General features: G+C 39.0%; 4 protein-coding genes and 3 non-coding genes across 11 annotated transcripts; 3 read left to right on the top strand and 4 right to left on the bottom strand.

Annotated features, from left to right (window-relative positions):
* Positions 1-577: 577 nt before the first annotated feature.
* trnak-cuu (transfer RNA lysine (anticodon CUU)) lies at positions 578-650 on the bottom strand. Its single transcript has one exon. It is a non-coding gene; the product is annotated as a tRNA-Lys (tRNA).
* A 350-nt stretch (positions 651-1,000) lies between these two features.
* On the bottom strand, positions 1,001-1,073 carry trnam-cau (transfer RNA methionine (anticodon CAU)). The gene has a single exon. It is a non-coding gene; the product is annotated as a tRNA-Met (tRNA).
* A 5,035-nt stretch (positions 1,074-6,108) lies between these two features.
* On the bottom strand, positions 6,109-22,679 carry LOC140309865 (N-chimaerin). 2 transcript variants are annotated; one of them, XM_072388027.1, is made up of 16 exons: positions 22,620-22,679; positions 22,203-22,301; positions 19,838-19,876; positions 19,598-19,653; positions 16,760-16,791; positions 16,495-16,608; positions 15,360-15,486; positions 15,110-15,271; positions 11,909-11,986; positions 11,108-11,192; positions 10,515-10,688; positions 9,269-9,346; positions 9,044-9,181; positions 8,778-8,883; positions 8,462-8,642; positions 6,109-7,560 (listed from the first exon to the last, which is right to left on the bottom strand). In XM_072388027.1, the coding sequence occupies exons 2-15, from the start codon at positions 22,219-22,221 to the stop codon at positions 8,471-8,473; spliced, it is 1,380 nt and encodes a 459-aa protein (XP_072244128.1). In that variant the 5' UTR covers positions 22,222-22,301; positions 22,620-22,679; the 3' UTR covers positions 6,109-7,560; positions 8,462-8,470. The 2 variants fall into 2 exon arrangements, with proteins under 2 accessions (XP_072244128.1, XP_072244051.1); XM_072387950.1 differs by having other exon boundaries at positions 6,109-8,642.
* A 255-nt stretch (positions 22,680-22,934) lies between these two features.
* Positions 22,935-23,008, top strand: trnai-aau (transfer RNA isoleucine (anticodon AAU)). The gene has a single exon. It is a non-coding gene; the product is annotated as a tRNA-Ile (tRNA).
* Positions 23,009-25,904: 2,896 nt separating this feature from the next.
* LOC140310001 (FERM, ARHGEF and pleckstrin domain-containing protein 1-like) lies at positions 25,905-77,400 on the top strand. The gene is made up of 28 exons (XM_072388143.1): positions 25,905-26,132; positions 32,919-33,137; positions 50,994-51,098; positions 52,312-52,354; positions 52,592-52,670; positions 54,331-54,428; positions 56,460-56,574; positions 57,858-58,005; positions 58,850-58,945; positions 59,036-59,202; positions 59,916-59,984; positions 60,145-60,220; positions 60,554-60,752; positions 67,124-67,332; positions 67,569-67,658; positions 69,855-69,988; positions 71,471-71,552; positions 71,659-71,720; positions 71,822-71,997; positions 72,096-72,226; positions 72,350-72,418; positions 72,499-72,588; positions 72,954-73,036; positions 73,435-73,547; positions 74,946-75,106; positions 75,495-75,602; positions 75,741-75,892; positions 76,505-77,400. The coding sequence occupies exons 2-28, from the start codon at positions 32,964-32,966 to the stop codon at positions 76,578-76,580; spliced, it is 3,105 nt and encodes a 1,034-aa protein (XP_072244244.1). The 5' UTR covers positions 25,905-26,132; positions 32,919-32,963; the 3' UTR covers positions 76,581-77,400.
* On the bottom strand, positions 77,373-80,295 carry LOC140310073 (gamma-glutamylaminecyclotransferase-like). Its single transcript, XM_072388260.1, has 2 exons — positions 80,247-80,295; positions 77,373-79,528 (listed from the first exon to the last, which is right to left on the bottom strand). The coding sequence occupies exons 1-2, from the start codon at positions 80,277-80,279 to the stop codon at positions 79,025-79,027; spliced, it is 537 nt and encodes a 178-aa protein (XP_072244361.1). The 5' UTR covers positions 80,280-80,295; the 3' UTR covers positions 77,373-79,024.
* Positions 80,296-82,692: 2,397 nt separating this feature from the next.
* arl13b (ADP-ribosylation factor-like 13b) lies at positions 82,693-91,391 on the top strand. Of its 4 annotated transcripts, none has more exons than XM_072388377.1 (10): positions 82,693-83,262; positions 85,719-85,789; positions 85,993-86,242; positions 86,659-86,764; positions 87,005-87,207; positions 87,428-87,542; positions 87,680-87,842; positions 88,003-88,116; positions 89,336-89,404; positions 90,082-91,391. In XM_072388377.1, the coding sequence occupies exons 1-10, from the start codon at positions 83,204-83,206 to the stop codon at positions 90,156-90,158; spliced, it is 1,227 nt and encodes a 408-aa protein (XP_072244478.1). In that variant the 5' UTR covers positions 82,693-83,203; the 3' UTR covers positions 90,159-91,391. The 4 variants fall into 4 exon arrangements, with proteins under 4 accessions (XP_072244478.1, XP_072244641.1, XP_072244712.1 ...); XM_072388540.1 differs by having other exon boundaries at positions 90,226-91,391; XM_072388459.1 differs by having other exon boundaries at positions 82,715-82,784.
* The last annotated feature ends 52,788 nt before the right edge of the window (positions 91,392-144,179 follow it).

Genomic DNA, 144,179 nt, shown 5'->3' on the forward strand with positions numbered 1-144,179 from the left:
CATTCTTTGGCCTCTATGACCGCTTATTGGACGACATCGAGAAAGTTTTGATTTCGCTATATAGTGAAATTGCCGATACCTTAGATTAACTTACCTGAGCACGAGTTTTTGACTGCATCCTGTCTTTCCTCCATCAGTACCAACGTGTGTCTACTGAGTGTCATTGGCGCTCAGATCCCGGCTGGTAGAAATTGTTGCTCCTTGAATGGATGGTTGGTTGGCATGTGGGTGGGCAACAGGTTGGTTGGCAAATCAGTAAGGAACGTGCAGATTGGCTATCCACTCAGGCGTCAAAACAGGGTTGGAATTCGTACTTGTAACTTGAAACTTCAGGGTCACACACGAAGGTGGGAAATTTGTGCTCGTTTGATTTAGTTTTACACATGCACAAAATGTTTTTATAACTCCAAAGCTTTGTTACACATGCACAAAATGTTTCCACAACTTCAAAATCTTTCTGACCGTTATTTGATCCCATACATAAGGTATTTTCGAAGTACACTTAATGGCAAAATTATCTAAAACGTTCCAATATGATCTTCAAACGACTGCTGACAAAACAAAGTAAAAATAATTGCGCCCAACGTGGGGCTCGAACCCACGACCCTGAGATTAAGAGTCTCATGCTCTACCGACTGAGCTAGCCGGGCTTATACCATAGTCCGCATATCTGAGTTTTTTCAACAATGCGATAGAATATCGTTCACGCCCAATAATAATCCTCCCTGTCATTCTGCCATTCCCCACAAGGGTATTGAAGTCCTCCAGGAAAAACATGGGACTCCAATAAGACTTATGTGTTTAGTGCAGTAACACAAACCACTGTCAGAATCTTACCTTCTGTGACTTGCAACTGCAGAAAGGCTCTTGCTCACTGCGTAGGGCTCCAACACTGAGGCACTTGGACAGGGGCTTGGAAGTTTCCCCACACTTGCCTGACACCCCTCACCCAACATAAAACATTCAACTATGAAGTATATGTACAGAAAACAAAAATTTGTGCCCCGTGTGAGGCTCGAACTCACGACCTTCAGATTATGAGACTGACGCGCTGCCTACTGCGCCAACGAGGCTTGATGAAGCAGCGGACAGGAAGTATTTTTAACAGAGCCTGATAAAACCTTACCATAATATTGTATTCATTTGAATAATCTAAGTATTGCGGTGTGAACTAAACCTAGAATAAGGTGCTTTAGATGACATGGTTTAAATTTTTTTTAAAAAGTTTAAAATTCCCAAAATGTGTTTTAGAAATGAACCAAACCACTATTCAATAGAATCTAAATTAACCAAGAGCAATAAACCAACCTAATCCTATAATAACACAGTGGCTGAAATCAATGGAAGTATACCAAAAATGAACTAGGACAGCCTTGGTGAAAACAGAATCCTCACAATATGTAATAACATCGATTACTCCTGATTTACAAAATTTAACAGCATGACGTCAGTTTCACGCTCTTGTTACTTGCCATTCACAACATCTTTTAAAAATATATGCAACCTTACTATAATATACTCCTTATTTTAAGCATCTAAGTATTGTGGTGTGAACTAAACCTAGAATAGGGTGCTTTAGATGCCAAAGAAGTGGTAAAAATGACTTCTTTTTTTTTGCATTTTCACAAATGGAGGTTTAAAATTCCTAAAATGTTTTTTTGAGATGAACCAAACTACTATTAAATAAAGTTTAAATTAACCAAGAGTAATAAACCAATCTAATCCTATAATAACACAGTGGCTGAAATCAATAGAAGTATACCAAAAATGAACTAGGACAGCCTTGGTGAAAACAGAATCCTCACAATATGTAATAACATCAATTGCTCCTGTTTTACAAAATTTAACAGCATGACGTCAGCTTCACGCTATTGTTACTTGCAATTCACAACATTTTCCACAAGGTGACAGTGAAGCGCTTCTTGCTCCCCCAGAATAACCTACTCTGACCCCAAGGATCAACGCCTTCTCGTTTTCTTTTGTACAAACCACGACAAAAATATTCTTTGTGCTTGAGGTTTTCAAACCTCGTGCAATAACAAATCTTTTTCATTTCGCAAAACCACAATGGACAAATACAATTGCGCACATCTATCATTTGCATGCGTAACGAAAAGCTAAACTGCGTGCAAAGTGCATTCACGGCACGAGGTCAATGAAAAACAACTAAAATCAGCTTCAACTTTCAAGCAGCAGACCGGAGAACAAATGCAATACTAACAAACTCTTTTTGCACATTTCACTGTTAAAAATAATCAACTCTCGGAAAATACAAAAAAAAAAGAAAAAAGATACGGAGTCCTGCAAGCCAGTAGTCAACAATTTAACTTTCAAAGTAGCCGTTCGAAGGCTGCACCATCTGGTTACTTGTGAAAAATAAATACAACTTTATGCACACCTCACAATGTTATACAAGCAAAATGCTTTAGATGTTAGCAAGGCAGTAACTTACCGAAGACCTGAAAACCTTCAGCAAAATGTCCTCCAACTTTGCGCTCCAGTCTGTCCTCCCAACGACAAAAGCCGTAAAACTTGCCCTACTGGTTTCATCATCATCGACATTTTCTTTTCTTTTCTCTTGAAGGAACCGTAAAACCCAAATCTCCTTCGCAATAGAAATTCGAGGGTCAACTACTGCGGTATGAACACGACTAACCGTCACCTCTATCCACAAATCTGTTCTCAGGACACTGAGGCGCCTTCAATTAACGAGGAGCCAATGGAGGAGCGCAAATCTCAATCACATGGTTAAACGAAACTTAAGGTGCGTCTCATCAAAGGGAATGGAGAGAACTTTAACTAGTCACAAAGCCAAACCAAAATAAACAAAATCCATGCATTATGTGGTTGTATATATGCAACCTTACTATAATATACTCCTTATTTGAAGCATCTAAGTATTGTGGTGTGAACTAAACCTAGAATAAGGTGCTTTAGATGCCAAAGATGTGGTAAAAATTACTTCTTTTTTTTTTTTCATTTTCACAAATGGAGGTTTAAAATTCCTAAAATGTTTTTTTGAGATGAACCAAACTACTATTAAATAAAGTTTAAATTAACCAAGAGTAATAAACCAATCTAATCCTATAATAACACAGTGGCTGAAATCAATAGAAGTATACCAAAAATGAACTAGGACAGCCTTGGTGAAAACAGAATCCTCACAATATGTAATAACATCGATTACTCCTGTTTTACAAAATTTAACAGCATTACGTCAGCTTCACGCTATTGTTACTTGCAATTCACAACATTTTCCACAAGGTGGCAGTGAAGCGCTTCTTGCTCCCCCAGAATAACCTACTCTGACCCCAAGGATCAACGCCTTCTCGTTTTCTTTTGTACAAACCACGACAAAAATATTCTTTGTGCTTGAGGTTTTCAAACCTCGTGCAATAACAAATCTTTTTCATTTCGCAAAACCACAATGGACAAATACAATTGCGCACATCTATCATTTGCATGCGTAACGAAAAGCTAAACTGCGTGCAAAGTGCATTTACGGCACGAGGTCAATGAAAAACAACTAAAATCAGCTTCAACTTTCAAGCGGCAGACCGGAGAACAAATGCAATACTAACAAACTCTTTTTGCACATTTCACTGTTAAAAATAATCAACTCTCGGAAAATACAAAAAAAAAAAGAAAAAAAGATACGGACTCCTGCAAGCCAGTAGTCAACAATTTAACTTTCAAAGTAGCCGTTCGAAGGCTGCACCATCTGGTTACTTGTGAAAAATAAATACAACTTTATGCACACCTCACAATGTTATACAAGCAAAATGCTTTAGATATTAGCAAGGCAGTAACTTACCGAAGACCTGAAAACCTTCAGCAAAATGTCCTCCAACTTTGCGCTCCAGTCTGTCCTCCCAACGACAAAAGCCGTAAAACTTGCCCTACTGGTTTCATCATCATCGACATTTTCTTTTCTTTTCTCTTGAAGGAACCGTAAAACCCAAATCTCCTTCGCAATAGAAATTCGAGGGTCAACTACTGCGGTATGAACACGACTAACCGTCACCTCTATCCACAAATCTGTTCTCAGGACACTGAGGCGCCTTCAATTAACGAGGAGCCAATGGAGGAGCGCAAATCTCAATCACATGGTTAAACGACACTTAAGGTGCGTCTCATCAAAGGGAATGGATCGAACTTTAACTAGTCACAAAGCCAAACCAAAATAAACAAAATCCATGCATTATGTGGTTGTATATATGCAACCTTACTATAATATACTCCTTATTTGAAGCATCTAAGTATTGTGGTGTGAACTAAACCTAGAATAAGGTGCTTTAGATGCCAAAGAAGTGGTAAAATGACTTTTTTTTTTTTGCATTTTCACAAATGGAGGTTTAAAATTCCTAAAATGTTTTTTTGAGATGAACCAAACTACTATTCAATAAAGTTTAAATTAACCAAGAGTAATAAACCAATCTAATCCTATAATAACACAGTGGCTGAAATCAATTGAAGTATATAAAAAATGAACTAGGACAGCCTTGGTGAAAACAGAATCCTCACAATATGTAATAACATCGATTACTCCTGTTTTACAAAATTTAACAGCATGACGTCAGCTTCACGCTATTGTTACTTGCAATTCACAACATTTTCCACAAGGTGGCAGCGAAGCGCTTCTTGCTCCCCCAGAATAACCTACTCTGACCCCAAGGATCAACGCCTTCTCGTTTTCTTTTGTACAAACCACGACAAAAATATTCTTTGTGCTTGAGGTTTTCAAACCTCGTGCAATAACAAATCTTTTTCATTTCGCAAAACCACAATGGACAAATACAATTGCGCACATCTATCATTTGCATGCGTAACGAAAAGCTAAACTGCGTGCAAAGTGCATTTACGGCACGAGGTCAATGAAAAACAACTAAAATCAGCTTCAACTTTCAAGCGGCAGTCCGGAGAACAAATGCAATACTAACAAACTCTTTTTGCACATTTCACTGTTAAAAATAATCAACTCTCGGAAAATACAAAAAAAAAAAAGAAAAAAAGATACGGACTCCTGCAAGCCAGTAGTCAACAATTTAACTTTCAAAGTAGCCGTTCGAAGGCTGCACCATCTGGTTACTTGTGAAAAATAAATACAACTTTATGCACACCTCACAATGTTATACAAGCAAAATGCTTTAGATATTAGCAAGGCAGTAACTTACCGAAGACCTGAAAACCTTCAGCAAAATGTCCTCCAACTTTGCGCTCCAGTCTGTCCTCCCAACGACAAAAGCCGTAAAACTTGCCCTACTGGTTTCATCATCATCGACATTTTCTTTTCTTTTCTCTTGCAGGAACCGTAAAACCCAAATCTCCTTCGCAATAGAAATTCGAGGGTCAACTACTGCGGTATGAACACGACTAACCGTCACCTCTATCCACAAATCTGTTCTCAGGACACTGAGGCGCCTTCAATTAACGAGGAGCCAATGGAGGAGCGCAAATCTCAATCACATGGTTAAACGACACTTAAGGTGCGTCTCATCAAAGGGAATGGAGAGAACTTTAACTAGTCACAAAGCCAAACCAAAATCCATGCATTATGTGGTTGTTTGGGTGTAAAGATGTGTAGAGTTGTTTTATTTGTGGTTCATGGCGGTAATTTCGTGTCACCATCCGTGACTATCGTGGTTTTGTGCTTCTGGTCTATGTACATACGTTGTCCCACTTTTAATGATCATTTACAGCTTATTTAGATCGTTTGTGTAATTTTAAAGTCGTTCAAGATATTTAGTCTCATCTAAACAGCATTTTTAGATGTTTAGATGTCTTTATGGCTGTTGAGAGTTTTATCTTTGTTTTCTATCTTAATTGTAATAATTTGCTTTTGTATCCATTTTGCATCTTGTCACATACACCTGAAATATGACCAGGGGCCCCCTTACTCCTTAGGCCCTTGATCCTGTGCCCACTTTTGCATATTATGTAATCTTACTTCTAAAAGTAATTCAGGCTCAGAGGAAAATATGGCACATCAAAGATCATACAATCTGATCATGTCCATATGCAATACATCAGCTTATGTGTAAACATAAGTGAGTGCAAATAAAGTTTGTGTTTATCAATCTAAACTACAGTCAGACCATTAACTGAAAGCAATTTTTAATAATTTAATTCCACCATGCATAATCCATATAGAATTTTTTTTTACAGCAAAATGACAATTCAAGAAAAAAAAAGACATTTAATGATGCTTAAAAAGCAGGTGTCACAGATCACTGAAGGCTCACAAGTTGTCATTGGGTTAGTATGAGAGTTAGTACAAGTGTTTAGGAAAAGAACTCAAGAAAACCTAAAACTTACAAGTTTGTTAGAAAAATGCTGATGTTCCTTTCGTGTTAAATCCAACTCAGCGTGGGCATGCTTCATTTCGACCTTTAGCTCTGCTTCTGCTTTGCAAAAGGGATGAGTCATCACAATTTAAAGTTAATCAGCGACCCCCGACAAAAATGGGGGTTTGAAATACATAAAAGGAGCGGTTTATTGTATGTTTGTTAGCAGACAAACTGAAGGCATCTATTCAACACAACCATTCCATCAAACGGCACTAGCTTTTAAAAGTGGGAGGCGGGGGCAAATACACTCCTTCATATAACAGATGATTATCAACATCATCGCACAAATAATACTGATTTCATCACATCAGCGTTTCATCAAAACATTACAGCATAAACAACCATCTGTCATTACACTGACTTATGCTCCTCTGTGTGTAGAGGAGTGTGTTACTCACGCATAGTAATTGTAAGTTCCTACAGTTTCACAGTTGGATTAAACGCAATCAGCTGCCTGAAGCCAATTGATGTGACAGATGTATCCTTTTCCCAAACACTGATGCAGAGCATTTCACATGTGCTTTCGTCCCCAAAAATGCAGGCAGGCCTTAGAAGTGACAATTAGTGTCTCATCTGCTAAACTGCAGCCAGGCAAGCTGTCAAAAAAATTCAGTTAGTTCTGAGCACAAAATCTGCTTCATAACAATGTGTAATTACTAAATACTGCTTTATACAGAAGACAACCCAAAGCAGGAGCAACATAAAGCACCGATACACATGTTGATGTCTGAAGTCACTTGTGACACATCCCTCTCTTCCTCGCCAGGCCATGGTGCTGGAAAACAAGCTGCCAGACAAATACAGACAGCAATGTTTGTTTTATGTTGGATAGTGTTGTGTATTGATGAAGCAACATTAAAGTGAGTAAATACTTAGTATATCCTCGCTTTAAAGGAATTAAATTACTAAATTTTACATGTCATTTGGTCAGGATTTCAACCTCAGGCAAGGCAGGCGGGTGAGGAGGAGAGGCCCAACAACAACGGTTCAGCATCGGTGAGGAAAACACTCATTTACAGATCCATCAGCATGTGTACATACACAGCAACAAAACTGAGGAGAAAACAAAAAAACTAAATTAAAGCTCATGAAATTACACCAAAAAGGAAGGGGGAAGTGTTTTTGTTTTCTGTTGTAATGTCAAAAATCCCCTTTGTTGTCGGTGTGAGATTGCTGTGTAGTTACAGTTCAACTGATGGAGCAGCAGAGGGCGCTGTAAAGCAAAGAAAAAGAGGAATGAAAACACAATAGGTCCAAATCACTTCTGAGGAATGAGTGCAAGCTATGGGTGAGTCGTTTCTTTCATTCATTCATTCATCCCGCTGTCTGCTGTTAGGCTTCGTCTCTCGAGAAGGATTAAATGGACATCTTGACATTTGATATGATCAAATATTTGTATGAAACAGAGTAAAGTATTTGGCCAAAGAATGATTGAAAAACGTAATTTTATGGTCATTACGAATGGCATTTCAGAATTAAGTCATTTCCTGGAAAACTATTAAATCCTGAGGACTCACGCTACACTCCGAGTGTGTTTCCAAGGAGGTTGGCGGCCTTCCTGGTTTCCGATTTTACAGAAAACATGTAAATATTTGGAAGCAAATAGCCTAGTCGTGTTTTTTCATGAGAACATGAAAGACGGGCAAATCTTTTCTGCTACAGTGAATAAAATTTAAGCTACAAATGTCAAGGTATCCATTTAAGAAAGAAAAAGGGGAACATAATAGATGGATTCCACAGTGTTTACCCCACACAGTCAAAGAAGTCTTCTCCATGGCTACTTTTAATTATTTCTATCAAGCAGGGCTCAGAGTTTTGGGAGTTTCAGTTTCAAATTTTTTGTCATATGTTTAGGATCTTCAAGTTTGTGGAAATTTCCATTAAAATCTGGAGAAAACACAGCATCTTTCCAACCTCTTTTTCCCTCAAAGCCGCCGTCTCCATTCTAGCTTTTTTTATAAAGACTTCGTTCCTTGCGAACAGTCGCTTCCTTCATCGCTCCGTATTTATCCAGTCCACGTAAAAACATGCAAGACACAAGTCTCAGATATTTTGCATGTTCCTCCTTCATCCTTTTACAAGATAACAAATCCAAATCCAGATATCAATTCCACCTGCTTCTCTTAGAACAACACGTCTTCGTTGGTGATGAGCATTTCCACAACCAGTCTCTGGTATCGGATATCGTTGAGCGCTGTCATAGCATCTAGATCGGGGGCCCTCATCAGCGTTGGGCCAAAGACGATGCCCAGGTTCTCGCTGGACATGAGGTTATCCTTCTCGTACTCAGTGACTCTGGATGTTCAGGAGAGACAGTGAATGAAACAGAAAAGAAAGATAGAACAGAATAAAGAGGAATAAATGCCAAAAGAATTTAGGAACAGTTATGATGAGTGTGATAAAATGAGACTAGATGTTGTGTGCGCCGACCTTTTTAAGTGAGCCATGAGGTATCGCAGACTCTCGCAGTGAGCTGGGGGCAGCAGCTTCAAGGCCTCATGGAGAGATTCCATTCGTTTTTCTGCGTCTGTAATTTCTTTAACAAGCACAAAAAAATATCCAGCTATACATGAGTCCTCATTCGTTTCCCTGCAACTATGCAAAAGATGATATTGGACCATATAGAATACAATAAAAAGTTGTTGGAGCTCTTCCCCTTATGCAACACTTCACACAATGAAAGTGTGAACACCTACTTGCAGTTTCGATGAAGCGTGGGTAGGCATCATATGTGATGAGTGGAATAGGCAGCTCTCTGAAGTAAAGCTTAAGGGCTCCAGTGATGATGTTGATGTCTTCATAAGCGTTTGAGGAAATATCTGCTTTTTCTCCGTCTGTGGAGGAAGTCAATTCAGAACTTGAAATGACCAAAAGAAACCACGACAAGCAGGGTTTGTGGAGCAGCAGGGCGTGATACTCACCTCTGTCAAAGGCCAGCTTGACATCCTCTATCAGCTCACTGAAGCCTGAAATTCTGTACAACCCCTCTGACTGAAGACCTGGGGATTGGAATCATGCCGTCATTAATATGATGAGTGTGGATAACTTAGTGTTTTCAATTTGTTTAATTTCTGCATAACTGCCTATTCATTGATCAGGTTTTTGAAAAAGTAATAATGCCATTCATTTACTCTTTCCAGCTTCTTAAATTAGGGTACTTAGTGGCTAAATATTGCAAAAATTTACCCGATTTAAACATGGTTGACAAACTAACCCCACTTTCTTGTTAAAGACTGGTGATGAAAATTGAATCTAAAGCTACAACTCAGGGGTCAAACATCAGGTCAAAACATTGTATAATTCCCCTCAACCCAGACTATCAGATCTGAGTTTTATTGTAACTTCATGAGTAAGGTTGCACTGGTAAAAGGTATTCCATAACTATTACATCCGCAAAAGTGGTTATATGCTTTGGTCTGATTTTATTTAGCAGTATAGCTAAAAAATGTGAGTTGGATTTGCATCAAAATATTTCCACAGTTTGGTGATGGCCCTGCTTGGAAGTGATTGACCTGTTATGTCAATCCAGGATCCAGGATTTTTTTAGTTTAGCAGTCTCTCAGATGGCTCTTCTTCATAAGATTAGCAAATAGCTCTGCAGATGTTTGCCGTTACTTCCATGAGAGATGAAGCACAGCCTTTCCAACTGTAAGTGAATCCAAATAGAGTAGAAATAGCTAGAAAAGACACTCAGACCAGATGCAGACAGAGATAGAATGAAACAGTGACTGATGAGCAGATAAAAAAGAAAGACAGACTGGTAAATTACTTCAGTTGCCTGTCTTTCTCCAGTCAAGTTCAATCACGTCAAGGCTGGCGTCTAATTGATCTAATATACCAGTTTCAGTCAGACCTTGAATCAGTCAATAAAATCGTCTGTGGGAGCTCCCCTGTGACCACTCAGACCCTTCTGGGGGAAAACTGTGGCCCCGTCACTCGACACACATTCACACATTGGATTTAATCTGCTTGTGTGCATCCTTTCAATCGATGAGAAGCTAGCACACATGCACACAGTATGGCACTTAAACCTTGCACACACACACCAGCTGTGTGGGTGTTCGCTCAATCCTCCTCTGAGCGAATAATAATACATCAGTTTCTTTTTCTGTCTCAATTATATAACCACTGACTCACATATACATGTTCTTGCTTTCTTTGTCTCACCTCTTGCCTCGATTTCCTGTATGCACATGTCGACCACCATCGGCCTCTTGGTGTTGTGGGCCTTAACCAGCGTGGTCAGGTCGCAGCTGTACACCTTCTTGACGTGTCGAAGGTCCGGCTGGCAATCGTTTGGTACGACTTTGGAGCACTGCTTATGAACGTTCAACCCGCAGTCTGACAGAGAAAAACAGACCGTTTCACATCAGTTTATCTCAGTTTGTGGCCTGAAAGTTTCTCCTTTATGTGTCTTTTGCTGTAAATGTCCCAACAACCAAAAATCCGTTTTAGATTATTCAGTCTGGAAGTAACTCATAATTGCAGATGGACTTTTCAGAGGCACCCACACACAGTAGAGATCACAGTGTTTTTTGGCACTGAACAGACTCTTCACATTTCAAATCCACAAAACATTGCAGATGAGTCAGCAGCAAAGTGACTAACTTTAGCTTTATGTCCCAGTTTAAAAGGGGGGGGGCACAATATGTCAAATGCAGATACACAGGATATCGAAGAGCACAATTGAAGCAATGCATTTAAGAAAAATCCATTCTTTTAACAAGGATTACGAGTGAATCACACAGTCAAGTGAATACCTGCACATTTCACGCCCTGAGCGATGAGACCCCACATGAAGTTGGCACAGTACTCACACCAGTGGGGGCCCCTGAATGTATGAACCTGGTTAAAGACACAGAGACAAAGAAGAAACTCAAGAAATATTCCAGTGACAACAAACATAATAACAAACAGAAAAGTTTAATGGCTATGTGCTGCAATAGCTTGCATTTGAACAGTTCTACCTTCTACACCTGGAAGGTAACTAAATCATTCAGAAAACGCAGACTCGGCCGGGTTATATCTGAACACCAGCAGTAATCTTTAATAAAAAATGACAGGCGCTGATGAATAATGGCCAAGATGCAATAGGGGAGCCAAAGAGGTACCTAGAGATAAACTATAGTGAGAACAGTGTTTTAATCAGCTCATTTATTGCACCAATTGGCACTATATAATGAAATGATAATAAGTTCCATTCACTCACAGGGCTCTTTGTGTGTGTGTGTGTGTGTGTGTGTGTGTGTGTGTGCATCAGCCAGTTAGCGTGTATATATCCATATTTAACTAGAGCTCAAGAGAACGTAGGTCTGACCTTTACGCTCTGGACTAACAGCTGCCTCTACTATGGAAACCATGAATGGAGAGCACGAAGAACAAGCGTTTACACACAGAAATGTGTGTTTGTGAACAGTGTTTGCGCTCTGAGGTGAATCTGAATGAAACCCCTTGAGCTGAATCAGCATTTCTGGCAGCACACATTCACTCACTGTCACTCGCACACACACACACACACACACACACACACAAGCCTTCAGCAAAGTGGAAGGGCGGCTCACCTTGAAGTTGTGGACCTTCTCGTACTTGGGCGCCAAATCGCTCTCCCTCAGGGTGGCCCGCCGCACCAGCGATGTAAGCTGTGAAAGGGCAAAAGATCTGATTGGTTGCCAGAAGGTGGAAGCAGGGGAGGAGGGTTTGGTGGGGGCTGGCACCCGGTTGAGATAGACTCTGGAGCGTGTGCCGGTGTCTGAAGCGCTGCCGGAGACTGGCAGGGAGGGGATTGAACCGGTGCTCGCATTCAAACCGAGAGCGGCAGTAAACAAAGAGCCCTTCTGACTCATTTCCTTCTTACCTCCCCTCTGCTTTTTACCTTTTCTAATGGCATACGACTCTCTGCTCGGCATTGTAGGACCCGTAGATGGATTTATATAAAAGAAATCAAAATCTGCACCTCACCAATAAACACGGTAATTAAAACTGAGTGCCGAAGATGCACAAACAAACCAAAAAAAGTCTTGAACAACAGTTCCCAGAGTACTCAATGAGAACCACAACAATTAGAATCTTAAATTTCCATCTGACAACAACATCCCAATGCGAGGGGCCATCATGTGACCAATCCTGCTGTTTCAGTCCAACAAAGATCAGCCAATCAGATGAGCGCTGCACAATGATGGGGCGGCATGGTGCGACTCCACTTTCTAATAAAAAACAAACAAAAAAGAAAAGAAAAAAAAAAGCCAGTCGAGCCTGAGATGTAAAACTTCAATGAAAAATAACTCCTCAATTCTTGGACGGCGTACGGACAGATGTGACAGAAATCCCGTCTGTCGTGGAGGTATGCGCTTCAGCCCACATGGTTCTGTGTGCGTTAATCTGCTTTCCTCATCCTTTACACATTCACCAGGCAGAAGACGCGGAGGAGGGAGGGAGGAAAGGAGGGATAGAGGCGGGGAGAAACAGGGGAGGAGAGGGGGGAGCCAGAGCTACGGTGCAGTAATGGATGAATTTAACAGGTCACAATGAAAGGGGAATGAGCCAATCGGGGTGCAGCGGCTCTTGTTGTTCGCCACCAATTCTGCCACCTCAATTGTCCCAAGAGGGAAGGAGAAAGCGAATGAGCAGAGAAACAAGCTGTTATTTTATTCATTCCTTCACACTCTCTGTTTCTCTTCATTCTTTTGTGATTTTACCTCCAGCATCCATCTATTCTTCATCTGAGTTCTCCTTTTTTTTTAATGCCTGAACACTGTAAACTGCGATTGATGTAGTCTGCTTTCAGTGGGTTGTTCAGTTATATAACATTTCAAGGCTGAATTTTCAATTAAAAAGTGCCCTTTAGAGAAAACACACAAGTTAAGTGCTGCCTCAGGTGGGTGGATATTTGGTACTTGATATTTTTGGCTTATTTCTAAGCCGAGAAAACTGTCAACACACAAGAAGTGCATTAAATCCCATCAATAGATTAACAAGCTTAAGCTTTCTGTTTTTACAATCAACATTTTACACATAAATATTGTTCAACCAGCTGCCGTTTGTGACACTTTAAGAAGAGGTCAGCAAAGAAATGTGAATTAAATTAGATTTTTTTTACCTTTAACTCGCTAAAACAGGCAGCGGCGTAGTCATCATTAATAAAACAGTGAATATGTATGACTGATTGTGGATATTTAATGACTGTTTTCATTTTGTGGGATGGTGGGGGAGGTGGAGAGTTGCTCACAAAAGATTTAGAAAAACAACTGCAAAAAAAGGAGGACAAACAGCTAGTTGTGAAAGCTCATATACTGATGGCGATAGTATAAGTTCATTACTTTTTATTGCCATGCAATAATCTAACATGGACCTTGAAATTAATCTTTGATAAGTCTTCAACGGAGCAATGCTATTATTCCCCTCACAGGGACCTTAAAACTGCATTTAACCCAACATAAAAAAATAATTAGATGCATGAACATGATGAAATATGTTTTTCTTCATGTGTTTGTCTTCCCTGCAGAGAGCCACCTCTGGTTTCAATGTCGCAGCCGCACATTGCTTTGTCTGCAAATCCATCCAATTACGAAAGCACACACGTATACAAGACACCCCCCCCCTACACACATGCACATGCACACACAGAGACAGTGATGTATGAGGTGCAGTGGAGGCAGTCATGCACTGCAGGTCATACAAGGCCTCAGGAGCCTCAGCAGTGGTGGAAAAGTGCAACACGGCTGCTCTGCTGTGTGAAAACTGAATTCCGTTGTACTTACGAGTTTGCATACATGAATGTGAGGGTTTTGCATGCATCCCTTTGTACAAGCACTTCAAGCATCGAAGTTGTGCTTACAACTCCCGCATTTTATCACTTCCGTTGGAGAAAAGTTTCTTCTCCGTCTCTGGATTAAACTCTAATTAGTTCACAGCTGAATGAAAATTAATGAGCTGGCAACAAACTAATCATGAATACTTTGTGAGCGGCTTTCCAGAGATAGCAGCTTCCTGCAGGCAAACTGCTGTTATGTAATTTTACTGCAGAGCCCTTGGCTGCAGGCCATCTCTCCTCTGCATCTTCCTCCTCCTTCTTCCACCATGTTCCTCAACTCTGATCCCTCCATCCTACCGCTGCATTTACAGCATCTGTCCTCAGCTTTATGGTAATTTGAATTCTAAACAGGGCTCCTAATCACTTCAATTTCCCATTCCATGATTTACAAGGTCCACTTTCCAGAAGATACAACTTCACAAGTTCTATAATTATTTCCCATTTTTGGCCCCATTTCATTGAGACTGTATTGTTTTTTTTTTGTTACATAATGTTTATTTATGCAGGTACAGTCCAGTGACTAAGAAATTAGATGCTGCAAGTTGCCAGAATAAATCCACACAACTTCTGAGAACAAACTACTCATTCCTTTGAGAGCTTAACTGAAAAAAAAATTCATAATGTTTCTTACATAACTTGTCTCTACTTGTGTACACTAAAAAAAAAATCCACTTATCCTAAAATCCAGGACGCATCCCAGTACCGCTCCACATTTTGGATTAGTTTGTGTTCTTCTACCAGATATAATTTCCTTAATACACCACAGTAAAGTAGTCTTGTACCAGAGGTGGAAAAGTTAGTAAAAGTGATCTGATGACTGAATCCATTTGGTTTAGAATGGCTTGTTGTAAGCACTAGTTGAAACTAATGTCCCCCCCCACCCCCCAAAGCTGAATCGAATGTCCTGATATGTAGAAGTGGTGTGAACCATGTCAGCTGTGAATGTCCTCACCCTCTCCTCTGTGTTGCAGTCATCTTTGGTCGGAGCAGGTCCGTCGGGCGCCTCCGGGCTGTGCGGCAGGTGTTTCTTCAGGGTGGGCTCTTGGTTGAGGGTGGTGTAGCCCACGTGTTCGTAGATGGGATTTATGGTCATCTTTGCGATGTATTCCGCTGCCTGACAGAACAGAGGGTCACTGTGAGTATGATGGCTGATGGAGCTTTAATGTTTTGGACTGGACTGATCAATAAGCACACACACATACCTTGGTCTCAATGTAGAGCGTGATGAGGCCGTCTGTCACAAGGTCATGAATAGACTCGAACCTCTTCTCTCCAACAAAGTGCTTCCCGTCATGGTATAGACGGAAGTTTCTCGTCTGGTTCCCAAACCTGGGATGAGGTGGAGAAAGAGGAGGCAGATCAAAATCCATAATGTGTGACGTCTGTGTTCTGTCGTTCTGACATTCAAACATTTTTAGCACTGGGAGTCCTAAAATGTCAAGTAACACCTTTGAAATGTACATTTGTACATTATAGACCAAATCTGCTGCTCAAATTATCTGCATATACACTGAGGAGAGGCTTAAATCATTCGGACACTGTGTGAATAGTGAAGGGAATGAAAGTTGACTTGTACTACAAAAGGAACTAAGATAGCCCATTTAAGTAATATCTTCAGCATGACGCCCAACAGACTGAAGTGGGTCAACACTTTATCTGCTCCTTCGTGAGACCTCTGCAAGATAAAGCAGCACTAGTAAATCATTAACCCAAAATCCAACCTTTCCTTTTCTGCCACCCAGACTGGGATTCTAGTTTATGAAGGGGTATTTATGGAAGGTAATTATAACCGTAGAGAGACGCGAGGCAATACAAGGGAGAGAAATTTGTGCAGGTGGAAGAATGGCATGACTATGAATAGACCGACTGACCCGAAACCAAATTCAAATTAAGTCCTGTGCCCATTTAAAAGTGTGACACCTTCTCAGAGAAAATGATGGCTCACATTCAAGTAAAGTGTGTGACAGAGCGCACTGAGGAAAATGAAAGAAACATTGCAATCTCACACAGAGCTGAAAAACAAACAATAATGTTCTGCTTAAATAAAAAAACACACAACAACTTTCACCAACAGCCCGTCACACTTCCACATCTCCTCACAAGGAGAGACGAGGTGTGAGTCAGTTAGACATCTGCCATGGATAAACCCCTCACACCTCACAGCGCCTGTACACACAATTAGACGTGCCTCACACAGCGATACAGATGGACGCGTTGGAGGTCGAACAGCAGTTCCGACAAAGTATCAGCTTCCCGCTTCTGACTGCATTTCTTTTAACTTGTCACAAAAGGTAAAGATTATCTGAGTGTCCTCAAATTATCCAAACGCAAACATACCTTAGAGCCAGTGTGTATGTTCCCGGTTGTCTCTGACTCTCTCTGATGAGGTAGCTGCCTTCAGCCTGACTGAGTAACTGGTCAGCTTCCTCTCTTGAGATCATCCCATGGTATCTGGATGTAAAAGAACCAGATTATAAGCTCGAATGAAGAAAAAATTAAGTATTAAGCATGTGTAAGCAGTGATAGATTCAGGTGTTCTGTTTAAAATGTACTGACACAAGACTCATTATGTCAGTCACTAATGCAGACAAAGGCCACTTACTCTCTACCGTAATATTTTGGCCGATTTTCCACCTACAGGAAAAGAAAATACAGGCACAATCAGGATCTCCGTGCAAGTTTAAACGCTCAGAACCAACATAGTTGCAAAGAATACGGCACCACCACTCTATGTCACATCATTTTAAAGCTGATCATAATCTAGACTTAAATGTACACCGTGCTTAAAAGCCACGGTGTTTGTGAGTGTGTGTGGGTGCAGAGAATATTGCATGAGTCAGATATAAAAGCTGAAGAGTGTGTTGCTCCCCACAAAACTGCTGTTGAGCCAATAAATCAACACAGACCCCACAAACAGCAGTGAATATTAATTTGGATGCTGTGTGTGTTTGAGTGTGTGCACGCGTATGTGAGCGTAAGACAGGCTTAAACACGAGGGGGCTTTCGGGTGAAAATGTTTAACTTCGAAATTGAAATGAGAGATTGATAGCTTTGTGCATACGACGGGAACAGTCTTTTTCTTTCAAAAGACAGGATGATCAGCTCAACGCCCACAGAGTAAAATGTAGTAATTTGTGGGAAAAATGGTTCATCCAGCTGGTTTATGAGCAGATATCCATTTCTAAAGCTCAACAGACTTCCATGACTGCACATTGTAGAGTGCTGAACTGGCGGGAAAGAGCTGTTCCAAACAGAAACAAAGTCTCAGTCCCCTGCAGCATGTGCTGTGTCTTTTGAGTGAAATGATGAAATGATGTGGAGCAGAGTGAAATGGAATTCTTTTATGTAAATTTTTGCCTGGCGGAACCTGCAAGCAAATACGTAAATCATCTATTTAAGGAGATACCTCTAAGTTTGTGAGCTTCTAGCTTCAGACACCTTCAGAAGAGTCAATTCTTTTTTTTTTTTAATCTTTAGAGAATTAAAGAATTTAGAGCTGTTTGACCTGGGTGACACTCTCATAGTTCCTAAAAGCAGAGCCACCCCCAAACAAACATGCAAACAACAAAGAATTGATTAAAGCATCAGTTTGAATTTATACCCTCTGGAAAGTGGGTCAAGAGCAGCTTTTTCCACTATAACTGAGATCTGCCAATAACATTCTTTAATTCTACTCTCTGACTCCTGAAATAAAGTGATGTGAACTCTTTTAATCTAAGGCTTAAGGCCTGGATCTCTCAAACCTTCTGTAGTCAGGGTATGTAGCAAGTTCTTAATGTTGATGTGATGATTTTAATGTCTCAGTGTTTCTGCAGGCTTTCCCGTTAGAGGACAGTCTCTTCGGCTCGATGGCACCCTTCAATGCCACAAATTAAAAAGTACCAGCCTCACCAAATCTCCTTTGGCCAAACTCCTGGCAGACAACAAGGAGCTGCTGGTTGAAGAGGAGGACAGGGGGGAGTCTTCACTCCGTCTGCTGCCAGTCTGCTCATTTTAACTGGGTCAGCATTGACTACCCCACCAAGGCCAAGGCATCACAGCCAACAGCTGCTCATTTGCCATCTATGAACACACACACATCCCACCACCACACCCTGAGAGGACTGTCTTTATACAAAAACAGCAGACGCACAACCCCCATGTCTTTAATCCCCCTTCCATTCCTCCAAACCATGTTGCCCCCATCACAAACACACACACACATCTGGTTGTTGCCTCCCATATGGACAGATGAGCTGGTCCATGGTATTTAGCAGACATCAGCAACATGCTGTATCATCAGCATGCCCTTGACTGGTACAAAACCACTGCCACCTCAACCTTTAAAACAATTAACAAGAAACTAAGATATAAAGTAGTTCTTATAGCTTTAATAAAAATAAATAAATAAAGCTCTAAAATAATGTGCATTTTAAGTGAAAATGAATCCATTTGAGGGAATAACTGAATATTTGCTTCAGCCACAACATTGTGCTGAGCCCACTTCCACCTCTCAGCTCCATTTTTATCTTTAAGAGAAAGAACATCAGCTGGAACACGGAGCTAAGAGGTTTTCTGTGCTCTCTTGAGTTGTGCGGGATTATACTATCATGTGACCTTCAGCACAGCATCTTCTCTGATCACTCCTACGCTCTTTGTTGCACTGCCTCATTTGCTGAGAGCTAATAAAGCTGAACAGTCTCTGAGGAGGCAGAGTCGATCTTTCACCAAACTTGTGCCATGTACTGTTGGTTATTACCCCTTTTATAAAATATACCCTTAATAAACCAAGTAAATACCAAGTTTCCAAGAGTTGCAAACTTGTGCCAATCACAGCCCTTTTCACAGTAACCCTGGTGGCCGTGTCCGTGTGAGCGAACCGACTGGCGCTCCGGATGCACATGTGGTTCTATTCAGCTGTGTTCAGCTTTCCATTATCAGTCAAAGTGGTGATACATGTACATTTATTGACATCTAATGGACTGCATTCATGAAAGCTCATCATAGGAAGTTATTGCAGTATACTTTGTATGAAGGTTATGTGTAGTAAATCAACTTTAAGTTGTTTTTGTGTCTTGATGAAATATCTAAAGTTTTATTTCAAATATTGAGGAATCAAAATAAATTTAGGCTTGAGAAGATATGGGACCTGTCCAGGGTGTACCCCGCCTTTCGCCCGATGACTGCTGGGATAGGCTCCAGCTCACCCGCTACCCGATTAATGGATTGACGGTATAGAAAATGGATGGATGAGAAGATATGGATAAGTGCATTTCATCATTTAGAAACTGTCTTCAAAGTGACAATGTTTTTCATTTCATCATTCTGATGTTATATATTTTGTCTTTGCTGAATTGAGGATAGCTAAAATAACAAGCCGCCGATGAGCCAGATCAGCTTCGGACCTCTAAACAAGAGACATGAGCAAACACTGGCTGGCTGACAGAAAGCGTGTTCTCACCTCACAGGTGCAGGTGACTCTGCGGGGGTGAGGCGCCTCCTGCTGGAGCTGGTACACTGCGACAGACAACAAGAGTCCGGTAATTAGCAAAAAAACAAATGTGTCATCCCAGTGCGCTTTATCAACAGTAATAAAAGTTGGAAGATGTGCTTGTATTAGCTGATGGATTAGAAAAAAATAGTAATAAAGGCTCCTACAAAACAGTAGACATAACATGAAAAATTATACTGATATACTTACAGTAGGACTTCCACACCGGTGGCCTGTATTCATCATGATCTGAGGACAGAAAAAGTGCAGAAAAAGTGTCGAAAAAGTGTAATTGACAGCTGCACCATTGTCTCCCTTTGCCACAGTGCCACCAAGTGGAGAAAATATGACAGTAATGACTGGATTTTGCTATAATCCATCAACCGGTTAAGGCTAGATCAGGATGCACGCACTCCTTTCATCTTCTTTCTGTGGTTTAGTCAAATCGACAACAGCTGGTTTCTAACTCAGTGAAAGCTTCAAGTACAAACCAAATCGGTCATTTTACATCCAGTGAAGCATGGCCAGTTTAGTAGATGAGATTTCCGGGGAAAAAAGAAGCACAATTTGAGAGCAATCACATCATTTTTAAGGTTAAGTGCTGAAACAGTAAGAGGACATTTTTATTTTATTAATGTTTTTGCGAAATGAACACGCTAAGGAACAGCTAAATATGTGCTCACACTGACAGCACTACTTAAATATGTAGTTAACCACCTTATTTCTTTTCATTTTGTGTGCAACTGGGGATTAATGGAAGATGAACATAAACAGTGACTATGTGGCCTTAATAAATACAACGACTGCTTAAAAAGCTGTTCGTTAGATAGTGCTGAAGAAAGGATGTAAATGAGCTGCGCAATGTTTATTTTTCCTGCACTCACATAAGCTTTCACTTTCGCTCCCTTTGGGCCTACATGTCTGAAATTAATTGTGGATGAATACAAACATTACAGTTTGTTGTTTGCTCAGCTGTCGCAGACAACAAACGATAACAATATTTGTGAATGTGATTAAAATGGAAACATTTCTGCCTCAGGCCCTCATTTGGAGTTTGGCTGAACTCTACTGAAAAGGGTCCACTCTGATTCCTGTGAAGTCCTTCCAGATGGGGATTTAAATTCAGCAGCATTTGCTTCTTTTAAGAGGCACACTGTGGTTCGCAAACCTGATTTAACTGTCCGATTGTTATGGCAACACCCTATTCACAACATAACACTTTAATTTTAAAGTACATAATTGATTTAACACAACCAACACTGATGATGTTGGGGAAAAAAAAGTCAGTCTGGTTTTGTTTTTTTTATACTGTCGGTCTACTTTTACCAATACAGTAACTGCGTATATACAATAAATCGCTACATTCCAACACTGAAAAAAAATACTTGGACCAATCTCTGAAACAGGCAACAATTAGATTATCCTATTATTATTGGCCTCTTAAAAGTACAACTGACAAAAAGACTGTTACAATGTAAATAATGATGTATTCAAAGTCTGCCATTTAGTCAGCGTCTTGCAGATTTTCTCATCTTTTCTGCATGTGTAAGACTAGCAGCCACGCTTCCTGCCTTGGTGTACTCTGTGTTCACTCCACAACCCTTATCTATTCAACATTCGTCGCCTCAGTATCCTGTCTTCAAAATAACTCAAATCCTCCCCGGGCAAGTACCTCACCCTCCCTCTCAAGGCAACCTGGCTGCACAGTTAAAACTAACAAGACAGCAGACATAACATACACACTGTGGACTCTCACTGCATCCAAAGTCCAATACTTTTACTCTAGCGCTGCATGCACAAGTATAACCTTATGGGATGAATAAGATGATGAAAAAAATGTGTGGCCTCTAATTGGAAGTGTTTTCCAATTAATGTAAATATATCAAACATAAATCTGAGAAGAGCTAAACAAAAGTCCCAAAAAATGAATACACTTTTTAATTCAATTCATTATTGCCTCTTTAACCTTCTCACAACCTCTGAAGTGTGTCTTACTGACACTTCTCTAGAGGAGCGTCCAGAGTCAAATGCACACAAAGTGGTTAAAATTAGCCTCTCTCCTAAACAATCTGCAATTGTAAAATGCTTTTTATGCATTAATACATCGGCCATAACAATCTAGATATGTTATGCATATCTATAGGACTGTCATAGTTATTGCACAATCATCTAAACTGTAAAAGCTTTACATACATTACACAGAGACATTTTTTTCCTTTAAGTTAAAGTATTTTATTTTTCAACTTATAGGTTATATCCTATTACTTTAATAGCAAATCGAATGCAACTTGTTTATTTGTCATGGTATTGTTGCTTTTTCTTAAATAAAGTATTCTGATTATGTCTTGTACCATACCACTTGTCACATTATTGGATAAATTTGCTATATTTCTGCGGCCTCTTACAGGTTAATCAAAAACCAACAGAGGGAAATTATAAGATTAAGTGATAAGAATAAGAGAGTTATAACTTTTCACACATTCACATTCAAACAAAATGCCCACAGACAGAAACATTGTCAATACATTCCTATATATTGTAGAACTGCAACAATCTGAAGTGTGATGCTGCTTACCAAAAACATTTAAGGCCATCTTGAGCCCCAGATATGATGATGAATAATTAACCAGCAGATCCAAATTTCAACCAAAACGGACCCACTTAGTTTAAAATTCTGACAGAAAGGAGACATAAAAAGAAGAAAGTGAACAAAGGCAGTCACTGACTGTGGTTAGCCAACCCGCTAAAAGTGAAAACAGCTCTGCAACGGTAAACAATAACTGATCAGACTATGGAAGAGCTAACGTTAGCAGACTCGTCCAGCGTTACTTTAGTTGGCAGGTCGAAATCGAGGATAAAACGGAGCAATATGTGTCTCGATTTGGGATGAAAAAAAATGCTGTATAATATGGCGACAGTGCACCGACAACAACATGAAGTTACACGCCGGTTCGGTAATTCTAACGGTTAGCTAATGATACGTAGTACTCACATTCACATCCCATTCTACATTATAGTCGCCATCTTGCTGTGTCACGTGGGCAGTCTCGCCCTCTCTCTCGCTCCAAGGTAACTATGGCAACAGACTATTCTGATGCTAGCGCTTGGTAAAGTTAGACGCTTACGTGTGATGAAGACGTCGTTCCAAGGTTTGTTTGAGTTCAAAATAGTAATTTGTTACAAAGTTTTCTGCTAGTATAGAGAACAATGAGTGTCACCAAAATGGTTTTAAAAAAGAACACGAAGAAGCCTACTCAATTGTACCACATACTTATTTTAAAAATCCATTTTTTTGGGCCGTTCCCATGGCCGGTTAGCTCAGTTGGTTAGAGCGTGGTGCTAATAACGCCAAGGTCGCGGGTTCGATCCCCGTACGGGCCATCATAGCTTTTCGTCCATTTGAGTTATAATTTTCAGAATTACAACTCAACAACTGTAGTCTTTTTTCGAGAGAAACACACACTTCACGTTTGCTAAATTCAAAGTATGCCAAATAACAACCTCCATGTGAAAAAGTTTGTGTCAAAAAATTAAAGAAGACATATCATCTCCTTTTATTATTTAAACAAATTGTTAAAAAATTTCATGAGGAGTCATAAAATACATGAGGCATATCACTTTGTCAAAATATCACTTGGCTTAAGCACAAGAGCTGTCGTCTAACACCTGCTGAATCAATGTTAATAAAGACAAGACCCCTTGTTTTCAAGAACAGAGAGGGATTTTCTAAATTTCTCATTATATACACAAGTATTATACAGGACTATTGCAGATTACACATGCCCTGACAGGCATCCTCTTTAGAATCTGTTCTTATCAGTGATAAGTGTTTGATTCTTTGAAAGAAAAACTATCATCTCAAATCACGCAACAAACTGTTTATTCACTGCTTTACTTGAGAGCCATCTTCCAGCTGTCCTGTTTTGCTCTCCAATTTTTGCCCGCATGTTCTTCATTCACCTCGGCTATCGGTCCATTGTGATCAGTGGGCACTTGGTACATGCCTGAGGAGTTGAAGGGGGATGAAATGCACCGGGCTGGGTGGCTGTCCCTATGTTTAGTGGAGTGTTGGATATCACATGTCTTCTCAAGATGATCTTTGACTGATCTTCAAGTACATCACAAGTCCAGTAGTAATCCTCCTTTGGTGCAGAATGTCTCTGGCTGGGAGGAGAATGTGGGTATGAGCTTGGAAGATGAAAAACAGAGCTAAAGGATGAATCGGAGAAGCTTGCAGAGAAGCAACAAGAGCTTGGGGAGGAAGAGGAGAGGGTAGGGAAAGAGCTTGAAGGGGAGCTTGGTGCTGAACTTGAAGGTGTGGTAACCGGTGTGTCAGGGTGACATCTGGATGGGGAACATCTGTGGGGCTCTGGTGCTGATACTCTTTTAAGCACCAGCCTTGGGCTTGAGGGCCTGTGGATGTTTGGTAAGAGGACAGAAGTCCATGTGTAGTGCAGATCAATCTGAGGATAGGAAACAAACCCAACCTTGATCTTCTTCTTGATGAACATATCAACTGTTTCATTATAATGTTCTTCTGCTGCGATTAAGCGTTTGCTAAAACATTGTTATCACAGGAAGTCTTATGATGAAGGCAGCAAGTGTGACAGTGTCCAAGTTTGTAGTGAAAAAGATTACATTCAAAGACCAGGTTTGAATCGTTCTGTGCATTTCTAAAGCATACCCCGAGAAATGAGAAAATAATTGGTGAAAGTGCAACTTCCTTTGAAGCTGATACAGCAGGCTCTTCTGTCACATTGACTAATTTAATCAGTGCCAAATGTATCTGGAACTTCACTGTATAATATAGGCTTGGCTAAGGGGACAAATAAATGAACAGTGATGTCTCCATATATTTACACAGTTCTGGTCTGAACTTAGCATACACTGATAAAATACATGTAATTGTTGGTAACTTATGAAAACATTATGCTTCTGAAAGGGCTTTCCCAACATCCTGAGTTATGCCCTGTCAAAATATGTGTTTACATGTCTAGTCTGTGCCTGAATAGCAGCAACAATGATGGAATTTCCTTAAGAAAGGTGGATCTGATTGGTTCAAAATTTGTGATGTTGGTCTAAATTGTCACGTTATAAAACTTTGATAACCTTTTTAAAAAATGCTGCTAATATACTCCCACAGCCTAGCTTAAAAACATGTTACATGAATGCTGGATTTAAATGTGTTGTGTAATGAGGTTATTACTCTAACTTGTAATAAAATGCAATTATTTAGTGATGTAAACTGTTATCCGGGGACGTTATAGACTTTTAAAGAGTAGTAATATATCAAGCGTCAGTGACATTTTACGAGTTTACTCTAAAACTTAAATTAGCTAAACTAACTTAATCGCATTTTTTTGGGGGGGGGCTCCTGGCGTCTCAGTGGAAAAATACACAGCATGATTTCAAACCATAAATCTCACATCTTCCATTCTAGGACAGCTTCTCTCTTTGTTGGTCGTCTTTCTCGAAAAATGGTCGAGTGTACATTCAAATCTTCTCGCCATACTTGCTCTCACATGCCGTTGATGACGACGATTGATATCATGACGAAATGTTCGAATCATGACCCGTCCTGTTCTATTCTCAACCTGTCTTTATTTTGTACACTATCTTAAAACTGGTCTAAAGCACAACAAGCTGTACATTAAACTTCACACACTTTATTTCTCAGATATAAACCAAGAAAACTATCAGTCACAATTCCAAATGAATTTACACCCTTCATGCCAGTGCAGTTTGCTTATATGAAGCATATATTTATGTATATATAGAATATATTCAAGCATTTTCTTTAAACTGGCGTCACAAATAGATTTTCAGTTCTAATTAGAGTAACTCAAAACAGGTGTGTTAAAAAAAATTAACAATATATGTGAATATAGAATACATGTGCTCATACAAACTATTGACAATTGACTTCCAATCACATTAGAATTTTATTTTTTATAGTTCATACTTAGTTTTACCATTTACATGGGTACATTAATCAAACAAATTACTGTTCTGTATATTTCTAATATAAAAAATATATACTTTATATATAAAAAGTACTTTCATTATTAATCATTTTAATTTATTCGAAGTGAAATCTACATTCCTTGGTGTGACATGAAGAAGAAACTAATTATACATTGTGAAATGAATCGGTGAATACAAGTCTAAGTCAGTGTCCCACTCAGTCTATTTCCACAAACCACCGCGGTGTGGCGCTGTTGCGTCGCACTTTCTCCCTGCCTGACACGCCGGGGTGCACAGTCAGAGCTGGAGGCGGTGTGTTGGTCTTTATTGTTCAACTCGAAAGCAGTGTCCGCGGCTGCTCACATTTATCTCAATGGCTGCCGCGCAGAAACCACGTCCCACCTGAGCGGGAGCGGTTCAGCTGCGAGGAGAGAACCACCGAATCCAAACTACTGCCCTGTGTGGGATTTATCGTCTGCGTGGGAGATAGAAAAAAAGCTCTTTCTGGGGGACAGTCTGTGGATCCTGCAGGAAGACGGGGGTAAGGAAATCATGCTATCCGGATAATAAAGCGACACGTAGCCTCTCTGGTGTTGCCAGTGTCGGGGACACTTTGATGTAGATTTACAGCATTATTGCAACAAACGCACCAGTTTTGAGAGTAAGCGTTTTGTCTTTTTAAAGCAACAGTGCTTTTTGTTGGTAGGTCGGATAGTGTGAATCTGAGCTCGCTTCCATTGCAGCCAGCCTGCTCATTTTCCTAATCTGCTGCGCTTTAGGGGGTCCAGCTGAGCTTCTTTTGCTGTAAGCTTGATAGTAGTATCCTCCAGTGAGTGCTGCACATTTTTAGATTCTTATGAACTATATAGTGTTACAGTTTCAGCTGCTTTATAGGGGATGTGTTAGGTTATTTTGTGGTGTGTTTCCTTATATGCTAAGAATTCTTGCATTATTAATTCATTTCCAGCAAGCATTACAGCAGCCACACTTTTGTCAAGCCACATGTACATTAATCAGAGTAGTGCACGCACATACTGTACACGCACACATAAAACAACCAGTTCCTTGATTGTGAACAGGTTGCCTTGCTGTAACCTACTGACATCTTTGTTCTGGCCTAAAGGATTACTCTGCTAACCTACATTCTGTGGATTGCTTTTTGCCAACTGTACACAGAATGAGTGTGTGTGTGTGTCTTTAAATGTATATCACACAGTGGTGTATCTGTTTTTACTTAACCTGACAAAGACGCTTTGTAGAGGGACACGCATGCAAACACCCCCCAGCCGCCTCAGACTTGGGTCAGAGGACAGGGTCACAAAGGAGGCAGTACCCAAACATCAGCATCGTCTCACTCATTACCGTTTTAGTTTGTGGACTGTGTGGTTAAAACATGGCCTTTTTAAGCGTTTTACATTCCTGTTGCCCATTCACATTTGCTATCAATACCACACAGTGGAGATGATGGTTCATTCTCTTTACGCACTCACAATAGAAATTCTCCTGAGGGCAGTAGAGCAGCTAAATGGCTCTACCAGTGGGGATAAGGGAGTGTCACCTTGATAAAATGTGGTCTCAGGCACAGTCATTAATCTGTCAAGCCACACAGGTCTAGTTGTAGATCTGGGTTTCATTTTACTGTTGAGTCATGGACAATACTGTTGCCAATAATGTTGTGTAAGGAATACAGGGGGGACTCTCTTTAGGCTCGTTTTTTATGGATATCTTTGCATGAGTTTAAGGGATGTCTATGAAATGTAATGTTTAAAGTACAAAGTCTTCTTTTTCAGCTGTAGAGGTCCTGAGGTCCAAAATGTTGTGGCGATAGAGAAACCAAAATTCCACATATTAAAAAAACGCAATAAATTTGTGGAAAACAGTTCAGACAACATTTTGGAAACTGTAACATTGGAGAGCGAGTGACATTTTAGAAAATGTATCATTGCAATTGGAAAACATGACAGCATTTTTCACAATGACAACATTTAAAAAAGGGTGATATTACAGAAAGCACGGCGTTTCTGAAAACATGCAGAAACAAGAAGCGTCACAGTTAAAAAGTCAAAATGATAAGTTTAAGTGTTCTCTAAAATGTCACTGTGCTTTCTGTGATTTTGGTTTCGTGGTTGCGTTTTGCACCTCAGGGCCACCGTACATTCTCACGGCTCAAGACTTCCGAGGAGCAGGACTCTGCTAACGTGATCCCAGACGTCTGGGAGTAGCTAAGGAGGAAAGCGTTGTATTCGGATTGTGTGCTTTGTGTTATTTTTAATGCCATTTCTTCCAGTTAAGCCACATATTCCTGTTCCTTTGTGTCTTTACTTCTTTGCTTTCACTCTGATGGCTTTTAAACTCCACCAGAGCTTGAATTAGCTAAATTAGAAGCCTAACAGAGTATCATTTAATTTTAATTTCTTTTTTTTTTAAAGACGATTTAATCATGTTTAATGTTTTACTTCACTGAATATCTTCAGGGTTTGTGATGTTGATCAGCACATACATCCATTTGGGCTTTAGAAACTTACAACAAAGAAATAACAGGCAACAGATTAACAGTTGATTAACATCCTTGTTAGTTGCAGCTCCACACTATGTAGCGATAAAGATTAACTCACTGAAAAGGGCTAATTTTCCGAAAGGAATACTTGTGCAACTGCTGTGGGAACCGCAGTTCCAGGGTTGGTCATCACATCCCTTTTAGTTTAGTTTGGACTGCTTAATCTCCACTGAGTTTGAAAAGTCCCTCATCAAAGGGCTGATTGTAAGACCTGTTTTATAGCTGGCAACTGTTCCTGTTATGTAACGTTTATGTGCGCAATGAAGGATATCAGATATTGTGTCCTCTTGTCATTTAGACCTTTTTACTGGGCTTTCAAACCAAATCGAAACCAGTCTTTGGGTTTTCTTCTTGTTAATCAGAACAGATAAGCACACGAGTCCTCATTAGTGTCTGTCATAAAACATAGACTTTCTGATCCTTCACAATTGAAGGATTACATACAGATTACTAATCTCGATGCTTCTATGGCATAAAGCCCTCTCTGTGCATGTGTTCCACACACTCGCATCCGATTCCCAGGGCCAGGCGTCCCTCTCGCAAGCTCTTGGGAAACTTTCAGCTTACACCAGTTCAAAGGCTGCTCAAGAGGCCTTGGTGAGTTAAAGCCCTGCTGCTGGACGGTCCCACAGTAGCTTCCTTTGTGCCTGCTGTGTGACCAGCTCGCTCTGTATTCCTCTCTTGCACAACTAACCCCATGTATAAATCCTCCCATCCCCTACTGAAGAGATGAAGAAACCTCCAAAATTTCCACTCTGTTGAATTAATTGGTGGTGACACTGATCCCAAGGTCTTAAATTAGTCCAGACAACATTTATGGGTTAATTTGTGATGGAAAACTCACTGAAAACACTCAGGGGGAAGCTGTGCTGTATTTTGGTGCTCAGTAAGGTCCTTGTTGATGAGTTTATATTGAAAGGATCAAGACAAATTAAACTAGAATATGATCTACTTGTGTTTGTCAGCACCTGCTTGTTAGTGAATGACAGTAAGGGCTATAAAACTCATCCTTCACTTTGCACTTGTTTCGCTTTGAAGAGCGACACAGAGTAACAAGTAGGTGGCCCTGAATGAGCTGGTGCAAGGTTTCAAGAGCAGAATATTAAAGTACTCCTAAGTAGTCCATGCAGCTGTCCAAGGAGGACTGAGAGTTTTCTAAAGTTGTTTCTGTTCTTGATAGCCAGCTACTCTCCTAAACTGGCTGATACTGAGCTACCAGTAAGCTTTCATTTCAATGCTGTGGGGAAGTAGCAGGCAACAACAAACCAGTGTTCCCACAGGTGTAATGAGTAACTTGAATGACGGGTCTCTCTATTGTTGGGTCACTTCCTTGGCCCAGCTCCAGTTTCCACTTTCGGCTTTTGTCACGGAAGTGAAGAGGAATAATAACCTGTGTGTGCAGGCAGAGGGATAAGTTTCAGTGTTCTTGTTTGTTTTGTGTCTTTGCATGCGTGTCACCTTAATGTTTTAACTGTAGCTCAGAAGACAAAATGGAAGTAATTCATTATGTTGTGTTCTAGGTGACATTTGTTTTTTTTTTCTCTTGCTCAATTTGTTTACAATGTTTACACTGAGGTCGGAGGTCAGCTCCCCTGGAGCTTATAGACATTGATGGGGCTGTCTTGATTATTATAAAATTAGTTTAAAAACAGCAGGTTGAATCAAATAAAAGAGCCTTCTGTTCATCATCTCTCCAGGTAATTTTCCACTGCTTTCATCTCCTTCTTCTATGGATTGATGGCAACAAGTATTCCTCTTGAAGCACTTTGAGTATAAATCTGGTAAATGAGCGTCATGGTCTTAGTTTTACTCTCAAATGCTTTAGTGTTGGTGTGTGGATATTTTTGTTTTAGAACAACCGTGTGTAACAGTGTTGTTCATGAGTGGTGCTCATGTTTTCTGTGATTTTTGAAGTAAACAAGGCTGTTATTTAGTGACAAATTTCCCAACATTGAACAAGGTTATGCTGGGTTGTGTCTGCTTGTGCCCCACCAGCCTTTGTTGGGATTTCTGCACCAGAATACCATGTGAAGATAATTCAGTGGAGCTTATGGGGGCAAAGAAGGGAGAAATGACCATTTTTAAGTTGTTTATGTTACAGCGACTTGCAGATGAGGATATAACATTACTTCTAACATCAAAGCTAAAAATAAGCTACATAGAAGGAAACCACTAGTCAGACTCTGTCAGAGGTGACAGGGGTGACAGAGTCGAGATAGAGTGCAGGCATAGAGGGAAGTACAGAGAGATAAAGTGCAGTAGAGGGGGTAGGGAAGGACAGGGTAAGTGCTAGGATAGGAGATGCTCTCTGAAGAGCTGGGTCTTCAAGAGTTTCTTGAAGATAGACAGGGACTTCTGGATTGACCGAGCTGTGAAATAAGCCTTTGCAAGAGCATTCAAGTAGATGGGAGCCGTTCCATGAAGGACTTTGTAGGCTAACATCAGGGACTTGAATTTGAATCAGGGACTTGAATATGCGGGCGGCTAAGGGTAGCCAGTGGAGTTCAATGAACAGAGGGGTGACGTGTGCTCTTTTAGGCTGATCGAAGACCAAACACACTGCCGCGTTCTGGGTCATCTGCAGCGGTTTCACAGCACAGGCTGGGAGACCAGTTAGGAGAGCATTGCAGTGGTCAAAGTGGGAGATGACCATAGCCTGCACCAGGAGCTGGGTGGCGTGTTGGGTTAGGTGTGGCCTGATCTTTCTTATGTTCAGCAATGCGAAGCGGCAGATGTTAGTGAAGCATTTATCACATGTGTGACAGTAGGAGCAATGGGTTGGAATAGATCAGTGGGAACAGGGTCACTGCATCTTCTGCATGCGAATTTTGTGGTACACGGTTCGGGTGTGGGTAGTTCGGTAAACGGTTTGCTTATAGCTGCCACTTTGTCAATACAGAATGAGGCAAAGATGAGAATGAAGTTCATTTAAATCTGTAGAAAACTAAACTTTAAACTAGATCTTATAAATTGCCAACTGCACAAAACATTTTCACTCCTGTTTAGAAGAATCAAACAACCTCAATGTCACTCCAAAGGCCTTTGTTCTTCATCAGGGATTTCCAGTGACTTCACCTACCCTAAAATCACCTCATCTCCTCGTGTTATCTCTTCTTTAGATGTGGTCAATTAACCCGCTTTTGCCAGTTTTAGGTCTTGGATTTCTCAAATATGTGCATTTACAACCACTGATTCCTTCACTCTGCTCTTTGTCGCCCCTCTGGACAGTACTCTTTGTGTTTGTACCTTTTTTATTAGTGATGATATCCCAAATGATGCAAGATTGCGGCACAAACACGGTATGACCCTATTCCTGTGTAAAATATGTCCCTTTGCACGCATAGGATTAAATGGTTGTATTCAAAGGTAACAGGAATAAAACGGGTTTACTTAGCAAAGCGATAAAATATTTTTTAGCTTGTTCTTCATCTCTATGGTGTATATACTGGAAAGCTGTATTTTCAGGCACATTTGGAGCACCATCAACATCAAGATGTGCCTGCATTTGCTCTTGAAATTCCATCGGACACGGTGGAAGAAGCCCACTCAAACATCGTGAAGTCTTTGATGTTGGTTGTCCCTGCTCACTGCACTGCCCATTTGCCCCTAAATATTTACAACAGTCTGCTTATCTGGATGCAGAGTCACTGGTGAGGAAGGGATAGCAAATTGACTTGTGACTCCAAACTTTTAATTGGCAAAATTTTCAGCTTTTGCCCGATCACTTATTGATTCAGTGATTCGTTGTTAAGACTGCATGTGAGCAAAAGTGACTGAACTGAGGCCAACTTCACCTCTAACAGCAGATCTTTTGATCTTTATGTGTGCTTGTGTGTCAGGGCAGTGCAGCAGTGTGTAACCCTCCTGTCTGTCTTCTAACGCATTCCTCAGCCCTGATGTCACTAACTGTCTGAGAGGGGATATTTATTGTCTGAGGTTGAGGTTTATCAAGTGTGGGACATAGGTGGGGGTACACAGAAAGTTTGTGTGCAAAGAAGGGGGAGGGGGGCATCTTTGTCAGACCATATCTCATCTGCCCTACTTGTGAAGCTTTGATTCAAGTCTGGACGGGCCCTAAATTCAGCTGCGTTTGTAAATCCCACCTGCATGTTGTCGTCGCTGAAAGATGTGAGCGTCTGGATAGGTGTGAGACATGTCTGTCTGCTTTCTTTGTCCAGAACCAAAGCTCAGCTGATGTCATGCTCTGTGGGGCTGCCCGAGTCTGGTTTATACAACTCAACTGGTTGCAAAATCACAGCTGAAAAACTCACTGAAATGTCTTGTGGTTTTAACATCGTGCAAGGCCAATTTAACCCAGACTGAATAACTGTGGGAAGATGTTTCACACATTTCTTGAACCAATTAAGCATTGGAGTTTCACTCCAAGAAAAAGTTTCCTCATTTAAAAAAAACAAACAAAAAAACACTGAAGACACTGGTGGAGAAGTTTAAGCTGTTCTTCATATCAAAAAGCTAAAAGCTTAGTCTTGTCAATTGTGCACAAGGAGCATTTGAAATCCCAGTAAAATGAGCTTTGGAATGCCGAACAAGGAAATTCTGCACACCAATTCACCAACGCATTAGAGGTATTTAAAACATGAGCCTGAGACTGGATGTTATAAGAAACACTCCATCCGTCATGTTTAAAACTCCCTACTATGTATTTAAAAAGCCCAGACTCAAAAATATCCTAAATCACAGCCTCAGGAGATTGTTGGCCTCGCCCGTTTCAAGCAGAGACAAACTGTTGCTCTTTCCTCTCTCCACCAGACGTGAACAGAGGTCCCTGCAGCTCGACAGCCTCTCACCGTGACCATGGTTGAACCGGCAGACAGGCCGTCCACAGCTGGACAGAGGCTGGGCGCCTCTGAAAGTTTCGGTGTGTCCACCCTGGAGCCAGGCATGCGCCCCCCAGCCCAGACTCCTGGCCGGCAAGTGTCCATAAGGGTTCAGATGCTCGATGATACGCAGGAGGTCTTCCAGATCTCGGTGAGTGGCATTTGTTTTGATGATAAGACTTCATTTTTCAGTCTCGAGGGATGTGCAATTGAATGTGTTGGAGGAAATTTGGTGTATTAAACTATAAAGGGCTCCTTGTAATTGTTTAAATAACTAATGGTATAAATTAAACCTATTATTTATTGCTTTTACATCAGTTCTAAGGTCACGATTATTCTTGCACGTTACACCAAAAACCTTGTACATTCATCTGACTAATTGTGATCCTGTTCTTTTATTAACCATTATATTTGACTCTTTCAGAATTGTAAAAATGACTTGAAATGATAATGTGTATTCCCGAAGTTAACAGTTGGCTGCTGAGATGTAGAACTAACTTTTATCCTTTTGTTTTTTCCCCAAAATGTTATCTCACATCAATGACTGATGCAAATCTGCCTAAAAACCCAGGTGGTGTGGCTTATCAGTGTAGATATATTTAAATGGTTTTCCTCATTATGCAATCCGTCTGCTTGTTCAAAGACGATTGCTCCGTTCACCTTGTGTCTTATCTCAAATTTTCACTTCCTGGTGATACACAGGAAGTGGGACATAATCCAGCTTCCTTTCTAAGCATGCCACACCTACAGACCCCTGATCCTGCCTCTTAGACTGAATTCCGAGTCTGCCTCTCAGTCTTTCTCAGCAGCATCTGCCTCTACTTCTCTTGGGTTTGACTCTGCTATGGCTTATGGCTTGTAAATAATAGGTGGTCCTCCACCTGCTGCCAGCTTTCCATTTCAAGCCGCTGTCTGCATTATCTTATTCAACCAGTCACCAATATAACTGTATAATATTTGTATGTTCCGGCCAGTGTTTACAGTACGTATAAGTACAGTTGCATGTGTTTTAAATCTAGCTTGAACATGTCAAGCTTGCTCAAGAGTGAGGCTTGCGGTTTGTGTGTATGTGCTTCCTAATGCTGTTTAGAGAGAGGTTTCCTCTGAGAGGCGGCACTGCCAGCAGCTTTAATGACACTGGTGCCACCGCAGTGCATCGGCATGTCATCTCCAAGCAGGAGGAGTCTTGAATTACTGATTTAATGACTCTCACAAGTTGACAGAAAGGCTGGTTTCCTGCCTTGCTCTGCGATGTGCACTCCTTTAGAAAACCCAGCTGCTGCGTTATCAGGTTTTTGTGATGGTAATTAAGAAAGAATCCAGTGTCTCAGCTCTGTTGTTGAGTGTCCAGAGCCGCCGGTCCAGGGAGCCGTAATTGGCTTCTGTGAAAATGCCAAGAATGTATGAGGCTGTTAGTGCCTGAGGATGCGTCTGTGGCTGAAAGGACAGTTTGATGGAATGCTGGGATCTGTATTACGTATGTCCTCTGCATGTGTGTGTGTGTGTTTGAGTGCTTTTATAAATCTTAAATTTGTGTCTTTTCAAATTAAAGTTAGAACACTGAGCTCTTTGTGAAGCAGCAGCCATCCTGATGAGAGATATCTGCCTTTTCCAATCCCTAACTCTACGCACAGTTACAGACATAGTAGAATAATTTCTGGGGAACATATTCAGATGACCACAGGAAAGCAAAACACACCAGCTGACAACATTGCTTGAGTGGGGATTATTTTGGTGGTTTGTGCTGTGACATAAGCCAAATGTGAACCAGAAGTTATGACAATAAAGCAGGGAAAGGGGAGGAAAAAGTGCTTGGAAACTAAAGTAACCCAATAAATGACAACTGTTTTGGGTGCTTATTACAAATTCAGTGGAATAAGGGAGCCATTGTCTGTTCAGTTGTCTCACCTAGTCTGCCCTTTCCTGCAGCAGTGCCCTCCATTTGCTCAGTAGATGTAGTGTATGTCTGAATCAAGAGATAAGTCTGCAGCTTACATCAGCGTTGGCACTCAGTAGGTGATTCTGTCATTACAGAAAGGCAAAGTGGAGGGTAGCTCATTAACCAGCCTGTTATTTGGCAACCTCTGTCAAAGTGCTGTGGAAAGGCTGCAATCAATTTTCAGGCTTCAAATCTTTATGTATACATTAATGTTCATCTGTAGTGCTCTCAATTGACATAACTTTCTAAATTAATCTTTTAAAAAGCATGTTACTTAGACATACTGTATTTCTTTCAATATCAATATAACCTTGTGGTTGTTGACTGTTTGTTTTCCGCTTGAGGTTTAGTTTTAAAGAGCTTCTCTGTTGTTCACTAATGAGAACAGACTCATTCTTTGAAATTAAGAATGTTCTGCTACAACGTGCGTCCTCGGTAAATAATTGTTTCTTAGATCCACATGGCTGACAGTTATTTCCGAAGCTTTCTTTCTCAAAAGTCTGTGTTCTGATGTTGTTTCTCATGTTCATAGCATCTATCCTCAGGCTTTCAGTTGAGCAACATGAACACCGCTCAGCAACATGAATGGACTTTCAGTCAGATTCCCATTAAAGTTAACATGGAACCCATTAGATCAGATGGAGACAAAGCAGAGTTTCATCTGTTTTTAGAGACAGTCTGAAGACAGTCTGAATACCATTAAAACATTCTGAGAAATGAGCTATTCAGCTCATGGTCATAGGCTTCTGTCTTTTCGACTCTTTGAATGTTGTAACACAGCTGAACATATTCACACCCAACACACTTGGAGGCCTCATTAATATGGAATGGAGGCAGCTCCGTGGATGCGTGTGTTCACTTCCACCTGCTAAATAATTGAAGGTAGAGCGAATGCGCTCTTTGTTTGTGTCTGTGTGTGCTCCTTTCTTCTTTCTTTTTTTTACCTCACTAGGAGCTTTTCGAGTATCACCACTGACCTTGTTGTGACCAGTAGTTCTGTTGGGGACCAAAGCCAGGTCCTCAAGAGCCAAGACATCGTTAAGCGTTCCAATATGAATGAAATTCAGTGCATTGCCATAGTAAGAATAGCTTGGCAAGCTTTTGTGTTTTTGCATGTACTGGGAATATTGGATTACGTTTTTTTTTTAACTCATTTTCTTTGGGTTGCTTCCAGATCTTTGTAATCTGGTGTGAATTAAACTATTCACTGAATTTTTGTAGATTCTTTTGCGAAAAGTCAGACTGTAACTGCTTTTGCTTTAAGTCTGTGGAGGGGATGCATGAGCCAGATTGCTCTCAAAAGACTAATTGAGGTGTCCATTCGTGTCTACACTTTTAGCCCAGTCCTTTTATTGTTTCCTTGCATGAAAGAAAGGGAAATTGAGAGAATGTCTTGCAAATTAAACCTCCTCTTTCCTATTCTCTCAGGTTATTTTGCAGTCTTAGTATCACTAATCCACAGCTGAAAATAACTCAACAAATAGGTGGTTAGGTCTTTATTTTAGCTGTATTTTACACTTAGTCTTTAATGGGAACAAATGGATTTTTGAAAGCCCCAGGGTAATTTGGTTGGGCAAGTTCAAACTAGTCAGAGGAGCAGGATGTTTTTTTTTTTTTTTTTTTTTTGTTAATGTCAGGTCTGAAAACATCTTCTTTCTTTTTGCCGTACCTGTCTTTCTTTTCTTTTATACTGCTGACTTTTACAGTTCATCACGATTGTCACGTATCTCTTAAAATAGCCGTAGCCTGCTACAAACAGATATCACTTATGCTGACAAAGACGAAATCCTGCTGATTCCCTGGAGATCTCTTGAGCTCTGTTAAGCCTGCCCCCCATGGACCTTCCCTCACTAAGAAATCTCATTTGCTCGCGTGATGCCTTTATGAAACTTTAAGTGGTTCAAAACCTGCACATCTGAAGCCACGTCTGTCCCAATGAAGCTTTTACTCTTTCCTCACGTTTAGTCTTCCTTTTTCTTTGTCCAAGATGATTTAATGTTGAATGTGCCACCGTTTTTCTCTCATCTATTGATTTCTGGTGTCCGATTGGTTGTCTTGTCCAGCGTGCTTACTTGACCTTAATCCCTGTAAGACCATCCAATATATCTACACCAAGATTGACTTCCTCACTGGATGACAGAAGCTTTAACATCACACCATCTGACTGCAGGAATGAAAGGAAGGTGTGCATTACTGCAGGAGGTGTGCACATTCTGGTGCATCAAGTTCACTATAATGGTTTTTGTTGCATGATTGGATTGTAGCTCCACGGTGTGCTTCATTCATGACCATATTTGTGTGTGTGTGATAGAGCTGTGGAAATATAGGACTCAATAGGGGGAAGGGTTATGGGGATTAAGATGATAGATGAGCTTTATAGATAACATCACTTGATGGACTCGTTGTCTCCAAGGCGTGTGATAAATAATCGAGAAGCCCCTGCCACTTTTTATAACACACACATGCTTCTTCGCTGTGATGTGGGGCAGTTGACATTTTGAATGGATGGGCCTTTGTGCTGTCTGCTGCTTGGAAGTGAATGTGGAGAGCAGATATTAAAATAAAAAAAAGGGGGTGGCACATATTTTGAAAGGAATCCTGATAGATTTAAAAGTATTGTTTCCTGTTGGTTTGAACACAAGTATTTCTTGTATGTGGCTCAGATGGTTGATTCTAGAGCTCCTTGTTCTGGTAAAACTTGTTTGTGGGTTGACTGTGTTTCATTCCTCCTCCACAACAAATGCTATTATGGCCTTAACAAGAGAAGAGGAAATTAGTTTTGATGCAGTCTTCCATTGATGTGTTAGTATGGTAAAAAGGTAGAGTTCTAGATGGCTTTGACCTTCTTGAGTTGTTCATCCTTGAAAAGCTTTCCACGGATATGTGGAGCAGCCAGCCAGGGAGGAGTTTACTTTCTGGGTTGTAAACATGCAATAAATAATTTTAAAGGACAATTAGGCTTCTTGTGCATTTTACAGTAACGTTTAGAACGTTTGAAATTGTATATAGTTGATCAAAATTCTTGCTGAAAGTTCTGTAGCTGCTGAATCATCATTATTTTCAAAACCTCATGTGAGGCATCTGAGTTAAGTTGGCAACATTGGACACTGTCAAAGGAATACACAATTTTCAGCTGAACAGTGACGTGAAGGTTGTGTTCGAGCTACCAATTTGATTAGTGAGGAGAAAGAAATACAGCAACAGACTTCAGCCACAGCAGCCTCTCTGCTGTGCATGCTTCTATTGTTCTGACCTGTTTTGGTCGTAAAAATACGCTCGCATATAATTTAGTAGCCAGCTGTACTCAAGTGAGGAGTCGACTGTTTAGTCGCCAGATGGCCATGGAAAGCTCTGTTTGCGCACTATCTTGCCGCAAAGCATATTTAAACTCAGCACAACAACAAAAAAATTCCCTCACGTTTATACTGGAAAGAGAAGAAAGAAAGACACAAGTACAGAATTAAGTTTTGCAGCTTTGATTCAGACTGGTTGTGTTTATTTATGTCTTATAAGGTTGGCACAAGTCCTGAGAGTTAGGTTCCAGTGTTTTGAGTGTGTGGGAAGATCCAAGGTGATGGTTAAAGACAGTACAGTTACTCAGGGTGAGGCTATGTGAGTTTATTTCTCTTCTCTTCTCTTCTCTTCTCTTCTCTTCTCTTCTCTTCTCTTGGAGCTCTTACAGAGCTAAATGTAGTTTTGACAAGCTTCATTTGTCATCATCTGCAAAGATCTGCCCTGTGCATGTGTGGAAAAACCCACATATTTCTTCTCAATCTTCTCCTATGAAAACACTCCCATATTGATGCCATTCACATGGCTGCACAGCGGCAGTGCGAAACCATGTCATATGGACATTTACATCTGGTGGATGTGTGCATGTTATAAGCTTAATTACAGCTCTATTGAGATGAATATTTAATCTAATTTGTAGATGTAATATCCTCTCTTCAGTGATTGTCTCATGGAGTAACCTACGGTGTAAGGTTTTTTTTTTTTTTTAGCAAGATCTTTACTCAGTCTTTGTCTTTTCACTTGTAGAAGGGACACATAATTAATAAAAATCAAATAATAAGGCATGAATCTAACCTTAATGTTTCCCATCTTGATGTTACATGATTATGTTGCAAAGAATAACTTAAAATTTTCTTTAGAATCAGTAAAGGGTCGTGGGGTACATAACAGCTGGCAAAAGCAAAATATACAAAAACTCACAACTCATAAAACCTTGCTGGAATGTGCGACTTTGTTTTGTTGATGTTTTGTTTACGTGAAACAACTTTTAACCTGAAGAGCTTATATTATGCTCAACTGAATTTGCAGAATGATATCTTTGGGCTTAAACGATATGTTTTAATGCTTCACTGTTTAAAAACAGTCCCCCCAGCTTCTCTCTGTTTTGGCTCTTACTTTGCAAATGCGTTCCATGATAATGGCATTCAGCAAAGGAAGTAAATGCTAGACAATAAACAAGGTGTCAGGCAGGAGTGAGAAAAGGTGTTTTCAGTGTAGTTTTTGTTTTATTATTATTATCATTTTAAAGATAACCACACACATTTTTTTAATGCTTCATCTGTCTTCTGTATTGTAAAACTATGTATTTTAGCTAGTTTTAGCTTGATTACTTTATTAAGCAAGCATGGCAGCTGTTTAGCTAAAGTTAATTTGTGGTGTCATATTGGCCAAATGTTAATGAGAGGAACATGCCTTGTTTATTTCAGTGGGCGACTCAAAGTTGTGGAAAATGATGAAGCTTGCTGGAGTCTCATACTGAAGAACTGTGCTGTATTGTGTAATGGTTGGCATTTGCTTTCTCATTCCTGTGGTCCAAAACTTGAGTGGGTCTTCTAACTCTGGGTTGACTTTCTTTTAAGCTGTTTTTCCTTCCTTCTGTGCCTGCTTCCAATCTCTGACCTGCCAGAAATGTACATGCAGATAGTTTTCTCATAGGGATGACTGAAGTATCATTCTGTTAGAGGTTGCAATAGGTTATGATACTGTATTTAGTTTTTCTCTAAAGTCTCTAGAGAACCTTGGGGATTGGTTGAACTGTTTCAGTGGATGCATACATATTACTTTGCTTTTGTGATGGGTTTGTGCACGTGGAGCCACGTGGAAGCATTTTAACGTGCTGAGTTCAAAGACGGGACCACAGACAGAGCTGCCCTCAAGCTAGGAAGGAAGGAATGATATGAGACAGAGATTTTTGCTTATGAGTGGAAGACTGTTCCTGATGGAGATACAATTACTGAGAGATTGTTTCTAAATGGAAGCAGAATGGGTGTAGAAAACAAGTGAACAGGCCCCCACTGAGGGCCGAAAAGAGATGTGGTGTTGCACTCACTGTTGTGGAAAAAGAGACGCACATCCGTCTCCCACAGAAGCCAGTGAGCAAACACTGGCTGCTCTGCTTGGCTGCAGATCACATTGATGTGTGTGGGTGACTGCAGTGAATGAGGTCCCCGGTGAGGAGGTTTCAACAGTGGAAGAGCTGGGCCTCTTTTAGGGTAATGACTGTACCCCTGCTTCACTGTGCTTCACAAAACCACCATACTAATTTAGCAGTTATTGTAGATTACAAGTGTTCGTTTGGAGCAGCCAAGAGCAGCTGTTGAGGTGGACTTGTGGTGAAGCTTTCACTGATGTTTGCATAAGTTTATCCGGTGGTTTAATCCTTTTAATATGATCGTATAGATAGTAATTGTGTTCTGCGTTAGACAGGTGATTTGGCATTTTTACACTCAATATGTCATGATAATGTCACAGCTTTCAGTTTGGCACCAAAATGTATTTTCAAGCAAAACTATAAATCACCATCGGCTGTTGGTGGGATTATTGTCGGCACCAAGCACCCTGGAGAGAAGCCAGAACTCATTCGAAACGTTGTCATGTTTGAAAAATGTGGATGAGGGTGTTGCTGAAAAGAAGGTGTGTTACTGTTGCGTTCAGGCTCTGATTTATTCAGCTACCAACACATCATTTCAGCTTCATATTGAGCCGCAGCCTCTCTTTTTTTTTTTCCACTCTTGCGCACAAGAACGACAGTCGCATATGAGTCAGTGCAGATGTCACTCAAATAGGGGAGCTGTGGCAGGTCTGCTGACTTATTGGGCTGTGCAGCTTGTGGCTCCAGCTGCTGCCTCCGCTGCTGTAAATCTTCTCTCAATGATGGACGGGAATGTTTAGTTTGTGTCAGGGTGTATTCCCTTGGCACAGGTGATAAAGTCCCCAGTGAGGTGGATTGTGTTTAAGATGGGGGGGGGGCTTCATCTCTCTAGTGAAACACACCACATACCAGACTAAAATAAGAGTGGTTTAAATAAATAATCAGCAGGAAATTATCTGAAAACTCTGTTGGGTCTGTACACTGAGATGGTTCAGCACTTGATTCATGATTATTACACTTAAATTATGATTAAAAGACTGATCAGTACCAACTGCACTTGAGCAAACAGCTGGCGAGGGATAAGTATACAAAAATAAGACTGTCAGTCAAGTATTTCTTTCTCAGTTTGGTTGTAATGTAATGTGAGCTTTGTTTGCTATGTGTGCTGCTGTTGGCTCTCAGGCTATTTACTGTATGCTCTGTAATATGATAATAATGTGCTTCAAGAGTTCTTAAATAATACAGACCTCAAAAGAGCTCCACCCAGCTAAGGAGAGGGCTGGAGTTGAGTGAGTGGGTCACTCCACAACCTGAAGGCGTGAACAGAGCTGTAAATTCATGGTGGAAAAAGTCTTAACCAAAGCGTGCCCCAAACATTACCTGAACACCACAGGAAATTGTGGTCTAATTTAAAGGCAAATTGTTGCCTCCAGTATCCTAAATAAGATTTCTGCCCTTTTGAGAGTGTTGCATGTGTCCCCTTATTGAACCTTTAATGGGCCAGTCTGTTGCAAATCTGGACCAGAGCCTGTGACAGCACTCCAAAGTCTTTGGGTGTTGTTAAACATGCGTGTGTGTGTTTGTGTGTGTGGTAGCATGTTGTGCCCAGGCCCTCCAGAAGGTGAAGTGTTCCTTAATCTCTGTCCTTGCTCCCTCCCCATCTCTGTCTGGATGTTTTCGAAAAAGCTTCTGGAATTCAATGGCGTCTTCCCTGCTGTGTCCCTAAGTTGATTCTCTGAGAAACAAGCTGAGGAATGTGGCCTGAACTGTGTTGTTTGGAAGGAAAAGAGTTTTGGTTTTCACTTTTTCTCTCTACTTTTACACTCCCCCCCTTTTTTTTTTTTTTTTAACTAAAAGTGAATATAACGTGCCCATTCTTCCTGTCAAGCTGTTTCCTCATGCACAAGTCCCAGTCTGCAGCATCAAATGGCTCGTACTAAACCGCAGTCTTTTGAAGAGAAATCCCATTTACAGGCTTGCACCTGTTGATGATTGATCTGGATTTTTTTTCTTAATCTCAGATACTTTGTTTTGTAGCTTATTGCAACTATTTGGGTGTATTTCATCAGAGGTTGAGAGGCTGACTCCAAAGATACCCGCGTGTTCATCAGCATCTTTTTGATATCCCTGAGGGTTTAGTTTAAATGACAAAGTCAAGCTGTTTCATCTGTGGTTTCCACACCCTTTTATTCCCCTTTAATCAGCTCTTTTTAGCAGCACATGCATAGACATGCACCCAAAGTAAAACACAAGCCAAGCTTTGCATCTGTGACTTGTTTCAGTGGCTGCTGCTTGGCTGTGAGGTAAAATAGGGTGAAGGACCTGAAGCTGTTGAATTGACTCTGGTTTTATTGATGCTGTTCAGCTTCTGTTACTTATATTCTTGGTAGAAAGTATATTGTGTCCTTTTAATCATTTTCTTTGTTTGTTAAAGTATACAAAATGGCTACTCATAGTACCATAAGAAACTTTAGATGAGCTTTCAACATCCTGTTCCTCGGTGGTGATACAGAGGCTTTTTTGTGATTGCACAAACTCACTCACAACCACTACACAAGAAACTAATTGCTTTTTATAACGGTCCAACATTATGCATGCATTCCCCTCTGCTGTTTTGTTTAATTGTCGGCCTCAAGTGTGTTGTGAGTCGTAACATCCACAGACACACACACACGCATGCATGTTTATACGGCACAATGCTGTTTTTATATGAGCCTGCCGGTATTTTCTTTCTCCCTCAGCAACATTGTTGCTAGTTTGATTTCCCAGCGCTGGCAGGTATTTGCCGACATGCTCTTTATTAAAGCTGTTTGTCTGTGTGCGTGGACCCCCGAGTTCTTTCCCTGCTGGCATTGTGTAGGAACTAGCTTTGGCGTCTTTCCAGTGGGTTAAGCTGTTTAACCTAATCTGAGCAGGAGGATGTGATTGGTGGACGGTCGAGGAGGGTGGAAGCCTCACCCAGCTGTCTTCTGTTTTTCTTTCCTTTCTTTTTTTTTTTTCTGGAGGAGAAATGATACTGTCCAGGCCAGTGACATCTTTTAGCCTTTTACCAGTTTGCTATTAAATGTAGCTCTGATATTAAAGAGATAAGATGTCTGAAGTGTTTTAGAAGCAGAGCATATTATCTGCTTGACTGTAGATTAAGTTGGACAAGAAGAACATTTTTCTGTTGTATCTATTAACTTGTTCACTCAACCATTTCTAGAATTGTTGCAGGTAATGTGTTCGCTCTGGTGTTGTCCTACCTTAAAAACTGTATCTGTGGGATTGTATTACCGTTTCTCCAAGCTCTGTAACGGCTCCCTATCTATAGTTAAAATCCTATGAATGGTTGGTTTCTGGCCTTGTGGGTTATATCGAGTCGTGATTTTATATATAATGAGGATTCTGTACAGGTCGTTTTATAGACCGGGTTCTGTGTGATGGTTCTATGTCTGACTTTGCATCCTTTGTAAAAAAAAAAACAAGCATCAACCAGAGTGGCAGCGATCAACTGAAAACGTGTCGGGAAGCAAAATTGTGGCTGCGAGAAGAGGAGCCTCTGTGTTTGTTGTGTGTTGTTGGAAATGCCTCTTTATATGCCTATTCTTTAATCTTTAATGTGAGGAAAATTATGAGGCAACTTACTTATTCACAAAACTCAAGTTAATTCCACTAAGCAGTGTTTTTTTTGTTTTTGTTTCCCCTGGCTCTCATGTGGCTATTTGGGTGCACATAGACATCCAAGACCCTCAAAAGTTTGGGCAGCTTACATTGCTTGGGTTGTCTAGTACTCTCCTATATGATTCCAACTGGATCCTGGTCAAGTTCTGATATTTAAAAATGGTATAGACTAGCCATGACATTCCAAGTAGTTTCATAATGATGTGTTTTGCTATTTACTTCACCTCTTAGTGGTCGTAATGTCAGTTAACTGCTGTATATAAACAGTAAAATAAGTTAAATTTCAAGAAGTAACTATAAAAATCCAAGGAAATGTACAAGTTAAACATGTACAGAATAATTATTTTTCTACAAGCTGTTGGTAAAAACTTCCTGACATTTTGTTTCTCTGACATAAAGTAAGCGGTTGCTTGGTGAACACTGCTCAGTGGGGTTGAGGAACAACAGCAGGGTATCTTTGTGATCTGTCTTCTCATTTGACAAGCTGTACAATTGCTTGAGGCAGCAGCAAATAAAGCAGCAGCATCAATTCTAAGGCAGGGCTAAACCAGTACTATGATCGTTTCTTTAGCAAAACACAATGAAACCTGATTTATTTATTTATTTATTTTTTTTCTGTGCTCAATCATTGCAGAAAAGAAATGTGCGCGGGCTATTCAACATGGCAGGGTACATTATTTTGAGCTTCTGAGAGCAGCTTCCAATCCGTTGTTGCTGATCGACTAATAGCTGGTCAAACTTTGGTCCTCCCCAGAGAGTTAGAGATCTCTGTCTTTGTGCTGTAGTGCACGTTGCTGTAACTCGAGCTGGGTCTTCTGTGTTGAGTTTTGGTCCACTGACGTGCAGTTTAGCAGCAGGACGCAGCATGCTTTCTGCTATGAAGCCTTCTGAGTTCGATGATAAGGCTGACTGTGAAGGGAACAGATTCACAGCTCAAATTGATTCACAGTCCAAACACTTTTTTTTTCTATCCCTCACTGCCCTCTCCTTGTCTTTTCCTCATGATTACTTTTGTTTTTTCTTGCTCAGGGTATTTTGTCTTCCAGAAAGGGTTATTTTTCCACTCTGTGCCTAAAACGATCCCCGCTAGAATTCATAGCTGGGGACTGAAGAAAGAAACTGAACAGTTTCGAGGTGTTTTTTTTTTTCCCTTTCCTCCCGTGGATAGTTCTTATCATCAGTCTAACTCATCTGGTTTCCATCCCCATTGACATCAGTCAGTGAGCAGCAGTCCAGACCGGGGCTAGAGAGAAGTACCTTTTGAACATTCCCTGTAGAACACCAATTTGCCCCAAGACTTTTTCATTTGTTTCATGTGTGCGTGCAATAAAGAGTTATAGTTCTCAAATACCATTCATCTTTTTGGTTTTCAGGGGTCATTGCATCAGTGACGCTGTGAGACTCTCTGTACACTCATGACAGATGGTGAGACTGTTTTTCTTGGCCATGAAGGAGCTGAACAAAGGGGGTAAAGAGGGAAGATTATTTTATTCATCCTCCAATTATTTGGAGACTGAATAAAAATAATAGCTTCATACATGGTAAATAGGAGGATGTGCTGTTAGTTAAACTTGGAGATTGGTGCTGGTGTGACTGTGTAGCCACCAGCCTGACTGGCTTCTTACTATAAGTGATGCATTCTCATTATCCGCTCAGCTCTAACATAAACAAAGCATTGACCTCGGAGAACTGGTAATAAAGGTGGAGTTTATAGGTTGGAGAAGAGTGAGATATATATGGTGTCCATATATATATATATATAGAGAGAGAGAGAGAGAGAGATTTTCTCAGCTGCTGGCTGCGAGGGGCCAAAAGTAGTAAGAAAGATTGTAGAAAAATGGTAGCAATAACTTTGATATACCACATCCCAGTTCAGCCAGACATGGACTCTGCAGTGGGAGAGAAGTGTTGGTTTAAAAGGATTGAGGAAGTAGGGGAAGAAGTGTGTTTGTTGTGTGTTTTAGCTGGCCCATGATTCTGCTGGGTAACAGCGAGGTTGGCGAGAAGAGACGGGCATGCTGACAGCTTCCTGGCAAGTGTCCCTGATAGGCAAACAGTCGAAGTAGCACCTGGACAGGAGACGAGTGATGGTGTGGCTTCAAAGAAATCCAAGAGATGTAATAAAATAAGCATGAAATAAAAAAGAAATAAGCTCCTAAGTAAATTGCGTTTGTGAGTTAAAACTGCGCTGGGAGTAGTTCAAGTTGAGTTTATTGTCTGAAAGCCACCACATTCAACCTGCTGACCATAATGGATGTTATTATACTTGGTTGTGACACAGCTACTCTGTAATTTATGTCTAATTTGATACAAAAATTGAGTCGTAGTCATTTTATGAAAGGTAAACAGAAGGAAGAAACAGCTACAGACAGGCCTCTGTGCTTTCAACTTTCATTGTGGCTCTTTCTTGATGAAAAAAATAAGTTATTTTTCTTCTCAATACCGTCCCATCCATCAAAATGTGTTGTGTTTCTTGTTCTTTGTGTCACAAACAAGAATATTGGATTTAGAGAGGATGTATCGCTGGTCCCTTTTCATATCCAGAGCTATTTTGAAGACTTCTAAAGGCTTGGTTGGCTGCTGTTTGCCAGATTCCAGCACAGTTCACTGATGGACAGTTAAAGCTCCCTGCTGAACCATCTAATTAGCCCCTGCTGGTGTAAGGCCCAAAGGGGTAGCTGTGTGAAACTGGACGCTGCCTTTGGAGGCCTGGCAGGAATTTTTTTTTTTAGAATCTTTAATTGTCTGTCTGCATGCAAGCAAACAAGCTCACAAATGTTTTATTGTGTGAATATTCACCAAAGAAAGTATCTAATTTTCCAAATGGCATTCCACAGCTCCTACAGTAGATCAGACCAAAATTGCGCTCTGAAATACTGTCTGGTCAAAATGTGATTGTGCGTAACTTTGTGGATTTGGCTGACTAAGAAAGCCTCATTGATAGAAGTTGCTGAAAGAAGCGATTGTTATTTGAAGTGAAAGAACGTCATTCTGGACTCTGCAGTGACCGGCCAGCTTCCCTTCAGCTGGAAGAGTTCATCACACATGCACACCCAGTATTTTTAGTCTTAAGAATGTCATACTAAGAATTTGTGTGAGTTGCGCCATCATTGATATCCGACCATTCCTGTCCATTCTTCAATAAGTGTGACACAATCGTTTTTTTTTAATTCTCCTGTCTTAATTCAGCAAAACCTTCATGTAACATGTTTGCCCTCAACTGAGGGACCATTTTTTCAGTGTGCTGCACAGATTTTTGTGCATGTAAAGGTCTGCAAAGTCCACATCAAAGAGGGTTCTCTTCCATGAAAAACACCAGTCCTGAGCTGCCTGAAACCCTTTGTTAGTTGTTCAGGCTTTTGTTTTGTCACTTATCTACATCACCATGTTACCTTCTTAGACTGTCCAGCTTAGTTTAAGTAAACTTCTATTTTAATGTTTCGACCATCAGACAAATCAAAAGTTTCTCCGTTTTTCTGGATGTTTTGATGTTATTTGTATCCAGAAAGGTGTCATACAGACGGTAAAAGTTCAGACTTTTTCAGAGCATGGCTGTTGACTTCAGCATTCCCACAGAAGTGATACATGGTATCCTATCCATGAAAAGAGGAACCTTAAGTTTGCTGTTACATTTTGCATTGCAAGAGAACTTTCAGTTGTGTTCTGCATTGTTTCACTTCTCTCTTTTGTTTCTCATATGTGAGACCACTGAGTTAAAGTTAAACAGGTTCGAACATTGGAATTTGATATTAGTAAATGTTCCCAGAGCCTAAAATGCAGATTAACACTCATCTACATGTACCAGGCTTTGTGCTTTCATTCCTCACCCACAGCTTTAAAGTTTGAACCATCATTTCGGCACCCTTTTGACCATCTATGGTGAATTCGTCCAGCTGCTATATGTTGAGGTTTGCTCCAGTGCTTAAACGCAGTCTGACCGTGCCTTTCAGGTGCCAGCTCTCCTCACTTCTCAGCCTTTCAGCTCTCACCTATTCATTACAGCTGTTTTCTCACACACCGTTTTGGTTACACTCAGGGTTTTGCCGTGTGACTGGCAGCTTGCTGTTTGGACAGAAAACCAGCTACAGACTGGTTCTTAACAATGTCAGCGTTCAGAGGCGGGTTTTCTTTGGATTACATGCTGGTGATTGGAGAATAATAGAGTGCCTGATGGTGTTTAATCTTTGGGCAGAGCTGTAAGAAGAAACTCCAGCCTGTCGAGTTTTTTAAGCCTGTGTTATTATAACTGGTATTGATATTTAAAGATTCCACCTCTGTTCCCCCAAAGACATTCAAATCTGCATTCCAGTGTACTACATTTACTTGAAAGTGATATGGGGTATCTTTTTTAGTGCAGGCACACAGGCTTTCTTTAGTTATTGGAAAAGGGTTTGCACTTTTTGGAGGAAATTGCTTTTCCTCTAAATATACTTGGAATTCAGTCTGTTCCCAGACATTCCCAAGGATTTTTTTCCTCATTCTCATCGGTCACATCCTTAGCTCTGCTGCTTTAGCACAACATTCATGAATCTTGTAAGTGAAGCACACAAAAAGATAAGCGAACACTTTCTGTTCTCTTCTATTTCGATGGATTTATCTTTCTGCCTTTTCTTTTTGTGTCGACATGTGCTTTTTGAGTCATATGTTAAAACTCCTGACCCTCCTCCAAGCCAAACATTGTTCTGCACGGCAGAAAACTCGAGCTCGTTTTGTTTAAGTTGGACATATTGTGGAGGAGATTCCATGCAAGGTTTTGTTAATGAAGTGCATTTAAAGAGAAATTAGTGTAGCCGAGCAGCACAAAGCTGAAGGCTGTTTTGTACAACCAACTGCACACAAAAAGGCCAGTTATGTCAGGTCCAGAAGAACAATCGATAGAAAGAATGAGACGAATGTATTTATGGATATAGTTATAGAGGAAAGAAAGGGAAAGGTGGTACAGAAACAAGATGTTTTTATTCGCCATCTCCCTCTTAGATTCTCCTCCAAACTGTTCTTCCTTCTCCTCCCGTCCTCTCCATTCAACCTCCTTTAAACCAAGGTTACTACCACCCTGACGTGGGTCCTGTCCAAACTCCACACACCCGTGAACTTCGTATATGAGAGCAGCATCTGTCAGTCAGTCATGTTGGTGTCCCAATGAAAACATACACACAGGATGTCATTCAATCAGTTTATTTCCTCAATATCAAACAGCAGCTTGTGTCCATCTGCAGAAAATACATGTGTGCGTGTGTTCGGGTGGATGCCTCATCAGTGTGTGGGTGTGTCCCTGCAGACAGATTGAACACATGCATGCGGCAGCCAGATGGTGACAGACTTGACTCCCACTTTGGCCTTTCCTAGTGAGGAGATGTTGTTTCCCACTCACCTTCTCATCTATCTCATCTATTCATTTGGCAAAAATGGATGGAAATGGATGAATAAATAAAATGCTGCACATTGAATATAGCTGCAGACTCATATTTGGATAAGGAACTTCGACTCTGATAATATCTAATACCCAAAAATGCCCATTTTACTTTGGCAGCAGTTAAATAAATGATTTAGCATATTCCTAAAAAATATTCAGTGACACACTTCTGGATTGACCACAGTGAGGCAGATATTTCTCACCAATCAGAAGATGTTATTGTTTTTTAGTTTAAAGTAACAGTTACAGATATGTGGTTGTCAAAATGGAACTCGCACAGCCATCCCAGGTCAACATTTCTTTGTGTCGACACAAAATTGTGTGAGATTGTTTGGATGACAGACGCAGAGTAGAATTATTTTATGTTAAAAATCAGCTAAGTGTGTCTCACAGCTGGGTGATCCAGCAATTTCTTATGAGATATGGAAAATAGAAAAAAATGAAATATGTTGACTCCAGACTAAGTTGTTTTCATATAAATTATTTCATCAAACCATTAAACTGTCAAGTAATTTAAAGAAACAATATTGCAACAGATTTGCAACCTTAAAGGTATCTCAGTTCACAATCGTTGGTTTCTCTTCATAAAGTTTGTGCCATTCCTTTGGACTACAAGGAAGGAACTTGCGTCCACTAACTTATTTGACTTATTTCATATTGTAATTGTAATTTTGGTGCTATCTGGCACAGGAAATTCCTTCGGGAAATATAAAGTTATTTTTTGTCTTTTCTTAACACCAACGTAACATAACTTACCTTTCTTTGTCTTAAGTGTATTTAGATTGTGTGTTCTGGCTTCATGTGAAGCATGCCGTCATGTTTGTGTTTATAGCGCTGCTCTGAAGGTTAAGCTCAGGAATGTTCACCTTCATGATAAGTCTGTATTTACTCAACTGGAGCCTCATCAGATGCACTGAATGTTTGAAGGTATGCTGTATCTTTTCAACAAATATGTAAACTGCTGCCATTTAGCATGACGTGCTGAGGTGGTGAATCTGGGCTCATTTTGGATTTGGTTCCATGTCTTGTTTATTCCAGCCAAACCTTTACGTCCATGTTGGTGGATTAAGACTAAATTCTTAGAGGAACGTAGAGGAATTCCTCACAGTACATGCAAACAAAAGAATAAAGAATATTTCCTCTCCATTGGCAGCTCAGGTGAAGCTGCATCATTAAAGGAAGAGCAGCTGACACTTGTATGTTGAAGCACATACACACTTATCTGGGAGCAATGTGGTCATTTCTGAATCCTGCCAGCTGAGCCTCAGCCTCCAGCTCCTCATTAGATCTAAATCCGAAGATTAGACCTCACACCATGGTTGGAGGTCAGCCTGCAGATATATAAGAGACACGAAAATGGAATCAGTCAGGATCTTCGTGAAATTATGAATGTAAAAATAATGTGCTTTTTTTTTTTAGGAAAGCTAAATGGCAAACAGATGAGTAACCTTTAAGAAAGACTTAAATTTCTGCCCACTTCAATCCATTATCAGCATTCTTCTGATGAGCTGCGATGTGGCTCTGCACCTCTTTCCTCTCCCCTCTCACCCACTCTGTCTTCTTTATTTAAATCTAATGTATTTCCTCCACCTCTGTTCCTCTTTTGCAGCAACGCTCGCCTGGTAAAGTGCTGTTTGACCTGGCCTGTGCCCACCTCAACCTGACAGAGGGCGACTATTTTGGACTGGAGTACCAGGACCATAGAAAGATGACGGTAAGACTAGAAAAAGTGTCTTCAGCTGGAAGACCAGCTGGAGCCAAGAAGGAAAACTTATCGCTGGTTATTTCTTTCCTTTTCTTTTTTATTTGTGTTTAAAGTTAAATGACTCAAAGCACTTAGACTTCCCACAAGTTAAGTTTAGCTGTAGTCACATGGGCACACACTGTGCTCTCTGAGGTTGTGTTTAGTCACATGAATTAGAAGTGCTTGGAAACTCTGGCAGACTCGACCTTTTGCATCTCAGCCTTTCATCTGCATTCATGTGGATTTGAAACACAGCTTTCACCTGGACTCAAGTTCACGTATGTCATGAAAAAGCAGCTGCTTGTAATGATCTGCAGACCTGCTGCATGCTGCAGGGGTGGGTGCAGTTCTCCGCTCCTCTGGCAGCTCCATTAATGCATTAAAATGGATTGATATACACAAAGAGAAGCTCAGAGACGCATACAAGTGCTTTAATGTGTTCCATTACAGACGGTCAATATTCGTCTCTGTGCTTCTTGCATGAGAATCGGCTCAAATGATGACAGCCTTGACAGCACACGCACACAAAAAACACTAAGCTACTCATCAAGTAGAGGATCCACATGAAAGTATGCATTTCAATAATAGCTCAGAAGTTCAAATTTGATGTTCGTACAACAGAGACATCACACCACCACCATGGTTGGCATTTTGAGTAGCATCTATAGTACCGCAATACAGATTTAACTCGAATCATTTGAACAAAGATAACTTATTATTAGGAATACCCCGATCCTATCTCAAGTATCGAATCAGGTTCCTGACTAAGACGTTCTTTGATTGATCGGTATGAAGGTTCAAGACATCCGTCAACTCTGTCTCTGTTTAATGTCAGCGGTGACAGCAGCATTTGATGTCAGGTAGTTGGCAAATGGCTAATTCACTTATCAAGACACAATGCATTACCAGAGGTCAATATTTGATTTATAATTAATTATGAGGTTTTTAGAAAAAAGAGATTATATGTATAGTCTGATTCTCAGTCTTATACAACACCCTTAATTGTTTTACCGTTTTTATAACTTATAAATTAATCGTCCTTTATTCACCCTTTGGAGCAAATGTTACATGTCACAAGTGCCATTATTGGCTGAACTGTACAATACCACACTTTTAAACATTTTTCCAAAGGGCCACTACAGACTGATTAACAGATGGTAAAGCTGCTCTCTGTTCTCCACAGGTGTGGTTGGACCTCCTGAAGCCAGCGCTGAAGCAGATCAGACGTGAGTAGCTCTCAGATGCTGCCCTAAAGCACACAGGGGCTTTCTATTGAGATATTAAACTTGTGATGATTGTGCTGAAAACGGATGTTTTTAGATGGGTTTCTCAATCAGACATTAGTGCAGAAAAACAAGAAGACTAAGTAGTGGTAAAGGGAATTTTTTCTGCAACAACTCCACTTCTCTTTTCCGGTCTCTTCCCGTCTTCTGTAACCATATCCCATCATTTCTCTCCCTTAGGGCCTAAAAACACCATCCTTCGCTTTGTGGTGAAGTTCTTCCCTCCTGACCACACACAGTTCTTGGAGGAGCTGACTCGGTAAGTCATCTCGACACAGAAACCACACCCATGCGAAGAAGCACTCTTCATATTAAAAGGCGTGTTGGTTTCCTGTCCTGCTCAGGTTTTTTCCAGCCCATTACTGCACAATTTATTGGTTTCAGTTGTATCTGAAAATATGTAGACATCTCTCTTTGTGCTTCTCATCATTCTGGGACAGATGCATTACTCTGCCATGTTGGAACCAGACTAATTAAACCATTTAAACCCAAGGCAGCTAAAAATAGACTCTCATGAATGGCCACTTCTGGGTCTTGAGTCATAATTTTAGAACCAACTTGCTTGTTTAGAAAGTGTAAATGCTCTGCAACAGTTTTGTCTGAACTTTTAAGCTTTGTTAAGTCTGACAGGCATCACAGAACTGACTGAACTATTTGTGTTTGTCTGAAACCAAGTCACCCCTCCTCTTCACATCGCCTCAACATAAACAGGAGAACGATGTGACCTTCCACATTTTCCCATGATGCTGTGGTTCTCAGCCGGCCAGCTGCACTCACTTGAGACGAGCGAGAAGCATTTCTCGACTAGAATGTTTCTACCACTCAGTGATTTATGCCCCTCACTTAATTTTCACATGAAGGAGTATCTGCTTTGATACTGAATAGTTTGACATGTAGTATTTTCCACTGCTGCTGTTCAGCCTCTCAGTTTATTCCACTGATCTCAGCTGACTCTCACATTAAACAGGAAGTGGGCAGGCAGCGTATTTCCTTTGTTTGGCTTTCTCACCGTTTCAGCTGTCAGTGTTTTCCTTTGCCCAGATGGACCAAATATATAGACCGACAGATGGAGGAAAGATACCTTGTGAACATATCAAGCTGTCATTAACCTGTTATTAAAAATGGGCCAAACAGTGTTGCTCCACCTTTATTACAGTGAAGTGTAAAATTTCAAATTTCAGAGATTCAAGGGACTAATCGGTGTGTTTTTGATGGTTTAGTTGGCCACAGTCATCCTTTAAGGATCTGAGCTGACACGATGTGGCGCAGATTTCGTAATTGCTGAAATTCCCCATCGTTTTTTCGCTCCAGGCTAAAATAGAACAACGTAATCACAAAAGCTTCATTAACTTTATTTGCGCGGTAATCATGCACTTTTAAAAAGGTTGAATTGGACATCACATTAAAAGAGGCTGCGCGCCATTAATCACACACATAAACATAAACACACACACACACACGCACATGCAACCTCTCTGAACCTAGAGCTTTGGCATCAAGTCAGCTATTTGTCCCCATGTAATAAATGCAAAGCCAAAATCTTACATTTTAAAATGAGTTCTGGTGAATTTTGTTCTCTTTTACTGACGGATTTGGTTTGATCTGGCATTTGCATCTTTGTTAACCTTTTTATATGTAACAAATAGTGAAAATATGACATGAAGAAAGGTCTAATGAGCCAGTGTGGGCTGCGTTTGTGTTGAATCAGTATAGTTTTGTCTCCAGTTCGGATCAGTGGATGCGAAATTATCACCAGTGCTTAGTGTCCGAGTGAATATCAATGCCAACTCTTTGATGATAATGGAATTGCTTTGAACACTCTAAGTTGCTGAGATTATTGAGTTTGCATTGATCTTATAAGCCCTCCATCTTTGTTCTCCATCTTTATTCTTCTTGCCTCCTTGTTTTTCTGTTACCAGGTATCTGTTTGCCCTCCAGATTAAGCGTGATCTAGCCTGTGGTCATCTGATCTGCAACGACACCAGCGCCGCTCTCATGGTCTCCCACATCATTCAGTGTGAGTAGAACACAAGTGGTAGAGCCAAATGATATATTTTGATTTCTTTTTAATGTTGTGAATGCCATCCGAATGACGCTTTCTTTTTTTTGGACAGTAATCTGTTGGCAGATTCCCCATTTGTTCGGTTCATTTGCAAATATAAAACAGAATTATTTAAATTAATGTCAAGATTCTTGAGGAGATTGAATTTCCTTTCAATAGAAATATTAATCATCAGGCTAGTTGTCTCCCTTCTTATGTTGTTAAGTTTAATTTGTGTCAATTCAAATCTTTGTATAAAAAATGTGAGCAAATTGAATCGGCCTCAACGTAATTACATTCCTGTGTACCCCAGATATAATTGAATTGCAATCAAAGCCTTTATCTCTCTGAGAAAACGACATTACATTCTGCATTATTGGATTATTTCCTCACACTCACTTTGGTTGTTGATTGAGCCTCTTGGTTAAGCCAGAAAAGAAGCCTGAAAAGGGCTCCAGTCTTAGTCTGGGAACAAGTATTGTCAAAGGTTTGCTTATGGTGAGGGCTGACTATAATTCACACATGACACAAATTCCATCTGGGGGTGTTTCAGCATCACATGCAATAACGTGTGTCGCTGGTCCAAGTTTTATGTCCCCATGAAATCAAATTCTGTGTTTGGGTGCTTCAGTAGTACATGTCTTGCCCACCTGTATACCAGTTTTATGGAGATTATTATTTGTATAATATGTATTTTTATGATATTATTTAGTGATTATCTTGGACAATTATTTGTCCTTCCTGGAAAATAATTAGAAAAATCTAAATGACTCATCCTGCACTGAGGTATACTTATTTAGCATACAATGAAATGTGTTTTCATACCTCAGAATTTAGCAGAGTTGATGATGAATGATGGGTGGTGCCTGATTAGGCCAGTGGAGTTGAAGTCTGGCTTCCCTTGCTTCTTTTTATACAGGAAACACTAACTATGACTATATAATATAACAAAACATGTAATATAACAAAATAGAATGATAATAGTAATATAATTTAAGAATAATAATGTATGAATAGTACTGTGATAATTATTACATAGTGACTTGAATTCAATTGAGCTGAAATTTGATTCAGTAAACAACAAAAAGAACATTCATCCTTTAAAGTAGGCTTCAGGGTATCCCCTTCTGCTCTTTAGTGCATACGAAGAGTCTGTCAAATTACAAACCCTACGTCACCTTTACAGGGGATAGCTGAGCACGACTTAAACAAATTATGAGCAGCTGCCAAGCACCCAGCCTCTGGGTATTACAGACAAAAGGGCAGGAGGGAAGTGTACCCAATGAGAAGAGTGTTGTTGTTTTTTTAACATTCAAGCATTTAATCTTAATGTAGTATACTCACAGCACCAAATTATGAATTTATAAGCTAGCATAATATGGGCTCTTTAGTACTTTGGTTGTGATTCAGCTCCTTCCAGTAGGACAGGACTCATGCCTTTCCCACTTGCCTTTTCAGCAGCACAAAGCTTCAGTATGCCCTTTCATTTAAATCCATTAGCATTTAACATCACATTTGAGTTAAATGCACACTGTGTCGGAGCATTTCCTCACCGTTCACACTTACATTTTGCTGATTTACAGCAGCCCATAAAGCTAACTGTGATTGAATATAGTGACCTTTGTTTTTCAGCACCGTGTGTGCAGCATTCACAGTTTGCAGATTCAATCTAGTCTTCCAGACAGGGGCAGGCAAAGGCACAGCATGCTCGGGAATATTGCTTGGTTGTCATGGCAACCTCGAGTGGTTAGCCTGTCAGTGGGCCTGCAGGTGGTAGCGTATGCGAGGTTGTTATTGTAGCTGGTATTGGAACAGATGGAGACACACGCATCAGCAAACTTCATCTTATTTATAATAGAACAGACAGCGAAGGAGTAAAGCAAAGAAGGCATCCCAGTTTGTATCTTTTTATGGAGTTCCTTTTTCTCTTCTCCTATATTTTTCTTAACACTGCATCAACAAACTCAAAATAAAATGTGCTTTCCCCACCTTCCTCCCTCCCACCAGCTGAGATTGGAGACTTCGACGAGACACAGAGCTGGCAGCATCTCCTCCACAATAAGTACCTGCCTGACCAGGATGCCATCAGAGATAAGATCACCGAATGCCACCGCAAGCACGTGTGAGTTAACAGTTTCCTAGAGCTCAGTCTGACACCTGCAAATGTCCAGGTTTGTTCAGCAAACATGTCAGGAGTCAAGGTTATTAAATCGTACAAAAAGTTAATCATAACCGATAAAGAAAAGTTTCATCTAAATAGTTTGTGTTTGTGAGAGGCTGCAGGCTGGCCAGTGTAGCTCTCTGACTGACACTACAGATTTGTAGAGTGTAGTTAGTCATTGTCTTGACAGAATAAGCAAGATAAACCATTGACACGAATGCATTATTAAAGCAATTCAGCTCATACTCAAATTGATGGCAGCACTGTATACCTGGAAATAGCCGGTAAAGATTCCTACTGCTTACACAACATCTTTGATCTGCTTTGAGGTGTTTGGAGATTGTTTCTCTCATAAACACACATGGAAAGCACACACACTTTTATGCTAAATCTCAAACAGAGATATTTATCTGTTTATTCACATGTCCACATGGAAAATGCACACCCGTTACACAAATATATACCCAACTCAGAAGTCTTTCCCCTGCAGAACCCACAACTTGAGGTGCACACACTTCTATCTGCAATCATACCACTTGGCATTCCCTCCGTGCCCCTGGGACAACCCACACACCAACACACACTCTTCTTTTTCCGATAACAAGTGGGTTGTCCCTGCTGCTGGTAAAAGATACATGACAAATGCATTTTCTTATTTTCTGGAGATGTAAAATCTTCTAAAACCCTCTCTTAACCACAGATAAAAGCTGAAAATCCAACCTCTTTTCGCACCACAGACCCATTCTCGCCTCTCTTCGCTTCAATCCCTCAGCCTCCCCATAGCCAACACAGGAAGGAAGTGGCTAATTCAGCAGCTTATACAGGAAACAGGAAGCTATTTTCAGATTTTGTGAGGAAACAAATTTCTTTTGTGGTGGATTTTTTCCACCCACTGTGGGCACCTCCATCTGATCCTGTGGTGTATTTTAAGACTTCCACAACAAGTCTGAAAATAGTAACCTGGAGTGGGTGGTGTCTAATATCTGAAAATTACAGTTTGAATCATGACAAATAATCAAGAGGTGAGGGACATTGGTTTCTTGTTCATGCTACCAATCATGCTTTTGGTGGAGATGGGGGGGATTGTTGCCATGGTAACAGCCTCTGGCGGCTAGTTCTGTATTGTGTACACTTCTCTACAAGTTAACACAAAAAAAAGGCAAATTAAGTTAATGTTTTATTGCTATTTCTGAATGACTGGAATATTGACTGATGAGTGATTGATAATTGATTATTTTTCACAGTGGGCAGACTCCAGCAGAGTCGGACTACCAGCTGCTGGAAATCGCTCGACGACTGGAGATGTACGGCGTTCGCCTTCACCCGGCGAAGGACCGAGAGGGAACTAAACTCAGCCTGGCTGTGGCGCACACCGGAGTGCTGGTTTTTCAGGTAAAACCTTGACTTAACTGAAAGCTGAAAGAATCATGCTTACAGCACTTTAAGTAAGAAAGTTCTTTACTTCCAAACAAGAATCTCATATTTTCAGACCTTTGCTTACCTTTTTACAGCAGGGTGAACAACTTGCCTGACATTCTAAAACTATTTTGCTGAAGTGTGAGGTGTTGTGGAGTTATTTACAAGGCTGAAATATAGGTTTGAATTAACTGGTCTGAGCTGTAAATTCCTTGAATGTTTTCAGCAAAAAAAAAAAAAAAAAAGCGCTCCTATCTGCTGCTTCCATCATGGTGAAGGTTTCGTGCTGTGATTACAAAATCTTCCACTAAGCCCACACAGAGGTATTTAATTACATGTTTAAGTTTAAATATAGCCGCTGCAGCATGGCTTCAGTCTACACTTGGTATAATGAGGGAAATTCCTTCTTAAAACACTCAGATCTGACACTTTCTGGTGACTTTTTTTTAAGTCGAGGTCAACGATTGACTATTTTTTTGACCAGACTGACTCCATATAGGTCCCTTATGCACGATTTCTTTTGTTCAGATTGTTTTGAAAAGTGCTAAGAGTGCAACAAAGTTGAGTTAAAATAACAACTTGGTTAATCTTTCCTTGAGGTTTGTGGTGAGCCTCCAACCAACTGAATGGTTGTATTTGCTTGTTGTTCTTTTTTTCTTTTTAAATCCAAATGTGCGGCTTCCTATTTATACTTCCAAGATTTTCAGGAGTAAAACATCTATTCTTTTTAGAGCACAAATACATATTAGTATTTTTTTAGAAGGACAACATTTCTCAATTGTTGTATAATGATTTTCAATATGTTTTCTTCTGCATTCAGGGTTACACAAAAATTAACGCCTTTAACTGGTCCAAGATTCGCAAGCTGAGCTTCAAGCGTAAAAGGTTCCTGATCAAGCTAAGAGCTGACCCCGGTGTAAGTACATGAAACACTTTCTTTAGCTGTACCTCCCTTACTTGGCCTTTTCAGTTTATTTTCTTCTGTCCACACTTATATGTCCTCCAGCAGAACGCCCATCACGACACGCTGGAGTTCGCCATGGCCAGCAGAGACTGCTGCAAGATTTTCTGGAAGATCTGCGTCGAATATCATGCCTTCTTCAGACTCTTCGAGGAGCCCAAGCCTAAACCCAAGCCCATCCTGTTCACCAGAGGATCTTCATTCCGGTTCAGGTGAGGACAGGACAGGAAATATTAAGTTATGTATATGTATCATTGGGGACACATTTTATTGGCATTGTTGCCACATGACATCCAAAACTGGGTTGGAAATTAAATGATATTTTTGCTCATTTGAAAAAAAACTTTTTTCAAACAGTTATAGGTAATAACAAATATCAAATATGTCTATTTGTTTTAAGAGATAAGTTCGGGTCAAAACATTTAGTAGCTTAAAACTGGAGTGAATATTAAATTAGATAAGACAACCCAGCCCTTCACAAGCATGTCATGTTTTAGATGCAAATATAAAAATGTTTTTTTTGTTCAAATTTTAAGGACATGCATACACTGAAAATCTGTAAATCGGAGAGCTGCAAAAGTTGCAAAGTAAGAGAACCATATAGTTGATCCTTTTTGCACCAAAAGTGTGTTTTTACACATTTTTATGGGAGCAAAACCCCTAAAATAATCTGACAAATCTTTCCTCATAGAAAAAATGAGAGGTATTAAACATTTCTAAATAGCTGCTTTAAATATACTCAATAAAAAAGATAAAGTTTTTGTAAACCTCATTAATACTTTCCTCATGGTTATTTTGTATTTTGTCATCATGTAGCTACATGAATCTTCCACCAGGAAAAAAATCAAACAAAATATTATGTGGAAATCGCTGCTAGACTTGGCATGAAATGACCAGATTCTACCTTTCTGTTATCTACCTACAGCGGCCGAACCCAGAAGCAGATCATCGACTATGTGAAAGACTCTGAGCTCAAGAAAGTTCCCTTTGAGAGGTGAAGACATCCCCTTTGTTCAGACCCCTCCTGCTGCAGCAGTAATCATTGCATGAGGCAGACCGTGCAGTGGCTGTAGCAAGATCTCTCAACAGATTAACACAATTAGCTGATTAGTTGCATGTGGTTTTACCTCATGTGTCCCCTCCCCTCTTTACAGGAAGCACAGTAAGATTCTGTCCAGCAGCAGCATGACCTCTCAGTCTTCATCCTTCAAAACACAAGTGCCAAAAGAGGTAAAACAAAAAGCAGAAGGCTCTTTTGAACTTGAACCACTCATCCCACTTGAATCTTAATCTTAATCTGATCTTAATCTTAATCTTAATCTTAGGCTCTGTCTTGTTGTTATATTTTTCTTGTAGCTTCACTTGTTACGCACATTTACAGGCTCTTTGAGTCTGTTTTATGTAAATTTGAGTCCGGAGCTGTTAAACAGTTAAGCACAAAGTTGTTGTTGAGCAACCTTTTGAACTGAATGTTTGAGTATCGCTGTAAACAACAGTTCATTCAAAGAGACAACATAAATAAGAGCCCCTCCACGCCCCTTTCCACCCTTCTGTTTTTCTTAGAGTGCCATGTCGATCCCATTAATGGACCAGTCCGACTCAGCCAGACTGAGCCAGGAGGCTAAATCTAATGGTTCAGAGGAGCTGCCGACCGTCGCTCCCCCCACCAATGGTTTCCACAACACCACATCCGCCTCAGACCCACCCCATCAGAATCATCACGGGACTGGATCAGCCCCAGAACAGCATCTCCTGAACCCAGGTCCAACCTGCAGGGCAAACAAAGGCAGCAGCTCCTCTATTCCTTACATAGACTGCAGTGACATAGATAGCGAATGTGATGTGACAAAGGGTAGCAGGGCTCCCAGGGGCCACAGCAGTGCAAATGACAGCAATGAGGATGAGCCTTACAGGCACAGGGGTAGTATGGGTCGTAGCGGGGGGCCAGCTGGGAGTCTGTTTGGGGTTGTAAATGGGTTTTACCACACCAATCACCAGGGAGTGATGCAGCAGGGTGTTGTGGGTAACAGAAATGCTGTAGATCAATCTCAAGTGGCTAACAAGTTTAACATGAGTCATGAGCTAACAAATGATGAAATTCTGTCAAATGGAAGCTCCTTTCATGGGCGCCTCCCACTCCACAGCACGCTGTTGGATGAAATCTTTCAGGGTAGAGACAAGCGAGGTGCAGCAATCGGTCGACCGTTAGGAACCGGGACTCGCAGCCAGTGTTCAAGCCCGGTGATCAGCAGCTTCCACCCACGCACAAACTCGTTCAGTCATGCCGAAATGACAAACGGTCACAGCTACCAGCGCACAGCCTCACGGTGGGATGACGGCGGACATTATTTCAGCAAACGTCCCGGGGTAGTCCCAGTGGAAAATACCCCTGTCCCTCCGTCATCCCACCCACCAAACCACTACGGCAGCTACTCCCCGATCACCTCAAACCGAACACCATCGCATTTGGCCAAACCATTTAACAACAATAACATGAGGAACCGTTCTGACACTGATCCATTCGTTCTCAGCCAGCTGACATCCACCCCCGTCCACCACCATGACCCTCATCGTACTGGGTTGAATGGTCATGCCCCCTGTTCCGCCCCAATGGAGCGAAGAACGATTATAACGAATGGCAACCATGTAAACGTCATGGTTCCAAGTCAGGCGCGGTCCAACACTCCGCAGCGGTTGTTTGGCCGTCAAGGAAAGCCAAGCACCAACAACAACAACAATCTAACTCAGCCGGTCCAAATGATCGACGGGTCCACCAGTAGCGGCACCGACACCAGTGACACGGAGTCAGACACTGGCAGCAGCGCATACAGCCAGCCGCTGCTGTATGGCAACCCGGCTGCCGTCAGCTCCATGAATTCGGTCAACTCGAACGGCGTGAACTCCTCCCCGCTAACGTACGGCAAGCTGTCCTTTGGACGTCTGCGGCTGGAGGAGGGGGACAATGGCGAGGGGGAGGATGAGGAAGGGTGTTACCGCTTCAAGGAGGAAGATATAGGAGGTCGGGTTTTTAGCTGTTGAGTAGGACAGAGGCGCGCTAAATGAGATGTTGAGCCACAATAATGCGCTATATAAGAACAATGTGAAATCACATACCTTAATGTAGTATATAACAGATAATCCACAGATGAAGCACAGTCTAGGTTTTTTTTCGTAACAAAATTCATATTTGAACATCAAAGTAGAGAAAGTAGACTACAAAGTGAAACATTTTTAGATCTCGTCCATCTTTTCACATCTTATATAGAGAAACATATTTTGCAAAGGTTCTTAAATATTTTTGAAGTTTGCAAATAATCATTTTTGATAGAAATGCAAGATTTTACCATAGATTTGTAAACATCTGACCTACTTTTAGATGAATTGATAATAACAAGACTTGTTTCTAAACACATCAATCCCCATTTTTGTGTAGAACTGTGTATGCTAAGTGCTGGTTTTAACTCTACAGGCAATCAGTCAGCACCCTCTTTGTAAATAGTTAGGTATAAGTTTAGATTATACTCTAAGGAAACCTTTCCTTTTTAATGTGCCATAACTTAAAAACTGTATATTCAGTGTGGATAGACATCTAGAGGAAAATATTCACATCTAGAGCTTTTTGGGAAGATAATTTCTACTGTTCTTCCACACTTTTCGTGAAAAGTTATTTGTTAGCATTGATGATATTCATGTCAGTCTATTCTGTGTAGGTTGAATTCAGATGTTACTGCTCGTAGCTGCAAACTAGAGTGTGGTTTGTTTTTTGTCGTTGACACTACGTGGGAGAGAACAGTTGTTTTAGGTGGCTTTGGTCATTGATGAAACGTAACCAGAATCTGCTGCCTTCCTTTTGGCATGATACACTGAGGCGATTCTATTTGTGTGTCTCTATATGTGAGGGTTTCTCTTAATACAACCCTAATACATTTTTTCACTTTGTGTTGTGCAATAGAGGTTCAGAAAGGGATGTCATTGTTGATGTTTATTGTTGAAATGGTAGGATTAAAAGGGGGAAGCTGTTGCATACAGTTTGATTTTATAGGAATCATTGAACTGATTTATAGTACCTCTAAGTATACAGTGTTTTTAATGTTTTTAGTATAGAATGGATAGTATCAAAGTACTTCTTTAGTAGAAGACTGTGTTAACTCTGCCAGAGGAGGAATGCTGTAGCTAACAGCTGCCTTTCCAATTTGGTTTCGGCCGAGCTCACGTCCTTCTGAGCACTTTTTTTTATCCTTTGTCGATTTCAGTCTGTTGTGGGCGACTTGCACTGTGATTTGGATGTTTGTACTGGAGATATTCTGTAGTAATTCGCTTTAGTATGTACCCTTAGTGGAGAACTGAGATTTTTAATAATTTGCCTCAGTTAAGCTTTTAGGAAGAGTGCACACAGGACTCTTAACTCTCTCTTAAGGATGATAAACAAAACTCCGGATGTTTCCGTTTCATGTCTTCTATTGGCTTTTTTCTGTTAATTTTTTTTTCTTTGAGGGTTTTTTTTGTAAGTAATAATCAAAAATGTCAACCATCGTCCTTAATCCATCCTTAGCTGTCGGCTTTGCTTGGCTTTGGCCCCTGGCATGCACTGCGCACAAAACAAGGTTTCTCACTGTTATCTATCGGTCTCTCTGCCTGCTGTTTTCTCACCTGTTCCACTGCTGTTTATTGAAGGCTTCCCATCCCATCTGTCATTTGTTGGCTGGATGGCTTGTTGCTCACTTCTCTTTTTTTTTTTTTTCTTACAACACAGCAAACCTGAATTGGAACAAGTAAATTAACTTTGTGTCCAAACAGCATAAAAACAAATACTTAAATGGTTCATTATGGGAAATTGGCAGCATTTTAAGAAAACTCTTGCTGTTTTTATTTTGTTTCATGAGCAAAGAACTAAAACGAGATGTCAGGGTTCAAGCGACAATGTGATTTAACTTGCACTACGTGTGTTAAATTTTTCATCACTTTCTGAAGTCAAATGACTTTTTTTCTTTCCTCAGAGCTACTATTTCCTCATGAAAGAAATGTTCATGATTCTTGCTTTGTAAATGCACTGTTTCTGAGCATGTTTTTTTTTGAGGGGGGGCTTCTAAACACTGGTGTTTCCATTTCTTTTTCTTCACTGTGAATGCATGTTAACCAGGCAGAAAAAAAATCCTGCTTTTCTGTCACTCTGTTCTGCTTTTGCTCACTTTGTCACTGTGTTTTGGTCATGGGGCTTGAAATTGTTGCAGATGTTTGAGAGACATTGCGTGCAATTTAACAAGTTTTACATGTGACCAAACGTAGGCTTCTTTCCCTATTAGTGTTACTGGTTTTGAGTCTTGTTTGTCGCCAGGCCCTCATGATTAATTAACTGCACGTGTCTATTTCAAACATTTAGAAACTGTTTATGTTAAGCCCCAGGTTTCCACGCTATGCACAAAAACAGAACAGGGCCAACTCAACTCCAGTGTTCTTTGAATGGAAAGTAAGAAGGCTTTCGTAGACAGAAACAAGTAAAGTTAAGCTTAATGTTTGATGTAAGTGTAAAAAAAAGATACATTTGAGAGACATGGCATTTTATTTTGCAAGACCTGAAAGTCTATGTTGTCAAAGTTTGGACACATGTACACAAATGAACACCAGGGTTGAGTCCACCTGTCTTCCTTTCACTAATTGTCACCTGTTTGCATTTGCAGCCAGTAATTTTTTATCAGTTTTAATGTACTGTACATACAGTAATTTGATTGGATATAAGGCCATTTTAGGTTTAAAAAGATGTTTGAATTTCAACCACTTCTGCTGGTTCTTTAATGTTTTTCTTCTTTTTATACCTACAATGGCCCTTAAATGCCCTTCTACTGTAAGAACCTACTGAAATGTTGTATTCGTAATGTAATTTCTATGTTTATGAAGTTGATCTAAGTCAATTTGTTGGATTATCTTTAAATTCAAAAGTAAGATAAATGTAATTTCATATGGGATAAATATACACATAGCTATGGAAATATGCTGTGTGTAAATATACTGATATTGGGTTTGCTTAAGGAAATATTCATATATTTTGGATAATACAGCAGCTGGATGAGAAGAATTACAACACATCATAGTTTTCTGCCAATATAAGATATAGCCAGCAGCCACTTAGCTTAGCATGACAGTTAGCTCTGCTTTGTCCAGATGTAACAAAATCTACTAGTTATCACCACTAAAATGAATGAATTAGCTCTTTTACATCTTATTTGTGTGTTTTGTACAGTTAAGTGTAGAAGCAGCTCGTTCTGGTATTATAGGGATTTTGTTACCTTTGTCTAAGTTTGTTAACTTCAGACAAATCCAAGCTAGGTATTTAATGCTAAGCTAAGCTAGCTGGCTTCATATTTACCTTACAGTTATGAGAGCAGTGTTAACCCTCTCAGAAAGAGAACAAACCGACCTATTTTCCAGTGTCTCAAACTATTTACACAAATTTAGGTGAATGAAATGGTAAAAGGTAGCATTTTGATTTCACATTTGTTCGTGTCTCTCTGCTAATATAACTCTTTTTTTCCCCCTGACATGACCTCTTAAAATGAATAAACCAGCTTTCTGACTGTTCTTATGCTGACCCATAAAGATTGGTGGCTGCTTAAGTTTGCATGCTCTGCATTTACTTTTTTTTTTCTGATGTGGTGCATGTCAGTTATGTAGCATGCTGTGAAATAATTATAAATACTGAACATGCAGAGCCACACTGCTGCAGAAAGTTTGTACCGAAAGGAATTTAAATTATAATTTCTCACTCAACAAATACTGAGTATACACTCTAAGGAAGCACTAATTCACTTGTTTTCTGTCACTCTTGTTAAACTCTTCCTGCACATTTATCGCCAAACACACACTGGATCTTTTATTTGTGGCTTCTTTGCGGTTTTTTTTTCCTTTACCTTCTTTACCTTTCATCTCTCTTTTTAACATTGTAACTCACTGTGGTGCATTAGTATCAATAAAAAACAGCTTTGTATGACTGAACAAAAGGAACTCCAGAGTTATCTTTAGTGGAGATGTGGCCCCTCACGCACCTATCAGTACATACATCCACCCGCTTGATTTGTGCACCCTGCCCATGTCTTGTAATGTGCCAGTAAGTCTGTAGCATAGAGGCTGTTTGTTTTGTTCAGTATTGTGCATGTTTCTACATGTTTCTTTGTTTTGTATTAGTTTATTCTTTCTCCAGTTTGCTCTTTGAGTGTTTAGTGTTGTTTTTGTCCGGTGGTAAGTTCTTAAAAACACCCCCTCACAGATCTGCACTCAGTCGTTTCCATGGTTTTATCCATGATCCAGTTTGATGTATAGCAGTGGACTCTTTGGAAACTTTGCAACTGGGCAAGTATACAGTCACAACGTAGCAACATGTAGTTAACATCTAACAACTTTAGCCGTAGTGGCAGTAGGTTTACTTCTTTTGTCTGGATGATGCCATTTTCCCAAAGAGTAGTGCCAGAAGTAGAGTTCACCTAAACTCACACTTGACTCGTATTAGGAAATGGGTGATTTTAGGTGTCATCACAACTAGTGAGATATCTACAGGTCTATAGAAGATCATGGTCTCTAGTTCATATATGTTATCTTCTTAACACTTTTAGTTTTTAACAAAACTAAAATATAACTTTTGTATATTTTATAGACGCCTTACTAACAAACTCTGTACAATTTGGCTTTCTTTCCATCTTTCTACATTTCTAACTATTTTAACCATGTAGAGGTGTGGAATACTGTAGTGGAGTAGAATAAATAATCTCCTTTAGGATAAACTAAGATATTTCCCATGGGGCAGCTAACTGCAAATCGATGGCTCTAATTTGGTGACATTCTCTAAAATGGATTGTGTGTAATTGTCTAACCTTGAAGTTCATTGCCATGCAGGTTAATTAATTGACTTGTCTGAGGAACGTGTTAAAATACTGAGCTTTTTTATGTTGTATGTAATAAAGATTATGCTATGAGAAGATCTGGAAGCCTTTTCCTCAACCGTTAGAATTGGATAATAAAAAGATTAACACCCACTGGCAGTGAATTTCATGGGAGTCTATCCAATGTAACACCTTCCCTTATTGTTTTCTCTTTGTTCTATTCCTGTCTCCCTTTTTCTGTTTTCCTGCTTTCCTCCATTAGAAAGTCCTGCCTCAGAGAAATCGCCGGTGGGAAGTCCCCATGTGGTTGTCAATGGCAATGGCTCTGTAAATGGTCAGGGGATGGGCAGCACCAGCATCCAGGGTGTGGAGCAGATTCCTGAGGGACAGCAGCTGTCACCACTAACCAGCCCACTGCTCACTGAGGCTGGGTACATCCGCAATGATGATGAAGATGAGGCGAGGCGGAAGGTGGGCATACCAATTCCACTCCATCCGTTTTGCTTAATTAGCAACAAAGTCACTCAAGACTTGAGGATCTAAACAGCCTGTAGACGGTGTTATTTTTATCATTGTTCTGCTTAGGAATAAAGAGTTGGATAAACAGATTAAAGGGGTTTCTCACTGAAGAAGAAGGGGAATCTATCAATGCATAAATTGATGGATAGACTGGTGTATCGATCTCATCTTTCCTTTTTTTTGTCCAGAAGTTTCCCACAGACAAAGCCTACTTCATAGCCAAGGAACTGTTGACGACGGAGCGGACCTATCTCAAAGACCTGCAGGTTATTACAGAGGTAAGAATTTAGGAATCATTTGTCTGGCTTTTGTATTTTCTATGATTTTGGAAACAGCAGAGGCAACTGGGATGTACATGTACAATGCACCTGGCCCAGCCATGTTGTTCCACTAAGCTGTGACTATTTTCATCTGTCTTGGAGAGGAAATCTTCATAAAGCCATCTGTCCTAAGATCAGGAGCCAATTTGGCAAAGTTGAATTGCAATCCTTGGTGCTGGAGCGATGAGTCAAAGCATGTTGTTACAAAGGAGACATTTTTGGGAAATGAACTGAAGATAATCATTTTGAAAGAACAGTAAGTCTGATGGTTTTGTGCTGCCTAAGAACTGGGATTATAGGCATTTTGCAGTAAAATGTTTAAAGAAAGAAAAAAGCACTGTTTGATCTTTTTAAATATCTGTCTTGGATTTAACATGAATCGGCATGTGGCTTGAATATTACCATAGAGCTGTTTCAACACACTGTTGCAGCATTCTGGTGTTTTTTATTAAAATTTCCATTTTTAAAGTGGGCTTTAATGTGCACTTAGCTTGGCCCATAGCTGACGAGGTTCAGCTTCTGATGGTTTATGAGTAATTTATTGTGCAAGGCAGATGAGAGATGAAAATACTTCCATATCAATTTTTAAATCACTGAAAAAAAAGTGAGTCTACGCTGTTCACGTCAAATTCGTAACACTTGTAATACATAAAGTTATTGGTTTGTGTAAAAATATGGTCTCAATTTGTGCATGCCTGCTGTAATGGAGTGTAAACCCATCTCTGCCTAAGATGTTGTACCTCCTAAGAAATATTCCAGCAAAATAGGTAAAAGGTCACAAAATTGATAACTGCACTTTGCTACTTTGAAAGATTCTATCAGTCATCACATTGTTTGTGCCTCAATCATCAGACAAATAAGGGTTTTTTAATTAGTGGAAATCCAAATGACATCTTACACATTTAATTTGTTACTATTAACCTGCAGTTAGTATCATAATAACTATGATTATTCTGGATAAATATGAGGACAGACTCGTGAGTATGAGCAGCCTGCGACAACAATATTTTCACTTGTGCTTTTCATTTTAAATGTCTAACCTTGATAATAAAGCAACATTTATTATACTTATATATGAAGATGATATACTGTATCAGTTTAATTTCAGCCCTCCCAACTCATAGCTTAGTGTTTGGTCGGATTCTCACTGTAACATGTTGCCTTTCCTTAACTTTGTGACATTTTACTGTGAGGTCAAGAGCTAAGTCTACCATCTCCTACCTTGCTCATCCTCGCTTTATATTACAAGTAAAACAACTAGAATCAGTGCTGACAGTGCATTTAAGAATACATCTTGAAACCCAGATAAAAGTGCAGCAAAGTTTGTATCTTATATGATTCAGCTTTACTATTTGTTTTAGTCTGTTTCTAACAGTTGGGCTGGAAAAAGCACTAACTGGAGAACCTAAGTTCAGGCACCTGTCAGAGAAGTTGACTGTGACCTCTGAACTCAATATAAAGGGGAAAACATGTCTCTCTTTTTTTTTTTTTTTCTTTCTCAGCCACTTTTTCCTTCTGACAACAGTTTCCACTCTCTTTGATGTGGTTGAAAGGCGTGTGCTGGTGCCTTTTTAAAACCACTTAAATGTTTTCTTTGGGTGGCATGGCTCAGGCCTGAGTAACCACAGCCCATCCCCCGCCCTCTCTCTCTGTTCTCTCACCATCCCCCATCTTTTCTCTTGCTGCGGCCTTCTGTGAAACAGCTGGACAGCCCACTGTCCCCAGTAGCTACCACCTTACTGTGTGATTTACCCCAAAGGGGGGATGTAACACCTTGGTGTGGGGGTTGGAGCGCGCTTGCATAGTGCCGAGAGGATCAGACTGTGTTTATTTTTGTGTCCGCTCTCTGGTGGATCTCCACTGTCACCTGTTTTCAAGACCAATCCCTCATTCTGACCTGTCAACCTGGTATTCCAGAGTCTGGGATCACATGCATGTATTTGTTTGTGTTCCTCATGTGTCCTTTGGTATCACCGTTTGAAAATGATTTATTGTGTCATAATAGAAGTCAAAGTTTTTCTTTGTGTACTTTTAAAAAGAAATAGTTTGAGAAAACTTAAATTTGCACATTATGGGTGTTTACAACATGTGACCACATTTCTTCTCAGTGTTCTTTTTCTGCTCATTTATGTGTGCCTTTGTCAATTTTTGCAGTCCTTCCAGGGTGTCGCAGGGAAAGACGAGGCATTTCCAGACTCCGTTAAGAACCTGATCTGTTCCCACTATGATCCGGTCTACAGGTTTCACCAAGGATTCCTCAAAGAGACGGAGCAGCGACTGGCGCAGTGGTGGGTGTTTCTCCATCCCAGTTCAGAGAATAATCAAAGGCTATAATTAATGCCAGTTAAGCAGGAGAAGGCCATAATAAAACAGGGAGCTTTTTCCTTTTTAAAAAAAAATTGTAAAAAAGAACTGTCTTCAGCAAAGAATCTTCAGAACACTTGAGCAGACCTTTGAGTGGTGTTGCACTGTTCCATTACATCCTCACCATGAAGGTCTTTATCAGAAGTTTGCAAAATTAACCTCAAAACAAGCCTGATACATAAATAAATCCTGGGGACTGGTAGAAACTCTTAAACTGTTAAGCACAGGAATGGACTGATCACACTTTGGACTTTTGTTACAGCCAGGTAGAGAAAATGATGTGTTCAATCAAACACCTGCGGTGAACTGAAAAAGGTTCTAAAACATCATAATTATCCTAGACACGCTTAAAATCCACAACGGATTTCAAGAGGGGCGAGCCAAAGTTGGAAAGAATGAACAAAAATCCACCAAAAATTAACTTAAAGTCTCTTAGCTGCTACAAAAATGTGTTCAGAGGCTGTGACACTCTCCAAAGAGGTCTCGACTAAGAACTGTCCGTGCAGGTGGCTCGAGCTATTGCCTCCTCCTTTTTCATTTTTAACTGGAATAGATTTAGAGAAAAAAAGTACCGTTGCTTAAAAAATGTACAAAGTGGGTCCTCTTTTGCTTTAAGCTTTTATGCAATCAGGTCAGTTTCTACATGCTTAACTATGAATTCAACAGAAACTTTGACCATGGTTTTGACCAAGAGTTTTTACAATGAAAAACATGTCAAATGTGAAAAATAATCATGAGAGGTTTTCAATCCAGATGTTGAGAAGAGTTGCAAGGATTGCTAAGACAAAGGAAATGTTTTGTTTTGACATTAGCTGGGTTGACCCTGTGCGGCAAGATTACTGGATGTCAGCAAAACTCATCAAACAGAAAAATGAGAAGCATTTTAAGAACAGATTAGTGTTGCTAATGCAGCCTTAGAGTTTGGGTTCTTAAACAATCACAAAAGAATTGACCCTGCTATATTTCTGGATCCACTGTCTCTTTTTTCCTATGAAACAAGTTGAACTTTTTTGGGTTTGAGCTTTTGAATCTAAACATTAATTTATTTTCCTTACCCCAACATAAATTACTTTGTCGATAACTAAGTTTGATGCAGCACAAAAGGTCACAAGTAAGTCACCTCGGTCACCTAGTAGGTCACCTACATCAAAATAAAATGAAACAAAACAACCTCACATCTAATATACAGATTCAAACACTTGAAATTCTTCACTTCCTGTCTTTGGAAATCTGCAGAGTGTTATTTCTGGAGTAATGGGGAGGAGGACTAAAACATTAAAATTACCAGGAAGGAGTGAGGATTTTCCAGTCCTGTTTGAGAAACTTGGCTCTAGCCTGACACCCAATGGTAAATATGTGGTACTGCACTTCAGTGAATAACAAACACTCTCTCTTTTCTTTTATAGGGAGGGCCGTTCTAATGCCCATATTAAAGGAGATTATCAACGAATTGGTGATATTTTACTGAAGAACATTCAGGGTTTGAGGGTAACTGTTCCACACCTCCCTTTGTGGCATAGCCCTTTACTGTCTGTTTAAGATTTGGATTATAGATGTGACCTCTCACTTGGTTTCAACTCTTTTGTACCTGCAGCAGTTGACAATGAATCTCCAGAAGCATTCAGAGTGCCTGGTTGAACTGGAACGGGCTTGTAGGTAGGCTGGATAAATTTTGATGGATGGAAATTGTAAACATTATGAGAGAAGTTGGCCAAATTGTAGAAGAATTAGGAAAGAGTGACTTCTTCTGTCCTCAGATCCAATCGGAAGGTGGAGGGTCTGTGCCGAGACTTTGAGCAGCAGAGAGTTTGCTACCTGCCCCTCTACATCTTCCTCCTCAGGCCTCTCCACCGCCTGCTGCACTACAAACTAATCCTGGAGAGGCTCTGCAAGCACTACCCACCCACCCATGAAGACTTTAGAGACTGCCGAGGTACCCGTTTGCCTTTTGTGTTTTTGTGTGCGCCCACCTTTCTTTCATCGTGTCTCTGCCTTTTATAACATCCCACTCTACCAAACCCACTCCTCCAGCTGCCCTGGCAGACATCTCAGAGATGGTTCTGCAGCTTCAGGGCACCATGATGAAGATGGAGAACTTCCAGAAGCTTCTAGAGTTGAGGAAAGATCTAACCGGCATCGACAACCTTGTCATCCCTGGGAGGGTAAGATTATAATATTTTATTTTTTTAGCCAGTCCTGAGAAAACAGAGACTGATATTGGACATTTGAAGAGTTTGTCCTCAGCTCCCTGATACTCCCATGTCATGTTTGTGTTTAACTCGCAGGAGTTCATCAGACTCGGTTGCCTCAGCAAACTGTCGGGGAAGGGTCTTCAGCAGAGAATGTTCTTCCTGGTATGACTTTGCACATCAGTTAGGTACTTATAGTATAAAAAAATGTGTTCCTAACTTTCTTCATGTTTCCTTTCCCCTAGTTTAGTGATTCCTTGGTGTATACAAGTCGAGGGATGACTCCATCCAACCAGTTCAAGGTTCACGGACAGCTGCCTCTCTATGGCATGACGGTACATGATAATATACCTGCTTCTTTAAAAGGCTTTTTCCAAGTCTAACTGGCACAACTATAAAAGTGTAAAGCCCCATATGTGGTCAGTGTTTTTATATTTAGTTTTATTTTGAATTCTTTGTAGTCTGCATATCTATATACCAAATAAACACAACTCTGTAGGCAAGACAGTGAGTATGTTTCTATACCTAAAAATGTACTAAGCTATTTAATTGGACTAGTCTCCTTGTCTCAGTACGCCAGCACAGGAGAGGAATAAGTTTACTGACCATAGTATGTCTGCTCACTTTCCTTTTCTTTATTTAAAGCTGCCTTTGCATTTGTTTTCATTACTTGTTTGCTGATGATGTGGATTTGTTGCAGATCAGAGAAAGTGAAGAGGAGTGGGGAGTCCCTCACTCATTTACGTTGTTTGGGCAGCGCCAGTCTATGGTGGTGGCAGCCAGGTACACACTAACATACACATAATGTGTGACAAAAACATTTAAAACTTCTCAAAAGTAAAGTTTTGCAGTTTCACGCTATTGTCTATTATGAATGGGAGCTGCAAAGCTTCCAGGAATAGAAGAATACAGGTCAGTCTCATTAAAATAGATTTGTTTTCCTCTGTGGGACTTCTTCCACAGTTGGGTTGCCTTCTAAATTAATTGGACAATGTGACCTACTTTCCATTCAGTGACTCACTCACTGATTAAAGTTTTATCTGTTTATAAAACAGTGTGCTGTGCCGTGTACACATAGCTGTTATGTATTGGGTATTGTGAGTTGTAGTTGACTGGATGACAGTTTATCCTAATCCATCGTGCTTAGCTGTAAAAGTTCACATATTTCTCTCTGTGTCCAGCTGCGCGTCAGAGATGGAGCGGTGGGTGGAGGACATCAGGATGGCCATTGACTTGGCAGAACAGAGCAGTAGCCCGAATGCTGACCTGCTCTCCACCAGTCCGACTGACAACAGTAAGATGTATACAGTTTGCTGCACAAATCCAATTTTGACCAGGGTAAAATCTAAACATCTGCTTCTCTAATCGACCAAACACAAGCCCTACCTGTAGGTGCCTCAATTCCCACAGATCGTGAGAACATTTCTCCCATCTGTTCTTTTTAACCAGACAGGATGCAGCTTTCAGCACATTAGTAATCTCCGTGATTTCATCGTGTTTTTTTGTGCCACCCGATATAAAAGGCTCCAGTTTCCAACTGTCGGCCTCCTTCTGTCTTTTTGTTTTGTTTTTCATCTCATCATTTTTCATCATTCATTCATCTTAATCACCTGCCACAGTGTTCGGTTAGGCCACACCTGAAGACATTTGGTTTCACGTCTCTCCCTTGTCTCAACTGAGACTGTACACTCTTTACCTCACAAAGTTTAAAAGTATTACTTTACGAGTTTTCTCCCTCTCTCTTTGTATATCATATTTCTTTGATCACTGTTTTGGCTCCGTCCTTTGTTTTGTATAAAGGGAGCTCCTGTGTTTGGTCACAATAACAGCTCTTGAAATGTACAAAATAATAACACAGAAACCCATGAAAAAAGAAAAGCGGAGCCTGACCAAAGCAACTTTTCCATGTCGGAAATGTTCACTCTGTGTTACGAAGAGTTAAAATGTAGAGTGTTAGCCTGTGACATGGAGTACATCAGTTTTCATGATGTTGCAGAACTTGTTTCTCAACCAGCTTTTCACAGTGACAGTTAAGCCTTTAATAGTTTGTCAGTTGTCGTTAATGCAGAATTGCACATCATCGCTATGGCATTAAGCTCGAGGATAAATCTTCTCCTGCGGCACTGGAAGTTTGCATTTTAAAGAGAAATGGGAATAAAACACAGCAGCTGTTAGGATTCACTCATCACAGAGCTTAACTGTATCCTCTCTTTTTTTTTTTTTTTAGTTTGTCTTTCAAGATCATGCCACTCCCACTACAGAAACACTGCAGTGTGCTGTACTCTAATTGTCTACATGTTTTAGTTTCAGCTTGCCAGTAATTTGTTGACACACCTTTGCTTTCTAAGCTGCTTTCAGTCTTTGAGACATGAGTTCATATAAGGTGCTCGGAACATTCTTCAGTCCATGTGGGTGTTGGCTGTAGATTTGTGGACCACATCCCAGAGGTGCTCCGTTGGATTAAGGTCTAGTGGCTGTGGAGACTGTTGCAACACAGTAGAAAGAAAAATGGAAAAGGGAACAGGACACTAAATTTGTTTTCTATCTGTTCAATGACCTGAATAGCTCATATTTTCCTGCTGTAAAGACTGTAAAAAAGGCTGTATATATGTGCATATTAGAACAACTTTGTTTTTATGCACTGAGACTGCAGCTCTTCTCACTAACTTTGACTCATTTTCTGTTCCCCCAGAGCTCTCAGAGGACGGTGGAGCCGAGCTGGAGTCGGAGGAGGAGCTCTGCGGCTCACGCTCATCCCTTGAGCGTCAGGGTCACCGTGGCAACACCACCGTGCACGTCTGCTGGCATCGCAACACAAGCGTGTCCATGGTGGACTTTAGTATTGCCGTGGAGGTACGGCAGTGTTTTTGTGTCTTACTCCTCCTCTCTGTAAACATCGACTCCAGTCATACGTCTGCTGTGTGTCGTCTTCCACTCTGGTTTTCTCCACAGACAAAGGGCAATGTCACAATTTCCTATTTCCTAAAATCATTATTATGTATACTAGCAATGGTAGTGGGTCTACACAATCCATAATCAGAATCTGTCCTGACAAGTTAAATGTAGAAGAATAAAATAAAGTACGTTCTTGGTTTGCATGGAGCAAAGTGAAACTGAGCAAGTGAAGATGGAGGCTGTCAGTTTTCTCTTTCCTTTTTTAACATCAAAATAGAATCGGTGGCCTTCTTTTATTGAGCTGTGGGCTCTCTCTATTCTTTCCCCATCTGTCTTGTGTTTTCAGAACCAGCTCTCAGGTAACCTGCTGAGAAAGTTTAAAAACAGCAACGGCTGGCAGAAACTCTGGGTGGTCTTCACCAACTTTAGCCTCTTCTTCTACAAGTCACACCAGGTGAGACATGTAGATATGTGCTGAAATTGATGCAGTGTTGATTGAGGTTTTAGTCGCTGCTCAGTGATCTCTGCTTAATGACAATAAACAAAGATGATCTGGAACGTTTACCCCCTCTTCTGACTTATTTCAATGCAGGATGAATACCCTCTGGCCAGCCTGCCTCTTCTGGGCTACTCCGTCACCGTCCCAGCAGAGTCGGAGAACATCCACAAAGATTACGTCTTCAAACTTCACTTTAAATCCCACGTGTACTACTTCAGATCAGAGAGCGAGTACACCTTTGAAAGGTGGGCATTCGCTAAGAGAGTAAATCACAAAGATGTAATTTAAAAAAATTCCCAGCTCAGACAAAGCTAATGTAGTTGCGAGGAAAAAAATGTGGAAAATCTAAGCATGTTAGTGTGTCCAACATATGTGATATAAGTCTAAATATTACTATCATGTGTAGGCGTACGGCTCTGCTATAACGTTACCAAAATGCTGTGAAACCAGCTGATTGTACATCAGAACCAAGAGGTTACTAAAAGAAGAATATTGGCTTGTTTGAGCTCCAGTTTGAGCTTTCTGTCTGCAAAGCAATAAGTCGCATGTTTTTTATTTTTATTGTAGGTGCAATAAATACCAGGTACAAGTCCAACTTTTCCAAGGCCAGCTGGGCTGTTTTTGATTGTCTTAAGTTTTGACCTGGGTACATTTTTAATAAAGCCAACTTTCTTGAGAATTGAACCCATGTTCTTGCAAGACCAGAGTGAATATTTAGGGGTTTGTTTGACTATTTAGGTCACAACATCAGATGATTCTTAACTAAACTTAAATCAAAGTCTAGGCAACAAAGGCTGGTTTTGGCTGTAAAAGTGTGGTTTGATCCGTTTTCTTTTTTTTCCTTTTTCGTATCTCAGGTGGATGGAGGTAATCCGCAGCGCAACCTGCTCCGCCAGCCGCTCCCTGCCGAGCACCAGGAAAGATCTTTATTAATGAATTTGATTTCCTCACCTCTCCACTTCCTCATCATTCTGACACTCGCCTGGATGAAGATCTGCACTTCAGGCTGCACAAACAGCAGAAAAGACTCGTATTGAAGGCACAGAATCATGTTGCACACTGCGGCTGCTCAAGCAGTCACCCATTTTTATACTTTTGAATTCACCCTTCACACAAAGTTACCCTCGGAGGTCTTCCCACTTCACCCCCTCTGTGTCTTATTTCACTCTCTGCACAAGTCGTGTCTGATTTTTATGTTTTTTCCAACTTTTTCTGTGCCAAACTGGAAGTTGCTTGCAGCGTTTTTTTTTCTGTTGCCTTATTTAGAGCTGCTCACATGAACACACCGCTAACATCTGTTCACTTTAAGGATGTAACGTGTTTTTCTTTTTTCTCATTTTCACTTCCTCTAAGATTTGTAATATTCTGTATGAACCATTTCTAAACATTACATAAATCAGATATGTGGAAAGCTGTGTGCATGTCAACACACTTACGTTTATATATAATGAGATGAATTAAATGCGATGCCGGTTCGGACCCATTTAGATACCATCTTTTCCTTTTTGCAATGCATCTTTTTTGTACAGTATTTTGATACACTGTGAAACTTTCTTCTAGTTCTTTTTCTTTCTCTCGTTTGAAAAGACTAATGGATTTACTTCCAAAACGCTTCCAAAGCCAACAGAGATTTCAGCATTTGATTGCCAATTACCTTCTCTTCAGTGTCCCTCCAACTTTCAGGATTTTACAGTTTTAAATAAAAATGAAAAGATTGTGTTCATATGAAAAATAAATTAGATCAAGCAGAAAATGTCTTTTTTATTTGTTTATTTTTATTTGGTGATCACAGAACCCCTCAGGGGATTAGGACAGCACATGGAAGATGATAAACATGTATTCTGAGGTATAGTGGCACTATAAAAGAGCATAATGTACTGACAAATAGAAAGATGAAATCAGCTTTCCTGCAATCGCTTCAGTATCTGTTACACATTAACAGAGATAACATAGTCATATGTAAGATGTGTCTAAAAGCCCTGTGTGGTGTTAAACCCAGCAAACATCAAGGGAAAAACAGTGGCTGTTTCACAGAACAATCACGTCTTCCATTCCACAAGTAGCTTCATAGCATTTCTTTACTTTTACAGCAATAACTTCTCCCCGTGCGTTTGAAAAGAAATCAAGATTATCGGCAGCAGATGATCCAGTGTCTTTTGTAAAATTCACGTAATGAACAAAAATAGGTTAACGCATCATTGCACTAGATTTTATTTACTCCCACAGAAGTCATCTTTCCTGGCATCCGTCACTTGGTCAAGCAGGAATGAGCTTGAGCTAATAATTAAATACTAATGAGAAACCAGAGAGGACATTCAGAAGTTTGACCAATGTCCTTGGAAACCACTTAACAGTGGAACATCTCTCAGTATGAGAAGTGTAGTTAAAGACTTGCATAATAGTCCCAATTCATGTCACAACTATCAAGTTTATTGGAGCTAAGGCTAATGTTGTTTTTTAAGCTGCGCCCATCACTCATTTATCCCTAGACTGGGTTAAATTTTGTGCTGAAGTTCAGTCCAGCTGCAGCAGAATGTTAGAACCACTCCTTTAATGTATGAGGAAGGCCTAACATTACTTCAAATGTTATTGCAGTGCAGTTCGGTGCATCACCTCTTAGTGTGACCTCGACAGTAAAGCAGAAATATGACCTTTCTGACAACATGAAACCTGAAAATACTTTAAAATATCTAAGCTTTTTGAAAGCGCATTTTAATGGCCAAGCTGCTATAATGGATTGCATTAAATCTTGACAGTGAGACCACTGCTGTAAAGACCTTCAAGTCAACAAATACGATCCTATAAAAGAAAACCATCAAAATTCACAGCTTTGAAAATGCTGCTTTAAAACAAGGATGAATTGATGTTCACATTTTAAATGTCTATAGAAGCACTTTCCCACTGTAACAGGAACTGACAACCACTCCTTAGGATGTGTCTAAATTAAATTATGGAAATTTAGCTTCAGGGGCCAAACTGTAAAAATTCATCCCTGAGAAAGTTTGAGAAAAAGAGCTTTAGGGTTTTTTTTTTCAAAATAGAAGCTTTTACAAGTGTTACAAGACGGCTTGTTTTTAATAACTATGTTCTCACTACATTATTAACACCAACATAAGAACTACCGAGTTTCATCTTCATGCTTTGTAACTGATCGCAAAAATCAGTCAGTCCCATCATTAACGTCCACCTTAAACTACAATCGGACCCCTATTCTGCATTCATTTATATTTTTGATCTTTTCTCTTAATCTAAGGATGTTATGGGGAACACAACATGGAATCAGAAGTGTATCAGTGTGCTCCCCAAATGCTCAGCTGACAATGAATGGCGAAAAAAGTCAGGTGATCCCATTTGTTATCTCACTGCAGCAGGCTTCATCAGTCTCGTGCCTCTCTGTTCACATAGGAGAGGCCATGATCTCCATTCGAGTCGTAGCTCTCGAAGCTGGGCAGAGAGGGCCAGTCTGGCTGATAAGTTGTGGTGTTGTACACATACGCCTCTGTGATGCTTCCTGGGGTTGGCCTCTCTTCTCCATCCGTCTTCCCAGTCCACTCCTTCACCTCCAGCTTGACCAAAGTCCGCTGGTACATGGTAGGGATGCTTTCAAAGTCATCCAGGAATTTCAGCATCTGGTCATCCACTTTGTAGATCTCCCCATGGACTCTGTGACCATCTCCCGGGAGGTTGAGGAGGAAAGGGATGTTGTACTTACCGGCGATCACTAGAGGGTATTTCTGGGTTGTAAAGGCAGAGGCGAGAAACTCAGCTTTTCCATTGCTGCTCTCAAACATGCGAAAGTTGTTGGGCTGGCCCTTTTTCAGGGTGCCATAAACAAAGACGTGCGTCATGACACTGGAAGACAGCGAGGTAACAGAGAAAACCTGCAATTTAAGGTAAAACAAATTAATAAACACGTTCCTTTTCGAGGAAACACACGTTTCTAAGTGTGTAAACACATACATGTAACCATAATATTGCCTGCCAAATATTACTCAAATAGATTGTGAGAATAGTGCCCAAGGATAACATGGCATGCAACAAAGGTGAAGATTGACACGACTGGTTTTAACAATCATTGTCGAAACTGAAACCGTGATAAAACTGACAACTCAGGCTTGAGATTAGGACAGAGTTGCAGCCACTGTCTCTGTTAGGGAATGACTCGACTGGTGATCAAATGTTCACAATCCTCAAACCACAGGCAGATGAGGAGAAGTGGCAGCTATCTTCAAATCAGAGATCCATATCAGCCCTCTTTATGCTTAACTCTCAGGTTTTCTCAACCAAAGTGGAATTCACAATCACCGTCCACCTAAGTCTTATTCTGAGTGTTTATCTCTATTCGCAGATAGCTCCAGAGCTCCACTGTCACCACATGCATGCTCAGGAGGGGGTTTGAATCGAAGAGAAGTTTGGATGCAGTCTGATCTGTTGGCTTACTGGAATATGACTAGCTTGAATTGAACACACCTGCAAGAACATATCCAAACCGCACACTTTAGCCATAGTAACAACAGACTCTACAGTTTATGAGATTGACAGGCATTTCCACAAGTCCTTCAGCGTACAGGGTACTGTAAACGAAGGCATCGGTTTTACCTTGTATGAAGAGAAGAGTCGCTGTAAATGCATTTGATACCACTGCACCTGCTGGCGACACGAGAGCTTACTACGCATGCGTAAAAACAATCGCTGTACATCAGAGAAACGACAGGTGGCGCCAAAGAGGCAAGTAGCCGATAGATGAGAGTATTTTCTGTCTTGTTCCAGTCTGGTGAAAAATTGCTATCTTGACATGATGATAATGATCTCAGAATACCGAAACAAACAAGTTGCTTGTTTAGACCAGTTCACGTCTTCCTGTTTTGAATAGCTTTGAAACAACGTATTATCTAACATATTTGACCACCACATAGGCTAACTTGAAAACAACTTTGCTAACCATATGGGAGCAATAAGCACAACTTAGAAGCACCTTAAGAAAGAGAAAATGTATCTAGATAAAGAAGAGGGAGACTCAAAACATAGCTTTCGGGTAGAATTGTTACAGATATTTGGTTTCCCCTGGACATATGACTGGACTGATCTGGAAAATGCAACATGAAAGGCCAGAGTAGACTGTGCATCTTAATACAGAAGCAAAGAGTGCAAAGCTGTCTTTTTTAAAAATTTCTAACCACATGATTATGTTATTTCATGCATGGCATGTATACATTATTGTTCAACAATGTGGAACATAGTCAGAATTTAGAAAAGCCTTTGCACAACAGTGAAAAAAACAACAAAAGTAATTAAGATACGCATCCAAAAAACACTCCTAAATAAAAGGCGGTTAGAATTGTTTTTGTGTAAGTGGGGGACAAAACAAAACAATTTTCTGTTATTACCCAGGTATAATTTACACCTCTGAGTCCATTAAAATCCACATAACACAAAAGAAAAAATATATGGCCAAACAGATTTAATGTTTCCACTGCAGAGAAGGACATTAAGAATAGTAATGCTTTCAAAAGCCATTTATGAGATCAGCACCTCTTTGACACTTGGAGTGAGAAATAGCCATTACTTTTCACTCTGTAAAAAGACTGGATCCCAGTAAACAAATAAAGACGATCGCTGCAGCAAATTGGGCGCAGCAGACAGAGCTCATAAAGATGAAACTTAAGTTGTCTCAGGGGGAGATAATGGTGACTTAGTTCGACTCTTGTAAAGACACATTTCCTTCATCTGACTGCACTCCTCTGACTCACTTGTGAATAGTTTCTTGTTCAGATGAGCCGGGACAGTAAATCATCCCAGGAACTACAGTGCATCCGTTTTTGCCATATCAGATACTTGATATTGAGTCAGACGGCGACACAGCCTGCAGACTCAGCCCAGGGAAGCCAGAGAGATCTAATAAACTTTCTGGTTTTGCAGCATGATGGAATATTAGTAACTCTGGTAATGCAATAAAGAATGATTTGTCATTTCTTTCTGCTTGGCCGAGTCTCAGTCCATCTTTTAGTGGATTTTTCTCTTAGTTACATTCGGTTCACTTTAGTGCAGTGGATAATATCGAAATCCAATAAAGAGAGACAATACCATCTAAAAAGTATAATAAGAAAAGTCTGACATGCTAACTGTCCTTTTTCATTTCATGACAGCTACTCTGCTATTTCATAAACTTTTATTTGTTCTTCAAAGTTTCAGTGGTTGTTATTTGTATAGCTCCAAGAAATAGAACTAGTATTTCTTCAGCTTTTCTTCTTCTTTTGTTCTACCCTAAAAGTGTCAGTGCATCAAAAACAAGGAACTTCACAACATGGTCCCATGTCATCTTTCATCATGATCTTGAAAGGTGCTTAACCTGAAATAAAAAATCATTTGTCATTTCAAGACACTTCTTCATCTGTATCCTGCATCCATTTATATTGTGCTTTAGAACCACTAGTTCTGAATAATGGCATTGACTCAGAGTTGGTGTGTCTGGTTAAACTCAATCAGATCTACCAGGCATGGCGAATTACAGAGTTTTCTTTGTAACTTTAGGCCCATGTCACAGCCAGTCTGCGACATTTGGACCACATCTGGCCCTTAGAACACATACCATAACCAGTTTGGCCCAAGGTCATAGTCATCATATCTGCGTAAGCTGCACTCCATAAAAACAATTTGAGTATCTCTTTGGCCTTAAAAGACAGTCAATATATTCATAGAATAGATTGTTTTCAAATTATTTGCAGTGAGAAGATTTACATGTTAATTTTACAGGTGTGATTATAAGTATGTTTCTTTTTACACTTCACATCATAGCAGGTCAGGATTTATTGCTTATTGGTGATAGAATAATTAGAAAAGAGACTGAAAAAAGACTGAATAGCTTACAGTATGCACTGCAAATTGTTATTTGTAGGTCTACTGTAAAAGCATATATTGTGACTTTTACGATCAAAGGTCTCAAAGGTGATCAAAGATCATTTGTTTTCCCACAGGAGTCGCTCTTTCCATGAGCCCTCGCATCATCTCTTGGAACGACGCTGATTTGTTGATTACGGAAGATGACGCAAGCACGTCCGCAGCCTAGCAGCAGAAAAAAAGACGGCATAAACAAAGCTGATTGCTACGAAACAGCTAATGCTAAATGGTCAATGTTCTGTGAGTAAAATACTTAACGTGGCAATGTTCGGTTGTACATTACCGCCTGTTATCAGGGAGTAAAACAATTGTTCTTAAATGAAGGGACGTGCTAGTGTGCCGAGACTGAAACAAACAAGGTACCGTTATTGCTAGCTACATTAGCCTTAGCTAACCTTAGATAATGGGATTTTGTAGTTCTTGAAATCGTTATTAACCAAGTCACTATTGAACAATACCGCAGAGTAACAACCCCTTGAATCAGTGAAGTTGATTAGGTCGAGCGTCATGAAATCTCTCAGTATTCATACGGTTGTGTGTTAGCTCGCCATGTAGCAAATTTTGATAAGGAATCGTTCAGCTGGTGAGGCAAGGCTCGATAGAGGAGACGCTCCTGGATAGATGACCACTTGATTGCAGTCATCTGGACGCGGAGTGCGATGTTTAGTCTGATGGCGAATTGCTGCAACTGGTTGAAACGCTGGCGAGAGCCTGCAAGGTGAGTTAAGTCACAAAGTGGTGTCAACATCTTTCTTTGTCAATTATACGTGCTGTCGCTGCGATATATGTCACTACTTAGAATTGAAACTTCTCCTCAGACTCAGATGGGTCCTTCCAGTTTATTATCGTATACAAAAAAACATCTGTGTAGATGTTTTAAGACCTATCATGAGAAGGTTGACAACTAGCGACAGCTTCATTATCCTATGACGACAGACGATGATGCTTTATTTGCTTTAGTAGATTTTCAGTCTATATAGATTTTATCTTTTCTGTTCGCCACTAACACTTAAGACTTCCCAAGATGCATCAGACCTGTTGACTTGATATATAAGATATGTTTTTTGTTTGGTTAAGGATGAATGTGTATTTAATGTGTAATTACTCCCAGTAGGTGGTAAATTATAGGGACCTACTTTGCTCATTTACATATTTTGTTGAACTGAGATGCTGATTTGAATCACTATCATTAACAGACATTTTACTTATACAACAATATACACTTTCTAATTTCAATTTTATGTCAAACTCTTACTTTATCTGTAACGATTAGGGAAAAATCAGACGTAGTAACAGCCAGTCTGAGATGACCAAAAAAAAAGCTGATGATTATTTCACAAGGTGTTTTACTTTCTTTCTCTCCAATAAACACCAGAGGTTGAAAATGTTTGCTGTTGTTAGTGCTGTAAAAGTTCATTTTTCATTCTTAATTCTGGTCTGTAAATCACATCTTTTGATTACCTCTGGAAACAAATGTTAAGATTTTTAATTTTGAGTTGGTGCTCTGCAAACAGAGGTGCAGAAACGGTTAGAAATGATACAGGCATAAAGTGTTAGATGAATATGCTTTTATTTTTTAAATCAGATTTTTTTTTTTAGTCGTTTGTTTGTGACAAATGCTTACGAAAAGAAGAAGCATGATATCTTCGATGCGCTGAAGTAATCTGTCATAGAAAAACCTACCAAAACATTATATGTTCTACATTGTTAGATTTATTTTTAGCAGTCTTCATCTGAGAGGTGGTTTGTGAATGGAGACGCAGCGCGAGAAATTTGTGTGTGTAAAACAGCAAGACCAGCACAAAGTGATCAACAGAGCTTAACTCACATGGTAACTATGTGAGGCATCTGATCCTTAGGATTTAGTAAGAAATCCTCAACTAATCCTGCAGCCAGGTTGGTTCAGTAGGTCTCTTCCATTTGACTTGTTGCTGTTGGTGGTTTTGCTGTAGCAATCAACAGAGGGTTATGAGTTTATGGCTAGCGTCTCCCCTTTTGGAGGTGTGCATTGTAAGTCTGCCCTGATGAAGGCCAGTTGGCTCCAGAGGACAGTTGGATGGATTGTGCGATTGATGTCTTTCAGGCGCAAGTGTCAAAGTTAAGTATGCGGCTTGGAGACAAAGACTACGAGTGTATGTCTGTACATTTGGGCTTTGTGGGCATCTCTTCTGATTCTAGATCATGATGTTGCTCTTCAGTTTGTGTTCTCACTAGATGAAACCTTTTGCTTTTTTCTGTTTTGATTTTGGATTAAAGACCAGCAGTGTTGCTTTTATGATAGGAGGAAAGGCATATTCAAAAAACGGGGTTTTGAGCTGCTACATTCCTTTTTACTTGTGTTGACCTAGAAAAGTGTCTTAGATTGTGAGATTATTGATTTTCTTCTTTCAAGTTCGAATTATTTTATTCCTCTTGATGCTATTATTCTTTAAAAAAAAATCTACACGGCTGCATCAAAGCTTAATGCAGTCAGATTGTATAGTTTTGAACTCCTATTAAAGCAAGTTTAGCAAACTGCGGGGCAAATTTTGCTCTGATTTCAGAAAAGTTCCTCGTGCTTGAGTGTTAAAATTCCCATCATGGCATTGAAATAAGATATTTGGACTGCTGAGTGACTTGCTGGTGAATGTTGTCTCTTACCAGCTTGCTGACGAGATGTGCACATGTTGTATATAACCGCATGCATGACTGCATCTGTTTCATTATGTGTGGTCACCATAAGAATGTTTTTATTAATGTACATACTGGGTAACACCACTTCCTGCATCTTTGTTATGGCACTAAAAGAGGATTTTAAAACAACATCCTTACTTTATTGGTATTGAAATGTGTGTACAGTGACCTATTTATTAGTGGACAGAAAAATTATTTTGCATCTTTTAAAAAAAATAAAACCGACCCCCAACAAATTGCGTTGAACAAAAGTGCTGCAACATTGATTTATTTTATTTGTGTTACTTCACCATGTGTCACTGTTTCTGACGCACTCAGTTCATTGCACATGTCTCTGATTAAGTTGGTCATTGAGATTATTAACTGGCTTATCTGTGCCCTAAAATGCGTCATGAGAGCTAATGCCAGGGGAGGCTGCAGGTTGGCTCTGTTGGATTTAGGAGTGATATTTGTGTGCAAATGTATTCATCACCCACCCCCCCCTCTTGTTTTGTCTTACAGGAAAGTGACCCTGGTGATGGTGGGCCTTGATAATGCAGGAAAGACGGCAACAGTGCGAGGAATCCAGGGAGGTTAGGATCCTTTGTTATGAATATTAATAATGCTTTGCCAGTGTTGCTTGTTTACTTTGTTTAGTACTTATCTTGCTCTTGTGTTTTGTTGTTGTTATGAATTTTTAAAATCACATTTGACCTCTTGCTGTTAGGCTTTGTCATCTTAATATTTAAATAAAAGTTGTTATTCAGCCCTACTGAATACACAATTTGTCTTTCAGATAATCCGCAGGACGTTGCTCCCACAGTGGGCTTTTCAAAGGTAGACCTAAAGCAAGGCAAGTTTGAGGTGACCATCTTTGACCTCGGTGGTGGGAAGAGAATCCGGGGCATCTGGAAAAACTACTACTCAGAGTCACATGGTGTGGTGTTCGTAGTGGACTCCAGTGACGTCCAGCGGATCCAAGAGACGCGGGAGACCATGGCAGAGGTCCTCCAGCACCCGCGCATTGCTGGGAAACCCGTGCTAGTGTGAGTGCCTCATTATGCAAGTAAATTCTATGTGACAAAGGCAAAAAATTATGAGAAACTCCAAAAACAGAATAGCTACTGAAAATTTTGGAGATAACATCTACAAACGCTGCTTTGTCGAAAAGTACTTTGTCCAGTTTGTTGAGTGCGTGCAGTGCATATTGATTCCTTGGGGCATCTGTTTAATGACCAATCAGGACACAAAGCACAGAATGGGGAACTAAGAAGTAGATTTTTTTAGTAGGTTCTAATCAGCAATCAGCGCTGCCACATTTCCATGAGATTTCCAGCTGCTGTAACCATGCAGATTAAACAACTAATCATTGTTGGAATGTCTTTACCTCTCCTCAACTATCCGGTGCAAAAGTTATGACCTCGAATAAAACATTTTTTTATTTTTTATTCTCTGTTCTTAGGCTTGCTAACAAACAAGACCAGGAGGGAGCGCTGGCTGAAGCAGACATCATTGAGAACCTGTCGTTAGAGAAGCTTGTTAATGAGAACAAGTGTCTCTGTCAGATCGTAAGTGTTTCTGCACCTGTTGTGAGGCGGCTTTTAAATGTCATTAAGGGCATGTTTTGGCCATTTTTGTACTAATAGCTGTGCTTGGTCTTGGACAACAGTTTGCATTTTAATATAGCTTGAGGTTTGCTGGCTCCAAATCCTACATAGGTTTCAAAAAATAGAATTGTACTCTTTAGTGTTTTTAAATGCTTAGACGTTGTAGTTTTGATCCTTTCCTAATGTACTTTCCTATCCCAGGAGCCATGTTCTGCCGTTTTAGGCTATGGAAAAAAGATTGATAAGTCCATCAAAAAGGGGCTTAACTGGCTCCTCAACAACATTGCCAAAGACTATGAGGCCATTACTGAGCGGGTTCAGAAGGACACGGCCGAGCAGCGTGCTTTAGAGGAGCAAGACAAGAAGGAGAGGGCGGAGAGAGTACGGCGGATACGAGAGGAGAGGTCAGTACGCGAACAAGAGGAGAAAAAGATATGAACTTTAGGGAAGATTGAAGACGGAGGATGGCTGAATGATAAATACAGCTGGGGTTACAAATTGAAATGTGAAATTAAAATGTGAAAGATTAAGACTTTCCCTAATTTAATCCCGAGTAAAACAAGCATAAATGAAATGTCAAAATACTGTTATGCAGAAAGGTCGACATTTTTTTTCTGTCCACAGGGAACGACAGGAGCGTGAAGAGGCAGAACGAGAAGGCCGAACGATCCAAGAAGAGGAGGCCAGTGACGAGAACATTCAGAGTCCCTTTCAGCCCATAGGAACCGTGATTTCCAAGGTGCATAATCACTATGTGTGCACCACACAATGGTTTATTACTGTTCAATGTTGTATGGGCTACGAGTTGGAGCTGAAGCTGCAGTATATTTCAAAGAGCTCAAGAATGATTTTCTTTTTTTTTCGGGTTCTTTTCAGAATGATGACAAAGAAAAAGAGAGGAAAAGGCAAGGAGAACTGCAGGAGGGCAAGACAAACAGCCTGACGGCGGGGGTGGAGAGAGAGGAGGAGGAGGAGTATGAAGAGGACAATGGCGAAGAGCCAGATGATACAAGACAAACACCAGAAAACCCCAGTTCAGGTAACTTATTTGAGATGATTACATGAGAGGATAAAAGAGGGCTGAATGGAGGCATTTCAGTTAAACTTGTATTTTATAAACCACGTGATCCAGTTTTAACTTCTGCGTCCTCCACCAGCCCTCATGCCTGAAATGTCTTCTATAAATTCACCCACGACAGGTGAACAAAGCAAAAAGAAGACGAGTAAGCTACACCTGAAGAGGAAACACAGGGTGGACCCGCTGAGGGCGGAGGATGGACCAGCCGAGAGCCCCACACCACCACCTCCTCCAGGTTAGTGCATGCGAGTTGCTGTTAAAGGCCTTTAATTGGGGTTAGGGACACGTGATGGCTGGATTTTAGTGTAGTGGTCCACTAAAAAAACATCTGCTTTTCAAATCCAATAACTTTTATGTCTCCTCATGGCTTTCAGCTGCTGTCAGCCTCCACATTAGAGGTAGGTCGCTCCAACAAAGATGAGATTTTCAGCCAGATGCACTCACGGTGCAGCTTTGAATCATGTTCCACCAAACTTTAAAACTAGCTTGACATGAAGAAAGATTAAATTTGCCGTCTCAAAGGAAGTTATGGGACAGACTTAGAGAAACCTCATTTTATGAGGCTATTTTTTTTTATGTAACGCTTCAGCAAGAAGGCTATTATATGGTGGAGCAGGAAGATCGACTCAACTGTCTAACATGGCTCTACAACTGATGCTCCACATCTTGGTGGCCCTAAGCTTTCAGGATTTTATTCTCTTGTTTTCATGTGTTTCTAACAAGCTTAGTTGAGTTGTGTTGGTCTTTATTTGATCTGTTAAAACAGTGGTTGTTGGGCAGTCTATATTTTTACTAGTGATATTTTTGAAAGGTTTGTTGTTTGACCAGATTAATTTCTAATTGTACCAAAAAACCTTAATTTAGAATTCAGCAGAGCCTGGTTTAAACATGGTGTTGAGAATTTTGGCTTGAATTAATCTTTTGTTGGAGCAGCCCACTCTCATGAATATTTACCCCTGAAACAAATGCATTACAGTTGTCTCCCAGTTAGAAGACCTGTCTTAGCCCGTTGGTCATAAGAATAGTTCTAAACAACAAGATATGCACGTAGTGTGTTTGCTTGGTCGATGTTTCAGATTAAGGTATTACAGGGAGGAGTACAACAAGCATAGACCTAAGCAAAAAGCACTTACACGTCAACAATACACAATACACTTTCACTGTGGCAGGAAAAGCTTTAGAGGTCGCACTTGATCAAGTATTCTCACTTCTAAACAAATGGCAGAAATGAATGTCTTTTTGTTTCTATAGAATTTTGCAAGTAGTGAAGTGTCCAGCCACACACTGTCCATCGTATCTTGTGTTGTTGTTATGACTAATCCCTCTAAGCATTTTCAGATGCTGTTATGAAGTCAGATCATCAATTTGCGCAGCAGAGACTGAGCACCATTTGCTGTCTTTCTCAGCATCTTCCACATTCACCCTCACTATTTCTTCTTTATTTTGTTTTTTAGTGGGATGGGCCACACCCAAAGTGTCTAGGCTGCCTAAACTAGAGCCACTCGGGGACTCGAGGCATTCTGGTAAAGCTGTGTGTGAAATGTAGTAGTGCTCACTGTCGACTACAAATTAATGTCATGCGTCATCATCAGCCCCTCACTCATTTACTAACTCAGTCTTGGTTTGGATTAACTCATTCTGTAACTGGTAAGACGATGTCTGTGTTTCCCCTATACTACAAGACATGAGATTTAATTTTGTAGTTCTATCATCAAATTATTGATGATAATGATGAATAATAGTAATGACAGTAGCACTACATCAGTTTATCTAAACATTAGGTCTGTTGGATTTGTGGGTTTCACAGCGATGGTAGAAAATTTGTCAGTGCAGAGTTGCAGGGGAAACACTGAACTCTGTCTGCTATAAGATGTGTGCTGACTGTTAATTAGTGTGACACACACTCATCTTTTTCCCCCCCTCCTGCATCTCACCAGGCTTGTGCTTGAATGCATGTGGATCCTTCATGGTCACAGACATCTAAATCAACTCAAAGGCCTGTTTGTGTATTCATGCTCATTTTTCCTCCACTCTACACATCATAATTGCCTCTCTGCAGCATCTTCTGTGGCTTCTCTGATTTGGTGCCATTGTTTTAAATCTAAGATAGATCATTAATGGACAGTGGCTTTTTTTCATTTCAGGACTCGATGGATGCAGTTCATTAACCTTGCTGAACCTTTTCTCCTCCCCTCCACAGAGTTTTACAAGAAGCCTCTCCCGCCGCTGGCGAATAGGCCTCGGCCTAACGGCGATGCTCACGACATCATTTTTTAAACCACCTTTTCTCATTGAGGTGAGCTCTTGGCCAATCACGGCTCTCTCCTTTGCTTTCTGTCTCAAGCGAGCGGTGTGTAGACAGCCGAACTAAACGGGCGATTGTGGGCGTGGGAGCCGGCGACCAATCTTAATCGTGGAGGACACGGAGCAGAGCGGCGACACGAAGCTGTGATTTGATTTTGACGGACACAATTCAATGAAAAAAAAAAACACTGAACCTGCTTGAACTGTCTGACAGGTTCTGTTTTTCCCAGCAAAAGCACTTTTAGTGCTGAACTTATATTTTTTGTTCTTTATATCAGTATTATAAAGTCTGGACTCCATGTGTCCAACTGAAATACTTTTAATTGACAAAGAATGTAAATAAAACCATATTTATGTGTCTGTTACTGAAAATGTATTTGTATACACGCCGCCATTAAATATGACCATGTTTATATCATTTATTTTTGCACCTTGAGATTCAGAGTGTAAGCTTAACGTAAGCAGGGCTGTCCTTGGATTAAACAACCGAATGCTACATTACTGTTCACAGAATAGTGGGACACTACATCATGACCATCAGTTGTTGGTTATTTTAATGAATGTCTTGATGTGAAACTGAAACTGTAAAATGATTATGACAAGAAAAATGAAAATGTTTCAAATCTATCAAAGGTTTTTCTTTTTCACCTCCTGCCAGCAGCATCTGCAACAAATGATTGATTTACTGTAGAAAATATGAAATTTTACTTGTCAACAGGGCTACAGATTTTTTTGTTTTTGTTTTTTTTTACACTTTCTGCTGTTTACACTGTGTATCTGTCTTTAAAGTGATATTTCCTGAATATCTTGTTGAAACCCATTTATTATTTTTTTTTACAACACATTTTTAATTGAAACTCCGTAAACAAACACGAACCTGGAACTGGAGGCCCTTCAGTGACCCAGTGAAGTTTCTTTGTATGTTGGAAGAGTTTGCAAAAGGAGGGAGGAGAAAAATTACCACAACAACACCTGAACAGACAGAACAGTATGTTCTGAGTATCCCAGTACCTGGTAAAGTTAGAATATATTAGATGCAGCTTGTGTAGCAAATTGAAATATCACTTCAAAACTACAATGATGTATTTTGGATCTGTACACTGTATCTGACACTCACTCTCTTGTTAATGACCAAGATGTTTAAAAGATATTTTTTCTACCCGGTTTCAATTTTATAACAGCATAATTAAAGACGTTTTGAATATCTTCTTGGGTAACTAGGATCATTTTGTGTGTGTATGTGCGTTTGCAGAACCCCTACATCATGAGCAGCTGCTGCTCGATTGTGATTGTGGTGCTTGTCACTGTGGAGGGTTTTATTTTTTTCTTGTTCATCTTATTTTTGGATCAACATGAGCACCAATTGTCTGAACAACCACCCCTGATTAGCAAACACACCTGTGTCTGTCACGGGGATGAGTATTTTGTATTCCTGGCAATGGGCTCTGACACTTTTTACCGATATTTGTAATGAAATTTACTATTATAACGACTGACACTACATTTACAGTCTATTAAAAGTACTGTGGGCTGTTACAAAAACCTGTTGAGATGGGGGGTTGGGGGGGGGGGGGGTGCTGGTAGTATGAAACAAACACACAGAGCACATATTGAAAGTTTATTGTATAAATATTATTGCAAATACATTATTATGTAACGTTTGAGTAAAAGAAAGAACTTCTGTAAACCCCGCCCCCCAACGTGAGTACGTCATCAGAGCCTAGCAACAGTAGTTAGGCACACACCGGTTGACACTTGAGTAATTAAAGTAATTATAGTGAACTTCCATGAAAAGCTTACATCGAATTATATATATATATAGTTTTGCAAGGTGTCATTTTTATATTCTATTAAACCCCAGCAGTAATGAATTAAACACTTAAGGTAAGGAGCAAACAATAATTTTTAGTGACGCTAACTGGAAAGTAATCGTTAATAATTGGCTAAATGAGAGGCTTGTTTTATTTGACACTGGTGAGAAATGGATGACCACTTGGGTTTCGCGCGCGTGGGAGCATAAACGGGCAGAGCATCAGGCAAACTGCTTCATAACGACAAAAATAAAGTGCTGCACGATTCGTGTCTTGCTACAACACACTGCTACTTGTTATAAAGTGAGTTATGATAGTAAACTCTAATTTGAGAATGTATGCATTGGAGGTAAACGCTCGAAAAAGGTAGCATTATTATAAAATATCCGACTCTTTTCCGAAGGTATATTCTTAGACACCTGTCAAAACGTGGTGGGGAAAACAAGTTTGTGCAATTTTTCAGACTACCAAATAATTTTCTTCTTTGTGGTTTGGGAAACTGCAAAATATAAATAAATGCAATGATTTACAAATCATGTTAACCCTAAATATACTCTAGTAGTTAATGGTAATAAGACAATGCTTTTCAATGAATATATTCATATTTTGAAATTGATGCCAGCAGCATGTAAATTAAGAAAGGTTGGTGCAAGGCTATGCAGACCACTGTCTTGTGTCAACTCCTCCTATAACACAGTCAATTTTCAAAGTTTGGCTCAAAGGTCCAATATGGGAATTCAGACAAGCACTGGGTGTTTGACTGGAGCAATTGGGCCTAAATTAAGTGAGAGTGAGACTAAACTTGGAGAGTATGGCAAGCCATTTTAACTTTTAAAAGCGACGTTTGACCATCCAGAATTAACATTGTATATATCGACGTCTTTCTGCCTTGTTTTAATTATATTTGCGTGATGAATACTTTTCATTCAAGATATCTGTGATGTAATTGTGACTAGTCGAAACGAAATATAGAAATATCTGTAATTCAGTTTTGCCTTGGCACAAATGAATTACAGATATCTACAACTACATTCTTGCTAGGACAAATGACGTCACTTTTGCCATTTATGTGTATGGGGTTTTTGATTACAGACATCTACAGTTCAGCTGCAGATGTCCGCTACGTCATTACGTATATCTGTAACTGAATTACAACTGGTAGTAATTCCAGTTCAAGATATCTTTAATTCACCTCAATTAAAGATATCTACATGTCCCTTTTCAGATATCTTAAATCAAGTTTTGACTAGTCAGAATCAAATTGTAGATGTCTCAAATATCTTTTTATTTTTTTTTAGCTGAAGAATTTGGCTCATCCAGTGGAAGGAAAACTTAAAAAAAATTGCCCTCACTGGACTGACATCCTCCCATATCTCTCATTCTAGCTTGATACAGTTTTTCATATGTTGTTCAACTACTATATTGTAAGTGGTTAAAGGAAGTCTGACGATGCTAGAAACATCTTCACTACAGCAGTAGTTTTTCGCTTCTTTTCCAGTGATGCAGTATATTTGCATGTTGGGGAAACTGTATCTGTGTGACCCAAAATGATGGTTGTTATCTTTATTTGTGAGCTGAACACTGAATTAACGTTACCAAAGCTAAAGCAACATGTCATGAATTTGTACAGAAAATATAATAGTAAGAATGTGACGAAATTTGAATCAATCATATAATTGGTTACCTTGAATATGCTTGGGCTGAATTGAAAACAAAGTCAATTTATTCCAGTTTTTGCTTTTAATTAACCATCTAAAAAATCTAAAAGAACCACAGTACTTGATACAGCTCTGCAATATTTTTTTAATTACTTAAAGCCTAAACTTGATGTCTTATAGCAGAACACGTTTTACAGTCCTACATTTACACAATAATTCGGACAACTATTGTGCTGTGGAAGAGAAAGAAAGACTTTCTTTTACTGATAAAGACAAAAAAATGTAGTGCAGCTTTTACAAAATGAGGTATTTTCATGATGTCAATGATTATGTAAGCCACATCAGAACACTTATGGAACATCTCATCTCTGTCTGATATTTGCTGAAATATATTTGGTTCCTCTCAGCAAAATCAGTAACTAAGAGATGCAGATTTTTTTTTTTTTATGGGGTGAAGGAAGAAAATTATAATATTTCATCACATAGTTGCTCCTGGAATAAGATGGACATTGCAGATTGATATCAAAAAGTGAAAGTATAATGAGAAAGGAGGTTGATAATTGAAAGTACCACCTTTGAGGCACGAGTTTGTCTGCTGTGCTTGTTCTGCAGAACAGAGCATTTCTGCATAAATTCCAGCCCTGGCATTATGATTTCTGACAATAAGGAGAACAACCGTGCAAGATGGCATATTACTGCAATGTGCTGCTTGCAGAAGACATGGACTGTGGAGTATGTAAATGGGTGTTTAACAAGGTATAATTAAGGCTACAGAACAGATAAAAACTAATATTTTAGAAGTAAACCTTGAGCTTGACCTTTTTCCAAGTTGTCATTGACAAAGTAAGATCTTGGCAAATATCTATATATGTGCTATGTCTGGATAAAATGGTATGAGATGATGATGAGCTGCGTCTCATCAGTCTTTGTCTGTGTGTACGTGTGTGTAAACATGTTGTGTTATCCATAGTTTTGAAGACTGTGACAGTTTCAGTTTGGTCTAATTTTAGCATGAAGCTTTTGCTGTTTTTTGGCCTCATTCCACATTGAAATATATTTTACCTCAGGGGAGTTTAATTTGTATTAGTAACAGATCACTACTGCACCGAGTGAAGAGTAAAATAGATGCTGTATCCAAGCTCAGCCTGTTTTGTAACTGCTGTGGGTTCATTTGGTTTGTTGTACCCTGGAATATTGAAATGGAAAGCTCCAAAACATGACTGTGATGTAGCTACTGCTTTGGTCTGTGGACACATACAGACAGCAAAATCAAGACTTTAGTCTGACCAAATCAGTCACCGCAGCCTTCTGCTTTTGTTCTCTGGAAAGAGCTGTCTAACAGACCTGCTCATTAAGACTCTTGTTTCACTCTTAAAATATCAGTATGGTGGCATAAAACTTCAACAGAAAAGATGGCAAGAAGAGTTCCCCTCAGCAAAACAAATTATCTTGGAATACTAAAACCATGAGAACTGTAGCTGATTAGTTTGTTTCAAAGAAGAATAAAAACGAGTTATATTTAAGTGTATGAATGAAGGTACAAAAGTTTTTAGAAACTTTAGAAACAAATACATAAAATGTTTCATCTTAATGGGAGACCACACTAGCAGACCTCAGTTTTAGTGACATGTGTTTTGAAATGAACAGCAGGCGCTCTGAAATTTCAAAGGAATGGAGTACTCCAGAAAGGCCTTACAATATCTGTGTTTAAACCTCCGAGTTATCCTTTGTGCTCTGCAATTCATGCCAAAAAGTGTCCACAGCCATGTCTTCAATTTACCCCAAATACAAGTGGCTGGATACATTGAACACATCACTTCCTGTACTGCATTTGCAGAGTTTCTTTCTCGGGAATGACCTGCAGCAGCAAGCACTGAGATTCTAAAACAGCAAACATGAAAGCTTTCATAAGCAGGGATTAGGTTGAATCACTGTTGTGTTAAATCTCTTGGCAACAGCGAGCAGCAAAAGAGCCATGAACTGAGATGAAATCTTTTTGTGTTGTTCCGTTATAGGGCTACCATTCATTTGATAATGTTGCAGGCAGTGAGTTGGATTTGGCCACATGTAATCCTCTGGGGCTGCTCTTTCTGTCTCTGTGTTAATAACATCAGGTGATATTGCTGCCAGCAGTGAAGGGAATTGTTCATTTCAATCATAGTTGACTCTTGACTTCCTGAACATGTTGCTGCATGTAATATACACCTGGCTGGAGGAGACATTTACTCTGCTGCTTTCAAAAATATGCTCAGTAGATTGGCCAAGTTGTTGGCCTCAGTTCCCTACAAAAAAAAATGTCTCTGTGATGGTTGGGTAAAGCGGTGAAATATTATTTAATGCTGGCACTCCTGTCTGCTTGTTCAAACACATTTTTGATGGTAGTTGCTTCCAAAGGATTTGGTAAGAGCAGTGAACAGGAAAAAAACCATCTCAACTAATCTCCTGCCTCATCTGTTTTATCATACTGTCCTCCAAAATAATAACAAATAATTAAAACTATGAGGGGGTGGGGGGGACTTGGGAAGAAAAAGAAAAGAAAGCAGAGCTTAGGAACCTCGAGGAGAAAGTGGACTTGGCTTGAATATTTAAATGAAGGGAACTTGCAGATTCCTGTCTCTTTGCTGTGCTTGAGCGCTGCCTCCCTGTGCAGGAGGTCAGCCTGAAAGCATTGGATAGCAAACTCATTTTTTTCTGGGCATAGTGCCAGTTAGTTTATGCAAATGTTATTATCTTTTTTTTTTTTTTATCAAACTCCTAACGTTCTGTTTTTTTTTTTTGACTAACCTAAGGGATAGTAACACTTTGAGCTCCTTTGTTGCCGGTGGAGGTGCATTAGGTGATGCAGGTAGCTACACAGAAAATAACATTTTATAAAGCAGCTATGTTTTGCTGGTGTCTTAGCTGAATTCTATCCTACTTTTTAGTGCGTGGTCTGGTTTTCTCTGTATCCTTCTGTCTGCCAGCGAAAGAAAAATGCCCATTAGATCTGGAGGAGAGGGGGACTTCCAAAGAAAAGTGTCAGAGCAAAGTTGCCTCTGGCTTGAAGTTGTTCTCTTTAATAAATTACTAGTACCAGTACTTTTCTGCCCTGTTGGTGCCAAAGTACCAAAGGCAACAAATGGCAAGAAAATGACCAGGATATGAACATGGAAAAATCTTCCTGGTGCTTCCCTGATGCCTGCTTTCCCTTTAACTATAAACAGATTATAGTGAGTTAATGAAAGTCGCTGATATTGTAATTTCTGTAATTATAGTGCACCCATCTCTGTCTCTAGTCTATTTTTTAATACTTTTTTTTTTTTTTTTAACCAATAGGATCTCTAATAAGTTAACTCTTACTACTCTTCACTTTCAAGTCTTCCAAGAAAGTTTGCAGCAGCTTTCTGATGCTCTTGTGTGACACAGCGCCAACACATTCTTAGTTTTGCTGTGATAAACATCTCTTTGAACCCATCTCTGCACATTCATAGAAAATGCTGTCCGCATATACCGTTGTGTGTAATTGGTTATCTTGTGCATTTTATTCCACTACATTGTTATTCCGTTGTTTTCTTGACTAGGATAGTAAATCAAATGTATTCAACAAGTAAGAAAAATACATCAAATCTCATCAAACACAAGTGCTTTACAAAGCCAAAAAATACATATAAAAGGACACAACCATTAGATATATATAAGATTTTATAAATGACAATATATGAATATAAAATAGTAATGAAATCAAGAATTAAAGAGTATTCAAACCAACTAAAGAACAAAAATGACTATTCAGATCTCTGAAAAAAATGAGCTCTTTCAAAAAGATAAGTTTTAAGGTTAGTCTTGAAGACAGAATCCGTTTCCCTTTACACTAACTGGCCGCTGCTTGCACAGTTGAAAATAAAGAGTTCTTCTTGATTTTGAGGGAACAAGGAGCTTGTTTTTTTTAGTTTTTTTCTTAAATGGTGCTATGCCACTGAGGAGTTTGTAAGTAATGAGAGGGATTTTATAGTTTATTCTATGTGGACACCAAGCAGAAATTAAATTACAATAGTGTAAGATATGATGAATGCTTGGATTGTTTTTTTTTTTTCTTTTTTCCTGTCACTTTGGGACACAATGTTTAGGATTTTAGTAATACAACCTAAATGAAAGAAATCCCCTTTAGTGATCTGTTTAATATGTGAATGAAAAAACAAAGCAACTATCTCACAGTAGTACTGGAAGCCAATATATTACTGTCCAAAGTACCTATATGGTTAGATTAAACCATTAAATAACTGATGATCCAGGTCTTTATTTCTAAGACAAGCCTGTAATTTTATTAACTGATTTGTTTCATCAGGCTTTGATAAATAGAGCTGTATGTCATCAATATAATAGTGGAACTGGATATCATGTTGTCTGATATTGTCCAAAGGAAGGTTGTATAGTAAAATGAAAGCAAAATAGGGTCCAGAACCATGTGGAGTACCGTACCTAACTGGGGTTAGTGTGGAGAATATGCTTAAACAACCTAGAATCTGTCAGAAAGTTATGATCCAAAGCAGTGCCCTTGATACCGATGGTATGTTCAAGTCTTTATAAGTGATGTTGTCAATGGTATCAAATGCATCACTGAGCTCTAACAATACCGCCACTGAGGCAAGACCCATGTTGGAAGCAATAAGTAGGTTGTTTGTAACTTGGATAAAGGCAGGTTCAGTGAGACGATGCGCTCTACATCCTTACAAAAATTCAATAATCGCAATAACAAGATTAAAGAACATTTACTGTTGTAAGATTTAAAAAGAAGGTTATATAAATGGATGCTCTTAAATCTGTTTATAGTTTTGCTTAAGTAGAGGATTTGACTGCTACTTTGTCACGACAGATTTATTCTGCTGCTGGAAATTTGGGAATAGTAGTGAAAATATTTGTTACCCTCGAGCCAAAAAGCCCCCACAATGCTGGCACACCTGCATGCTCCTTCTCACTCCTTGAATGATTCCAACAAAGTTCAAATCTATAGAAATGCTTATCATAGATAAACAGAACATTCAATGTCTCTGAAGGATGTAATTTGCAGCTGGGTGTGCTGACTGTATTCAAAGTTTAGTCTGTCAGGCATCAATCTGCAGATGTTCAGGTCTTTGATATAACCCTGAATGTGTTATTCCAGTTTTTGAGCCATAGCTTGGAAATTTTCTCTCATGTGTCAGTATTGATGGGACGTTTATGACAGTTTTGTATTTCTGTGCCAAAATGATGCCTATCTGTCAGCTGCATTGTTTTGTCATATGTTGACCCAAATATAACTCTGCCATTGGTTCAGAATCATTCTCAAAGTAATTTTGACACAAACTTTTCACTGCTGCCTTATAACTTAGCACGCTCTACAGTGGTGGCTGATCACTGCAAGATAGACGGTGAAGAAAAGAAATGATGCACATCTTAAGGAGATCGTGGTTTTGGGACACAATTTTTATATATATATATATATATATATATATTTTTTACTCTACACCTCATGTACATTTGATTTGACATGATCCACTTTTTCCTTGGCATCATCGGGAAAGGGTAACGATTAGTTATCTTGAATAATCAACAATGGATCTCTGTTGCAGTGTAATGCATTTTAGGAAATGTCTGCAATGTGCATGTCAACAGAACACTGCCTGACATAAAGCCTTAAGGGTTAAATAAAAAGAATGAACACTTTGGTGATCTGGCTTGCTGCTTTAGCAACTGTCTTGAAAACTAATTGAAAAGGTAATTGCTTGCATGCTGCAGGGGGTTATGCATCAGCCGGGTTAGGTTTTGAGGGGAGTCACTGCTGCTCTGTGGTATCTCTGTGCAGGTACCTCTTGCTGCCTGCAGATGGCAATGCGACCCCAGTAATATGCGCCACACAAACAGCATAGAGAGTGGGAACCCAATGGCATCTTTTAGTTGGTCTCTCGGGTCTCCAAGCATCTAACCCAAGCCTGATGACAATAAAGGCACAAAATGTAGCTGAGGTGAGGCTGAATCCTTGGTGCTCAGCCAGGAATCAGAAGCTTGTTTGGTCTAAAGACCACCAAGCTTTTACCTGATAATGAAATCCATGCAATTGCTTATTATGTCACTAAACGGTAAAGAAAATGGGAAAGGTGAATCATGTGATGAGCAGGTTTGTAAAAACAAGATAGAAAGTCAAATGTAGACATTTGTGAGGCTGAAACCTATGGAATACAATTTTGTTGGCTCATGTTTAATAAATAATCTGAGTCGTAATTTATTCCAAGATCAGTTTTAATTTTTTTTTTCAAATGTTTAGCAAAATTTAACCAGCATTTATTTGTTGGTGTTTACCCAGACCTGGACTTTAATTGAATCCTGTTTTTTATTTGAAACGAACTGTGTTGAATACTCTTCATTATAACTGTTTTGTGTGTGGGGAATTTTTTAAATGGCTGTGATGAAAGGGACTTTCTATAATGCCTGTGCTGTCTGTCATGAGCTTTGAGCTCTTTGGAGTTCATGTGCCGTTCTTGGTCTTGAGTTCAGTACAGGAAAGTTATGTGCTTTGTCAGAGGAATTGTCCATTGCTTGTGTGTTTGTTAGCCTTTAACGGTGGCTACACGATCTTGGGATGAGTGCGCTTTTTGTGTGATGGGACTTGTTATGGAGAAGTCGGCCCACTCTTGTGGGTGACTCTAGTTGGATGAAGCATTATGAGACTGAGCTACTCTGCTCATATTCATCGCTTCCTTTGGTTGACATGTTGTACCTTTCAGTAAACGTATAGATCTGTGGCTGTTGTTCCCGTAACATTTTGCTGGTTGGTACAGCAGCTTTGTGTTTTCATGTCCTCATAATAAAATTCAACCATTGTATGCTTCTCCAGCTGTTTGGTGGGAACATTTCAGTCCACTGTGACTGTCTGTGTGTTAGTGGTGTGCAGTTGTGAATGTGTGCTGTGAGCTTGGCCTCTTGTGCTGGGATAAAGTTAAGAGTGGTGTGTGAAACCACTTTGTTGGGCTTTTCTGTGTTGATTAAATGACTGGAGTGGTCTGGTGTGACTTGGTCACGAGCTGCTGTGTTTGCTTCCTCTTGTTTTATTGGTCTGAAGGCTCAAAGAAGGAACAGGACTCCAGAGAGTCTTTGTGTTAATTTTAGGATTTCTAAGCAACTGTTATGATGATGTGTTTCACCCCGCTGCAGAATATTGTGAGTAAAAAGCTTGTCAGGTTGCAAGAGTTTACTTGTCTTTGTTCCGCAGTTTATCGATCTGACTTGTATTCCTGTAGCTTTTATTTTTTGGTTTGCTTTTTACCCGGTAGATGCTTATTTTTTTGTCTGAAATCTGTTCAGTGTCCAATTTATGTTGTGGTCCATAAGCCAAGATGAACAGTAAGATCAGAATTGCTAATTTCCCCCCATTTATTTGGTTTGGGCTGCTTTAAAATGCCACCATGGACTTTGAGAACAAATGTTTGACAGCTTATAGAGTGAATAGTGTTAGCCTCGCTTTCTGTTGCAAAATCTTTGTTAAAATGCTAACTCTTAAACAGTTCATTGCTTTAAAACCAGGCTTTTGCTTTTCTCAAGGGGAGCAGTGCTTCTGCAAGCTGGCCAATGGGCTGACATTTTGCAACTAGAACGCTTGTTGCTGCTGGCTCATCAGATTCGAGCTTGATTCCACAAAAGCAATTTGCAGTATTGGTAAAGATGAATACAGTTAATGTAAATGAAGAAACTGCCCTGCAAAGCACTTGAGCCAAAGCCCTTACTATCTAGTGCTCATATCTACAAATGCACTTTGCTATGTTAATGGTGGACCTTTTTCAGTGTCACGTTATAATATAATTTGTAATCCAATTGCCCCATTGCCTGTGGGAAGTACTCATCTAAAACAATGGACTAATACGACAGATGCACTCTGCTGTTCATCAATTCATTCTCCACAATATCTTGCTTTGGTACCGTAGTAACAAACCTTTTACTGGCACAATGCAGAGGCTTGATTGAGGTTGGTGAGATATTAAAATGAAGGAAGGGAAAAAAAAAGAAAAAATAAGGGAGGTCAACAAATGGCAGGAGGAGAAGCAGAGAGGCAGTGAAAGAGGGAGATTAGAGGGGAAAAGGCTTTGAGAGATGGGAGCAAGAATAAGAAATGCAGATAAAGGATAATGAGGTGTTCACAGGAAGAAGTGATGGAGAAACAAAAAGGTGCAAATATTTGGTGAGTGGAATTTGAAGAAGAGACGAGAGATAAAGGTGGCTAAGGAGCAGAGGAGGGTTGCTCTGGTGTGGTTCAGCAAAACAGAGGCTGAGATTGTGAGAGAGGATTGAGAGGAGTCGCACTAAGGAAGAAACAGGATTGTGAGAGAGCTTGAAATGGATGAAGTCATTGGCCTTTGACAGGACAGGATGGTGTAAGGGCAGCTACAAAGAACATGAGGGCCAACAAAAAGGCACTTTGGGGAGAAAGGATAGCAGGACTGAGGTGTGCGTTTGTGTTATCTGTCATTGAAGGAAAACTGAAAAAAATACAATTGTCCATGGCTGGTTCAAAAAGTAAAGGCCCAGATCATCCCAAAACCCAAATGACTGACCAGTGCTCTTCTAAACTGAAATACCAGAAATCTTCTATACCTCTGATTTGATGAACATGACATTTAACACTGAGTTTAACTTCAGCAGTCTATACTTATTAAAGTGCAATATAAGAAACTTTTTAACAAGAAGTGAAACGCCTTCCCTTTCTCTCCCAGTAACATCTTCAATCAAGATTTTTAAGCACATTTCGTCTGACTTTAGAGCTCTACAAATGTTTGAGAACAGCTTTTTGGGATACACATACACAAGCATATAATTTAAGCAACGATTACATGGATTAATTGTGCTTTACTCTATTTCTACAGTAGACAATTGGCTTCATCATTTGTTCATCTTAAAACAAGCGCTCTAGCAGTATCTTCTCATTTATTCAAGCCCTATGGTGGGTTGTTCTGGCTCATTTAATTCATTAACATTTATTAATCTATTAATTCATACTATTCATTGACCTTGACTCTCCCTCCAAACCACTGCATTTCTCTAACCCTCTATTTGTTGTGCTTCAAGCACGAAAACTCTTCTTACCTCTCATTTGTGCATAGTTTTTGTTCTTGTGCTTTTCTTCCAAAGATGTTTGTTTGGCTGTACCAAGACGTAACTTAATACCCACCTGGCTCACAGTATTGTATGTTCTAATCTATATGCATGTAATGAATTTTATTCCCTTTAGCTCCTTTGCTGAGCTTCCTTCTTTTTTTGTGGGCTATTTTATTCAGGTGTTTGATTCAGAGGTAAATCTATTTATATAAAAACACCTTCATTTGAATGAATTTAAATGAATTGAAAACAAATATCTAACTGCATTTTGTTTACTGATTTGTAAGGAAACTTGTTTAAAATTTGCGACTACATTTGGTTGGAGGTTTGACATGAGCTCCAAATGGCCAAGCACCACCAGCTATGATGATGGCATGACTTGACATCCAAACTTTCTATTGTGGAGATGTTGTATGCATTGCATCTCTACATTTAGTATAGAGACTTAACAGGGTGTCAGAACTGCACACGTTTAATTAAAGCACCTTCAAAAGTGATGCATAAATATTTATATTAGTCATATTTTGGTGTCTGTGTAATTTCATGTGTATTTTATGTGTTGGCCCTACAGAGGAACTCTGAGACAACTCATGTTACGGTAAAAATGATGAACTTGAAAAATTCCATAAATTCCGGCCTGATATAAGCTCAACTTCAAGGTGATATCATTTGTACTCTGGGTGTACTGTCAAATGACTAAAATCTGTAATATTTGTTTCACCAAAGTGTTTTCATCATTATGCTCTTTTGTCTTTTCAGTCTGTGTATATGTTCTTCTGTCCAGTAAATACACAAACCTACACAACTGAGATGTTATGAGGGATTTTTGACGCTGCTCAACACAAACGGAGAAGGCTGCGTCTGGGGAAAAGACTGATCCAACTGATCTGAACGGTCGGGCCTTAATTACTTTCAAGCAGACGATGGAGGATAGCAAAGCCATAGGAAATCATTAGAACTATGGAGCTTTGAGCATCTTATAGAACTCTGTTGGTCTTACTTTGGCTCAGCAAGACTAGTGACAGTCGTTATTGAGGATTTCTGTTTTTATGAAGAAACCACAGCTGGGGATAAAGAAGAGGGTTGGGGGTGGGGTCAGTGAATGATTGATTGGCAGCCTCTAAAGTATTTGTATGAGAGTACAGCTGGAGCACAATGACCACAATCATGTATTGATATTGGCAGACATGTCACCTATAATGTAGTTTTTAGGTTACTTTATAGTTCGGTTTAAGACAGATTTATTATTACTTGTCTAGTTGCATTACTTTTAAAGCATGGCAATGTTGAACACAAACACATTATTGTATCTGTTTCTGCTGTGTAGGTTATGTGTCTCATCTCCCCTCAGATTAGTAATTACATTTGTACCATAGTAATGTTATATTAGTATACCATAGATGGCTATATAGACTGCCTAAGCAAAACTACATTAAAAGAATAACATGCATGAGCTTTTTTAAGTGCTATAGTTTCCCTACCCCACACTCACACCACAGCTTCGATTGTGTTTGGAGTTCCAGTACTATCTTTACTTGAGCTTGTGACTTTTTCCATCCAGGTGAAAAGGAAAATTGTCAAGGTAATTTGACCACTGACCAAATTATAAGCAGCATGTATTCGTAATCTGGTGATATGACTTGAATTGTGTAGTCTCTATCGTCGCCATACAGATAAAGTTCAAGATGAATAAACTTTGTGACAGGCTGATCACCAAAAACAACCATATATATATCACCTTAGACATTAAAGAAATGGATGAAGTATTAAAATTTTAAGATGTGAATAAATCTCTATAGACCAATAGGAATCAGAGCATTGTAAATATTCTGAGTGTTCATGGCCATTAGCAATCAGTGTAGTCACATGGAAGTGAAAGAAGTCTAAATACATGGTAGTTATTTAGCTAAGCTGTCTTTGCATTGCCTGCTGCGGCCAACACTTTCAGTTTTAACTTTCAAAGTGAGTTCTTTGACTTATGATTTATTTATTTCAGTTTAGATGAACAAGTTTGTTGCAGTGAGGTGCTGAACAAATGTTCCTTCTCAGGAAAAGTGTAACTAAGTTTATGGCAGTAATGCTCTGGGTCCATAAGGATCTGTTTTTGAGCATAACCTTGCTACGCCCTCCATTTTGTATTGAAAAATATTACTGCACAGTATACCAATTATACTTGTGTAATCAGGAAATTTCTTTGATATGCAAGGTTTTATTGGTTTTCTAATATAACATAATTTATATAATTTTGTGGCATTTGAATCCATTCACGGCAAACGCATTCCTTTTGAGGTTGAGGTCATGCTAGGAAAGAAAAAAAGTTTGATAATTCCCATAGCTACAATATATTTCCTTTTCTTTAACATTTATATGTAATGTTAGACATTTATCAGCTGACTGAAGGACAAAGAATGTATCGATCCATTCACCCATACAGACTGTGCATATATTCAGCAGCTATGTATAACTCTCTCTACAGCAAGTCTGTATCTGCTGCCACTCGCCTATATCTGCATGTAAAGGTTGATTTTTGTTAAGTCCAGCCCTGTGTCTTACCCTACACTGCACCCTCAGCACAGGTGATCGGCACATGACATTTCCACTAACCAGAGTGGCCACATGGTCTGTAAAGTAAAACGGTCAATCCTCGATATTACACCCTCCACCACATCCAATAATTCTCTCAAAGGCTCAAATAATTCCCAGTGTCAGAGCAGACACCAATCTATGCGCTGCAGACACCAAATGTCAGTGGATATTGTGCTCATGTGGAGTTTTTTTTTTTTGCTAATATAAAATGTTCAGCATTTAAGCCACCCTGTTAGATAGCAGCCTGTTTTTTTTTTTACGGGATGTGATGCCTTGACATTTTCAAGCAGTGGCCCTTGCATAAAATGACGACTGATCAAGGTTGCCCAACTACTTTCGTGTAAATGTAAGATAAAATGATGCCATTCTTCGCAGCAGACACAAATGGATGGCTAAAACTATAAATGCCGAAGGGGAGAGTGCAGCAGATAAGGAATTAAATTAAGTTTTTCATTTGACTCGTAATACGGAAGTATGATGTATATTCGACTTCCACTAATAATCATGTTATGGTGTAACAAAACAAAACCCATAGTCAGACGTTCTTGCCAAATATTGCGTAATAGTCCTCAGTTACAATGACTGGTTCTATGAAAACACCCCTACATCCGTATCAGTATTTCAAAGTCAATCATTGGTTTTCGGTTTATTTTGTTAATGCATCACAGAGAAAGGTAAAAGGTGTCTATGTGAAACTAGGCCATTGGGAAGACTGATGGATAGCATAATGCCAAACTGGCCATTATGAGAGAGCTGTGAATCATAAACAAATGACATAACGATCACAAGGTGGTGTAGGAGTGGAGGGGAAGATGGGTATTCTATCTGGCTATACTAAATGCAGCAGTTAATGTGTTCCACTTAGGATAAATCAAGGAGGCACTGAAGGGAGGCCAAGCCAGTCCACTACTTGTGCTCTTAAAAACCATACACAGTCCGTCGGGGATACCTTCGATTCGCCATCTTGCTGGGTTTTTTTTCTTAATTTACCAGCAAACGAGCACAAACGCAGCCCTTCTCTTCCCTCATCTTCTGTCTTTGCAGCAGCAGTTAAAAAGCAACAGAGCGGCTCGGTCATTCATTTGTAATCTATGTTGATGACGCTGACTTGCAAGTACCTACAGTCCCACAAACTCCATTTAGAGTGACCTTAGTCATAACCTGGTTTCACACCGCTGGCTCCGATGGATACAATCATTTATCATAGAGGATCTTCAAATTGGCCCTCTGACAATGACTTCCACATCACAAATTTGTAAATCAACAGCTACATACATACGGAAATATACAAATAGCTGTAATTATCTCTAGTGAGGGAGGTCCTATTAATCATAATAATGGGTCATGCCAAGGTGGTGGAACTATTAAAGGAACCGTCCCATTATCTAAAGGTTTAGGGCTCTGCACAAGGTGTCTTTCAGCACAATGTGACAGTCAGCCCACATGTTTTGTCACACTTTGTACAAAAAAAGAGCTGTTGACAAGTGTTCACATCTACATGACAATTAAGAAGAAATTAAACTGTTATTGGATTATTTTAGAATGGTAAAATTTTAAATGGGTTAGACAGATACTAACTGATTCTAGCTAATATTGTCAACCAATAATAGCTTCAAGTTTACTCGTAGTATGAAAACTGTTGACTTTTGTGATGACGGCTATTTAATTTCTTCATGTTGACATTATAAATGAAACATTTAGTTTTTGTATTTACATGTAATCTTTTGTGGTTAATGTTCCTGTGTAACAACCGTCTTTGATATTAGAGACCCTGTAAGACCCCCAGTTGCAAATTTACAAGATCACCTTTAACAATTCTTAAAAAAAGGCCTGCAAATGTTTTTTATTCTTTTTTTTTTTTAAAAATAAAAAAATTTTATTACTCAAGACCACATTTACATAGTTAATTGGTCATATTGTTTGTCCCGACAATGCTATTGGATAGAAGAAGTGTTTATAGGTCTGGTCATCTGGCCTTGAACTCACTCTACCAGCAAATTTCCCATTGAGCTCATCTCCTTTTTTTTGCATGTTAGGATTAAAGTAAGGAAAAATTCCTTACATTCTTTTTTTGTGTGTTTATTGCAATGTGTACAACATGTACATATTTAGTTATTTTGAAAAACAATCAAATTTGATTTAGAGCTTGTTATGTCTATGTTGCTGTTCTACAACTTTGGGCCAGAGTGGTAATGAGGTTGGTTTAGTTCAGACCATAATTAAACACATGACTAAATTGTACGGGATATCTGAAACTCCAGCATCTATAGCAGTATTTGAAACTCCCTGTATCTTTGTAGTTTTTTAACTTCTAAATGATCCTGAGCTATTTTCTCTAGTGTTGCCCAAGCAGCAGTTCGTTGCATTAGGAGATAGAAAAACAGGTTCTGAATGTATTGTTGGGGGGATGCCTGTTGGATTGTTCAGGGACAGGTGTGAATGGGTTTGAATTTGAACCTGTAAGTGCTCTGGGGGGATGCATGTATTACATTTAGGATGATAAACAACTTGACTGTGTCAGAGATGGAAAAGGAGGACAAACGCTGGAAACTCCATGACCATGGCTGAATTAATTCAGGGAGAAATGCCTGCAGGTGCCTCCAGACAGTTCTGCTCCCAACTATGCCCAACGTTGCAAACATTTCCCGAAAAACTTACTAAAATGTAAAAAAATAAGGGAGAAAAATGTTGCCTATTTATTTTTATTTTTTTTTTTTTCTATATCTGGGTCTTACAGGATTAAGCTTACAGTGAGAAACTTTTGCCTCCTTCTGGCAGTAGCAGTTATTACACAAACACCGTTGAAGCCGGTGATAACTTTAAGGCACTCCCTCCTCTCAGCCCCAGGGGCAATTTTTTTGGATAGGTTGATGTCTTAGAAAATAGACAAAACTGTATGGTAATTCCAACAAACCTTTTAGAAGGTTGTTATAAACTAATACAAAAACCTCATTACCCACTGATTTCTAACCTGGTGAATTTTTTAGCTAGACCATTTGATGTTATTCTCAGTAGCTGCTAATTGACTTTTTACTAATTCAGACTTTAAACCATGGCAATTTGCCATGACAAAACTTGTTCTTTTCATAACACTTTCAGAAGAAAAGCCTCAACAGTAATGAGCTATGTCTCTGCTCACCATCCATCAGTTTGATATATATTTTTTAAATTATTTTTTTTAAAGAGCAAAAACATAGAAGAAAATAATTAAAAAAAATTTTTCAGAAGATGCATTACGGCCTATTCTTGAACAGTTAACAGGGATGACAGTCTTTCTGCCTGCTGTGTGTTCTACATTGAAATAATTTATTATTTCCACTTCAGTTCATTCAGTATATACATGTAGGAGTTTAGCTTAACTTATAATAATAATAAGTGAATTATTTTAGTCTTAAAAGCTGTACACGGCATCCTATATGGAAGAACTTCTTTCCCTAAAACTCAAGGGAATGTGGAATTTTCTTTAAATTTTATAATTAACATTAACACGCAGAAAAGTATTATGCAAATAAACCTTACGTGCAAATTGTTTATATCTTAATACAAAGTAAATAGATGATTTTAATCCACAGACGACTCACGTTTGAATGGATTCAAACAAAGAGAAAAACATGTTTTCTTTCAGCCACGTAGACGTCAGTTGCTGCCAGAAAAGAGATCAGCTCCTTCCTGTAAAAGGGAAAACGAGCTCATGCAGCAGAGAACACACGGTTCAGGTCATACTGACATTGTATCAACACTTAAGAATAACATGTTCCTCTTACCTGTAAAGAGAAGTGAGTATTACTGATACATCCATATATGATCAAACAGTCTCTTTCTTCTCCTCTCATCTCAACATTTACATGAACAAAAACATTGATTCATTGTACAAAGTAGTGGAATCATCACTTGATTACCTCTTCATTAGTTACCAAGTATCTAATTTTCACCCTCAGTGTGGCATCATACAGACAAATTGGCAATTACAAAAGATGCATCAGTCCTCAATAGTCTTTGGTTATTTTATCCTTTCTCATACTTTCATTATAAGAATTAGTTTGGGTGTTTATCATTTGCAATTCATCACAATTGTAAGCCTATAATGTTAATGTTGGTGCAGGTCAGTTTTGAACATTTTTTTGACAAAAAAAAGAACATTTTAAAAAGGAAATGCAACTTGTATTTAATTAAAAAGGAGGAATGAGTCATTTCTGAAGTTTTCTGTCCCCCATAAAGTGTTGGCACATTTAAAAAAATAAAAATAAAAAAAAATTCCACACTGCAAGGCTCCCTGAAACTTTGAAACTTTAATTTTAAGTTGGTTACTCCACAGTTGCTCAACAACTGTGTGGTCTAACTGCAACCTCAGGCTCATTGAGTAAAAGGCACTTGGGAGTAGTTTATTATTCTTAACGTAGAAAAGGCAGAATGAGATTTGGAAAAACTTCATTAAAATATAAATTTCTAGCTTAGTAGAAAATAAACAGCCTCATAACAATGAGTCTGAGATATTTTCTGATAGAGCCCTTTTTTTTTTTTAAAAAGAAAAAAAAAAATCTGCACTTCTACCAAAAACAAACTTTAGTGAATGAATCCTGCCCAGAAATCTAAAAAACAAAGTCCTTCACTGTGAAAACGGCCACACCAGTAGGGTGTTGTTTCAGATGAAGAGGTTAAAATCAGGTAATGATATATTTTATTTAATACAAATTTTTTAGATCCATTAGTTTGACATGGTTATCAAATTCCCCAACTTGTGAAGCAGGGGAAGCTGCACAGGTGGAAAACCATTTCTGATTAAAGTATTCATTAGAAAACGTATATGTAATTCAAGTGGTAGAAATTGATGTAATTTGAATAGTTCTGAAGTATGGCTCCACTTATAATAGTTAAAAGCAGGGTTCTCAAGTCTCACGCATTGAGCGTGACAGTCACACTTTTCGTTCTTTTGTCACTCACTCCTGCCACACATCGTATTTGTCATTCAGAAACGCCATACGACATATCACTCTTGTCTGCATTCAAAACTTGAACGCCCTGGTTAGAAGTGTCTGAGTACTTTGAAGTTGGATGAGAATAAGAGAATAAAGACACTGTCGCTTATTCCAATCAGATGATTTTAAGATCTTGGCTTGCCAACTCTGTAACCAGAAATAATCAAATCACACAGTCTTCTGGTTTGCTTATAGTTTCGTATGAGCCTTGAGATGGTTTGTACTCTTAAATCAACATTTCAGTGGTCATCCCAGCACCAATGTTAAAGTCAATCAAACGTCCATGAAGGGGTCAAAAGATGCATCCGTACAAAGATAACAGTGCGATAGCATAGCACTTCCTATCTGCTGTGGAAGCAGTTGCAATCTAATTTCTGGAAAAAATTATGCAGAGCTATTATTGATATATTGTAGCTCAGTATCAAAGTTCTGCATCATCTTCCTCAATGAGTCATGGTTGCAGTTCAAGGCATTGTGAAGTTTCACAAAGACTTCACAGTGGTCTCTCCACACAATGCCTGGTATTCAAAAGCAGCTGAGAGTTTGAATTTATTTATTCCCTCTCTATCTTCTTGTAGTGTCAGCCAACACAGCCTGTAACTCTACTTCTGCAGAGTAATGTATGGTCTGTCAAATATGTATTCAACTGCTGGTCTCAATTTATTTTTATTTTTTTTATCGGCTATCAGTACCCACCCCCAAACCCTCACTTCACAAAACAAGTTTAAGTGTTTCCCTGAAATTTTCTCATCTTGGCAGCATGTAGAAATCTACTGACACTCAAGTTATTGAATTGTGATCGAGTTAGAAACTCTAAAAGACACTGAAGCGACTGTTCAGTAGCAGCAAAACTGGGGAATCTGCAGGAATACTGACTTTAAAAAGCAGAACCAATTCCGATCACCAGACGGCTAAATTGCCAAAGGTATATTTAAAAAATATGTTTCTTCGTTTCTGGAAAAATCTGCCACAACATGTTCCCCACTCTACTGTCAAGTCAACCCAACACCTCCTCTAGAGATTATTGTATTCAGCTGAGGTGAACGGCAATCGATAACAATGTTCTCACCAACAAAAATGCAGCCTCTACATGCCAGCACTAAGCACAAAGCCCCTAAGGAAGCGTGTGAAATACTATGGCTGTTGTAGTACACAAATCATCTAAAACATTACACCCACTGCCTAGTATTGTGTATGTTGCCCTTAGGCCAGCAAAACATGTCAGATTCATTGGGGTATGCACAGAGCAACAGTGCACCCTGTAGTGCTTACCCTGTGGATGCGTGTTTCATTATAACGGAATGTTTTCACAATGGTGCCTCAATGTCTCTTTTATATGTTCTAGATTTCTGCATAAGAATGACCTCAAACACGATCCAGAGTAACTTCGAAGCAGCTAACATTTCCCTCAACCATCAACTCTAAAGAATGTCCAGTGAGTATTATTTTAAGGCATGCTTTGATTAATGTGAAGTTACCCTTCAACCCTAATGTATTTCTCGTAATATAAAATTCAGCTGTATTGAACAAGGAAACACAGCAATTGTTTGCTCTGAGAGGATGAGACTAAATATATCTCAGGCCTTGGTCAATTTCAAGATGACAACGGTGAGGCAAAGTGCATATAAAATTGCATATAAACACTAGTTCCAATCAGCTTCACCCTTGAACAAAAATCAGCACAGAGGCTTTGAGATCACATGTGTCTGATAAACAAATTGTCAGTGTGCCGATCCTGTGATTTGATTGAAATTGCTGTCGCATCAGATTGCCAATTACAACAAGTATGTGATTACACTGATCATTTTCAAAATGACCACCCCTGAATGTGCTGTCACTCTCACATATTTAATTAAACCAATCAGAGTGTAATGTTTGGCTCTCAACTCGTTATCACACAAACACAGAGCCTCTCTTTCAGCTGGGGTTGTGCCTTTTTTTATTTATTTATTTTTTATTGTAAATGTAAAACCTTGTGCTGGATGACCATGTACATTGAAGTGGAATATAAAGTTACTGAATTTCTTTCAAGTCTTATCTTTATTTCGGAGCCTCTTTCTGCAGGAGGGTAAATGGTTGTTGTGAGGATGAGACATGAAACTGGACAGCTGCACATTTTGAAAATGGATGTGTTAATGTTTAAACTTGTGAAATCAACCTTGGAAAGACAAATGGTCTACAAAAACTCAAAATGTCAGGGATGTGTTTAGTGGGTGAGAGTGCAGATGGAAACAAATGGCAGGTGGAAATGTCTGTCTGAATACTACCAGCTAAAACGGAAATTACAGGAATTCTTGTTTGTAGAACAAAGTGGCCAAAAACACTCCAGCTTTTCACATGACCATTTGAGGTTTCAGTAATTGTACATAATCCATGATGGGTATACTTGACAGTCAAGTGAGAGCGGTGACTTCTATTCAATGAAATGCAGTGAAAGGCTCTTGGTTATCTATTCTATTTCCAACAGACCATGATGAACAGACGAACCAAATAACTAACCTGAGGTTTCAAGATCTCAGAAGTTGTCCCTTTGTTGTATTAGATATTACTGCAGTAACTCGACAAGTAAAGTAGGACATTTGAAATGTAACGGGATCTACACCTGCAACTCTTGTGACAGCCGAGGATTCGGGGTTTATTTCTTTACTTCAGGGTATTTTCCTAAAGCACTCAGTCTGTGCAGGGAGATATAAAACTTGTTGATTCTTCTCTTCTGGTAAACCCATGTATTCCCCCTGCATGTGCACCAGATGTGAAAGCCATCCGGTCTGCAAACTGGAAGATGAATATTGCCTTTAGTGAAATGAGCTCTCATTATGCATTGTGTGAGACATTAAGTGCAGCACAGTTCGTGAGAGGGAGATGGGTCAAAAGAGGAGACGGATCCTCTGCTTGTTATTAGGAAATACTGAAACAAAAAGGGATGAAGACATTGTTCACAAAAGAATTGTTCAATTTAAAAGAAGCAGGTTGTCATCTTGAAGTCAGTTTAGACGGCACAAGCACACCCTCTACACCACAACAACTTTGAAATGCCTTTTGCAATTCAGGAGGACACTTGGCATCCACCAGACAGCAAAGGTCAAATTATTAGGCATACTCTGCTTGCATTGTGGGAAATTGGGATTCAGCCACCTTGGAACTTGGCCAATACATTTTAAGTAGAGTCTCATCCATATTTAATAATTATTTGCACCTATGAATTTCAAGCTTGTAACTCCTGTTAAAAAAAAAATGCAATGGGTGAAATAATAAATAATAATAAAAAAAATTACCATAGAGAGTTATTGTTAAGTAATCACTGAGTAGTAATTGGCTACAGAAACTTTGGGTTTCTTGTAGATATCTAGAAGCTTCTTGCATCAGTCTTCTGTTAGTTTCTGGTATTCATTTGCAATGAAATCAAGGTGTTTTTATTTGAGCTAAAATGACAGATTTCAGCTCAGTTTGCTTTAGGTCATTATCCTACTTTTGTTTTTATAATATTTCTTGTATATACTAATTGGAGCATTATATAGCAAGTTGCATTTTACTCAGATTGACTCATATTTCAGTTTTTTTTAACCTCCTGCACCCCTATGAGCTTTGTTTCCTTCCATTTCGTTGTGGTTTGCTGTTTCACACAGCTTCCCTCGACATCGGTGCTCTAATTTGTCATTTGCGTCTTGAGACATAGTTTCTGCCACAACTCAAAAGGCATGGTAATGAAAGCAACAGTAAACAAGAAGCACAATCTTGCCAGTTTCTACCACCTGAAACAGCTGAAGCCCCAAGCAGCAATGTACACCTTGGACAGGTTGCCTGTCCATTGCAGGGCCAACACAAAAACAATCAAGACAAACGACCAAGCATGCTTACACTCATACCTACAGTCCCTCTGAAACCATCAATTAACTTGGCATGCTTTTTTTGGATAGTGGAAGGAAGAGAACAGATGTAGACACAGAGTTTTCGAACTCAACACAGAAAGGTCCCAGCTAAGATTTAAACCAGGAACTAGCAGTGAGGCAACAGTTTGAACCACCACACCCCATCTTGCTGTTCATGATTGCAAAAGTTAACTAGTATAAAATTTCTCAACATAATATGTGCTTGATCCACAGTCACTTTGACTTTGAAGTCGTTTTAGATGGCAGAAATTCTGTCTTCTCCTACTCCTGTTTTGAGCCTACCTCTTGCGTCACAAAATTTGCCCGTCATCTCCCAGAGTTCTGATTGCTGTCTGCTGCAAGACACTGACTATTAATAAAATTAGCAGAACCTCTCTTAAAAAACCCTTGAATTCATCTAAAGGCGGACAATAATTATGCATACATCTTTTCTTTTTTTCCCCTTTATTGTACGGTGTAAAAGCCTTATATTGCTCAATAACTTTTGACATTTTATGAAAATGTTTACACATGATTGGTTCCTTTGCATAATTTCCTGATAATTCTCAAACAATTAACTACAGCTTTATTTGAACACTTGCAAGACTAATTTATGTAATGTAATTTTCAATGGTTACCTTCCTAAGTAACACATATAATAGTTTAACAATCTATGACATGCATCATTTGACACCTCTAGCACACATGGAGCATATAATAAGTGCTGTCTGCTCCGTTTACATCTACTTTCATTTGATTTCACACCTGAGTAACCAGTACAGTACCTCCATACCGGTACTTTTCCCTCCCATTTGAATATTAACAAAGTCAGCCCTCTCTGTGTATTGTAATAGCTACAAGAGCACAGAAGATGCACTATCACAGGACAGGAGAAGGGGTAAAGCCAAAAGTCAAAAAATAAAAAACGGAGCTATATTTATGAGGTTCTACACGTGCAGTATGTTTTGCATGTAACTGAGTACAAGCACAGGCCAGTAGATAACCGACGCAACTTTAACTCTCCATCTTCAGAATAAATGTCTATAATAAATCTTGAACCAAAAACAATTCTAACCTTGTTAGAATATAACCTTTGGTGTTATATTAGTGTAATCAATATAACACTAAAGGACAATTTCTGTAAAGGTATCAGACTCCTTTGGGAGGAATAATCAGATGCAGGGTAGCTTGTATATTCTATTGACAGCTGTTAATTCATATTTCTATTTTTTTGTTTGCGGTGCTAAACATGTGCAGCGTTCATGTAAATTGGGTAACTATTCCATGTATTTGTGAAGGCCCTTCCAAAGAGGTTTTGATAATCATCTCTCTTTTTGTTTTGCTCTGACATAACTTTACTCTAAACAACGACAAAAAAAAAGAAATGAAGTGTGGTCCTATATTGTATCCTAAATTGATCAATTAAGCAAGAGATTTTATGCAAAGAGACTATATAGATCATAATGTGCCAGTTGAACATAAATAACACATGCAAACATATAAATACACTGATCAGTCATTTGATTTTTGACCACCTGCCTAATATTGTGCCACGGCAGGGTTAGGGTCCTGAAGTGTGACATACTGGGACATTACCAATAGGTCCTGATTTAAAAAAACAAACAAACAAACAAAAAAAAACCGCTAAATACAACCACTTTCAATTGTATGTTCTTCACGGCCTTGTACCACTCATAATCATATCTTTATTCTGAATATGATAGAAAATTATTCCTACAGTAAAGAAAATTAGTTTAAAGCATTTAGACAATTATGATATAAAATTGCAGTTTAAGGTCTTTTGGTCTTTCTGACAAATGTCCAGGTTATAAAAACAATTTTAACAAAAAGTAGGTTATGTTTCACCCAATTCTATCTCTGAGCTTAAACAGAAAATAGTTTTCTCTGTGATTCAAGGAAAAAAAAAATAGGCCCCTTGGGCCTGATGTTTAAATATCTTTGACATTTAAGACACACTGACTGAAGTAAAATACAGAACAAGCACAATCCATCCGCCACACAGTTTTATCAATTTGCATCTCTTTGTCTGACATTTTCACCTTTTGGAGTCTTTGCAGTCGCACTGTGCCTCAATTTTTGGTAGTTTAAAAAATGTATTTATTTTTTTTCATAATTTTTTCATCATTGCAGTTATTATGCAGCTCTTTGTAGCTATGTCTCTAAATTAGTAATTATAGCCATGTCTCTAAATATCAAATAACATGTTTAATGTTATTTGATATTTTGTGTCTTTTAGTCGGATACATACTATTTCTGTAAAAATAGTATTTCTTAGTCTGCTGGTGTTTAGATAAAATCAGGTGCCTCAAACTATAACTGTAGCCCTAATTTTTATTCCAACTTGAGACATTAATAATCTTTTCTGTGCTTGAATAAAATACCTTGAGTGATACGATGAACTACTTTTTGTAATTGAACACATTCACAAAGAGACTTCTCATTTTAAAGTACCACTTTTTACCTTTTGTTTGGATAGAGGATCATTACCACTCATCTGGAATGGGCCTGCAGTCAAGTAGTTACCGTAAAGCACGTAACTCTTTTTAAACTGTGTTTTGCATATTTATTATCATGCATGTGTGCTAAAGGGATAGAGAGTGTCAGTTAGAGGTTTGCAGGTGCAAGTAGGTGATAAAATATTGAACTCGACCAACCTCCAGCTGAACACTCAACGCACAGGCATGAGTGATATTGATTTCCTCATTCAACATTTGGTATTATTCTTAAACACAATAGAACTTTCAGCTCCTTTAATCTTGCAGAATATTATTTTCATCAGTTCAACAGGCCAGTAAATTGCATATTGTTGAACATTTGTTTTTTAATTTTTTTTTTTTTATTAAAAGGCCAAGTGTTAAACAGATTTGCTTTACATAAGGAGAATTGCCTCCTTACTCTATATGAGTGGATTGCTTCTCCCTCATTTTAATCTGCTCCTGGTTTATTATACATTTTCGTTCAAATGCATTGGGGTGTGTTTTAGCAAAGATGTGCAGCTAATCCTACAGGTTGGTGTGAAATATTTCATAAAATCAAGATGAAATTAACTAATAAATCACCTGGGATGAAAGGCGCGCTTGTGATTTACAGTTATAAAACGCTCCAATGAGCTGTATTTCCATAACACAAGATATATAGATGGAAATTTTCTTTGTTTATTTTTAAGTCTTGCCTTTTCCAGTGAGGAGATTAACTGGTTTTACAAACATGTTTTCTGCTATTTAAGATTTTTCATTTGTAAAAACGACTCTGTGTAATGCAAAATGTTTGTCACGGTTTTGTTTTAACCAACATGAAATGTCTCATTGGTCTCTTCAGCTTGTTAAATATTAATATTTGCTGCTTTTCTCAAAGTTTTAAATGCCTACGTTTCCAGTTTTTATTGGGTATTGTGGAGCTGGCTGGAGATCAAATATGGCAGCAACTGAGATTACTTTTGTGTTCACCAAAGAAATTTTAACAGATTAATTGCGGGAGTAATTGGACCTCCTTCACCAACTTTTTTTTTTGGAACATTTTCCCACTCTGGCAGTTTTCACAAAGAGGCTTGTTCATTGTTTTCTCATTTGGGGATTGTTTTTATGTAAGAACACAATCTACATTTAAGATTAAATTGAATGATAACAGTGATAGAAGATTAAAACGGTACAAAAGATGGGGAAGGGGCTGAATGGTGCAAAAGCCAAAGAAAGTGAGGTTTAGTGTCACGCTCGAAGCTATTGTGGCCACGCAGGTGGAGTTGTCGATCACCCTCAGATCTAGATAGATCATGCTCCTGTTGTTTGACAAACATCCAGTAATAAGACCTATTTCCCAAAGTTATGCAACTGCAGGACTTGCATTTCAACTTAAAATGCTGAAAGTCAAAATAACTTTGTAGAGAAGTACATAAAATATAAACTTTAAGACGATAATCTCACAGCGCACTGCAGATGAATTCAACTAATGTCTGACAGAAAAAGTGAAGAATTTCAGCATCCAAGGCTGTTGTAAAATCGGAATTTTTAAACTCTTTCTTTTCTTCTCTGATAACAATAACAGCTGTTGCATCTCCTTAAATATCAGGCAGCCACTGTCATTACTTTTGACATGTTTCTTTTATTTTTATCATAGCAGCCTTGTTGAAAATGTACCCAATTTAAACCCCTCACTTTCTCGTCTGAAAGACATTTCCCGACTCCTTTTTGATGTTATTTTTAAATGTTTAGGGAAAAGGAAATTGCAAAGGGTTGTCAGCCTTGTGTGGAGCTTCTGAGAAATAAATGGCACAAAGAAGCCGACTGGTCTAAAGAAACAAATGGAAAATACCAATAATATGTTTAACAAAGAGAGAAGAATAATGTGACATGCTGTCAGAAAGGAATAGAAAAGCATCAAGAAATACTGTGAAAATGATTATTGAATGAGAGTTTGTACTTTGAAGTGGAAAAGGAAAGATTAAATGACAGTTAGCAAAACAGCAGGGGGTAGTGCAACATAAACACACCTTGCAGGTTTGAGAGAAAATGGTTTATTCAAGAGAAATTTTAGCTTTGAAAGCAGTCGAGTGACATGTCTCAAAACTAATAAGGTGATCTACCTCTGTAAACCAAAATTTTTACCAATTTAAAAAAGGGGAAAAGTTCTATTGCAGAATAACCTGCAAAATACATTAATCACTGTCTTGATCTTTATATTTTATCATTAGATAGAAGATTAAATGTATTTAGGGCCTAATAGTACTTTTGTTTCCCCATGATGTTATTCTTTTCCTTGTTCCTTCTCTTTTGTGCTGCCTTATTTTGGTCCTAACAATTGATAAACCATTCATTCCAAGTACTTTCAAAGGTTAATCACAGAAAATAAATATTCTGAACGATGTTCTAAAATTTGTTGAGCCAGAAAGCACTATCTGAGACGCGAGATCCACACTCTGACATGTGAAGCAAATTAAACTCTGCTATTCAGCTACATGTGCCAAGTTTTGTATGCAGCCAGCTGGTACTTAAGAGTTGCCCAAAACATTCTCAGCCAAATGAAGTTCTCTGGCACTACTGCACAGCAGAGCCAAAACACACATCTGATAACTAGAGCCAACACAGCAAAACTGAGAAGAGCAAAATCTAAACTGACAATTATAGTGAAATACAATTTGTGAGTGGCATATAAATGTGATTTCTTTGCTGTTTTTGCATTCTTAAGATTTAGTCTGTGAAGTCTACGCAGCTTTTCATTAACATCACTTTCTGGACATTAATGTGAAATAATCTCAGCTGTCTCAAAGCAACGTAAAGAATCCAAGTTGAATGTGACAAAAGCCTCATTTGGCTCAAAAGTAAGTGTAATACTCAAGTCGTGTGCACAGCTCAAACCTTCAGGAGGAAGGATTAGCAGAAAGCGCCAGAGCATGCTGGGATGCTGTCAACACTGCAGGAGAGAGGGGTATACGACTGTGATTGTCAACGAGACCATGTAATCGCTTGTTTTGCTTGTCAAAAGTGTAAGGGGTAGCCAGGTGCCTTTTTTTATCAAAGGCCGGTCAAACTCTCTCTCAATTTTAAGGTGAGCCAGTGAAAAGGGTAAACATTTTGTACCTTATGGATAACTCTGTAAATCTCATGTAAATGATTATTTACATAAAAGTGGTCATAGCACTCATTCCCAGTTCTTTATTTCTTAATTTTGGCTATCTCTAGAATAACTTGACTACAAATAGTATAATTAGTCCAGAATGAGGGGGAGCTTTCTCTTGGGAGAAACAAAGCGTCTTCTGATCACTGGAACTCCTGGAGGTTTGCTAGGGGGAAGGGGATGCGGATTACTTTGTAAATGTGCATCACTACACTTGCCGACGACCAAGCTACAACAACACATAAACAAGTAAAAAAAAAAAACTTATGAAACTGTGGAAGAGCAGAGCCTTAACACTGCTCGAACCGCATATTGTGTGCTGACACTGGTTGAATTGGATGTTGTTTAAGATCAGAATGAACCCTATCTAGATAAAGATGCAGTAGTAAGAGGATGTCACAAACTGAGGTCATTTGGAATTTCCGGGCATGCTGAAATGTATGTCTCTGTGACGTTCTGTTCAATAAATTCCCCATAAGAGGCTGACCACGACCAGTCTGACCACTCTCTTCTCCACAACAAAACATACCATGTTTTCAAGTATGACGACACGAGATTCAATCGTTTGTTTGAGCCAGAATTTGATTCCGAACATCAATTAAGCAGCATTATGAATTGGTACAACCATGATTTCATAGTCGATTATTACAAAATAATTCAAAGTGCTTTTCATAAATAAAAGCATTGCAGCAGGGAGCAGAAAAAGCATTAAACATATGTAAAAGAATATAAATATAAATAAAATTATTAAAAACAAGCAACAGTCTAGATAAGTTAAGAGATATCGTGCAGAAATGTTTTTAAACTGGATATAAAAATGTCTACATTTGGTGACAGTTTAATCTCCTCTGGCAGTTTGTTCCACTTGTTTGCAGCATAACAGCTAAATGCTGCTTCTCCGTGTTTAGTCTGGACTGGATCAGCTGACCTGAGTCCTTGGATCTAAGAGCTGTGCTGGGTTTATATTCTCTGAACATATCACAGATGTATTTTGGGCTTAAACTGTTCTGGGATTTGTAAACTATCAGGTTTTTAAAATCTATTCTGTGTTTTTAAAATCTTTACACTGACTGGAAGCCAGTGTAAAGATTTTAAAACTGGTGTGATGTGTTCAGATCTCTTTGTCTTGGGTAAAAGTCTAGCAGCAGCGTTCTGGATGAGCTGCAGATGTTTAATGCTCTTTTTGGGAAGTCCAGTTAAATGACCATTTCAGTAATCAAGTCTACTGGAGATTAATACATGGATGAGTTTCTCCTCGTCTTTTTGTGAGAGAAAACCTTTAATTCTGTTAATATTTCTGAGTTGGTAAAAAGCTGCCTTGTTGACAGCTTTTGATGTGGCCGCTGAAAGTTACAGCAGGACATCTGTTTTATAAATATTCTCAGTACCTCCAATAGTACAATTGCTTGTCTGAGTAACTCAGTGTTTGAGTGGCTTCATGTAAGGAATACATTCCTTATTCCAGTATAAATGTATTAACACAAAGTACTGTTGTAATGCCAAATCAACACAGACCTTTGGAAACGGTTTCACTCACCACTTACGGTTCAGACTTGTACCCAATTTTTCATTAGTTCAATAAAGAGTGCTTCAGCTAAAAGATTTTTGGCCTCACTGGATGAATTTCGGTTATAACCAAAGATTCCATGCCACTGTAACTTTCAGCCTTCCTAGTAGTGTGGCACTAGGGAGTACCAATGTCGAGCCCAAACCAACCAAAACATTAATGCAATGCGCACAGTGCATGCCTCCAACATGGTTCATCTTTCAATTGCAGGAATACTCTGTATTCCTCTTGTCTGTTATTAGTTGTGACACAAACTGCTTTCAGGTTTTCAGTGCTTTCATCTAAGAACATCTTAGATGTTTAAGGCAAATATGCCATTTGTAATATTGCTTCTGATGAGTTGATGTCTTTTTAGTTGAACCAATCAGGGTTGAAGGGTAGTTTTTCAGGGATACCTAGTAGATGCAAGTAGAAATCCTGGTTATGCATTCTTTCTTGCAAGTATATTTTTTTTAACTTTTTGACGAATTTAAAAAAAAAACAAACGACCAAACAAAAAAACTACCCAAAACGTCAATTATTAATTGATTTTCTCTCATGCTTCTTTTATTCAGAGCCTATTTTAATGGTTCAGCTTGTTCTATTGCTCTGCTGTCCTAGTGAACTGAGTCGATGCCAACTACTTTCATGTTCCACTAAAATATCGTATATATAATTTTCAAGATCAGAGCTGTAATTTATTCTCAGTAAGTTCACTTCTTGTTTTCCCTCCCGGGCTTCAGTAGTATCCAGCCCATTTCAACTTTTATACTGCACACCTTGATAGAAATTCACAGTGATAGCAGTTTTTTTTAAAGAGTATTTACAGCAGAAAAGACAGACACTCTTGTTTCACCAGAGACTGTGAGGGGAAAAAAGAGAATTAGCTCATTTTCATGCAGTTATATGCTGAAGTGAATCTTGCTTGTAGGTCATCAAACATTTAAACGAAAGGTAATTGTGTAAAAAGTGTGCTCCAGTAATAAACTCACGGGGGACTAAGTTTGTACTATGATTAAATCGAATGTTAGAGATTTCCCTTCACACATAACTGAGAAGGATCAAGTTCAGCAATGAAGGGATTTTTTTTTTTTTTTTTTTTTGTCTCTCCTTCAAAGCTGGCAATTATTCTTTCAAGCATTCTTAGCAGCCATTTAGATGTCCACACCACTCTGCTGTTACGGTTAACAGACTACGCTGAGGACTTTTTTTTTTGTGAACTTTTTTTAAAATCTAAATTCCACTGTAATCAGGGTAAGGTAATTTACTTTTATCCATGTGCTAATGTACGCAGCAGGTTTTCGTGAAATAATGCTGCTGTTAGCCGCTAATATGTAGTTTTACTCATTAGTCAATCTGACTAACTGTATTGTCGTGTCACATTTGATAGACTACAGAATGTGCTTTTAAATAATAAAGAGACAGAAACATTGAGGCAAAAGGCTCTTGAATAAGGTCGAAGCATTGAGGGTGGCAGACAATCTGACAGGTCTCCTGTAGTCTTTAACAGAGTGATAAGAGGCTGGCTTGTTGTTATCATAGATGACTGAGCAGGCCTTTTGGGTGTATGCCCAGTATGACTAATTTATTTCATGATGAAAAGTATATCAGTTGACCATAAAGAGCTGCAAAACAAGTGCAATGAAAGAGAAGTGTCTCAGGAAAAAATGTATGTAAACTGATGCAAAGTAATAACCTGAAATATGGAAAACAACCACATCATTCAGAAAATGGCAACAAAAAGATACAGCAACAAACAAACAAAAAAAGAAAATGATCAGTAAAACATGTCATACAAGTAGCAGTGTGAATAAATAAATATATATATATATATATATATATATATATATATATTATGGCATGCCGTTCAGGAAATTAATCTTTGAATATATGGAATAAAACTTTGAATATATGGAATGAACCTTGAATATATGGAATGAACCTTGAATATATTGAATGAACCTTGAATATATGGATTGAACCTTGAATATATTGAATGAACCTTGAATATATGGAATGAACCTTGAATATATTGAATGAAACCTTGAATATATTGAATGAAACTCTGAATATATTGAATGAACCTTGAATATATTGAATGCAACCTTGAATATATTGAATGCAACTCTGAATATATTGAATGAAACTCTGAATATATTGAATGAACCTTGAATATATTGAATGCAACTCTGAATATATTGAATGAACCTTGAATATATGGAATTAACCTTTGAATATATTGAATGAAACTCGGAATTTTGTTGGAGGAATATTAAAGTATGAGGACATCATTAACACACTGGCGAATGCATGTACGGGCCAAAATCCTCCCGATAACCCCGTCCGTTCTTCTAACGAAGAAGTCGTGGCAGACTTACGACAACAGGCCAGGCAGCTGTTTATCAGGCCAACCTCAGAATGCCTTCAACCTCTCAGGAGTGCCCCAAAACAGTCCCTGTGTGCAATCTCCACCCGTAAACAAGAAAGGACCCAACACACAAGATGTTGGAATAGATAGGCTTTATTTAAAACAACATGAGGGCCCTGATGTAATATAGACAATACCTCACTGCAGCCATGATGAGCCCTGGTAACACGGCTTCTCCTTAAAAAAACAAAAGCAGAACTACTAACAGAACAGTCTGTTGTGTGTATATGTCTGTATGTAGGTCTGTATAGTTAGCTTGATAAAGTTTTCAGTTGATTTAATGAGGGTAAAACACAGTGTTTGGCCGTGCGTAATGACACTGCGCTCTGACGCGGCACTTCTCCGGCACTGGAGAAGCTGCTGCGGCTACAGGGATTTCGTGAACTGAAAGAGAAGCTCTTAATATATTGTTTAGATACAATAAGAATCACCCACATTCATAGACCAATGTAGGCTGAATATTTAGTTTAGTATTGAACGTATTTGATGATCCGCGACACAGCTTTGTTGACGTTACTCACAGCAGATTGCGGACAGACAAATGCATCGTGCCCAAAGTGGACATTGTGTCACGGATCATCATATACGTTCATTACTTAACTAAATATTCAGCCTGCATTGCCGTTTTGGGGCACTCCTGAGAGGTTGAAGGCATGCTGAGGTTGGCCTGATAAACAGCTGCCTGGCCTGTTGTCGTAAGTCTGCCACGACTTCTACGTTAGAAGAACGGGCAGGGTTATCGGGAGGATTTTGGCCCGTACATGCATTCGCCAGTGTGTTAATGATGTCCTCATACTTTAATGTTCCTCCTACGAAATTCCGAGCGGACTGACTCATTGTCATTCGCTTTTCGCCACAGTATCCACACCTTAGACAAGATGGCTGCAGGCACTTCCGTGAAGTCTGACGTCAGTCAAGTTTCATTCAATATATTCAGAGTTTCATTCAATATATTCAAGGTTCATTCAATATATTCAGAGTTTCATTCAATATATTCAAGGTTCATTCAATATATTCAAAGTTTCATTCAATATATTCAAGGTTCATTCAATATATTCAGAGTTTCATTCAATATATTCAAGGTTCATTCAATATATTCAGAGTTTCATTCCATATATTCAAAGATTAATTTCCTGAACGGCATGCCATATATATATATATATATATATATATATATATATATATATATATATATATATATATATATATATATATATATATATATATATATATATATATATATATATATATATATATATATATATATATATATATATATATATATATATATATATATATATATATATATATATATATATATATATATATATATATATATATATATATATATAAATAAAAACTGGGAATTACCAACCTGTTCTCACTCCCAAATTTTCAGACACACTTTGTCACTAGAGTTCTTCGTTGGGTTTTGAATGCTGAAGATGCCCTAAAAGCTTAACTTTTGGATGTGCATGGTTTCCTGAGCTGGTTTCGTAACAGTTGTATTATGCACTGACATGGCAATATGAAAATATTTACCAACCTTTTCTCAATGTATTTTATTGTGTATGTGAATGTCTAACCATGATGTTTTTCAAACCGTAGCCAAGTACTTATATCGCCTAACAAATACAATAAGAGTGGAGGGTAGTCAATAATTTGGACTTGAACGAGACTGGTGTGTCTATCTCACTCTAGCCTTTAAAGCTTCTTACAATGCTTCTGTTACTTGCTTATAACCCAGCACTAAAGAATGACATTTTGCATTTTCACCATTTTTGTGTAGCTAGTTCTTCACTTATTGCCACGTCAGGATAACTAACAATACTCAGCTGTGTGCAGTTCTGTGGGTTGTAAATGAATGGGAAAGGGAATACATTGTGCGTTGAAAAGTGATGAGCTTTTGACCAAGCTGCAATGTGTGAGGAATCAGGTGTGAAATAAATAGAACTGAACACCATTGAATTCAATTGTTGCTGAGAACCAAGTCTTAACATATTTGAAGCTGTATTGTTCATGTCCTTGGTTGCACACAGCAACTCTTTCCCCTTTGGGTAATGGCATTGAGAGAACGCTCATTCATTTTCTGATCTTTGACCTTACTATTACATGTAACCTTTTTTGCCCTTCTGAAAACCACAAATCAATCAAAAAGGCTTCACAAGAGCCTAGATTGATATTTTTTGTTCTCATTTTGGGTGCCTTAACTTGATAAATGTCAAACCCACACAAGCAAATCATAATCATTCATTGTAAAAACGCTAATTCTTTGAGACATATTGTCCACACAACTTGGTGCGTGTCACAAATGGAAACGGATTCGCTGAAGACGAAGAGTTGCTTCCTATTAATGTCTCCCCTTCCTTTAGCACTTTGCTCTAGCTCTGAAGCAATGATCCATGACACAAATGATTCATGAGAGCGTGACATGCAATGTTTTATATTGCTGCAGTGAAACTTTTATAAATGTCACCAAAAAAGGACAACATGACTCCCGGGTGGGTAGGTGCAATTCATAGATACAGATACCAGCGCATGGCCATGGATTTGGTGCATCCAGGAAAATGTATTAATCTGCATTTTCTGAAATTTAATTACATGGGTATTCCAGATAGAAGGGCATAAAGACCTAAGAGTAGAATCAAATGAAATGACATGTTGGATCAATTTAAACTCAAATGCAGGGGTGATTATTTTGTTTTACATAGCTGATTGTTATTATGGTATGTTTTTACTGTATTATGAGCACTAACATAAGGGAGTTGCTGTCACAAAGAGGGGTAGTGGATGGGGGTAAAAAGAAGAGATGTAAATTCAGAGGGATCTACCTGGAAGCTTGAAGATTAGGATTAATTAAATTAAATTAAAACAACAATCAGTCCTAAAGGGAAATTAAAATAATTTGTAAACAAGATTATGTGTACAAATATTTGACTTTTAGAAGGATCCCAAGTTGAATGATAGGAGGGATGATAGCTAATGACAATATAAAAAATTGATTTTGAGAAAAGTTGATGCTTTTTGAATTGGACTCTGTTTGAGTCAGATGTACCTAACAAACATAGGTGGTTCTGCACTTTTAAACACTTTCTTACCTGCTTTATTTCTCAGGCCCTGATTGCTACCTTATGGTCTACCTTTTATAAACACTTTATGGTCTCTGGCCACCTTCATGGTTTGAGTAGTTTTGGACTCATTCTGCAAAAGAAACTGTTTGTTTTCTAGACCAGTCTGGCTTTGATAACCTTTGAATCACAATGCAATGCCAATTGTAGGTTTATACTTTTACATTTCTCTTATTGCATCCTAGAGTCTTGTGAATGTCACCTTGTCATGACGTTTCAATTTTCAGCCTTTTTGATATAAATTTTTTTGCACATAATCCAATAAATTGGAATATAGGTTTGAAAGCTTCACAGGACCCATTGTCCTGTTGTTTTAATGGGTTCACTGAAAGTCAGTTGCGTGTTATAGTAAAAATGCCCTTACATACAAAGCTGAATGCACAGTATGTCCCCTTAAAAATGAGAGGTGCCTCATCCCTAAGAACGGATGAGTCACAGATTGACTTTCTGAACTTTCTTAATGCTCAAGTGTTCCTGTCCCAATGAGCTGCCTTTTATATGCTGCCACCACTTGTTATCTTTACCAGAATATTTAGTCAAATCCCTGTAAAATCTCCCGTGGCAAATTCACAGTATCCACAGACGTTGGTCTGCCTTCCTCTCACAGCAAGGAAGACCAGCTCCAGTTTTTTTCTTTTGATTTTGTTTGGCTCTGGTGCTCATGTTTGTTAATTCTGTAACTTCAACCTACATTTGCAATTTATTTTAATTGAGGTAAAGATGGGTTTTCTTTTGAATTCCCATAAGCTCCAGAACATGTATTAAGGCATTAATTTTGAATCCTATGTGAAATATGCATTGGCTGATTTATAAATTTAGTCATCCTTTTTTGTGACTGTAGATCAAACTTGCATTCTTTACACCATTTTATCAATTTGAATTTAAAGCTTGCCAACAGAATTAAATAGCCTCTGTCTAGTCGTGCAAGAGTGTGCAGAAAATCTCTGGTTTGATTCCAATTTTCCTGAATATGTTGTTTAAATGCCCTTCAGCAAGAAACCAGATCTGAGTTTTCTCTCTTTGACCCTGCATTTCCCCATCCACGTAGATCAAATCTGTCAATAAAATAAATTTGCATATAATCATCATAATCTCCACAATACTTAGAGGACCAGCTTCTCTAATTCAGTGTCATGAGATGGACTGAAGCGTCTCATGTTGTTGTAAACAACAGCACTTGTTTTTGCCAAATTATGCGATCTGCATGGCATCAATTTTTTTTATAATTGGCTTGCCATTTGTGCTTCAGGTGAAGATGACAATGCCAATTACAAAAAGAAACCTTGAAGTGTCTTAGGGCTTTGACTGAGAACATCTTTAAAGCGTCCTTTGGAGGCTGAGCATCGTTTGGGTTAGATCTCCCTTTGAGACATATTTTAAGATTTTATTCACATTGGGGGGGTTATTTTCCATACAGTCACATCAACGCCCAAGATGTAATTACAGGTATGAGTGGGGATAAGAAATGTTTAATTTTCTAAAGATACAGAAATATCTTAAAAAAATAAATAAATAAATACACGGACAAAAATTGTCATTCTGTTCAAGGTCTCATTGTTCAAACTTATTGCAACATTTTGAAGAACAAAGAATACATGAATGCTTGAATGTGAAGTGTGAAAATGGCATTCCTGTTTTGGGCAGTAAACATTTTAAATTTTAGCCCTATCCATGACCTTTTTGTCACTCAAGATATGTAGTTTTAATTTCTAATCCATATCAAGTAGTTATACAGTCCTAACCCCACCAGGAAATGAGAAGAGTGCTGTCATGGTAAAAACAAATCCCTGAATGGGAAACCAAAACAAGAAAAAACAATTGCTGGTTGGACCCCTGCTTTGAGCAACCCAGTTATACCAGAAAATGTCAAATGGATACATTTCTCAACTTGTCCCAGAAGTGGTAGTGTCACAATCCATGACTTTAAATTGTGAGTAGGCAATCCCCTGGCTGTTGTTTTCTGTCAGGGAGTGTTCCTGTGACATGACTGCAATTGTGATGCATCAACATCTAGATTCTGTCTCTAACCATTTCATTTATAGCATTCAATCTAACTATGCATATCTACTCTAAGCCTAACCAGGTGCTGGGAAAAGTGCAGTTAATTTGGAAAAAGTTGTGCACTCTTGAACTCCTTGAATATCTTGCCAGAATGTGTACAAAATCTCACAAAGGTCAGTGGATGTGTGCCTTACTTTCCTTCCTGACTAAAAAACCGTTTGTAGTAAAAAAAACGACAACAAGACAGAAAAGTGGACGTCATCACTTCGGAACATGTATGCAGATATAGGATGTTAATATACTGACAAATCTAAGCTGCATCTTCATGGGGCACAGGACATGTAGCTATTATAGTTACTGAAGCTTTAAGGTGACGAGACGAATTTTGCTATTTTACGTTTTGTCATGATATCAGATTGCCTTAAGAGTACTTTGTGGTTTGATAAAGTAAACACTTGAGAATTACATTTGCTTCATTGTGGATACAAGTTCGAGTAACAGATATGATCATTTCGTTATGAGGTGTGATCCTGCTGCCTTCAGAGGTACTCATTTAGAGGATGAAAGGGGATGAACAAAAATCTCAAATCATATGATATAAGAACTTGTTGGAAAAACCTGAAAACACAATAAGAACAGGAAACATGGTGGCAATGCCGTACAAACCACAATATACCTTAAAACATAACAAAACCATAAATACAACATTAACACTGTTTTGTAATATTGTCACAGGTAAGACAAATGAGCATCTTGATGAAATGTGCTTTGATCTTCCTACTGCACAATATAACTAGTTTGGGATCAGAAGACACAATCCATTACATATTAATGCATCAACAATATTTTAGCAGCTTTTCTTTGCAAGTCATTTTGTATCTGGATTTTCAGGTCACAGTGTAGCCCTTCTGCAAAGACAGCTCAGATTCCCATGTTTTCTCTGAGGCCTAGATTTAGCTCTGTATAAGGGTTTAGTTATGGATATTTTGATTATCATCTATCAAAACTATTAAATTTCAGTAAAATCTTTGTAAACATTAATTTAATACCCCTTTTTAGAGTGTAAGAACAAGGCTAAATATTGAACTCTTAGAGTGAGAAAAGTCTGTTATTTGTTTAATTTTGTCAAGTGGAATCAGTGGCTGGAAGCAAGAGTTTAACTTTTATGAATTCTCGCTTCTGTAAGTAGTGTGGTCTCACCCACATAGAATAACACCTCCTTTAATAATTCAGAGACCTGGCCAGTGAAACAGAGCTGAAATATTAATGAAATGATATAACAATCTATATTCGAGCAATTAGCTTGAGTCTTATCAACTCTACAGAGTTGTTTCCACTGTGGGAGGTTGATACCAACCACCCGGAGCATTTCGGATGTTTAGTAAAGTGATGGTGTAATGCATTTAATGTGCCAGTGCATCAAACTGAGACTGAGCCTTAGATTTATTTTAAGTAATTGTTAGTTTAAAAACCAAAACTTAATCTTTAGCCGTTAATTTAACTCCTTTCTACAGAGAGAAATAACCTCCCACCTGTTCTCCATCAACCTGCAATTAGTCTCACTGCATGTACTTTCTGCTGAACAGATTTGAAAAATTTAATATGTGCCTTCGGTTTGTTTTACCGAAGGTTTGTCCTTCTATCTTTATCTAATAATAACCTAAATGTGTCTGTAAAAATCCATCTTCCTGTTTAAGAAAGTCATATGTGAGTGTAGAAGTAATAATTTATGAAAATGTTAATTATTCTTGTGCGGGTTTTGCACTGCATTAAGTGTGCAATTAACTAATTAAAAGGTCTATCCTTCAGAAGTTCCTGGACCTGTTAAGGGATGGCACCGCCTCTTTGTGCTGGCAGGAACTGAGGACTTGTGTAGTATGTAAAAGTTCCTATAAGTCATGTTTATCTCCTACCACACAGCAAATAATCTTCCTGCTTAAGAGAAACATTTGCTTGAGTTGATTAGTTAAACATAAGACTTGGTCACCGGCAACTATTATTACAATTTGTTGGCAAGCAAGTGCTGCTGAATTATGTTTCCTGCTTGCACTCACAATTGTTACAACCAGTGTGTTAAATACCACTGCTGAAGAATAGCTGGTAACAGATGTAGGCAGATGTAGAGCAGTTGCATGTGCATTGAAAAGCAGCAGGGTTCCCACTATGTTGAAAACTGACAGGAGAGTGAATTAAGGACTTGTGAAGAATCTTGGATTGCTTTTGGGATGAGAGACTCACTGGAGAGGCAAATGAATACAACTGTCTGCCACAAGAGAGACCTGACCTTGCAGGTAGAGAAATAAGAGATGGGGCGGGGTAAGGCTTTTAGTAAAATGATCATCCATTGGCTGTAATCAAATAATGAGATGGTGTGATATCAAGACCAAGATTCCCATTTGTTGCATTGTTTGATTGCAGATACTTGAAAAATAAAAAGCTTCTTTAAAAAAAACAGATAAAAAGCTAAACTCCTGTCAGATGATAGCCAGTGGTTTTCAAGATTCTATTTTGGCCAATGCACTCAAAAAAAAAAGAAAAAAAGAAAGCTTTCTTAAATCTGAATGGAAAATATTACATCACATTAAGATATTTCTTTAGAGATTAGCTGGTTAGCAGTGACTGAACAATCAAAAAAACATAGTTGCATGCAACACATATCGAAACCTAATGTTGTAATCAGTGCTATTAAATAATGAATGCATGGGAAAGTCTAAGAGTTGGGGGAGTTCTTTACTTCGGGCTATAGGTTTAGCTTGTAAATCATAGATCAGAGCAGTTTCTGCCAATAACCCTGACTTGCTGATTGGTAATGGCATTTTATCCAGCCTGTGTACCAACAGACAAACATGCAAACCTACAAAAATGTTCTTGTTCATATAGTCCCATCTCATCTGCTGCAAAAACATCAGTCCTTTTCTTTTGTTTTTTGTCATGCCTCTCTTCATGTATGATCTCATTTCTGACTTGGCAAAGTGTCAGTCTGGATGGTTTTTGACTGGCAGGTGGCGCAAAGTGATGAACTGAAAGCAAGAAACTAAAGCCCAAAAGCAGAAGGATTTTACTCTCACCCGAAAAAAAAAAAACCTGCCACATTTGAACTGTGTTGGAGAAGCTCTATCTAGCCATGGGGTCTGTGTAAGCATTTTTAGTTTGACACCAACTGCCAGTCAAGTAGAGGTCACCTTCTGATAGATTTCTCAACAGGCCTGTAGACTCCCCACTGGGCTGCAAAAACTCTAGCCATTTTGCCTCAGCTTCTGATAGCAGCTGGTTGTGGAAAATACTCAAACTATACTTTTCTCATGGTATGCTACCGAGGATGTTCAAAAACTAGTGAATACAGGAATTCTCAAACCTACATTGGGGATGATTAACTCTTTTGAACATCAGTTGTTTTTGATAAGCTGTCTTTTGCTGAGTCATGAAAAGCCATGCTTGGGGCAGCGTCAGTCACTTTACAAGTGCTGATCCTCCTAAGCGGATTCAGTAGATATTTTGACGTGCTGCCAGCCTTGGTTAATGATAAGGTTGACCCGGTCACAACACTGTCTTTTCTTTGGAGAATAACACAAGATGCTCGGTCCTTAATAGATTCTTTTGTACGGAGTGTCCTGTCACGGGTTTTTCCAAAAGCATGTGTTGATCTTTGCACCATGGAGGATATTTAAAATGTGGCTTTTCTTTTTTTAGGCTTTATAACAGCCACTGATAATACATGACAAAAAAGATAAGCCTTTAAAAAAACATATTGTGATGCTGCAAAAAAAAAAAAAAGTTTGAGCTGACACAGCCATGAACAGCTGTAGTGCATCAACTCGCAGCTGTTTGCTTTTCCCTCTTTTCAGTTTTCATCAGCATTTATTCATTCAGAAGGTTCTGCATCCTCAATTGTCTGAGCTGTCATAAATGTAACAAATTGCTTGTCTTCCTTCAGCACCCTCTCCCTCTCTGCCACAAGTAACCAATGGGCCTACTAATTGGTCAAGTCATTTCTTCTGTTTTCAGCAATCATAGTGTATGTTCCTCCACGCTTATGGAGTTTTAGTTCAAAAGCAAGCAGAAAAATATAGCTTTTCTGTGCTCAGCAGCAGGTCCTCTGAGAAAGTGACGCTAATAATGGATTTGTGTTGAGATGTCTGTCAGCTCTGCTTTCTCCTCAATTAAATAAGTTCTTTACAAAGAGTCTCCTATAGTTTTGAATGCAGCCAGCACCATCTAATTTGCTCAATTATGACCACTGAAAGGAGATCAATTTGTAGAACAAAAAGGAGAACATCAAACTCAAAAAGCTTAACATATGAGAATAAGTCCTTAGAAGTCGGACTCGTGCTGAACGAGTTGGTGCAAATCAAAAATGTCTTCTCCAGTTGACAAAGCCAGTGACTTCCTTTGCTTCTCTTTTAGTTTACAAATACTCCCCAGGTCTGGTGGATTTTTCAGCCAGAACTGCAGAAGAACTGGATGAAGCAGAGTGAAATAATTAAAAGAGCACCCGTTGAGAGAAAAAACCTCAACTTAAACATGGTTTAGGGCCTGTTGATGGAACAATGGACAAGAGATTTTTTTTTTTAAACGATTAATACACCAGCTATGTTCTCTTGTAAGAGTTTTAACACTTCTGAGTGCAGTCATGAATCATGTGATTTATTAACATTATTTGCTGATCATATTATTTTATTCCTTTTTATCTTGGGTCCCAGCACTTTTTAAAAAGTTCAATTTACCTATCCCCTTCTTAATCTTCAGTTCAGTTATTACAGTCACAGGCTCGGAGCCCTCATGACAAACATTATGCTAACCAGCTAAAAAAAAGCTGAAAACGGCTTAGAGAACGCAGTCATTCCTTGAAAAAAAAAAATCTGCTTTAATATGTGCACTTTGTTTTTGTGACAACAGTAAAGTTATTCTGATAAATGCTAAAATTCCACAGAAAGCCTGTGTCCTTGGCGGTTGCAGTGTCTCTTAGTCTTTCACCGTGCTGATTGATAGTGGCAGACGCTAATTCCATGGCAAATGATGCTATAATACAGGGGCTCAAATTGAATTACTTTATCTGTTGGATCTGCTTAACATTCTCCCCATGGAGAGTTTAGCAAACTGTGTAATCTTCCCTACTTACTTACAAGTAGCGTTTGTCATGCCCTGTCTTTCTCTCCCTCCCTGTGGATGCTTTGACTGCAGCATTGTTTCAGCAAGAACTGTTTGTGTGAATCCCTTTGTGCTGTTGTTATGTTGATGTTGATATCTTCAAACTGTCCAGTAAAGCTGCACATAAAAGAACGGTTTGGGTGTTTTATCCCAACTCTGCACAATATTCTTATCTGTAATTAATGCTGCCATTTATTTATTTTTTTAATGCTGTGACATGCTTTTTGTTTGCTGTCAACATCACTCCTCATCTTTAGTTATATGGTCACTTAACATAAGAATATTTATTGTTTTATATCCCAACAAGAAAATATTAGACTTTTAATTGGCTCTCCTTAATTTTTCAACAGTCTGAACTTTTGTCATTGAATGCACCATCAGTACAGCACTGGTAACAGCCATTTAAGAAAACAAACACTGATATATTAACCATATAAACAGTATGTCTTATTGTTATCTGCAAGAAAATGTTAAAACAATAAGGAATGCAGCAACAGAAAAGTCCAGAGATTATAAAGCAGATATGGTACTCAGGAATTACGATGAAAGTTCTCAGTGGTGTTAACCAGTCAGCAGCCATTACCTTCAGCAGTTAATGTAGTAAGAACTTGGGCCAGTGATGGGGAAAGCATTTATAAAACCTTAAGTACAAGCACAAAATACCTATTTGTGTTTTAAATATAATCATAAAGTGGTAATTCTGGTATTAGGTAATGGGGTATTAAGATTTTACCACAGCAGAAGCACAGAAAGAATATCTGAATGCGTCAAAGATCACGACGAGGATGTTTTAACATGCAAACAAATCACAAAACAAGTGCTGCAGCCTGATGTCAAAATCAGGAGATGTGATTTTAAAAGCATTATAAAATGAAACCGTTAACCTAAGTATATAGGTAGCTTTTATTTTTTTCTGCACAGGATATATGGGAACATTTTGATTAATTAACTCAGTTAAGGTTGTGGAAAAGTTTGCCATTTTATAAAACAAATTCCGACAAGGAAAATCTAGAAAAGCAGTTGTTAAGAGATGATTTATTCAGAGGACAAGTTCTCTGCTCTTGATGCATGACACAGTAATACCAGTTAAGGCCTACCACTTGGTGAAGCCGATCAGTTTGAGCTCCAATACAGTAACACAGTGACAGAAAGGTACAACACTGAACACCACAGTTGGCAGAGTCCCTGCATGGCCTCTGGCAGCTGATATGCTCCACTTGAGTGATTTTAGTTAAATTTGTGAAGTGAAAATGCTGAATTATGTTTACAGGCTTACTGCATCAGGTTTAGCATAGGTTATAATCCACAGACAGCCTGGGAAACGTATTCTTTCCTCGACTGAGAGGTTAATCCTCCCTTATTCTGTGTTGAAACATGAATTTACACTGGAGTTCCAATGTTTGTGAGCCGTTTTTTTATTTATTTTTTATATACGTTAAAATGTGACTTAATCTATATGACAAAAATATAATATTTGCTCATTTTTATTGAGAAAAACAATCCAATATTACCTACTTGTGAGTGACAAAAGTCCGAACATTTTCCTTGATTCATAAGTGAAATTACAGTAAGGTGTTGTCAGTCGTTGGGATGATGGGTGTATGTGGGTGCTCTGTTAGGTTTAAAGAACAGGGATTTATCAATGCTGGATATACACTCCAAATACTTGTTGCTACATTCTCCAGGAGTGGTAGATCAAGAAAAATCAGCACCCAGACTCACCAGAAAACATGTAATGGGTATAGTCTCCATGTGCATGAGCATGTCTGAAATATAAAAGGGTCACCATTTATAGTTGGAAATTGTGATATAGAAACTTATCCCTGGTCAGTTTGTGTAAGGAAGCATTTTATATTTCAGCATGTTATCCATGCCCCACTGATAGTTGAATATGTGATTCCTAACCCTCCATATTTTAACTCCAACCACTAACCATTTGCAAGTAAAAGTTAAGTAGAAAAGCAGAAGGATTTTTGTTGAAAATGTGTGCCTCTAAGAATGGGCTCTTCAGCGGAGCCGCTGAACTAATGCCTTCGACCACACCTTGTTTGTCCTTGTATTTGTGGCCAAATCAACATGTCGAACATCATCATGAAGAGAGATGTTAAACATTGAGGTCATAACTGACAGTGTCATTGTCAATATTGGTAATATGTCAGCTTTGCTCTGATCACATGCTTTGTGCATATGAGAAGAGCAAAGCTGACAGCTGGAAGATGGTGTTTAGTGGAAAAATCAGACAATAGTATAACTTTGCTTTAAATAAGGGGTTTGTTTGGAGAAAATAGAATAATGCATCCCACAATAAGAACCTTATCCCTTCTATAAAACATGATGGTGGCAGTGTCATGGTTTGGGCCTGATTTGCTGTACCAAATACCCAAGGTACAGATTGACATACTTTCGCCACTGATTAATATGTAGAATTTTATGATTTTCCTCTTCGTATAAATGATCAAGAATAATCATTGTGCCTAATTTTTGAATATGATATTCTTTACTTTTTCTACTTTTCAAAGGTTATAAAGTTTCAACTATGTAGATATTCTGTCAATGTTGTCTTTAATTAAATCCTGAAAGTTAAAAAAATTAGACATCTGCAGGTTGAATAGCTGTGAAAGCAGAAACACAGCCACAAACAAAGCAGTTGCTGCCAGGACTCAGCTAAAATGTTTGTGTCACAGTTCCTTCAGTTGGTCTCCATAAGCTCTGTGCTGAAGGGATAGCTGCTCATCTGCCAGTGAACCTGCAGAGCCTATTTGGTTACAGAGTGTTCGAGGGTGATGAGCCGCGACGCTTGAATACACCCCCAGAAACCAGTTGTCTTCACTCCAAAATGGGAATGCTGGAGCGAGAGGCAGCCTGTCAGTCCCATCAACACTGGGATAATCCTAGAGAACAGACAGCATTCTTATTGGCCTGTGTCTCACTCCAGCACCAAAGCCACCATTCTAATATAACAGTGAGGCCTCGTTTTTCTCTCTTATTTTAGTTTGACACCTTCTTTCACTTTCAGCTTTCTTTTCTGTCCACAGGTAGAGGGGAAAAAAATATGAGGTGACGTCGCTTGTCCGTGCAGAAAAAAAGACTCGGAACATGCATTTTCTCCTCGGGATCCAATTGTTTTTTTCTTGGAAACTGATATCATTATAAGTAGCTACATAATATTCTTACTCTGGTTTTGCATCAAGGCATTATCAGGAATGCTCTGTCATATTTGACAATATATTTGTGGGGTTATGATATACCTCTTCATGCTCAAACCTGCCTTTAAACATCTTTCCTTTCAAGCACATCAGTTAACAATATTTATTTCTCAAAACTGCTTTCATCTTGTGGGTGAGACACCATCTTGTTGCCATCTGTGGTTCAGCAAAATTAGATTTGCATTCTCTCTTACTTTACAATGGTCTAAAGAATCTGATTTTCAGATGAGCTACACAATTGGACTTGGTAATGTTTAACATCTGGCACTTTCACTCTCGGCTAATGTTGACTAATTAGTCAGTCAGTGGCTATGAAACGCTGGCAGCAAGTACCTGGAGTAGCAGTGATCTCCACCACTCACTTCCAGTTCATTACATGAACACAATTGATTTGTAGATGGTGCAAAGTGCCTGACAGGAATCATTAAAGCAGCATATATATATAAGGAGGAATACACTCTGGAAACTAAGGAATGCAATAAAATACAGTTTTCTCCATAGTGACTTGTTTGCATTTCATCCAGCATAGATTGAAAAGAAAATGAATCACTGAAACAATTCATTGCTTGACCATATTTCACAGCCTATACTCCATTGAATGATATACTGTTTTTGTACACGGTGCATTGGATGGATCAGATCTATTTGTGGGGGTTGGTGAATAATACCTTTTGCAATCAGTTACAATAAAACTGAAAATACTAGCTGGAATTAATCTCTTAATAAATGTTTTAAAATAATCATTTTCCATTAAAGTAACAGGGTGTAATAATAAAGATATATTAAAAAAACAACTGTATTTTGACTATGATGCTTCTATGAGAATCTCATTATTTTGCAAAATGAATTTCAATGTTTCTAAATGATCTTTAAATAGATCATTCATATCTATTTGCACAATGTGTTTTTTTTCTGTATTCGAGAGTGGCCAAATTACCTCCATAACAGTCGTGTAGAATAAAAGTTCTGTTCAAAGGGGGACTAAAAGAAATTGGTGAAATCAGTGGTTGTGGAGGTTTTGTGAGAGATTTAATAATACACATTTGAGAAATGCAGGATCATACATATCAGACGATGCAAGGAGCACAAAATGTGTAAATGATGCAAAGTTTCCCGAAAATATGTGAAATGTACATTTCAAGACACTAAACAACCAGAAACTGTATCTGCAAGGTTTGTGGTTGTTTTGCATCTTTTTCAGCCTAGGTGTTTTATTACTCAGTGGGACAAGTGGGTGGCCTTTGAGGAAGTTTTGCCCAGGGGCCCATGATTTTATAATCTGTCCATGAGTGGAACATTTACCAGCTGTGCAGCAGCAGGAGCAGCATTTGCCTTGGTTTACACATCTGCAGTCTCATAATGGATCATAAAATGGATACATTGGTCTATAATGGCAATTTCACAAGGCTCAAAAATTGTGAACTGTAAAAGTACCTTTTATATTTAGCTTCTGTTGTTCTTTATTGTAATACAGCTTCTCAGTTGCGATGTGATGATTTTGACAGTTGACACTGTTGACTAGGTCAACAAATAAGGGAGCATTAGGGTGGTTGGTAGCACAAAGTACCTGACCGTCAAGCAAGATATTTCTGGTTCAAACCCTGAATCCAGTCAAAAAATGACCTTATCTTATCTTTTCCTTGAGGAAAGGTGGTTGGAAAAATTCATCAGGACTTAAGAGATAACCACACTGCAGCGGGAATTTGACCACACTTAGAATAAGCTATGATCTTGGTCTGCTGCACACTGTATTGAATGGCTGTTCAATATATATTCTACAAAATGGCTTCAGATAGTTTGTCGACTGCAAATTTATATATAGACATAACATAAAATATTTTATTTTTAACATTCATAGCTAAAAGAAGCACAAATGAAGAAACGTGAAATGTATTGTTGTCACAAGATGCTCTGGTCCTCATATCTATTCACAACGCACATGTCAGTACAACTGGATAAAAATAGGCTGGTGTGATATGATAGTTTCTGGCATTATTTCCTTTTTTTCACAAAAATGTATCCTATTCTAAAGTAGATCTTAAAGAAGGCATTGAAGCTCCTTTCCTAAGCATTTGCAGACTCTGAACAGATCTTACCACGGCTGCTGATGCAGATACTTCCAGGTCAATTCACAAAGGAAGGTTGCTAAGTAGAATAGACTATTCAACAGTTTTTCACAACCTTTTCCTCAATGTTTACAGTTGGGTGTTAAAATGACATGGTTGGGGCTGGAATCAATGTGCATAGTTAGGTTTACATGTGTTATCCTAATGTGATGCCTCCTGGTGTACAATACAGCTGCCAAAAAAAAAGTTTTTGAACCCTGGATTGTGAATTTGGACATGTTGACAATATTTTACAATTCGCGGTCAACCCCTGAGAAAATACTTTTTTTTTTTTTTTTTGATGGTTTTGAAATTTTTGCAAGATTTAACATCATGAAAAAATTAAAAATTTAAAAAATTGCTGCAGTTTTTAATGCACTTTTATTATCAAAAGCCTCTCACAATTATAAAAATGCCTTTTTTAAATTTTTTTTTTATGCAATACGCTTAAAAGCCCTATGTTTCCTTCCTTCCTTTGCTGTCTTAATGGATTTTTAATGGGTATTTCAGAGGATCCAGGAAAAGTTGTACTGGTCTTGCTTGAGTCACGCTGAACAGATGGGCTTCCAGGAGGGTGAAATAAAAGAGTTTATTGATCCAGCAGCCTAATTAAACAAGACTGAGTGTCAGTACTTGGACCACATAGCTGCTGAACTTCTCAGCATCAAGTCTGAACCATACCCACTAGATAGGACAGCCGCTGCAAACACCCATATCAATTATATATACTCATAATTCAAGCCTGTACAGAGCAACAGGGTCAGGGAAGTTGCTGAACAAGAGGTAGTGACACCAACTTCGCACCCTCCCGAAGGATTATAGGATATCAGTTTGCAGAAAGGCTTGGAACTTGCTGCAGTTTCCTGTTCTGAGCTGCTCCAAATCCATGTTTTGTTGTGCCTTTTGATTTGGCTGCTTGATACCTTTCCAACATTTTTAAAGAACTCCCTCCAAACACACCCTGTGAATTCTCCTTAAAACCATAACCATGCTCACCTTTTCAACAAGAAATATGTTTATAGCAAGCTTTTGAAGTCGGCACACATCTGCGCAGACCAGTATCGAACCTGGGCTGTGTTCCGGCATGCTGTCGCAGGGAGACTGATGGAGGTTGGCAGGCAGGCATTTAGGGAGGAGTCCGTCTGTTCCACGGTGTGGCAGAGCCAGCCACCATCCATCTCCATTATACACATCCACATGCTACTGGGCAGGGGACAATTCCTCTGAGAGTGACCATCATAGGGGTGGAGGGGGAGGTATGATGGGTGCAGAGCAAGAGAGCGAGTGAGGGACTGTCACGATCCTGTTATACTGTTGTTCCTGGCTTGTGCTCCTCCTTAGATTATACGTGCTGCTCTTGTGTAAATCACTGTCTGAGAAAGGGGAGCAGTCAGTTGAGAGACATGGTGTGAATTCATACTTCACGGAAGACTCAGCCTTCTGTCACCTCTCTGTATCAGTGTTTTTATTGATTCAGTTTTTTATCTAGCTTCCAGAAGATGTGTTTTATTTATTCATCCTTCACCTTCTCATTCCTGCAAGGGTCCAGATTACTGCAGTCAACTTTGCACAGAGTGGGCGGTATGCGGGGGGCGATAGACATTATAAACTCCAAAACAAGGAATAGCTATTTTCCTCTTAACATTTTAAAGTTGCCTTCCAGACACAATTTTACATGGTCTGAAAAGTACCTGGATACACCACCATCCTATGAAAGCATTGAGGGTGTACCTATTTTTACACACTACTTCTGTATTTTGGTTTAGTTTTTGTTGCATAAATAAATCCCACAGTGTAAGATGCCACGGGATGTTGTTAACCTGAGGCTGTATTTACCTGGTTTCAAAACCTGTTAAAAATTTAAAGATTTTTTTTTTCACAATGATATGCAAGATAATACAATGAAAGGAGGCCTGCCTTCTTCTGCACATTGTAGTGGTCAACAGCAGTACATTTAGGGGACATAAATGTAAGAATAACATCTTTGGATTGGAGACGATCTGGATCTCTGGAAACATTTTTTTTATTTGATAGAACTATAAAATGATCACGGATCACGTAGTTTAGAAATTGATGTTGAAAATCTTTAATCACGACTTACACAAGCCTGTAAGAAAATGTTGGCATGTTTGATCCTTTTTTATTGTAAAAGTTTTTTGGGAAAGACTTGACACAAGCGATTACAACATGAAAAGAGCCCTATAGACAAACTGTTATGGATCAACGAGCCAGCATTATGTTGAATGACTGAAAGGTTATTTTGCTCACCATTATGTTGCTGATGTATCTGCAAAAGGTCTTGACTTTTTGTGACTGCAGTATTTCATCACAATTTCCTATCTGCATATGACCAATTGATTTAGAAGTGCAGAATAAGCTCAGAAGTAAATGATTTTCCAGGAATACGGTTGCCATGGGGATAGGAACCAGGAGCCCTACACTTAATTGAACAAGTCAACAAAGCTAATCAGAGGAATTGTCTATCAAGTGTTCTCATGTTGTTACTCAGAAAATTACTTCTTAATATTGAGCTTTATAGCTTAATTTCACAAATACTACAACTAAGTGCTTCAAATAATTTCATGGCTCAGTTTCTTGTAATATAATATATAATACAAGATGTACTCTGGAAACTAGAAACCCGTAAGTATTATTTGGTTCACTGCTTCAAAATGTTTCTTGTAGCTTTCTAGAAGCTTCTTGCACCTGTCTGCTGGTAATTCAGGCCACTCTTGTATGTTTTCAGGTTATTTTAAGTTTCTAGGGTCCTTTTTACTGTGACAGATTTCAGCTCTCTCCAAAGCTTTTAAGGAGAATTTAGATTGTGAGGCATTGATGGCCAGTGTACCCTCTGTAAAGTAATTTTCCATTACTCTTTTGTGCCATTTATTTTGCTTTTACTGTCTAACTGAAAGACAAAATCCTTTTTTGTTTTTTGTTTCTACACATTTTGTTGAAAATGTGTAGAAATTTCTAATTTCTTCTTGCATTGATGCATTCATTGCCTAATGTACCAGTGGGAGCAAAGCAACCCTCAGCATGACGAAACCTCCGCTGTTTTTCACTATTGGAAGGGTGTTTGTTTCTTCATGGACTTCATTGCTCACCTATAAATAAACTGATGCACTGTATTTTCAAGGAACTCTTCTTTTGTTTTTTTTATGCAAAAAAAAAAAGCCATTCATCAGAGGATCTGTCTCTCTCTGAAAGTGCCAAATACCACCACTTTGTCAAGACCCCTTAGCTTCAAACTGCAATGCAACAGGACGTTGACGTTGTTTTGCGTGTATTTTAAGCCAAGCCATGACCTTTTGGAGCCAGCCAGAAGACTGAGTGGCTATTGAGTTTTTTGCCCCAGAGCTTGCCTCTTGACTGGAATCCTGTCTTGGATGCTAACGGCACATGGAAATTCTTCCTTCTGTCTCTCAACTACCCTATTTCACCCTCTCCTTTTATTTTACTTTCCAGATTACAACAGCTTGAAAGATAGATGTTCCCCCACACACAAGTGAAGAGGGGCTGATGTTAAAAGTGGAAGCCTGCCAGCTGGTGTGTAATCACTGTTTTAACCTCCCTCTTGGTCATTAATCATAGTCAACGCATTCTAGCAGGGTATTTGATCCTCCAGCCTCTTTAACTGCACACAGCCCCACACAAGCAGCTAATCAGGGAGCCTACCTTTACAACTCTATGGGCCAGGATAAGGAGTATTTATTTAAATGAACAGCAATTTGAAAAGTCTATATTAATTAAATTGTATACGAAGGACCAATCATTGCTAGGGACTGGACTTCCATCTTTCTATTCAAATCAGTAGTGATACAGCCCAGAACACTGCATTTTAAGTTTATTTTTTTCTGTGATTGATAGATTTTAATCAGTTATAAATTATATAAATTATAAATTAATGATAGATAAGAGGAAATTTACCAATTTGCTGTTCAACTTGCATTTAAATGGAAAAGATACTGCATTTGCAGCAGGAAATATGCTCATAGACAATGTTTTGACCAATTTGACTGGGCTATGCCAACTGGGTATTGCCACTTTGGGGGTGGTGGATGTACTTTTCCAGATTGGGGTTTTGGAGAATGACAAATCCATCCATCCATTTTCTATACCTGTTTAATCCAACTGTCGGGTCATGGAGGGGCTGGAGCCTATCCCAGCGGTCATTGGGCGAGAGTCGGGGTACACCCTGGACAGGTCGCCAGTCAATCACAGGGCAGAATGTCCCAAAAAAAAAAAAAAAAAGAATGCTTATTTTCTTTACGATTCATAGCTTTTTCTGAAAAAATTACAAAAACTTGGACAAAACAAGAATGTTGCAAAAAAAATGTCAATGATACCTTTTTTTTTAACAGTCTTTGATTTATCTTTGAATATATTTTGTTTGCAAAAAAAAGCCATTTTAAATATATATTTGAACCTTTCTCAGTAGTCTATGGCAAAGCCTTTGTTTGTAATTAAAGTAGCCAAAAACCTCTTACACTTTCTAAAAAGCTTTAGTCTTCACTTCTCTGGATTTTGGACCTCCCTCTTCTGCAACAATTTTTTTTAAATCAATTTTGGGTGGGATTCAGGTTTGAACTGGATTAAGAAGTGGAATCTTATCCTGTTTAGAAGTCCAATACTGCCCAAGCTTTTATTCAGACTGCTTGATGTTTATTTTTGTGAAGAATCTTGCTTTGATCTATCCGCAGTAACTCGCTCAGCAAACAGCTGATGAGAAATTGTAATAAAAATTCCAGGGACTGGTAGAAGTCATAACATACAAAACAGCATTGTTGCCACCAATG

The sequence above is a fragment of the Leuresthes tenuis genome, unplaced genomic scaffold (genome assembly GCF_036924035.1).
Source record: "Leuresthes tenuis unplaced genomic scaffold, fLeuTen1.0.hap1 SCAF_1, whole genome shotgun sequence".
Lineage (NCBI taxonomy): Eukaryota > Metazoa > Chordata > Actinopteri > Atheriniformes > Atherinopsidae > Leuresthes > Leuresthes tenuis.

Bases quoted from the DNA above. Each gene is read 5' to 3' on its own strand.
- LOC140309865 (XM_072388027.1), bottom strand. The intron at 10,689-11,107 runs GTATTCACTTGA...TTTCTCTGTCAG, and splicing joins TCAGGGCGTGAAATGTGCAG to ACTGCGGGTTGAACGTTCAT. The intron at 9,347-10,514 runs GTGAGACAAAGA...TCCAATCCCCAG, and splicing joins ACAGGAAATCGAGGCAAGAG to GTCTTCAGTCAGAGGGGTTG.
- LOC140310001 (XM_072388143.1), top strand. From the start codon at position 32,964: ATGGTTGAACCGGCAGACAGGCCGTCCACAGCTGGACAGAGGCTGGGC. The intron at 60,221-60,553 runs GTAAAACAAAAA...TGTTTTTCTTAG, and splicing joins AAACACAAGTGCCAAAAGAG to AGTGCCATGTCGATCCCATT. The intron at 71,721-71,821 runs GTAGGCTGGATA...TTCTGTCCTCAG, and splicing joins GAACTGGAACGGGCTTGTAG to ATCCAATCGGAAGGTGGAGG.
- LOC140310073 (XM_072388260.1), bottom strand. From the start codon at position 80,279: ATGCATTTACAGCGACTCTTCTCTTCATACAAG. The intron at 79,529-80,246 runs GTAAAACCGATG...CTTAAATTGCAG, and splicing joins GACTCTTCTCTTCATACAAG to GTTTTCTCTGTTACCTCGCT.
- arl13b (XM_072388377.1), top strand. From the start codon at position 83,204: ATGTTTAGTCTGATGGCGAATTGCTGCAACTGGTTGAAACGCTGGCGA. The intron at 83,263-85,718 runs GTGAGTTAAGTC...TTTGTCTTACAG, and splicing joins CGCTGGCGAGAGCCTGCAAG to GAAAGTGACCCTGGTGATGG. The intron at 85,790-85,992 runs GTTAGGATCCTT...TTTGTCTTTCAG, and splicing joins AGTGCGAGGAATCCAGGGAG to ATAATCCGCAGGACGTTGCT.